Here is a 144,179-nt window from a genome sequence, read left to right as displayed (position 1 = left end):
TTGCCATGTCTACAGCTAAGTTACGCAAACCTTTTATGTAAAAAAATGCAATCGCTGTAAGTGTATGAGGAAGAAATTCCAAATAAATAACTTTGAATGTGGCAGGGTAGTTGGTGTCAGACAGGCTTAGTGTTTGTGTGTTTTCAGAAAGTGCTGATCAGCTGGTATCATCTGGGATTTTTATGGGACTTTTCATACATGCACAACAATCGTTTGCGTACAGACAAGAGAAACAGTCAACAGAAAAGACTTATGAAATGTCAGAACTCTTGCAAGATGAGTATTTGAAATAACCGTGCATTACAAAGGGTGTGGAAAACCATCTTTGAACGCACAAGTCAAACTTTGAAGGAAATGCATAACAGCAGCAGGTCTCAGTTTCACCTGCAACATTCTGGCGATTGAGGTCAAAAGAAACCATGAAAAGACAGGAAAAACATTTCGTGGATGTACAGCTGAACGTCTGCAGAAACTGTGTGATGTCACCTACTCTGTATGCAAAATATTTGGCCACAGTTTGACACCTTTCTGAATCTATGCACAAAAACAAATCAAAATAATTTTGAAAGCAAAATGATGACCAAGCTAATACTGGCACGGTGTGTCTGTTAAAGTAGCCGGAGAGTCTAAAGCAGTCATTTATCACCAGGTTGGTGGTCACTGGTCTCAAGTTTTTTTATTTTATTTTTTTTATTGTCCTTCATCTGGTTAAAGGTCTGGTATTTAACTATACCACTGCTACATCTTGATCATGTTTTTTTTGTATTGCTGCTGCTGTGCCTGGAAACATTGATCCAGCTTTTACTAACACACAGCTGCTGGGCAGATGGTTATTTAGCCTTAAACAGGGTACAAAAAGTGACTCAATATTCCCCAGGATATATCTCCAAAACAACCACAAATCATTATTCCTCTGCTATGTTGCTTGAACGTTTACACAAGATGCCTCTATGCTAAACATTTTTCTTCCTTCATCTTTGTTATTTGTTTCTGTCTGTCTTGAAGACTGTTCTATGAGTCGTGTTGTTTTATATGATGCAAAACTCGCAAGCGATCTTTAGAAAAATACTTTCCTTTGGCAACAGTTGTGTTAAAAGCCTTGTTCCTCAACCTTTATCTAATCATAGACAGATTTTTGACTGTCTTCCAGGCTGAAATGAAACAAACCCTTTGACACTTGCTCTTGCAGGTAATTATTAGCCTGTAATTAGGCTAATAGCAAAAAAAAAATATGTGACCTCTACTGGTTATGAGAGCTACTACATGTAAAATACTAAAACTGCATTGATTCATGTGCAGTGTACCTGTGATCTCATGTTTAAGATGACCTAAAATCAGCAAAGATTCAAAAACTGCAACATGCAGTTTAGAGAAAACGATAAGCAAAGGCAGACAGCAGTAAAAAAAAAACCAAACAACAACTTAGGAATGCATTTGAAAAATCACATACTTTTTAATCTGAGACCCAAATATGGATCACATTTAAAGCTTATTTTATTTAGCTGCAAGTCAAATGCAACACATAAATCCTTGAGATGCTAATCCTGAAATGAAATTCCAAAATAAAACATGAATGGAAAAATGCTCTTGATGTTGCCCCCAATTTATAAATGTACAGTTTTGAATGCTGGCCTATACCAGTCTCTGCAACAGTGGGTCCAAATCAAGCTGTCAGGGAAACGTGCCAACATGTCCAGAGGGTGTCACCACACATACTGTACCGAGCTACAAAAAGACACCACTTCATGTAGTGGGATTATGATGGGTGCCAAAGGCCAAAGAAGGGGGAAAAAAAAGAAAAGAAGTATGCGGAAAAGAAATATGGGTAGAAAGATGTAAAAGCATAGAATGGACAGGAGAGAAAAGGGGGGAAAAAAAGTGAGAATAGAGACGAGGACAACGAGAAGCAGAAAAGATGAGACGGGAGGTGGAGGATGGCAGGAGGGCGGCCTGCAGATTGCCCAGGACCTGACTGGCACATTCTTGGACGGCTAACAGACGAAGAAACTGAGAGAGTAGGGAGCGGTTGGAGAGTGCAGAAAAGTTTGGGCCCCGGGGACGTTCTGTCCCACTGCCAACCCCAGAAGTGTGGCTGGGAGATAGCAGGCCCACGTGCAGCGGTGAACTATATTCACAGACATGTACATGTGCTGACACTGAAAACTGAACGATGAAATAATTTGTGAATCAAAAGGCTTAGAAAACAAAAAACGTTATCAAAGAAAAAATTATAACATTAAAACATTTAGAAAATAAAAAAGGGAACAGGCAAGTGGTTGGACAGAGAGGAATTCTCACGGTCTTTACTTTGTATTGTAGAGCATTACCATGTTTCAGCTATGAGCAGTTTTCAGCCGTCAATGTGAGGTTTTCAATAGCCAGAGCTGCATCTTTTTACAGGAAACAACCGCATCTTCAGCTGGTTCTCCATTCTGTTTGATTTTCGACATCTGTGTCCTCCACTGTCTCACTGAGCATGTGTTGTGGAGGAGCTCAAGGCCATGTGTACAGGTTGGGGCCAATTATAGGGATTCTCATCAGAGATGAGCTCCCTTTGGCTTCAGGCAGAAGGTACATAGACCAGCTGAGGGTCCACATAGGTCAGTTCTGTTCCCCTCACATTGCTACCCAATTGTGCTTGGTAGATAAATTCACATAAAGACTTATAAAAATGGCCAAATATTTTGGCAAACAAACAAAATAATACTTCTGTAGTTTGGACTTGAACAAATCCACAATGACATAAACGCATTACAGTTCATGTGGTCATTAATCCTGAATTTGAAACTCTGCTTACATTTATTCTAAGTCATGTTTGATATACGTTTTTATAACATTTTAATAACAACTGGATTTAACATAGTTACTTGATTGTTCTATAAAATGGCACTATGTGCCTGTAAAACACAAAACGCCAGCACTTCAAATCAAACAAGTCTTCACAAAGCGAGGGGGGAGTGGCAGGCGTATAAAGAGGATTCTACTCAGAGACATTTAGTTCGGTTCAAACCAGTATGATTTATTTGACTCGATGAACAACACTGACACTGTTGACAAGCCTCGTCTGGGACATGTGGATTGTACATTCCAGACTGGGAAGAAGCTGATTAATATCATATGGGCCAATAAACATTGTGAAGAGCTTTATGAAGAAAACCTTCTGAGGTATCCGTAACGTTTGGAGCATTGTGCAGTCTATCTGTTATTTCTGCTCAACAATTAGCTGTTAAATGGCTTTTGTCTGAGTCTAGACGATGTTGGTGACTAAACAAATGATCCTGTAATTCCCGTCTCATTGCAAAGATGCAAAGTTGAGGAGACTTGATTGCAGAATGAAAGTACACAGTAGCGACTGAAGAGGGAGGATTGTGGGCAGGTGAGGACTAAAACTGGTGAGGTTGAAAGAAACTATGTAGTGTATCTGAGCTGAAAGTATTCCCCACTTACTGATTTAGTCGCTCTGTTTGACCACAGTTATGATAGAAATCAGAATTTAGGTTCACTTTGGCTTTCAACATTGAACTAAAAGCCTTCCAGCCTTGAAGGACAAATTGTGGGCCGAAAAGTAAAATACTAGCATCACTGTATTAGAAGGAACCATAAGCTAAGATGGATGCCTTCTGATTAGTCACTTCATCGGCGTGACTTCAGCTTATCATGTGTGGTATCACAGCTGAAGAAAACAACACAGCAAAAACAGCCAGATTTTATGTGCACACTTTTTTTAGTCGGATTTGCCATGTTGGAGGGAATTTTGGCTGAGAAACTGGATTACGCATGACAGAATCTTCTTAAAGGGGTAGAAAATCAAAGCCCACTGAATCTTTGCCCCATGCACATTGGCTCCAGGATGAAAGACTTGGCCAAACTTTGTGATCTGTCACCGACACTGCAAAGGTTTTTGCCTTTCTCTCTCTCTCTTTCTCTCTCTTTTTTTATGGTCAAATTATCTACTTTTATGCTTCTGAAAACGACAGAAAAAAAGAAAGAAAGAAAGAAAGAAGAAAAAACCCAGAACAGAACTAATCTTTACATTTATTAGTGAAGCTGAATCTGAACCTGGGTTCGGAACTTTATGTCTCGTAGAAAGAAACAAACTTGTGGCCTGGTTGGCACAGCTGTGGTGAGCCCTTAAAGTGGTTTGTGCTGGTGCAGAGGATTAGCAGAGAGCAGGGAAGAGTTGTGTGTGCATGAAAATGTGTGCATGTTTTTGTTGGTGCTGGAGGCGAGCATGTGGTGAGGAGGAAAGATTCGCACCTCCACGCACGCTGCCGAAAACCTGCTAACCGTTGCATTTACAACTTTCAGTATGGTGAGGTAAACACATTTTTAGTGTAAGGACCCCCAGTTTGAAAGCATGGCAAAAAAAACAACATATCCAAGACAGCAAATGTAGAAATCACCCTTATCCTACTTGCAAAATAATGAATTTTTTTTTTATTGTTCAACATAGCATATCGCTGAAGAGAGGCTGTAATTTAAGGCTACCAATTTCTCTCAAAAAGATATAAAAATGTGTCCACTGAGATTATGCTAATCCATTAAACACTAAATTTAGACCTTCTGGTTTTATTAAAGTCATATTATTAATAATCATGATCTGATAGAAGAAAAATTAATGTCAGAGCCAGATTTTTCTTTCCCATAATGCATTTGGTGTTGTTAGTTGAAAAAGAAGAAGAGGAAGAAAAAAAAAAAAACGGCACACAGAGGAAGCTTTAAATCCTTGTCAAGAAGAAACACATTAGGCTTGAGCAAGATGTTCATTTTGGAAACATGGTACAAAGGTAGGTACGGCGGTCCATTAATTACAATAATCACATCGTAGGTGTTAGAATAATTCATTAGCTCAGATTTAGTTAAGGCTTCATTTAATAAGTTCTAGCTGGTCAGGAGTCGACGAGATGGGAGGCGGGAAGATGTAGGGTGGGAGAGAGGGAAACAAAAAAAAAAAAGAAAAAGGGAAGAAAGAAACGAAGGGATAGGGGTTGGGGGTGTCAATTAAACCATAAGGCCTGGATTGTCAATTTGTGTTTGAGCGTTCCACTGGGGGAACCGTTCCATCCCTTTTTAAGAGATATATCATTTTATAAAAGACCAAAGGGAGGGAAACGGAGACAAAAAAACTGGGGGATGGAAGGATGGTTGTGAGATAGGGGAGGGATGGAAAGAGGGAGTTACAAAGGAGGGGAGGCTGGTTAGGGAATCAGTTTTGCCTACTATATTTAACTGACCCATAAATCTGTTTTTAAATTCCCCTCCATTTAAAAACACCCAGGCGAACTGGAGAGAAGAGAAGACGCAGGAAGGGAAGACGGGAGGAATTCTCTTTTTTGCAGCGGCTGTTAAGTACCACAATCCATGCATAGCCGGCGCTACATTTATCCTAACAATGTAATTGGTCCAGCTCCCTAGGCTGGTGGCTCAGTTACTGGCCCTCCCTCAGGTCCCCCAATATATGCGAGTCGGCAATGCGTGTGTGTGCGCCCGCGCACGTGCGTGCGGTCGTGCGTGCGTGTGTGCGCGTGTGTGGCCCTCCCTACAGGCCAGAAATAAAGTGAAATCAGTGATTTCTGTTGAAGAATGAGAGACGCCGAGGAGCTAACGCTGCTAATGCTGCTAACGCTGCTAACATTAACGATGCACACCTGCTGAAAACAGCACTGTGGGGCTACGGCTGTGTCTGTCTGCATATTTGTGTGCACGTGTAGGTACACAAAAGTCGATTGGGAGTTGAGTTGCAGATTGCACCATGGGCAACAGATGAAAAACAAAGCGGTTGCTCACACACTTAAACAGTCCTGCTCAAACATCAATGCACCCCCCCCCCCAGCCCTCACCCCACACCAGCCTCTCCTCCTCCTCCTGTATTGCTGTTTGACACATGAACGTACTATACAGATATCACTGCACATGCACACCCTGCAACACACACACGCACACACACACACCTATACACACATTGTGTGTTGAGCTGTGGTGCAATTACAATGAAGAGGACAAAAGCTTTACCGACCGAAGCCACGGAAAGGGTTGGCTCACTGTTTTCACCTGGAGCTAAATATCTGCAACAGAGGGGGAGTAAAAGAGAAAATGAGGGGGAGGTTTGGAAGGGAGTGAGGAAAGTGAATGGATAAGGAACGAGGGAATCACTGACTGGGGGGAGAGGGGGGGTGAAGGGGTGGCAGCATAAGAGCAAATAAAGCTATAAATCTAAAATTTGATTTTGCTTAGATTAAAAATACTTTAAGAGTTTTAAAACACAATTCGAAATTGATAGCAAATAGACTGCACGAAGAAGCAAAGATATAAGAAAAAGGGAGGGATAAAGAGAAGCAACATTAGGATGGGGCCCTGGAACACCAGAAGAATATTAAGGAATATTGATATGACAGAAAAGATGTTTTAAAGGTTGAGGGAAAAAAAAAAAATATCGGGTGAGCATGAAGAATAGGAGTCAAGGGTTGTGTAGAGACGAGAAGGCAGGAGCTGCATAATAAAATCCAAGGCTAATTTGGAGAACTCCAGCTGGCTGAAGCCAGAGGGACTGAGCTTCCAGAACATCTAAAGCACCTTAATGCTGCTCACGCTAACAGTGACACACACATCGCACATGCTCACAAAATTACACACTCATGGACATAGATGCTGCTAACAAAGATGTGCATTCAGATAAAAATATTACAGCTAGACTTACTTTGACCTAGACATGTACCTCACTGTAAGCACCTGGAATTAAAAACACCAACCATTGCATGTATGCGTTTTCTGCTCTGCATTAGTTTTCCAGAGACACCAAACAACCTGTGAAGTGCTTTCAGGAATAATGTGGTTGTTGAATGTACAATGCCAAATTTTCAATTCAAATTCTAAAACTGAATGGCGCATTGTAGGAAAAAAAAAAAAATCCATATCTTTTGTATCTGTGATTGTAACTGTGATGGCCTCGAGCTTTGGCAAAAAGATTCAACAGAACAACAGATAAGGTATTCAAATCTGATTGAAGATAGAACTAAAAACAATGGGCAAAAGAGGTAAGTGTGGTAAAGCCCAACCAAACACAGGCAAATGGTCAAAAACACATGCAAATTAGAAAAACAATGTAATCGGTAAAAGGACGTGTAAGACAAAGACTATACATTGTGGAAAAATAAAACACGCCAGTGGGAGTGACACCATAAGCAAAAGATCTAGCTGAGTTCTGATCTCTTTTAAAACCAGCATTATTTGCAAGAACCTGCAGGTTTTGACAGGATGTACCAGAAATCAAACCCACAAATTTTGATGTATTCCTTTTACAATTAATGGCATGACATCAAAGATCAAAGGAATTTTTTTTTTAAGAAGCACTGCCTAGTTGTGAAGTAGTACAAAAATTAAACAAGTGCAACACACTAGCTTTGAATGCACCTAAGTGGGAATAAATACAACTGTTGTGAAACAGACTTTGGATTTCTCTGATTAATCCACCAGTAAAAATGCAAAAAAAAAAAAAAAAAAAAAAAAAGGAACAACTGTAAGACACTGAGTCATCCTCTCTAATCAGAAAAAGCACACAATTCTGAGAAATCTGTTAAAAGTTGTTAAAGGTTGTTCTGTATGCTTCAAATGCTTGAAACTGAAGTCAAATTCCTTGTCTGTGCACACCATCTTGACCAATAAAGCTGATTTAGATTTTGTATCAGGTTCTGAAAAGACATACGACTGAGGAAATGCAACACCCCTAAAGATACAATGAAGCTACAATAAAAATAATTCTGATCAAAGTGTTTTCATTTGTTTGGGTGGCCAAAGTCTGTGACCAAGTCTGTAACAAACTGCCATTCAGTGACGCTCTCCATCTAATCCAACTGAGCTTGAGCCATTTGAGCAAAAATCTATGTTGCTAGATTTTGCACTGTCCCCAAATGCTCGCAACAGAAATTGCAGTGAAAAGTGGTTCTAAAAGGTATTGTTTGAGGAGGTCTGAATGATAAAAATGAATAAATAAGACTACATTTTTCTTCAACATCACAATTGTGCACTTCTTTATGTTGGTCTTTTGCATAAAATCTTGATAAAAATTATTAAAACTGCTCCTTTATCTCATGTGGAATCGATTCATAATATGTTCCTCCACATGACATATGTTAAAATGTTTGTTTTCTAAGTAAAAAAAAAAGAATAGTTGTGGAATTCTGTGAAAACGATGCTCTCGCTCACCTGAAGGAAACAGCTGCCACCTTTTGTCTTCAGCGAACTGTCAACCAAACATAAAGAACAAACTGAAATGTTGGAGTGAATTTTTTTTTTTCTTCTCTGAGGCCATGCAGCAAGTAATGGCTTAAAACACAGCTGGATTAGAGCCTCTCATGTTTACGACCAATAAGGTTTCCCATCTGCAAATAATGTCCAAACTATATTTTGTTGCCCTCCTTCATTTGGTTAACCTTAAGCCTTTATAGTTACGAAGGGGTGGCTTAGGGTGATGGCATTTGACTCAAGACTAGAGCCGGTGTAAAACGCTGACTAATCTGTAACATCTGGCAAGTTTTACGAGCGAGCGAAGGAGAGAAAAGAAGGATGCCAGGTTGGCAGGTGGGGAAGCGAGGAGCAGTCAACATCTCATTTATACAACCACACACATGCATGCACAAGTAATGACTAGATTTCCCATCGCCAGGGGTGTGGTGACTACTGAAGCCAAGCCACTTGTCCCAGAAAGTTACTAAACAAACATTTACGCACTTGTCTCCATGCAAGGGCAGCACAAACATGCAAGAGCTTCTGGATACAGTTTTTCTTACACAAACACCATGGTGTGAGGTGTCATGTAGTCAAAGTGTGGCACGGCCCATTTTTCAGGCACACGCAGACACACACACACACACGCACACACACACACACACACACACACACACACACACACACACACACACACACACATACACACGCATTCGCTCCCCAGGTACCGCAGCCCTCTGACCTGGGATCTGTCAGCAACTCAAATGCTCTTGTAAATAACAATGAAGTCTGAGTGTGCGTGTGTTCCTCGGTAGAAACCGGGCATAGGCATTTTTGTTGGTCAAATTCAAAAAGAATGGGTCGATAGGAAAAAACGTACCACCAAAAAACGTCCCATCGCATGTTAAGTTTTAAGCAATTAAAAAAAACTAAAAAAGAAAAAGTGAAGTGTGGTAGTTAAACAATTAACTTTGAGATGTGATACAGGAAATAGACAAATCTACATTTATAAATGTAACAACTGGACAGACAAAATACTTTCCATTCAAGACTTTGCCCATATGAAATGATACTTTGGAAAGTATTTGACTCAAAAGCAACACAATCAAATTACTCAAGGTAATTAGCAAACTGTGTCACCATTATCATTTCTTTTTCTTTTTTCTTTACTCCAGGTGCTGGGTTTCATTGCTGTTGGGTATAATTTTGGCAAGCAAACATTGGGAGAAGGATTGTGACCCAATTTTTGCAGTTGGATCAAAAACAAACAAACAAACAAACAAACAAACAAAAAACAGATAAACTTTCTTTAGAAGACCATCTTTTTGAAGTGTACAATGACCTGATCTAACTTCAATGAAGCTCATTCATGGGATGAAGTGAGTAGAGGTAAGATGGTAAACACATGCTGTTTTATTATCTCAGTCCAGGTTGAGTTAATGACCCAACAGAGCACATTATCCCTGTTTGTTCATTATCCCTGAACCTGTTGACTAGATGGCACAGGCTGGTGGCGGCGGTGACCAAACGACCGACCCACGTCAACATAAACATGCAATATTTTACACCGCTTTATGTCTCGAGCACGGAATTCGAATTATACGAATTCGACTAAATTGGTACATGTAGACGTGCACGCGCGGTAGGAAACGTGACACGAGAGCGCTGACGAATGTTAAACTTTTGTTACTGTGAGTGACGTCACTACTGCGACCTGTGTGTGGGGTTCACGTGGAGCGGTGGAAAACTTTCACCTTTCGCTGCTCTTTGTCGGTCTCCGTGTGTTGAGCACATGATTCGCTGCTGTGAACTACGTAAAAGAAAGGCTTTTAGGTCAAAACTGGTCATTTTGATTCATCTGCGTAATGTAACATTAACGTGTTTTTTCAGATTTATAAGTTAATGTGTTAACTTCGACCTAAACCTGGTATATCCATATATTGACACAAGAGTTTGTTTGCAAAGTAGCCAGTTTTTTTGTGTGTGTGTGTGTGTTTCTACCAATAATTTTTGCCATGTAGCAGTTCTCAACGGTAATATAAAGGCAACAGAAAGCAAACTATTTTACAAATGATGCTTTACGCGTCAAGACTTTGTGGTTCTTGAAAGGGAACCATCAACCTCCGCTACAAGGAATTGCTCTCATAATCACTGGAAAATGAAAACCACCACGTCACGTACAACAACAAAACAGACACATGCAACACACACGAGCGCAGCTTCCTGCATGTTCGAAGCTGCACCGTGTAGCAATCACCCATGTGATGCGCGCCAGGGTGAGAGCAACAACAATAAATTGAATTTCCCAAGGATGATGGTGTGATGAAAGATTGTGTGTTTTTCTCATCTACCGCCAGTGCTGTTAGAGCAAGGCGAGATTAAATAAAACCTTGCCCAAGTTTCAATAAATGCATTATAACAATTGCATTTCCTTGACAAAGATTTAGGGACTGGTGTGATGCGATTGGATTACTGGGGAACATTGAGCTTTTTTAATGCTGTTTTTGCCCGGCCTTAAGTTGAACGTACACCTCCACTTGAGGAAGTTTAAAGGATTTCTCTCCTCTCAACATGTGGTTAGGGACTTTGATGATGATGATGGAGGGGAGCGTCGCCGCTTTCTCTCGTTTATCAGTCTCTATGCAATGGCTGAAACAAATAACTAAGCCTTTCACGAAATTAGTTTCTCTGCCAGCAATCAAGATTGCACGGTTGTCTTAAAAATGTCGATTGTGTATTGAGGAGAGGGTGGGGGGAAAGTTGTGTTTTAAATCCGTTTTCCTATAATTACTTTGCGAATGATAGATTAAAACGTGTCTCTCTAGCATAATCTGCAGGAAAGTATTCATAAAAGTATGTGACAGTACTTAAATGTTTGCACATTGTACCGCTTTTCTCTGTTCAGTCTGACGAGATGCGGTGTGTAAAAATCTGAATTTATTGATCTAATGAATAAACTTGACCCCGAGGTTATTTTATATGCTCTTCAATCCCACTTAAACTGTTTCTAGTTGCAAACGTGATATCACAATTGACCAAAATGCACTGAAAGTATATGTGTAATAAACTAATGATAAGGAGTAGATAGTAACCTAAAATATTGTCTCGTTCACGTGAACTTGATATTGACTCTTGCCTCATCCTGTGAGCAGGTGCGTCTCCTTTCTTCCCTGCTAATAACTAAGTTGTATAGAAAAATTGGGAGAAAATATCAACAAATTAAATCAAAGATGTCATGCAATAACGATTTGTCGACTTGTTTGTCCCTCCTTTAATCAAGGTTGCATTTGTGAAACATTTATTTGGATTTGGGTCGGCTTGTGCTTTTCTTTGACTTACTTAAACCTGTCATGAGAAACAAATAAAATTCATATTTATGACTCAGGGTTTTTGATCAATGCTTCTGGCAGGTAGCAACAGGCTGGTTCAAACAGACACGCCTTTGTGGTTCTAAATCTCAAATTTCATGCCCAGCCTTGCAGTTAAAGTTTATGCACCAATAATGGCTGCATGCCGGGGTTCAACTGTTATTCAATACATGGGAATAAGTCATAATGATATGGTTAAAACGGATATTGTTCCAGTTAAAAGTTTAGACACTATCGAAGCAGTCGTGACTCATGCCGTGCCCCAAGTGTTTGGGTGATGTGACTCACCTTGAACCGAATAATTAAAATGTGAAATTACGTAAAACATATTTTTGTCTCATTACAAATGGCAAATATGCATTTTCCAATTTTGACTTCAGAAATATTGAAGTCACGGCAAGCGACGCGAATGAAAGGGAGAAGAAATGTTTGTGACAATATGCAACTGTTTTGTTTGGGGTTTTTTTGTCGTGATTATTTCACGCAAATATGTGACACTATGAAATGTCATAAAGAAAAAAAAAAGTGACATTGAGTAATGGCAAAATATGTTACAATATGGCACTGTTGCAAAAGCTGCTATGTCTAATCATTCCCATCCAAAGTGACACGCCGGTTCCTGAGTGCTAAATAAAAATAGAAAGCTGAACTGTATAGTAATGAGCAGAAATTGTTTTATTAATGTCTTCCCCTTCTTTTCCTTGTTCTCTCTCAGTTGGAGGCATTCTGCATTCCGCTCAGCACAGCTCACAGTTCCTCCCCGCTCGCAATCTCTCCTTGGAGGGAAAGTCAAAAGGTTTTCCCTTTATCTCAGACCGAAGACGAAGCACAAAACATGACTCCCCCGAGAGACCCACGAGGAAACTGCGAACACCTTGCCCCAAATATCTGATCTTGCAGGAGCAGAAAATAGCAGGCGCGCATTTGTTTGCTGGGACGAAGATTTCCCTCGTTCCCCAGACGCCGTGTTGTCATTGAACATTTTGCCGCTGTGTGTTTGGCATATAAAAATACATTTCGATTTTTATTGGGGAAAGAAAACACATCCTAAGAACAAAAGATAATTGTATTGATTTGCTGAGCATGTGGAGCAGTTCAAAAAGAGAATGTTGGTAATGTTTTGAGCTCTGAGATTTAAAGTGTGTTTTGCCTCCATGCATGTGTGCGTGTGTGTGTGTGTGTGTGCGTGTGTGTGTTTGTGTGCATCTGCTTGCTTGTGCGCATCTGGGGTGCACCGCTTGATTTATGCTGTATTGACCAGATTTGAACAATCCTAGGCTCTGTTTGTTGCAGAAGTTGAGCTTGTGAGCGTTTGAGCTAAATATTATTTTGAGAAAAATACAATAATACAACTTTTAAAGTCATGTAACAAGCTTCAAGGTGTCAAGATTTAACCAAGTCTAACTATTCTGCAGATTAATTGCTAACAAAATGAGGACAATCTTGGACATCAGAGATGCACTGCATGTTATGGCCGTGTTTAGTCTTCAAGCAGTACAAATACAATACAAATATGAACATTTATGTGTCACAGTCAATCAAGAATCAGTCTGAGTTTAAAGTAAAGGTGAGTAAAGGTGGATCTTGTGATAAATCAGACCTGGGGCTGCATTCAGGCTGCTTTGTATCTGAGAAACCTGAAATGACCATACCTCACAAGGTTCCTTTTGAATGGCTTTTGTGACCTTAGAGAGTTTCACCAGGAAAAATTCAGCTGATTCAATACTAATATTTTCCATAACTGGAAGGAATCCGGCTGTCTGATGTGACTGTAACTGAGCAGTCGCATCAGAAGCACAATGAGACTTTTAATCTTTTTTTTGCCGTTTTTCCTTTTCTCCCAGTGACTACTGCATATTAAAGTATAGTCAAAATAAGAGCACAGATGTCCTTCATATTTGGGAGTGTAGACTCTGCCAAATGACTTCTTGATTTAATTGAAGGTTTAATTGAAGTAGAGCATAAAAATGTGCCAAAGGCAATGAATGCAGTCATACTAGTACATTTAAAACATATCTCCAGCTCTTTTTTTTTTTTTTGCAGCCTAATGAAAACAACAACAATACAACATATCAATGTGAAGCTTCATTGGTAATTTAGCCATATTAAGGTGTCAGCCAACATCTAACACCTATTTTGGGCAACTTTAAGAAAGTAATTTTGGCATTATTAACTGAATTTGACTAAACTGAATGATAAGTACAATCATATTATAAAGTATACATTTGAATTGTCCAGAGGGGCAGATTGTATTAGTTAGATTTGATTATATATTTCCAGACATAAATTGGACATGCTTGTTTTGCAGAATTTAATCTAATGCAAATAACTAACAAGTGAATTTGTGCAACATTGGCCATATGTCTGTCTTATCATTCTCCTCTACCACAGCAGCATTGTGAATTTTTCTTTTGTCAAGTATTATTAGCTTTATTCCATTAATACAGTCCCAACAACTTTTTTTTTAATGTACACATTCATTAGCAGTTGCATTTTTCTTTTCACAGCATTGAGAATAATAAAAAAAAAAAGTCCCACAGCAGAAACACAAAACCCTCGTTTGATACTTTTGGGTAGGGGACTTCCAGGGAGGCCGGGCTCTGGGGGCAGACTTCCAACCTCTTCACACGGAGGGTGACCTGCAGAGGAAAAGGGGAGCAATAAGACCTTCAAAGGAAGGTTAATGGGAAGGATAGACATGACCCCCACCCAAAGCACACTAATTCCCAAGCCATGAATTCAACCCAAGTGAAAAGACATACATTTTGTACAGAGTTGAAACAAGGTAAAAAAAAAATTATATATATATATATATATATATATATATATATATATATAAGAATAAAAATAATTAAGTTCTAAAAACAAAAAATCAAAAGAAACATTACATATTTTTCCTTTCCATCCACGCAGAAAGTTTTTGTCTGGTTTTCTGCGTTGGTCTCTTGGCTACAGGGCTTGTGGGATACCCCTGCTTCTTGGCAGTCGTTTCTAACAAGCTGAAAAAACACGCTCCGAGTACGTGCGTGTGTGTGCGCATTCTTGTGCTTCTGAGTCACACTGTGTGTTTTGTTTTTACATGAGCGAGTGCGTGTTTGTCTGCAAAAACACGCACCCAGTCTTTTTTTTTTCCCCCCTCTCTTATTGTTTTGTGTGTGTATGTATGTGCATGTGGGTTAACTTGCGCTTGCCTGCATGTGCATACCATTTGCATGTGCGAGACAAAAATAGATCTGTAATTGAATGAAAAAAAAAGAGAAAGAAAGCTTAAAAAAGCGCTACTTTAGAGCATGTCAATTGATGGAAGTATAGGAAAAGAAAGATTAAAAACAGCTTGATATCCATGGTTACTCAAAAGAGAATCAACCCTCCCCTGACTTTTTATTCATGCAGCAAAAAGATTTCACAATGTCTTTTTTTTTTTGTTGCTGCTTAATCTTTAATCATAATGAAATATAAATTCTACTTTTGTATGTGAGTCTAGTGACAGAATGGGAAAATATAAATTTAAGAAGCAGTCATGTCTTTTATAGTATTTGAACTAAATCGCCTCAGGGGCAGAAAAATATGTTAACATTTTATGCCAGGTTATTCAGATGCATTCTTTAAAGTTCTGGCACGATAATTCAAATTCTTTCCTTCAATGTTAGGACTTTTTATTTTAATTATTTTAATCTAAGATAAAATATTGGGGTGTAACAGAATTTATTCCCAAACATTAAATGTGATTTAAGGAATCAGTGATATTTTTGAGCTAATGTACAGTGCTGGAAGATTTGCATCTCGCATGTTTTACGAACATATGCTCTTCTTACTGCTGCTTTTACTGCCTCCTGTCTGGGCTTTTAGGTCACCTTTAATTACCTCCATCCGTTCATCGCAGCCTCTATTTGCCCATTTAGTCATACCTCGCTGTTTCGAGACGGTACTTCATTGGCTGTCCCAAAGAAACTGTGTCTTTTATTTTGACAGCACCGATCCATTTTTTTTCCAATTTGTGTCTTTATCCAGCTGATCTACCCAATACAGCAAGTGAGAAGGCTGTTTTGAACCTTGGAATTGAAATTAAATCAAAGTTTACGTTGGCTATGCAACATTAGCAAACTGATTACGATGGTAAAAATGTATTTCTAAAGCATTCTGTTGAACTGATAATGTCCGAAGAAGGGGATTATTCAGGTGTATCTCAATAAGTAGAGTCAAATAAGAGAGTCTATCCACCCATCCATCATCTACACCCACCTACCCAGTAGACACAATGTATTCAGGGGTTTACTTTTGAAAATTTGGATCATGAGTGCTTACAGCTAAGCAGCTAAGGAAAACTGAAATTCAGTTTCTCAAAAAAAAAAACTGAGTCGGTAACGTAAGCACTGGAATATGTTTTTGTGTTGGACCAAGACCACAAACAGGTAGCAAAAATGTATGAATGTTTGAAATGCCCTCTATATAATTGCCTATTTTAATACTTAAAACACCAAATGTGCCTGAATATGCATTAATATCCAGAGTGGAAACAATCTTAGCTCGTCATCCTCACCTCTGCTCTTGGCGGTCAGCCCTAAAGGAAATTATGTACTCTTGGACTGGACTCTTATTTGTCCTCCTATCTGTATGCAGTGTTATTTATACTTAATTATGAGGTAGTTTCAAAATTGGGTTCTAAACTTCTCTATTTTATTTATTTATTAATTTTTATCTAAAGTGACATTAAAAGTGAAATACATTTAATTTAAACCCTAATATCTCACTTTGCACATTTTTTTGGTCACATTTATATGCTTGAATGCTGACTTAGAAACATTTGTGCTGCCTAAGTATGATCTCTCTCCAAGTTTCATTTAAATAAATGAAAAACAAAATCTAGGTAGCTATGTTCACCATACAGGAGGATGGTGTGACTGTGAATGGAAAGGGAAGGAAAGACTAAGGTGTTGTGGCAACCTATCTGGCAGCCAGGCAGTCAGGGAGCCAACAATGCTTAGAGGCAAATGGAAAAGATTCCTGACCTGTCTGACATTCCTACTGCCTCATAGCCGCAGCTCAGCAAGTGGATGGAAGTGCACTTACACATCCCTGTATATTTAGGTAATTGGAGGAAAAACAATCTGAAGACCAGGAATTACAAATATACGTACTTTAAAAAAAAAACAAAAAACAGTTCATCATGGTTATGACAGCTTCACCGCGTCTGGTGTATTTCTGTACTCGTTTCTTCATCTATTGTGCTGGACTAAACAGCGTTTATCATCCGTACCTTGCAATAATAAACATGTGGCCTGACGACCTGTCGGGATGCCTATTTATGTGCTCAAAAGGCATATTGAACAAATCTTTGCGTATGAATCACAAAGAGTGGACACGATATGGATTTTGAACATCATCCTAGACACCTGAGTCACTGTTACCGCTTAAACGTTGTTGTCTGTTTGCAAGGATTAAAGTAGCAATAAATGTAAAATTTATATGCAATGTTTATCCCAAAATGGAGGTAAAACATACAAGATAATTTATCTTGTAATTGATTTTACAGTTCTGAAAGTTTGCTCTGTCTAAAGGTGAATGGGACCAACGCAAATTTTCATCTAAACTACAGCGGATTGAAAGTATTAACTTTCCACAATGTTTCATGCTACAGCCACATCTTCAGTGTATGCTTGGCTTATAGGGAAACTGGTCAGAGGTGATTGGAAGATAAATTGAGCTAATTACAGGAAAATCCTAGTAGCAAACCAGAAAAGATTTTCGACTGAGATGAAAGTTTAGCTTCCAGAATGACGATAACCAGTAAACATTAAGCCAGAGCTACCACAGAATGGTTAGACCAAATCACATTCATTTGTCAGAATGGCCCAGTCAAAGTCTGGACCAATTTCCGCCCGAGGATGTTTAGGTCTTTTGTGGTAATACCTAAAAATTAATGTTTATAGATTTTCTCACACTTGCACTTATTTTCTAAATGTGAAGGGAGAAGCACACACCCACCGCACTTCACTGTAAATGCAGCAAAAAGTGGGCTCTCCACGGTTTTGGCTGTTTTGACACATTGCGCTCCTTTGGCATGTTTGCTTATAAAATATTTTTCAAAACTGCGTATCCTTTTCCTTCCAGCTCACAATGATGCGCTACACAGTTTTGGCCTGTCGCATAAAATCCCAATGAAGTTACATTGGTCGTAACGTGAATGTGAAAAAGTTCATTGGATGTGAATCCTTTTGCAGGGAACTGTCGTGTTCATTGTTCACATTCACTTTCTAAAGCATTCAAGTGCGATTTTGGGGTAAAATGTGGAATAATTATAGCAAACACTCCTCTGCTGTGCTGTCCTCCTTCCCTTTTAATAAAACAGGTTAGTCTGAAAATCTCCTTGACTCAAGTTGTTTAATGACCATAGCTAATGCCGCTGTGCTCACCCCTCTCTTTGTCTTGTCTGTGTAGCCTGCCTAATCACTGCTGACAGTCTGCTTTGCTCTTTTATTAGCTCTGCGTCGCTTGCAATCAGTGACAGTGAAGTCAGGCAGCAGGAAGGGCTTGTGTGAACTCAACACCCACTCTAGCCCAATGATCGGACTTATGAACACACACACACACACGCACGCATGCGCATGCATGTAAGGGTCTCTGTGCATGTTCACAAAACAAAACTTTTCCTAAACAACTAAACAGACCTGCAGTGTGTTTGTGTTTCAAATTTACATCCACGCACGCACAGGACAGACACACACACACATTTAATCACTTGTCTTTTCAGCTCATGGATTTATAAATGCATAGCAAATGAATCCAAATACACACAATAATGATATTGCCTTGCCTGTTCAGGCTGTGGTGTGCCTGTATGTGGGTCAGGCTCATGCAAAGCTGTATTGATTTTTTGGCAGTGTGTCTGACTGTGTGCCTCCGTGTTCAAAACACTGACTGCTAATATGAGCAGCATCTCTGGCCTTTTCTTGTCAGTGTCCCATGAATTGGCAGACAATAGACTTTGCTTGATAAGAAGGAGGGCTGACATTCGAATGGGCAATTTGTGAGCGACGGGGCGGGAGGCAGGGATGGGGGCGGAGAGGTTGGGTTAGGAATTTTGCTTCACTCCCTTTAAAGAATGTAGCATCACCCATATGTCCGTCTGCCCTGGTGCAAACTCGATGGACTGGAAGGGCAGGGATGCGAGAGTGCCTCTCTCTTTTTCTTCCTCCGTCTATTTCCAGTCTATTTTGCAGGGCTGACAAGCCTTTCTGCACACTGGGGATGCGGAGCAAATGCCTAATGCTGTTTTGTCCATTGCATTAAACCACGTAACGGCCATTTAGGCCACTATGTAGGCCAGAGCAAAGACTGAGACGGCATTAAAGCCTATAGTTGAGGTCAAAGCAGAATGAGGTGAAATATTTTTATCCTTTGAATCAATCTATTTGTGCGTTGCCTTTACTACTCTGGTTTTGTGTGTGTGTGTTTTTGAAAGATACGCTATGAATCTCTCTTATACTGCAGGCTTACACATTATATTTACCACAACTGACCTTTTGACCTTAGCCACAGGCTATCATCTATTGTTGTAAATTGGTTAATTTGTGAAATGGCAGCCTTTACGAGTGAAGACCACTTAGACCTAATGGCGGACTCATCTGCATGCTTACAGGAGGGCAAGAGCAGGGCAGCAGTGGCGCTAGTCCACGCTGAAGCATACTGTATTTGCAAAATGAAGCCGCTTCAAATAAGCCAGACATCAGTCCCTCTCGCATCAATATGAATAGATACGACTTTCTCCACTTTCATTAACCGGCCATTTGTTATCCCTGTGTGCTGTAGGCTTTTTCTCAATTATAGCCATTCATGGCTTTTGTAGTAATTACATTAAACTCGAGTTAGTTACCTGTGAGGTGTGTTCTACTGTAAATTAATTTGGAAGTTTCTGTCTCGCTTCGGTTTCATTTGAAAGTAATGGCTTCCTCTTGTTCTTGTGTGAGACAACCAGAGGGCTGAATGAATTTGGAGGCAGGAAACTGACCTCATAAGACGAGGTATAGACTTCCAGGAGTTCACAGCCGTTTCAATTAAGGCTGAGAGACGGAGCGTCATCCCGGAGAGAAATGATGTCATTCCATACAGTCGTAATATGCCAAGCAGATAGGTTTAGAAAAAAAACAAAATAAAAGCCAGACATAATTCAAATATTTATTGAGTGAATTATATAAATAATGTGTACCACAATGTGCATCTTATTAATTTTTTTTTTAATGAACAAACAAATCGTAAATGAAGTAATAACTTTAGTTACAAAATAGCTCTGACGTGACACAGGAAATCCCTGGTTTGGTTTAATAGAGTGGTGATTAAAAATAGGTTTCATCTGTGTATATATATGGGGATAACTGAGAACCTAATGTATTCTTACACTTACTTCCTTGTCTGATTTCTCCAATTTGTGCATGGAATATTTTACTATCTCAGCTACCTTCAGCATATTTAGCCAGTCCTTCATTTGCACTCGTCGTTTAGGCTAACAGCTTATTCAGCCTGTTTATGGATGGCCCCTCAGAGCTAAATTAATAGAAGAGGCTTTGGGGACCAGAGAGGAAAGTCATAAGCAAGACTGTAATGCTCATTTGCAATGTAGAAGCTAATTACCAATTTGCCACTCTCCAATCTTGTTTCATAATATGTTCACGACTCAACTTCTTTTGTGTTTTGGTGCCTGCAAGCGATATATGACTTTTATACAACAGAGAATGCTTGCTCCTGTCTTCTTCGTGGCTTCATGTGCAGGAAATATTGAGCACTTACAACGTGCCCCACGCAGACTCGCATTTACCATTTGGCCATGCGAGCGGGATGCTGGGATTTCCTTCGTCTTTAAGCGTTCTCTTCGGTCTCTTTCAGTTCATGGATAAAGATTGAGTTCAGCTGAATCTCATGTTCCAAAAAAACACCATGCACTTCTTACACCTGTCACTTCAGCCTATGCATTAGGACCGAGTGTTGGGAGTATTCCACTGGGAAGGGAGCTTCATTAAGACGTTAGAACTTCACCAGGTGTTGGCAGTTCTTTGTATGTGAAAAGGCGCAAAGCAAATTTGTCCATACATCACCGAAACCCAGCAGATGAATTTGACACACAATGCATTGTCTTTATGTTTTTCAAGGATAAACAATAACCTAATGTCAAACGTGGCACATCGGAATGTATGAAACGAGACATTCCAGTGGTCTTTGTGTGTTTGGTGATTTGAAAGTCATACACTTCTAATAGACGGATTTTTCCATTTCCTCTGCAAACACTTGTATGGCAAACACTTTTTACAGCAGCAGCACAAGTGCTTTATGGTAACTGTGCAACATATATCTTATGCGTCGTCTGTACAGCCACATGCTTATGAATTACTAACAAAATAATTCTGTCAGCATGTACAAGTTTGCCGTGTCTGTTCTTGACATTAAAGTGTGGTATCTGAAAGGTTTGAGCTAAAGTGCAAAATACCTGGCCGCCAGTCAACAGAAATAGAGCTACTCTGAGAACGTACTTCAATAGCTCCAGTATTGACTCAGGCCTTTCGTGTACTTTTCATCTTTCGTTGAGCGACATTCACAACGTGTCTCTTAATGCTGATTATCTCACTGCAAACCAAACACAAGTCTGAGGATTATCAAGCTTTGGAGTGCGCATTATTTAAAATCCCACAGTCAATGTTGCGGCTCTGGACCTTCAAATAGTGCATTACATATACAAATTATGTGTCATCACGACTGTTCAGAAATATTTACTGAGAATTACTTTGTGCTGTACTCTTTCTTTTCTTTCCTATCCAAACACAAAACACACTAAGTTTAGCAGCTTAACAAATAATCTGTAAGGAAAAAAAAAACATGGCTAGAGACTCAATTCTATATTCTCAACATTTGATTGGAAATAATATTTATGGTTTTAATTACAGAAATAGTATTACAGAAAAGAAAACCTTAAAACTAGGTAAATGATTCCCTCCTTCTGGTAAATACGTAGATAAAATTATCACGGTGAAACAAATATCGTCTTTAATTGGGGAACGCTGCGCAGCATTTTGTAAAATGCCCTAGAAAATGTGTGGAAAAAAGAGAACATGCTAAGACTGTGCTGCTGTTTTGTTTGCTATAAAGAGTCTTCACTGTTTTAAAAGTTGTTTTGCAAGAGCACCATCAAAATTAGGTAGTTTGAGGTAGAATTATGCAACTTACTTAGCTGGACATTTTAATCTGAGTGTGGTATTTTTTAAAGAAATGTATGAAATGTACAAAATTACTATTTGTCTTGTAAACTTTTGTATTTGTACTGTAAATTGTATATTGTTAATTTCTCCATGTGACACCTGAGTTTCCCCACTGTGGGAGAATAGCATAATTCTATTCCATAAAAATACTGATGTGAATGTGTATTTCAAAACACCATGAAAATTATATGGCTCTGTAAATTAAAATGTACTGCATGCACCTATTTGAAAAATGACGGGAGTACAGTTTTACCTCATTTAACTTCTAATTCCAGAAGTGTCCTTGCTTCGCTTGTGTGTTAATCAGTGCATACGCACAGTAGTAAACCGAGTGTTGAATCATTAACTGTAGGAAATAGATCATTAAAAGTTCAAACAGGATCTGGGTTAAACTCACAGAGTGAACATTATACCCTTTAAAAACTTAAAAGGTAAGAAGCAGAGGACACAAAGTCTATGAATACCCTAATGAGTTTGCTACTGCCTTAAGGGTCAGTGTTGCATGTCCGCCGAAGAAAAGTTGAATTGAGTTGGTCATTGGACATTTACATTTCAAAGATTTTCCTACATGTTTAGACAGCAATCTGGGTTAGGGACCAGCCTCTGAGAACATAGGTTCCAGCAATCAGCAGCTGTTTTCCAGGACTTCCTTTAGTGTTACCTTGGACGTTTGTATCCATTCTGAATGTATTATGCAAAGGAAAGAAAAAAAAAAGAGTTTTTAAGCTTTCTTGGGGAAAAACTTATTTCTGATGCTATAAAGGCAAACATTAATTGAGTTGTGCAGATATATAAGAAAAGAAGGTGCAGGTTTCTGATTAAATCATCCAGCCCTAGGCTGGGCTGTTGGTCTGCTCCCATACTGTGGGACCCTGTGCAGTTTGGGTACATAGGCTGGTTGCCACTCTGGGGTGTTGGTACCTGAACCTATGAGTATACTGTAGTATGTATGGGCAGTGCAAATAAGTATATGGTGTCATTTCTTGTATGTCTTCATGTTAGGTGTGTGTATTTGTGCCCATGAGTGTGGGAATGTGTGATTTTGTCTGTATCATCTCATGGCCCCCACCAAATGTGGGGCCTATTACTTCCCCCCACCACCATCACACTACCTGCTAGTGGGTGGTGCCTCCCCCTGCCGGTGAGATGGTGGTTCTCGGTGTCTGGGACTGGGTGCTCGGGTATATGCCAGCTCACTCCTGGCTCAACCCAGGTGGTCCCTGCTGTGCTCTGGGGGGCCTTTGGAGGCCTGTGGCTGTGATTTCCCCCATATCTGCCTCCAGTCCTGTGGCTGCATTGATCATGCCTATGGAAAAATCTTTTATACGAACATTCACACAGACAAACACACACCCACAGATGTCTGGGTCCAGGTAGTTACAGACACAATATATACTGGAATCCAGTGTCCACTAAATACATCTTGTATTAAATCATGCCATGTACTTTTAAGTTCTTCCTTGGTTCTCTGTTTTTTTTCTCTCTCTCTCTACAGAAACAAACTTCAATGCCTATTATTCCTATCTCCTTTTTTCCCTTTTAACAATTTGTCCCATCTCTTTCTCTTTCTTTTTTTTTTCCTCTACTTTCATTTTTTCTGCCCATTACATTTGAAATAAACCCAAAATAAAGTGTTTTTTTTTGTTTGTTTGTTTTTTACATATATCAAGATGAGAATTATGGATTTCACTATAATTGTTCACTTGTAAAAAGTAAATCCGTTGGGTGTCTCTCTGAAACCGATGTATGACATTTTTACAAATCTGAAAATCATAACTTTTTGGGAACAAGAGTTCTATTAGATATCTGACTCCATAAAAGTTTACTTGGTAAAAAGCATTTGGCCGCATTTCAGAAAGTTTGAAACCAAAAGCAAAACATGATGTAATGCTACTCTGTCTGCATTGATGTAGTGACAACACCATTTCAGACATGTTAGATTTTGGATAATGTTGCTACTATGGTGGATGACCATTACAGGAACAACAAACTTATATTGTTATTTAACCAACACTATAAGTTTTCAGCCTGCAAACTGGTAAATTGATTTGTAAACTAATTAGCTTAATAAACTTCAGTTGTAAAATCTTTTCATGCCATTGAAAAAAGGACATAAAAATATTGGTGTACCTTTTTAATAATTTGAAATTAAAGTGCAGATGTGCACCCATTACACTCAATATGTCTGAACTAAATCTACATTATATCGTGTTCATACATAACCTTTGAGCCACTGACACATTCCTGCCTCTGGTCACTTACTCTTTAAAAAAAAAAAAAAAAAAGTTAATAAGACCTTCATCGCACGATGACATCACCCCATCTCAAACTAAATGACAAACAAAATAAACGAGTTTATTGTGTAAAGTTTAATTCCAACAATTGTCTAATTTCCTCAAGCATTTTATGCCTGAACTTTCAGTCAGTGTGCTCATCAACGGAGAAGACGCTGACTTTCAAAAAGTACGTAATAAGGCTTCGTCATGAAGAGTCAGTGGCATGCAGAACAGCTCTTGTTGGTCAGGAAGATGTTTCTCAAACACTTCGCCCTTGCTCTCAATCTCTCTGAAATCATGTCCTAATGATGACCCAAGGCCCACTTTTAATCACTATTTGCATTGCCCTTTTTAACAATCATTCCACTTTGCTGCACAATTTTGACTGTGGAAGCATGAGATCCACTGATGAAGTTCTTAGTAAACACAATAATTTGGGGGTAATATTAGTTCTCCTCAGCGTATGACGAATTCTGATGAAACCGCGCAAAATTTTTACTGACCCTTCGATGACTTCCCCCTTTTCTTTTTTTTTCTTTTCTGTATCATATAAAGCAAGTTTATTTCTGCAACATCTGTTCCCAAGTATGATGAAAGGAAAGTTCAAGCATCACACAAGCCCTTTTTATTCTTAAAAAAAAAGAAAAAAAAGAAAGAAAATGCCACTCATTCCCACTGTTACGAGGCCTTACGAACTCTGTGGCCAAGGAGAAAGCAAAGCAAAAAAGAATCCAGAAACAACAATGACTGACAAGTGGATACATACACTTTTTGACAAAATTAAACTAACACTTCATCCGTCATCCAGTTTCTGTACTCATACTGGCCTGTTCAGGGTTACTAGTGAAGGCTAGAGCCTTTCCCAGCCCAGAGATATGGTACAGCCCTAGTCAAAATGCCAGTCTATCACACCACATTTCAATACGACACTAAAATATACTTTCTTAAGTGATATCGTGATTCGTAAAATTCTTTCTGAATTAAGTAGAAAGTCTGACATTGTTTATTGATAAGAGTCTTGATAAAAATAATAAGAAAAAAAAAGCAAAGAGTGCGTGATCTTTTCAGAATTTTAAAGGGGTAGTATAATGTATGTAACATCTCCCCTTTTAAAAATAAATTCTAAACTCAGCATAAACCAATCTGATGAACATTTTTATACTCAGGTTAAAAAACAAGTTTCTACTGCTGCAAAGCTTCAATGATGTTTGAATAATCTGCATGTGAATAATAAAGTAGCCTTCAAGGCTTATGTATTTTTTTCCTCTTTATGGGTCATGTTATTAATAGCCTAATCTTTCTTTCTTTTTGCTTTAAATACTGGATGAAATATTTTGACAAGTCCACAAGGGGCCCCGGCCAAGTAAACATTTATTTTAATCAATCATTTGACGGTGAACTTAGTTAGCGCCGCACATTTCTTAGTGACTCTGAGATTACTCTGAGTGTACTGCTGCTGCTGCTGCTGCTGTGAGTCCATCTGTATCTGTTTTGGATATTTATGGAGATTTTTTTTTTTTAACTATCAACAATAATTCTTGCGTTCGCCCTTGTGAGTGAACAACAAAAACTGAAGCGATCGATCGCTACCCTCTGAAGATTTTGTGTTTTTGGAACAAACAGTAGGGAAACAAATGGAAGCAAAGCCAGATGAACAGCTGTATTGAGATAAACCGTCACCCCATATGCTGAGGAAAAACAATCTCTGCGCATTATGGAGGCTGAAGATGAAAAAAAAAATGCTTAATCAACTAACATTGATATTACTTCTGGCAATTAGGAGCATGCTGGTAATGATATGAGTTTTCAGCTGTAAATAATTATGCTGCCTGCGGGCCATGCTTTAATTCTCGGCTGTATCTATAAACAATAATCAAACCAACAGCAGCAGGGCTAAAAGTTGGAGATTTGCGATTTGCTGAGCAGAGGTTGAGGGGGCAGCTTATTGGAGCCCTGTGGTGATGCCACTAGTTGGGGTCACCTTTGGGTGCTGTTTCTTCTGTACACCGGCACACTAATGTTATTGATCAACCCGGATTTGTCAAAGTAAAACGCACTGGTGCATGCACAGGTGCTCAAAAAACCCCCCCCAAAAAACATATTAAATCTTTCAAGCATGTATTGTTGTGCAAATCAAGCTTTATTTATACTCGAGGCTTAGAAAAATATAAATTTTTTAAAATAGTCTCAAATCAATAAATCGAGTCTATTTCAATCAAAAAACAAATAAAGTATTCAAAGAAATCCAGTGAAAGTCATTCCAAAACTTGTGCCTTTTGCAGCTAAAAAAGTGCAAATTACTTCTGCTAGAAAATTCTCTTGTCTCATTTTTACAAAATTGCTCCTCCATGCAATGGACTTAGCCAGTTTCAACTTTATATCTCAATGTCAGAAACGAAGTGTCAGCTTGCTGCTCTGTATAGACTTAGATGAAGTGCATAATTAAAGAAACATATGAAACCCAGCACTGGGCCTGAGATTAATTAGGTGCATGTCAATATCCTCATCAATATCCGATTAACCAATGACACATGGCCCAATGAAGGGTATTGATCTGTTCCAAGTGTGCGGTGGTAATAGGTTGAAGCCAAGAGTCAGTCACAGAGCTGATGGCAGAAAACTTTGCGGATCGTAGAAAGTCGTCTTCATAGCCAAATCGTAACGATCGTGCGGTGCAGACTCATGGGAATCCACTTATTGCTATGGCCACAACTGAACTTAGTCAGCTTTTGCTCGAATTCCCATCCTGTTACTGATAATTAAAAATGACCCCAAAGGATCGTTCTCTCCCAAAAAGACTCAATCTAGATTAATGGTGGCGAAATGGCCAACATAAGTTAGTCCCTTTATGATAATGATTATAATGATAATAATGAGTGCCTTGGATGAAGGATGAACAATCCCCTGTCCTGGAGTTGAATCCCTATACAGGTTAATTAGGTAAGATAACATCATTAGCCACTCTCATGCCTGCACTGAAAATTAATTGGATAAGATGGAGATTTAGGTCTCTGTTTAAATCACATAAACGATCAACGACAGCTTTGGCAGAAAATGGGAGGGCCAAATCAGCGAAAATCTTATTTAGATTACATTAAACCAGCTTAATGAGGGAAAAAAAAATATCCCAGTGGTTTGTTATTATAGGTGCTGCGAGGGCCCTTTAGGATGCACTGAACAGATTAAAAAGTGCATTAATGATGTATTGTTGTGTCTTGTTAAATCCTGATTGTTTTCAGCTTTGTTTGATAATCAAGAGGAGATTGTGACATGGGTCACTAATCAAAACATTAAGATAAAGCTCACTAGTCTGCTGCAGCTGGTACATCTCAAATAACAAATGAGTAATATTATTTGTCAATAGGCTACCTTGCAAAAGTATCCCTATCCAGTTAAACTATTAGAGACTATGCATGATTGTTAATAGGTATATATATATATATTTTTTAGCAAATGGAAACAGTTGCAGCCATCTGCATTTACCCACCCCCTTTACTCTGGCAACCTAAAAAATAACTACAGTCCACCTGTGTGTTATTGATCTCAGTATGAACACATTATTAGAAGACCTTGGAGGTTTGTTTGAAGACATCCTGAACACCACACAATTTGGGGATGACATAGTGAAAATATTTAAAGTAACATTAAGATATGTGACAATTTCCAAAGCTTGGAACGCACTCGCAGAGCAACTTTCAACGGTCATTCCTCAGTGTCTCTCATCTCACCATACAAACACGTACATCTTCTAAAAAATAAAAATCACTATTGGACAACTGCAAAATCCACCAAGTTATGACTGAGAAGAAGTGGGGAACGAAAAAACAATCAAGACCCTCGTAGCAACTCTGGAGGATGTGCAGAAATTCAAAGCTCAGGTGGGATATTCTTCTTAAAACTTAAATAGTAATTCTGCATTAAATATTCAGTCACAGTGAGCTGTGACTATTCCCCCACATGTTTCGCGCGTCATCCGGGTCACATGCCCGAAACCCAGCAATATGCAAAATTCAATGAGACTTTTGCTAAGTTCATTTATTTTTTTCTTGGAAGCTGAGACTTGGAGCAGAACATGGCTGAATGTAGAGAAGTTCAAGATGTGTGAATCCACGTGCGATGCTCTCATATATGAACAATCTGCTTTCCTTTTTTATAAAAGGCCACCAATGCCCTCATGACTTTGTAGTCATAAATAAGGCAGTCTGAATGTTTGTTGTAAGGGAATCGTTAGCTAGTAGCTCATGATTTTGTTCCAAGGGGGACATTAGTGTTATTAGTGCCAGGCCAATCCACTGGGCATTCTCTTACTATTCCTCACAGCAGCCCCAGAGCTTGTCGGCTGTCTTCAGCAAAGAATTATATTTGTGTGTACCTCTCCATTAATAATGCATGGTGCTACGTTTGTGTGAACTGTCATATACTACATAATAGATATTAAAAAAGGCACCGGGAACAGTTTAACGTCAGTTTGGGGAACTACATTGTAATGGAGAGTGGGAGATCACAAAGCAATCAGTTATACCTTTGGTGTCTGTGTTTCTAGTGAAACACTAAGTAAACACTTGGTCAAAGGAGCATCCTGCCACAACTCCCATTAATAATTCAGCATAGCAAAGAACACAAACATTAATATACAGTAGTATTGCCACCTGGTAGATTGAACTTGTTCTTGCCAACTTGAATGTTGATGCTAAAGTTTTTTTTTTTTACTGCCACCAATTGTTCTTTTTTAATCAAATAAGTCTAATTCCGAATATCTATCATTAAAGTTTATCCGTGCATAATTAATTCAAGACTTTCTCTTGTTCTTGTATTTCAGTCAATGAGAGTGAGGGGGAGGAAGTTATCTGACACCATGTGTGTTGTGTGCCGCTTAGAAACGCCTGCCCACTGTTAGGCCGACGACTGAAGAGAAGCTGCCCATGAAATGGCAAAAAGTCTGGCTTCATAAGGTAATATTTCGATAAATCCGAAGAGATACTACAGATGCAATAAGCAATATGATGTGTTACTTTTTTATTGTAAGATACGTGGTTCATTTAGTCTGATCAAAGTCTGAAAGAAGCTGGTTTAGAGAGGCAAAACCTGTCGAAAGATTTTACACCGCTAACAGCAAGCAAATACATTTTAAATTTATTATCTTTATACCGCATTAATCAAATGCAACACGCATTTTTAAATAGACACTTCAGTACAGTTAATTTCCATTTACTTTACTGTTGTAAATTAAAATTTATCTTTGAAAATAAAGTTTAATGCTTCGGCAGTGTGTTTTTGAGTGCATATGGATTTAAACTGCTCGGCATGGAGGCAATGCAGCTGTTTTTATACGGCTGAAATCGCTGATGTGAGGTGGATTAGGTGGTGTTGTACATTAAGAATGGACCTGTATTTGTTGCTGCACCACAGCTCGATCTTGTGACTATTTAACACAATAAGACCAGATCCTCTGATCGTGTGCAAAAAAGAAAAAAAGAATCCCAAATGAGAATTTCAGGTTGGATCACACCATAAAAAAACCCCAGTAAGTTAGAGATGGATGGAGCTAAATACAAGAAAACCTATGACAGGGTTCACCTTCCAGGATAGCAAAGAACCCCAAACATACAACCAAAATTACGATGGTATTGTTTAGTTCAAAAGTTATACATGTGTTAGAATGGTCCAGTCACAGTCCAAAAACTAAATCCAAATAACAATCTTTGGCAGGAGTTTAACATTGGTTGAGCTTGAGCGGTTTTGAAATGGAGAATGGGCAAAATGTTCAATATTTGGATGTATAAGATAATTTTCCAGAAGACTTGTAGCGGAGTACAAAGTTCTCCAAAGTATTGGCATTCTTTGTGTGAAAAAAAAAGCACTCCAGAGTTGTTATTTGTGAGCCTAAAATAAAAATCTGTTAAGATGGTTTAAAGTTAGGTTATAAGGGGGTAAAACGTGACAAAAGTGCAAGGGGTGTAGCTACATTTTGTCGACTATTATTTATAGGACTTCTGATAGTTTATGCCAGTGGTCCCCAACCCCTGGTCCGTGGACCGGTACCGGTCCGTGGACCAATTGGCACCGGGCCGCGCAAGAAATAATTAAATATTTCCGTTTTATGTATTATTTGAGTCTGGAGGATCTTTTATTTTGAAAATCCTTTAACCGGATTCTCTAGGTTACTTGCGCACCAACACTGAGCCCACAAGCAGCAAAATGAGTAAGAAACAGATCAGATGTCTTTGGAAAGTTTTTTGCAAAGGGGAAAAGGCCCAGAGAAGAGACAGGAGAATGGATTTATCTCAGACCGGTAGGTGACTCCCACATTACAAGCCTGCTCTGCGTAACATGCGGCGACCGGCTGCTAACAAGGCAATGAAGCTTCAAACTTCTTCGCCACGTAGAGACCAAGCACGCTGTGCATATAAGCAACACTTCGGATGTCATTGTCTCCCATCACTCCCAGATGGGACCGTCTCGTTGCAGAGAAACAAGCTCAGGGCTCCCGTTTGTCATTATCGTGAGTAATACATTTTCACGAAAGTAAAATGTTCATTTTTGTGGCGCGTCTGTATCTTATTTTGAAGGGATATGTAAACGTTACCATAGCGACCAGAGTCAGAGAGCGTTTGGACAGTGGTCGAGTAGAGTAGAGCTTGTGAGGCTTAAGTTTGGTTTAGACGGCAAGATTTAAGAATTGTCGGCCGATTCTCCAAACCTCTGTGACCACAGAGCTGATAAAAGTACAACAGGTTTGATCGGTTCGTGTCTCCAGCCACATGGCAGGAGCAACACACCACACGAACCGATTCCAGTCACGAACATCCCAATTCCAGAAATCCACAAAACTCCCAGCATAGCAAACGGAAATTTAGAATAACCAAACACGGATGACGATGTAGAAGCAATAGTGATAGTTTGTGGAGTCATTTTAAGAGATAAAAGACGTAACAAAAAGAAAAGGCGGTGGATAAAAGACGACGGGAGCAGCCGCTCTATTTGCTGCACTATGACTTGGAGGGGACTGTTTTTTAATAGTTAACATTTTTAACTGAATAAACATAAACATATATAATAATGACCTTTACATATAATAATAAACATTTCCACATGTCATATCCGATATCCACCGGACTCACAGTTGCGCGATATGTCAGCTGTTTGGGATTCCCCTCTGTTCTTACGTCACCACGCTTTCTGATTGGCTATCAGTCACATTCAGCAGGTTGGATTCTCGTTCCCAGTCAGAGAAAACCCCACAGGCTGCGATAAAAAGACCAAGACAAACCAGGGTTTCCCCCAGTGTATTTTAAGCCTGGCGGCCCGCCATGCTTTACTAGCCCTGCCGCCAGGCTAAGCGTTACTTATTTACGTTTCTGGGGGTCGCTTTTTTTTAAACCGGGCTGCAAAGAAGCGTCTCTGTTGCTCTTAGCATTTCACTCGCAGAGCAGATTTATTCCTAAAGGATAGGTTTATAGTTTATGCATTTAAAGCCTTAAACCCGACAGCGTGTGGACCAATTACACCCCTGGCGCCTCTGCGCTTTGCCTCGCGCGCTGCCGCTGCTTTACCTCAGCGCGGTTCGCGCGCGCCTCCTTTCACTCAAACTGGACTCAGGCTGACGTGTATGGATATTTACATCAACTTACTGTGAGGAATTATGATCCTTTGGAGAACTCTAGGTAAGAGTTTAAAACCTGCCGCGTTAGCTCTGGTTGCGCAGCTCTATGTGAACAGCACGAATAACTTAGCAAATTCAGAGGTCACGTTGTGAAGTGGTGAGAATGATTTATCTTCGTGAACGAACAATTATAGGCGGCGTTTACATCTCAACAGGCAGTGTGGCTCTGTGTCTGTCTTCCCTGTAAAGTTTATGTCTGTGGTCCCGGTTGGCCGGAGCGTTTGTAGATAACGAGCAGCGCTAACCTGATCATGCAGCTTCAGCCCGGTGAGGAGCTTTCGCGCTCTCCTCGGAGTCATGCATTACACTGATTTTATATTATTTTATTACTATTTTTAGTATTACTTTTCCGGTTACACGATGCATCAAACCGTATCAAATGTGTTGTCTACTAAGAGTTAATGTGTGCGGCCACACGTAGATCTGAGAAACTCGTGACGGTCAGGCACGGTGGAGTCCCATGAACTCGACCAACCAAAACAGTTTCTGTGATGATTAAAAACTCAACAGACACGAAATGGAACAACTACTAAAGCCAAATCTCCCGTTTGTTGCGCATCTCTGCGTAGTGCAGCAGATTACCTCATCATGCAGGGCCAGTCCAGGGCTGTATGAGGCCTTGAGCATACTTTGATTTAGGGGCCCCTTTTGTTGCTAAACTCATCGGCACCTCTAACAGCTTCTGTGTTAGATTTAGTGAAATATGTAAGAAGGGAGTAGTTTAATTGGCCAGCCTAAAAAGCAATAAGTTATAATCGCAGTTTGCTAATTTTTATTTGTAAATTCAAAGATTAAACTCACAGCATCAGATTGTTGCTATGGTAACAAAACAATCCAACTATGAATATTGTTGGATACAGCTGGAAAGTTTAAGGAACTTTCCAGCTCCTTAAAATCTTGCATTTAAAAGTTAAACAAATTAAAATCATTTATCTGTGCCTAAACAATTGAATCAAATTTAACAGCTTTGATAATCTCAATAAACAAGTGTTACATTTATGTATCTGTGGTCTGTTTTAAAATATTAGTGTTTATGGGGCCCCTGAAGCCCTTGGGGGCCTGATGGAGCTGCTGACTTAATTTGGATTAAACAGAAGTGCAAATTTGTTGTTTTTAGACAAGTTGTGGGTTTAAATAGCATTTCACTGGAAATGTTTTCTTGAAACATATAATTACAGAGCAATACTTTTACATTTCCTGTCAACTTAACATCTTTTAATACAAAAATACGGTGGACCGCCTCGACGCCCCGACCACCGGGCTTAGCGAGTTTTCTGGGGGAAACCCTGCAAACCAAATTGGGCATATTCAGGATCTAGCAGGAACACCAACATGCAGAAGCCTTATCTGATGGTTCACGCCCACCCCCGCCCGGGGCCGCAGCAAAATTTCCAAGTCTTGACCGGTCCGTGGTAATAAAAAGGTTGGGGACCACTGGTTTATGCAACTTTCTTCAACCAATTCGTCTGGTTTGCAAACAAACCGAATGCTGCGATATAAACAAAATTCTGGTAAAAGTTATGAAGAGGAATATTCGATACATTTTAGCTGCAAAATTCAACACAGCAATTAAGTGGAAAAAAAAGAGAGGCTGTGTTGTTGAACTCTGAGCAGAGCTGTTATTATTTCTTTCATATCTGAAAAATAAAACGCTATGTACAGGTCAAAAAACAAACACATTAATAGAAAACCCCTCTATGTATAATTTAGGTAGGCACACATTAAATAATTCAGCGCACCACTGAACTCATACATGTTAATATTGCTTATCTGATTCTAACTCAGTAACTCAGACGCAGCGAGCGCTCCGAATTCTCATGGACCTGAGGATTTTTTCCAGTGTAGCTGTTGTGTTCAATAACTGCGAACCTTTAGCAGAAAAGTGAATCAGTCATTTATGTGGTTCACAACAGCGTTGGCAACCTCTTTGTTTAGAGAGTCAGTGTTTGGCAGGAGGCTCGCAGCTTTAACAATTAATAGACTTCTCACAGGATCACAATTTTACAACCTGTGTAAAACATTCACACACGCAAAGGCACACACAACTCTTTAAATAACCCAGAAAAACAGTAAAGCAAACCAAAAACAGGAATGTTTTTGGCTTTTGGTGTCTAATTTAATATAATACACATGTAAAGGAAATGCTGCAAAATATCGTCTGTGTCTTGAAGTATTACCCCTCTTCTGGTGATAAGTGCCACTGGATACAAATAGAGACAGCTGAAAATATGGCTAAAGAGTTTTATTCTCCACATTTGTTTACATAATCAACTTTTTTTTTTTTTTTTTGCGGGCCATGATAAGGCTACATGAATATCCTGTGGTCTTTGCCTGGCTAATGTGAGCGGACCGCACACTGGCTCTGCTTTCTCTGAGTTATTACGTCGAGTGTAATTTGAAACAATTACAAAAACACTGGCCCACTTGTTACAACACTCATTTTCCCCTCACATATACAAACCACAGATTCAATAGCTTTACATGTTTTTCAATCACACCCAGTGGAGCAGTGTTCAGTGTGAAAAAGTGTAGCATTTCATCCCAGCTCGCATGGTATGGGATAATCTTTCACATTTTGCCTGGGGTTTGTTTTGCTATTTCAGCAGAAACTTGCACGAGCCATGTGAATTACCACAGGAAAAAAAAAATGATAAAAATACCAAATGATATTGTATCAGATGTAAATGAACAAACAAACTTGAATAATCGGGGCAAATAATTTGTTATCTCTGAAAATAAAGGCTGTTTATTATCCTTTCTTCTCAAAGATGCATCGCAGAGATAATAGTTTTAAACATACAAGCAGAAAAGAGATAGTGTGACATAGCTTGGAAGGAGCTTCTTTTTTCGTTTTTCTGCACAGTAAGCTTCTGTGATACAGAAGTGAAGCCAAGCACTGAGGACATCCTTCTTTTTTTTTCAATAGAAGGAATTGTAGTAAAGATATTGACATGAAAACTGCACCAAGTGTTGGTAATCAAAATAATCTACGCATACAAATTAATTCATAATTTATGTGTAAAAAGCGAGATTACACAGAGAGCAAGAGTTGATTAAGAGACCTGAACGTAGAGGAAAACCTTTGTTGTTGTTGTCAGCATCAAGAAGTCTCCTTTATGTTGAAGCAAGCCCCATTTATTAATGAAGAGGGATTTTCGGCCACATTCTCCAAACAAAGTTGCTTCAAATTTTGAAGATGCTGCCGGCCTCTTCTGTGTATGCAGTCTGATGTTTTGCTCTCTCTGCCGGTTTTGTATTGGATTCCGGTCAGGTAACCGACTGGGCCATTCTAGCAGCTTTATTTTCTTTCTCTGAAGCCAACCAGAGGCTGTCCTTGGCTGTGTGTTTGTTTGGGATTATTGTCTTGCCAAACAAACAGCGCTTCATATTCAGATTTTTTTTGTTTCTATATCAAAAATTCATTTATCTTTCAATTGTGTTAAGTTTACCCGTACCAGAAAATGATGTTGGCGTTTCTCGTAACACTGTTGATGTGTTGTTTATATGTAAGCGTCATTTATGACATGACATCCAAGAGTTTTGGTCTAGTCTAAACAGATTATATCCTTCTAGTCTAGTGTTATATTAGCTTGTCCAAAAGTTCAGCCAAAAGTGTGAAGCAACATTTGTACATGCTTTTTCTTCACCAGTGAAGTCTTGTGCAGCATGGATTATATAGTCCTTTATTTTAAATAGCTTTATCTACTATTTGTAACTCTTTCTAATGCTCTGCAATGAACAACTCGTCTGATTATTATTTTGTCTCCTTTGTCTGAAATCATGTGAGGAGCACCTGGGCGTGGTTGGTTTGTAATGAAAATCTGTCTCTTCCACTTCTGGAATATGACTAAACATTAGCATGTTTAGAAAATTTGAAAATAGGAAACACTTAAGAAAGCATGTCGCTTTACGCATTATACAATGCTTATTCTGTAATACCCTTGTCAAAAGAAACCTTTATATATTTCTATCTATGAGGATTAAAATAGCTGAAAAATATTCTTCAAATGTCCAAGACTTTCTTTCTGTATCATTTTATTTTCTACTTCTGAAATATCATTAAGTTTGGACTTGTTTTGATATGTGTGAATGTGTTGGTAACTTGAATCAATATCAAAATCTGTTGAAAGTTTTATGACAATATATAGAATAGAAATATGTAGTTGATAAATAAAACATGGACATATTCACTTCTTTGTAGTGGTGGTGTTTTTCTTTCTGTTTTTGCATTTTTAACTATAATAACTGCAAGTTTTAAAACAGTATCAGTCAGGCTCATGCGGCTAAGACTGATGTCTTAATTTTAGCTATTTATTTTGATGAATTTATGAGAAGTGTTCTTGTCTTTCAGTCCATGGCTTACTGTTGCAGAGAGGTCACAGCCAGCCTGTCTTGATCTTTGGCCGTTTGCGGAGATGGACGTCTTTGGCAACGTGAGTGCAGTTCCACTTCTGTTCCTCATAACAGCATAGCTGAACTCGAGAAGGCCATACCTCATACCTCGGACCCTCCCTCTCTCTAAAGGTGCTGCTGCAGCCTGACCATTGACATTTAACATTCCTCTGCACTGCCTCTGCATTCTCAATGGGGGATTGAGGAGAGCAGAGGCCAGTGCCCGGTTCTCAGGGGTAAAAACAAAAAGGCTCTTGAAAATCCCAAAGAGTTCCCATGATCCTAAGAAAGACCTTGATCCGACCTGTGTTAGATTTCCATTCCATGGATTAAGGGCACACAAAAAAGGGACATATTTGGGTGATTTAGTTTGTCCCTTGGCCCGGATTCTGATCAAGGAAGTATCAGAGTTCTTCTGGCTGGCATTAAAATATGTGGCATGGTAATTTGGCTAAAATAAGAATTCATGAAATCCTTTTTTTTTTTCTTTCTACCCACAAAGCTTTCATGGCCTTCATTGAAACAAAGTCCCTGCAAAACACTTGTAGTGACATTTAATGGTGGAAAGTTTTCAAAGTCATTTTTCAAGGTTTTTCCACTAACATACACAATCTGTTAGCATCAAAGGAGCACACATGCATAAATAATTGACTAATTCACTTAAAGGGGGCCAGCGTAGATTAATTAAGCTTGAATACTAATTATGTTTTTCTGTCTACACCAACCGACGCAGTTGTTGTTTAGAAGAAACTGTTTGGTGGGTCACAATTACCGTGCTAGTATAAGTCTGCTCTGTAAATTAAGACGCTTGCATATTTTAATGGCAGGGCCGGATTTTTCTTTGAAAGAAAATGCTAACCTTATCTTTAGTGACAACGAGGGGGCTTTGTAGAGGTTCTCATTGTTCTTATGACATTTCACATTTCATACAGCATTTTTATTTTTTTTTAACTTGTATTTAAAAAGAGACTTTGTGACATTAAAACATGACAATCGTTTAGGCCTTTATTGATTTTTCGACCTGTTTGGGTCTAATCCTTCAAAAAGTTTAAGTGCAAAGAAATAAACAACGTAGGATGATTAAAAATCTTTCATATGTCACATCATTGTAGAAAATCTAACATTACAGCAAGAGACAACATATGCACAGAAGCATTCGTGGCGGGCTTCTGAAAACTTCCATCACTTCCAGAAAATCTCACGCCCCTGACTCCTATGTGCCTGGTGTTTCGAGTGTTGGTCTGGAAATGGTAGCTCTAAAGTTGTCCTAGGGAAGACGAGCTCTCGCTGTCGACTCTCCCCTGGCAAGCAGCGTGCGCAGTGACAGAGGAAGACAGCTCAAAGCTGGGGCCTTGTTTACAGCTGTGCGGGGAAGAAAACAGGCAGACGTAAATGAGGGTTGACGGTTTCATGAAGCACAATTGGTTGACGGCAGATTCAATGTGACTGGGCTGAACTGGGCGATGATCCGTACAGTATGCAAAATTCACTTTCTAGCTGGTCTGTGCCCACCAGCCCCTAGCGGCAAGCGGTCTTCCCCAAGCCCTTCTAGCTATGCCTTTGAATGCAACGAGAACTGAACAAGGCATTGTTGTTGTGCTCTATTCATTTTGACAACAATCGCATTTAAAAGGAAAGAAAGGAAATAAGTCACGAATTTCTTTTGACACCACAAATAAACGATTTTTTTTTTTTTTTCTGAAGCTGAATGCAGAGTTCACATTTTGGATAAAAATAAGCATGGGACTAAAAAGACAAAATGACAGCAGGATATTTGTGCTGAGTGTAATTGCAATGGTACAGCAATAACTACTTTGCACTGGGGAAATGTATAATGGGACTAAGCAGTTGGGTTTTGAACCGTCATTTTACTCTCAAAACTTTTGAATTTATTTCATAAACCTCTATGACACTTTCTCCCCCTTAGGATTAAATTCTTGCTGTCATTTTGGAAGTGCAGCATGTGCATGTTACATCCACTTATGACATATCAAGCAACAGGCCTCGTATGGTCTGAGGATGTTGTCAATGTCTCCTGAAATGCCTCTCCTTCTAGCTAACGACAGAGAGGCTAACATGTAGATCCGATTTCTAATGACAGTAGCCAGGATGTGTCATGCACGGTCTTGCTTGGTTTGCAGAAGGATTTTTTTTTTGTCTTCAGAGTAAAAAATAAAAAGGGAATATCGGGTTGTTTTTAATTAGCAACATTTCTATTAACTTTTCTATAATTGTTGCTTTGAGTACTTTAATTATAATATTCTGCTCTTGCAGATGAGTTAATTGCAAACACTCATCCCCATGTATGCATTCACAAGATACTTACCTCAAATTTTAAATTTCTGAAAGGTTCTCACCATTTCCAAATCGAGCACTTTTCCATGACGGGGCTTAAAATGTTTTCTCAAAAGGATGAAACAAAATAACTTCACTGGAAAACAGTAAGCCTTCCAAATATTTGATGAACATTTTGCTCTCTTAACGCCTCACTGACGCTAAAAATCGCACACTTCTTCACTCAGTAACAGAATTCACACCAAAAAGTGTTTGGTATTCAGCATTCAGGTATCTCGCTTGTGGTGACTGGGAAAAGATTGGATTTGTTGGGATTCATCTGACGGCTCAGTTTTGGTCAAAGTGTAATTTGTCCACTTTTGGTCACCTGATGATTCATTTTAATTTGACGATTAAGGAGTGTACGGAAAATGGAAAGAAAACACAAAAATACAGGGAGACAGTCATAACCAATGACATTTTTCTCTCATCTTTGCTACGACACAGTATGTACAAATCGCAGACGATGATTGGTACCCAGTCGAAAGGAAAATGGTTTTTAAATAAGTTACAATTAGATAAGCATTAATCTCAGTGGTATAAATGAATGTCTTGCTGTAGGGCTTGTCGAATGTAAAAACAGATTTACAAAAACCCCTCTTTCCAGATTGGTCTGGAAGTCATCCTCTGCTATTTTAATTGCTCTGTCATTTAAAACTGAAAAAGCCCCCTCTGCGCCCCCCCAACAACAGTCTGCCCCTTGATTTTGCCTTTGAAATTAAATATTGTATACAAATACATGCTGTTCATGGGCATGAGCACCGTTCATCACTGGAATCTGCATAAAATAATGCTTAAAGAGCTCCATACGCTTTAAGCAACGGAGCTCTTTCATATGGTACGTTCACATGTAAACATATCAGTAACACAAAAACACAACTACTTATGTCCTTTCCCTCCTGCCTCTGCATTGTTCTCCTGCTTTGCAGAAATGAGAGAAATGTGGGAATGCGGCTTGTTTCACATGTTTATGAATTCAAAGAAAACCATACTGGCTTTTGGATGTCTTTTTTTGTTTTACGCAATTGAAGACCACCTACAGGGGTACTTTAAAGTTACCATTTCCCCACAGAAATGTATAGGTCTCGCCTGCAAACGCGGCATATTTTATTTCAGTTTTATTTGGAGGCTTTAACATAAGTCAGGAGCGATTTAGGTAGACGCACAGTGACGCAAAGAGAAGCGCAGACCATGCCTGTGCACCCTCATCCCGTTCGGTTAAGAATGCACAATTTTCCAGGAGATACTTTTGTTGCCTCGTCGTTTTAGAAGCGCGCAGGAAGTATTTTAATGTGACCTTCATTACACATTCATGTCAACTTTTCTTATCTATTTATGATTAAATTCTTTTCCACTCCTGTTGTTCAATTAGTGCTTGACCCCTTTAGCGGCGATGTAAATTAAATGACATTTCAGTGTCGTCCCATATTTAAAATACTGCGTTAGTTGCGGATCATAAATGATGATCTTCATTCTGCAGCTAATTTATTCATTTAACAATTTCCCTCCAGAAGTTACAGCAGAAGGCTCTGCAGCAACCTAAGCAGAAGAAATCCAAGTCGGCTGAATTTCTGATGGGTGAGTCCTGCTTGATGAGTTATTGCTCATAATTTGTGTAAGGATTAATTAACTAATTACAGACAAATGGCTTTGGGCTAAATTTTGCTCTTGCTTGTCAGGGCGCAATTTGTAATTATTTTAATCATTTCTTCTCCTCTTTTTTTATCCTCCTCCTGCAAGATTCTGATTTAATTTTAACCTAATTGTGTTTTAGTATCATTTGAGGAGGATGCGCTTGAACATTTAGAGGCATAGTAATCAGTATTAGAATTGTTTTAATAATAAATATGTCTAATAAAAAATAAAAATAAAAAAAAAATTGTGGTGAGTCATTCTGACCTATAGCTGTTGTTTTGGCCTGTGTGTCAATGCCTTTCAATTTATGTTGCTGCTTATTTTATCAGGGAGCGAGGAGAGAGCTGCTGTTGTGGGCATAGAAAATCCTGCGTTCAATGGAGAAGGAAGCGCCGCGCTTTCCAATTCTCCGAGTTGGCTGGGGAGAAAAATGCGAGGTGACAGGCCAGATAGCACCCTTGCAGCTCACCAAAAAAAATTGGAGCTGCAAGCCCCTGCCAGTGAAAGAGGTGAAGCTTCATTCTTCATTAGCCTCAAATCTGTTGACAGTAGATGTGTTCCTGATCTAACCTTTCTCTCGCTTCCTCCTTCTTTTCTCTCCTGCTCTCTCTCTCTCTCTCTCTCCGTTCGAGGGGCCCTTGGTCCTGGCATTCCAAAGCAAGCGTGTCCAAACAAGCACGGTGGTATAACTTCTTCCGCTGGAGATCGCTCTGCAGTAGTGGGTGTTCTATCTCTATCTAGAAGTACCCTCGACACAATCAGCCTTGACTCCCACTCTCGGCTACATGCCTTGTGGTGGGCTGGAGTCATAGGAGAGTGCATTTACATATGCTACTATGTTACCGAGCCGATCCGCTGTCTGTGTGGTGTACTCACAACACCCCCGAAACACGGCTTTAGGCCAATCAGGCATACGAATATGCCCCTTTATAATTCAGTATGTCAGGGAGAACTCTTGAGGAATGGGATGGTAAATTAGGATGCGTTCAAGGTTGCGAGCGTGCCAGTTTTTCTCAGGGATGAGTCACATTTTAGATTCTTGATTTAATGTGGCTTATTTTGCTTTGGCTGTGGATGGTTACTAATTATTTTACCCTCATTGTCATTATTAGTAATGCAATGGAAATAGAATCAGACTCACGTGGGAAGAAATGTTTATTCCTGAGTTGTTCTCCGAAAAGTGCAAATCTTTTATTTTGTCTAGTGTTCCTATAAAATGCGTCCTGGGGTAATACGAACAACACCACTGTTTTAAAATGGAAAGTGAGGCACTATTCAGTGAATATAAAAATACAGTGTAATAAACACTAAAACATCTGTCCCTTCTTGTCTGCTACTGGAAGATGTTTATTTTTGTTAAATTATGTACAGTAAATGTTTTTTTTATTGTAATAAATTTAGATTTGAATGTTGAAGGCATGGAGTAATTGTTAAAGCAATCCTTTTTCTTGTGTATTTTTATGGCCTTTCACCTACCAGCATTGTTATTAAACTGAAACAACATAAGATCAACTGCTTATAACAGGGGAAAACAACTGCAATCAAAAAAAGTAACATTTGTAACAAAGTTTAAAATCAAATTACGTAAAAAAAGTTACATAGTTAATTGTAAACGGCAACAAAACGATTACTTGCAACGGTTTAAAGAAATATAACCTGTGAAAAAGAAACTATTTGTAAAAAGTTACTGAATTATGAAGATATAAAAGGTAAGATTTATTTCACTGTTATCAAATAAACTATACGGTATAAAATATTTGTAGCATAGCTAACAATTACAAACTACTTAAAATAAATATTTACAACACTATTTTCACCATACCACATCAATAAAATGAAAAGAGTTAACAAACTACATAAAAACAGGGCTCTCATCTTAAAAATGTAAAGAAGGGAAAAGTCTATATTAGCCCAATTAAATAGACATGTGACAAAGATCTATTCTAATGCATCAATTTAAAGATGTTTTTGTGCTGATGTAACTACTCAATTCACAGGTTTGCATGTTCTGTTTTACTGTTTCTCATAGAAATGTTAGACAAGATGCAATGTTATATAGCAATGATATTTTAGCAACACATTGAGAAACAGATTTTTTTTTTTGATGCAGTCACACAATCACCACACCAGCATACTTGGATTAAATAAAAAAAAACTTGGTATCTAGCTAAAAATAACCTTAAAAAGAGGAATACAAAATATAGCAATTAGCTTGTTGAATTCTGAAAGACTTGGTAGTATTTGTGTAAAATTTGTGTGACGCTTTGACTTAAAAAAATAACTCATTATACCATTTCTGCTAACAGTGTCTCGGGCTTTCGAGAAATGTTAGTTTCAGATACTCTGTATGTAAGAAGAGATAATTGAAATTTTCATTAGAGGGATGAATTGGAGGGCAGCCAGACTATTTAGGTAAATCACAGCTATGACTCAAAAGGCGATTCACGAAGCTACTACCATTATGCAAATTTGTGTTTGAAGAAAGAGTTTCATAACCTCAGAGCTATTTGGAGAGAAATTGTTCAAACTCGTTGCTAACAGTGTAGAGGGATTTAACATGTGAATTTCACAGTCAATTTATGGCGCCATTGAAAAGATCACACTGCAGCTCCTCAGTTAATAAGTATTTCCGTCTGAGTGTTTAACTTCACAGTGCGGACAGCGTGTGCAAACCCATTGCAGAAATTTTAGATGAGCTTGAAAGGATCTCTGTGAACTCTGTCATATTTGGGTGGTGGCGCTCCAATCCAAACCCACCTATTGACAACCTTTAAGCATCCAAGCCCCAACACATTCAGATTCCTATAAAGAGAGGCCTTGTTTCAAATAAGTATCATGATTTAATGGACCATGCCCCTACAACTTGAGAAATACAAAGTACAGCAATTTTGGATAGGAGTGAAATATTCAAGACTTGTAAATGAGAATGATTTGTGGTCAAGGAAGCTGCTCGGCGGTGTGTACTCTCAATGGAACGAGCCCTGAAGTCATTTGATTCCCATAAACTGTGTGGCGCAGACTTGATACCCATAGGTCAGTGATTGCTAATAAGAAGTCAATGAGACAAGGGCTCGGGTTATTTTCCTTTGGATCGGGTCCCCCAAATTCGCCTGGTCCTTAAGGCCGCTGACCTCGGAGTATTTAGAAGGTATTGTCTTTGAAATTCCAGGTACTTTAAGGCTTGTAGACTTTCTCATTAGTTTCTTTTGAACATGGCAAACATATGGGAGTTGTATTTAAGAGATTGCCTGCCTTGACCTTTTGCGGCATGCTAATTAGGCCCCAGAGCACTGCAGGCCATAGAGAGGTGCTCTGAGAAGCCCAGCAGTCTTTTTTTTCCCCACTTCTCTCTCTGCTGCCTCGGAACTCGTCTCGTCTTGGCACTGCCTTATCTTGCTAGCCCACCGCTGCCACTGCCCTTCGACAGTGTGCGTTTCAAAATTAAAATTTTGCTTCATGTGCTTCTAATAACCACTAACCTGAACCTGTACAACTCCCTCCTTCCCTTCTCATACTCTCCCCCCCCACACACACACACCTCCCGTCTCCCTTTTCCCAACCCTTCCACTCTCCCTCCTCGCCTTCCAAAGGAAATGAACGTGTTCGAAATTACTTTGACCCGCCACCGCCAGAACAGACAGACCCAAGGCAATGCGAGATGGCTGGGGTCAGCGCCGAAGATGAGCTGGAATTAAGTATGCCATTCTCTGTCATAATGGTTCTCCTCGGTTCATTAAAGAGGGGTGAGAGAGATCACTTGTAGCAGGCTGCCATTTGTGACGGCGGGACATTTTATGTAAATACACCAAACGATGGCATCACTAGATTGGCTACCCAACTCGTTGTCATTGATGAAGGTCACGAATCATTGGTCAGTTTTCATTTCACTGTAGAGTTTCCTCTCCCCAGTCAAAAAGACACATGTAGAGCCACATCAATAGTTTGCAGCCTTCTGCTAAAATGGGCCTATTAAAAGCAAGCTCTTGGGAGCCAAGCAATATGCATGTTATAATGAAACCTGGCTATTAATGGAGAAGCCATTTCACCTGTATCTTTTGGATATCACTGCCTTGTAATATCAAAGGATTCACCAAATCAAATCTCATCACATGATGACAGGCCAGCTAACAGGCATGTTAATGCTCCTATTTCATTACCCCCATCTGCACGGACTTCATTTTCACCCTCTTCCGCTGCAGCCAATGTCTCCAGTTTGCAGGCTAAGATGTGGTTTAGATTAACTTGTCTGATAAGTTAAAAGTAATCTCGAAGCTGATAAATGTATGAGGCTTTTTTTTTTCTCACAGAAGGTGAAGTCATTTTCTGAATGTTTTGGTTTGTAGAAATACTGAAGGCAGACGAAAACAGACTGTATGAAAGAATGACGGCATTGCTGAATGAAGATGAAACCTTTATAAACATACCTGGTATGTATCCCATTAGTACTCTGATACTTTGTCTTAGTTAGCTTTAATATTCGCCACATTGTTAGATTTCATTGGTGACTTATGCTATTGATCAAAACATTGCAGTGCAGAATTTTGAAGTGCTGGAAAAAATGCTACATGTTTATTAATAATTTATAGAACTTTCAAAGGATTGGCAGTTTTCTTCAGCCTCCCTTACTCTGATGCATTTAAATAAAATCAGTTTACCCAATAGCCATATGATGTATCAAATTTGCAGAACAAAGTCGAACCGTGTGGGGGTTTGCACAATTGCTATCCCCCTAAACTGACAGGCCAAGTTAGGAGAACATTAATAAAAGAAGCAGCCAAGAGGGCCATGGTAAATCTGGAACTGATACAGATTTCCAAAGCCCTGGTGACACACTCTGCTGAAGGTTCAACTATCTGTTCTCTCCACCGACCTGCTCTTTTGCCAAGTTGAAAGAAAGCAACAAGAAGCCTCACTTGCAGTTTGGGACAAGCCATATGGAGGAGACGGCAAACTGGTCACATAGGAGCAAATTTTAAGTTGCATCCAAATCCATGGGATGATGCTTGGGACTGGATACCAATACACAACACACTTTTCAGATTTATCTCATGAAAAGTTTGCAAACTTTGGATTCTTCTCCATCTAGTTCACAATTATACACTACTGTGTAGAGGCGCATAAAGCGCCAGTAAAATATGCAGAGTTTTGTGATTGTAGCACAAATGTGAAAAAAGTTTAAAGAGTGTAAATACTTTTGCAAAGCATTGCACCCTTCCAAATTATAATAAGACTTAAATATTCAATTCTGTGAGTACAACAAGCTATACAAGGATAGGATATACATCCATAACAAGACTACAGACATATAAAGAATAAAGTCAAAAGGGACCCAACCTCGTGCTTTCCATGGATGGTAATTGTTTTATGCCAGGTGTGCCTTTCCTAATTAAGTCACTTTCATTTCATACTGTATTTATCAAGGCGACACACAGATGGTTAAAGCTTGGCATTGTTCTTCGTGAAGACTGTTACACCAGATCCCTTTGCCATGACGCACACCTACCTTGTAATTCCAGCGCACGAGCGATGGGCTTAGGCCCGCTTCAGCATGGCAGAATTTAGAAGGCTCGCATTATTCCCCATTGTTTTGGATTTAGCTGTACTACTGAGATTAGTGCCCCTATTCATTGTCTCGGGATGTTCATAAAAAATCCCACCGGAGAATGTAAAGAGGATCTCGGATTAACAGTTCCACGCAATAGGCTGAGAGACAGAGACGCAAAGAGCGACACCAAAGGAGGGGAAGAGAGCTCGTAGTCCTGTGCTGAAGTGAAACTGTGGCGGCTGCCAGTTAACACTTTGCGAAGCAACAATAGACTTCAAAACAATTACCTTATGTAGTTGTATGGTTGCCTCCCACCGGTATAGACGGTACAGTGTTCTACGTGGCAGCAGGGCAGAAGGGGAGTATGTCTTCATAGCTGATCCTGGTATTTAGCGACTGCTTCTAAAGCTTTTGTTTTTCCCTGTCTGAAGCCATGAATTTCACAAGCCAAAGAATGGATAAAGCAAAATATTAATAAAATGGACAGTGGCCAGTGCTGAGGATGTTTTTTTTTGTTTTGTTTTGTCAAACAGATCCTGCAAAAACTTCTTCCGTTTGTCTAGAAATAATCTTTTTTTAAATTTTTTTTTATCTTGATGGATTCTTTTGCTTTGGCTCAGCGAGGTACAAACACAGAACTGGCAGTCTTTTCATTCCTGTTTTCTGCGAGGCGTGAGGCATTGATGTCAACTTCTTTACAAAAAAGCATTAGACAACGACAACAGTTTTGGCTCCTACACATGTTGGACTGCACACGTTGAATACGCTCTATGCTGTAAAGGAATTGTCATGTTTTCTATCACTGAGGGAGGACAACAAAACCGCAAAGACACACGGCGAGAAGATTGTATCTCATTCTTGCAATTAGTTGTAAAGAAAGTGTGATCCTGCAGCACTAGAACTGCAACTTATGTCACCTGTATTCTACTCTTTGAAACTAAGCTTTAGTTTATTCACAACTTTATGCTGTCTATCTAAATTTCAAAAGAATAATATCTCAAAAAGTATTGTTCTGTTACTTTAGCATGAAGATTCGCAAATATATTAACATGCCGCAAATATTTAATTATGGTTTTTTGGTAACTTACTTTTTAAGTCACTTAATCATGAGGCAAAATGAAAACAACAATATTTTAACAATTTTGACAAAAGTCTACAACATAAACAAATATATTCTTCTTTAAGTAATTGGTGGTGCTGGATTATAGTTTGACAAAGTTGAGGGGCTGATTACAATTGCATGTCACACTTTTCAGGTTTTCTTTGTGAAAAATGTTGAAATATTTTTCCTTCACAGACATGCACCGCTTCCTGTTTTGTTCTATCAACAGAGGTGTTGGAAAATGTTTTGCCCTGAGAATGAAAGCTGACAAGTTGAAAGTGCTTGTGGGCCACAAACAAATAATGAATGAAAAGGTTAAAGATTATGTTTAGATTTTGATTTATATACATCTTTTTTTTTATTTATTTGTAGTTTAAAATCTCATTTTAGAAATGCTTAAAAGTCACTATCTGCATCAATAGTCCTTGTTTACAGGCCAAATTTATACCATTCTCGAATTGTGACCAATTCACATAAAATTATTTGGACACCCTTGATCTATCACACAAAGTTCCAATAAAATAGATTTAAGAGTGTAGTTAAAATGTGGGAACATATGGAAAAGTTCAAATTGTGTGTCTACTTTTGGAAGTATATGCCGAGATTGTGAAAGTGCATGTGTAGATCTGTCTTGTTTTTTTTTTTATTATTATTATTTTTTTTTTTTCATTTTTCTGCATAAGTACATGACTGTCCACCTCCACGCTTTCTGTGCAAAAGCACACACGTCAGCGTGTGTGCGTGTTTGTTTGCGTGCATGTGTGTGGAGGTGTGCGTTTCCGCTAAGTATGCTCATCCATCAGCATGCGAATGCATGTGCCGATGTTTATGAATGCCCATCCGCCTGTGCATCTGTGTGTGCCTGTTTGTATGCATGTGTCTGAGCGTACTCACCGATGCGTTATCTCTCCAGGTACGCTGCAAGCCTCGAGGGATGAGGAGGTGTTGGAGGTGAAGGCGGGTGATCTGGTGCTTCAGCGGCGACTGCTGCTCCACAGTGATGGTGGTGGTGGTGGTGATGCCTCAGGCCCCAGGCCCTCCCAGGCCCATACCATTGCCAAACCACAGGCAGAGAGTAGTGCTTGGCTGGGAGGAGAGGCTGGACTCCAAGCAGGGAGGATGGTAACAGGCAGGGAAAGTGCTGTAAAAAGTAATGCTATTCTTTTATTTGTTTCAGAGGCTGATTTGTTGTGTAGGCATACCGTTAGTATACAGAATAACACTTTTCTATGCATTTTTTTTTATGGTTTGTGCAGCTTATATGGTGGTATAGGGTTAATGTATGTTAATGTGAAAAAACAAATGTGCTCAAGATCTCTCAGAGATATTTGAAAACTCTATAGTCTGTTGATAAAATTAATTAACTGAATTCACATCGCTCCAGTGATATTCTAGACAATCTTTGGAGTTTTTTTTTTTTCTTGCAGCAAGAGCAGCGGAGGAAGTGATCCCCTGCTACGCCCAGCAGCTGAGGGAGCGTGTGCGGCCTGACATGATCACGCTTGGCAGCCTTTCACTGCAGCAGGTCAGTGCTACAAAGGAGGAATATCTGTGTCATCATCCCATATTCACCAGCACATCAGCCGTGTCCATTATGCTGTGTATCAGAGGTTTGGCTAATGGACACGGTGTTTGTGTGTGTCTTAACACGCGTTTGTCTGCTTTTGTCTCTCTGTTTGTAGAATGTATAACTTGCTTTACTGATTCTTCTCTTTCCTTTTTCACCCTGGGTTGTGTGCTCTCTTGTTCTGTAATCTTTATTTTTTTGCATTTGTTTTCACTGATTTCCTAAAATCTCAGCTGATTTTTTTTTTTTTTGTGTGTGAAACAAACACTCAAGGGTTTTTCCGAGGTTAGATTACTCATTCTTGTTTAGCCCAAAATTAGAACATGGATTTCAGCTTTATCCTTTATACCACATGCAATATTCTCACCTAATTCATTTATTCAGTTTGATTCTGTCTTTCAACTTTCATCTATGTCTATTGCTTATGCTTGCTACTTTACCCAGTCTTATGGTCTTTTCAGTAAAAAATGGAGCATGACAACATATTATTTTACAACAGGGGATTTTACAAACTAGCACTAAGATCAGACGCCTTTCTGAGAAAAAAAAAGTGCATGCTTATACTCCCCCAGTCAAAAGAGGAATGAGAGTAGACAGAAGAATGTCAGGGTTATATTGTCTTGGGAAATCCAGTTTGCAAAAGCATTGCAGACATTAATGCAGAAGTTCTATTCACTGCATTTTTAGTTCTAATCTCATTTGAAAAGACAGTGAGAATATTACATGAATAGCGAGCAAATGTAACATAGGAACAAAGGTCCAAGTGTTTTCAATGTCACTTGGAAGTCACTGCAACAGTTGACTCATCTTCGCATAAGTGGATAATCAGTGGCATCCACTCTATCAGTGCTGGGATCAGTGTTATCTTATTCTGGTAAAATATGCACGTGCTCCTTTGCTGTTTGCACACCCACCTTCCAATGAAAGAACATTATCCACCAGAGATTTCACATCTATTTAAAAATTATAGCTTTTTTTTTTTCCTCTTTCTTCGTCTGCTAGATGCTGTCACTTAGTAATGTCAATGTATCTGAATTGGGGGGTGTGTGTGAGTGAATGTGCTGACTGAATGTAAAACTGGCTGAAACACTCATCAAATGCTCCATGTCTTTAGGGTCTGGCTCAGTATTGATTGCCTGCAGATTGCATTACAGTTGCTCCTTGTGCTTAATTCTGCTATTATGGTGCACTGTACTGTTTCATAAGTCTGCATCTATAGAACGTGTGTGCGTGTGCATGCGTGTGTGTGTGTGTGTGTTTGTATTTACATGTATTTTTAGCAACCAGATCCGAAGGGAACCCAGGAACAGAGTGAGTGGGCAAAGAGAAAAAAAAGGCTAATGGCTTTCTTCACTGGCGATGTCGAGGTAAATGCCCATGCATTGTATGGAAGCTGAATCAAGTGTATCTATATTTTTAGCCTCCCGAGTTGTTTACAACCTTTACAAACCATGCTCTCCTTTTTATTTGCACTATTTATTAGCTTCAGGTTAACATTCTTTTTTGTATGTCTAAATGCAATAACAGTTTTCTTCGCTCACCTTGTGCCTTGCAAAAACATTCAAACTCCTTATCCTGTCGCACGACATCAACACAAGATGTATTTTATATCAATCTTGTTTGATTAATCAACCCAAATGAGGACAGTGGCTCACGCTGTCTATTTGTGGTTGAGTATTTACTGATTTTTCTGAGGAACGTAACTCAGTATTACTCATGGCAATTTTGCTTATTTGATGATTATTTATTTTTTATGAAATTCAGATTGCATTGAGACTACTACTTTACCTGCTACTGGCTGATGTTTGCAAAGCAGCCAATCCATGAGGGTCATTAATTTACTTTGGCATCGATTGGCTGCGGATATAAGGAAGACTGTAGCTGTTAGCTTCTGCGGTAGTGCTAACATTGTTTCAAATGTGCGCATTAATGCGTATTAAGTCATATTTAGTGTTTGTTTGATTATAATAGGTGGCTACAAGTGTTTTCAGAGGGAATTTTAAGTAGTTGCGAATTTTAACTATTCGCTAGTATATGAAACGGCACCAAACAGCGCAGAGCCGAGCCTTACTGTTCATTGGAAACAATGCAAAGAAACAGCCTAATTAAAAAGCTTCAGATTTTTTTCTCTGTTTCTAATTTTTCATTTGAAGCAGACTTCAAATGTGAAAATTTTTTTTGCTGTAGCCAGAATAGTTCAAAGTTTCTTCGGTCAACATGCAAAGTGCAAGATTTGGGGAACAGTAACAGCGGACACACCATACTCCCATCAAGCATGGTGGTGAGAGCATCATGTTGTGGGATTCTTGTCCTCAGCAGGAACAGGGACGCTGCTAAGAATTGATATCAAGATCAAATGAATGATCAAATTTAATCCTCCAGTAGGACAATGACCCTGAGCAAACAGCAAGCAGATCAAAAGTCTCATTCAGACCCCCCAAAAAAACATATTTTTGAGTTAAAATGCCCTGGTAAACATCTAGACCTAAATTCTACAGAAAAATATGTTTCAACGGTTAGAGAAATAACTCAAGGAGTGAAAATATTCTCTCAAAGGCACTGTAATTTGTAACATTACAGAATACAAACATTTTGATAAAACATTTAAATGAGAGAAATCCCTTCAATTGATGTTTTTTTTTTTTTTTGAAGGAACCCAGTTCACAGAGAGACTGTGATGAAGTATTAAGGCCCCAGCCCAGAGTGAACACATTGTTTCAGTGGTAAGTACAGCTCCTTTCACATCAACCCACCCCCCAACCCCTCATATGTAAAACTGATGTCACGTGACTGTAATCATTAATTGTGTGAGAAGCATTTGTATTACCGTTGACGCGCCAGATTCATATGTCCTCTGCAAGGCTTCTGCTGTCAGCAGGCATTGCATTGTGGGTAATATGGCTCAGGGGCACAGAAATCTGTCCATGTCATTGGGCTAGGAGGTGCATCAATTCTTGCTCCGTCCACTTTGGTCAGACTTCACATCTCGTGGCGAGAGCCCCGCGGGCAATCTAGCTTAGCATGTTTAAGTTTTCATTAATTACCGACTACCATGCTGGCTGAGATGATAAAAATCAAGAAACTAGTGTACGCGTCAGAGCCGCGGCTTGTGCTGGCCCGTGTTATGGGTGGGTGGTAAGTCGGACACCAGCCCTGTCAGATGAATGTGATTTGGAGTTTAGCGAGATGACCTCCTCCAGACAGCCTTGAACCCTGTAAATCCTTGCTGATATCAATAGTGGGTGGCTATTAGACATCGGAGACTTTCTACGCATCACCCAGGGCTACATCTGCCTGAAATGGAAAGAGAAATGATTTCACTTTTCTCTCCCTACATCTTTGAGAGAAAGAGGGAGAGAGAGAGAGAGAGAAAAAATTAGAACAGACACAGAGCTGACTTGTGTTTTTGTAACAAATGTGTAATTCATTTGTTTCCACCGTTTCTGATTTAATGGAGGTTGAGTAATTGCATTAGGAAGCACATTGTGCCATGTTGTGAACTGATGAAAGCATGTGTAATACTTTTGATAGGCAAACAGAGGGGAGGGAGAGAAGGAGAGAAAAGAAAGAAAGACCCAGCGCCCGTCTTTGATGCAGAGCGTTTATTTGCTGAATTATCCTTCCTTTAACAAGCATCTTATCCCCAGTCACAGGCAGGCCGGGGCCCCTGTGATATTGCTTTATTTTGAGGAATTAAGAGAGGTGGCGAGGAGACGAGCGAAGCAAGCGCTTATTACATTACCGCTGATAAGATTGAAAGGCAGAGAAAAGCAGGGAGAGAGAAAGAGAGCCACAGAGAAAAGAGGAAAAGCACAAAAGGAGAGAGGAATGGAGAGAGAGAGAAAGAGGGACCCAATGGAAAGTGTTTTGTTGTGCTGTTATTAGATTGAGCTGCTGTTGGCTACAGAGTGGAACAACAGAGGGCCCAAAATGCAGGTGGCTGTTAACAGGGTTAGCCCCTCGTACTGGTGTGTGTTACACACAAATGTTTGTGCACTGCAGCAAAAACCTCGACAGCCTGTCGATCAGAGCGCTCGGCGAAGGCCAAGAAGAGGCGGCGGCGGCCAAAGAGCTCCCACAATCCTCCTGTTCTGCATCACGGCCCTCGTGGCAGGTAAGGCGACGGTGGACTGAGAAACACACTTCAGTTGGACTGAAAATAAGGGTGTGAAGATGGGAAGAAACACATTTCTCAATTTTTCTCTGGGTTCAATGGTCCCATTGGTTTTCACTTATATTCTCTGTAACCTGAGATTAGAACATCTTGCATTTCAGAAGCTAAAAGTAAGTCCTAAAAGTACACTTTTTAGAAGATAAAGTACACTTTAAAATACAACTATTATTACACCTTGGTAGGTTGTCACTTAGAACAATTCCACTTTTTGTTTCACATTTACAAAACAAGTGTGTGTGTGTTTTTTTTAATAGCATATTTAGCTGATGGCTTTAATGCAGGGATGCTGAGTGAAATAGTGACATATGTGGGTGAACTTTACCCAACAAGACTATATAGTAGGGTAGCATCAAACCTGCTCTCAAGTTAAGAAGAACCAAACTGGTTCTTTTACAGAACAAAGAATTAGCAACGACAGCAGCAAAGTATTGGAGCTGCCTTCTTGGAATTGCCTTAAGAGTGTGATGTCATGGGAAATATATCGATCCTATTTACAAATTACAAGAAGAAAACAGCTTTGTTTGGTAACCCCCTAACCCTCCCCACCCCAGGAAAAATCTGCTAAATGATGTAATTATATGTAATGAGGTAGTGAACGGTACCAGTGAGAGAAAGGGGAAATTAAGTGTTTCCATATGAGCATGCCTATACAGAGACATGCAGTCTTATTCAAACAATTTGAATATTATTGAAAAGTTCATTTATTTCAGCAACTCAGTTCACTAAGTTAAACACATTATGATAATTAATTACACTCTGACTGGTGTTTTCAAGCTTTTCTTTCTGTTAATTAAGATAATTATTTTTTTGCCTACAGCTAATGAAAACATGACATTTAAGATTAGAATATTGCATCGGACCAATAAAAAAAAAAAAATGTATATATATATATATATATATATATATATATATATATATATATATATATATATATATATATATATATATATATATTTAAAGTATGTTCAATACCTGCTGAAAGGTTGTTACTTTCAAAAGGTATTCTCGTCACAAGAATAGTAATTTCCTAATTAATTGAATATAACTGTATATAGGTATTACACTGCAATGAGCCAAAAGGAATCCCCCCAGCCGAAATGCTAACCATCCAGCTACGCTTTGTGTTTCAACTTTTAAAGATTTGTTTTCTGTCGTTTTGGGAGTAGCGTCTCCCGTTTAAGGAAACGTCAGTAGGTGGAAAATGCAATCTTCGAAGATGAAACCCAAGCAGCAAAAAGGGAGAGAAGAAGTAAGGGGGGAACCAATCGAGAGGAAGCGAGAAAGGGGACTGCAGTTGTAGCGGTAGCATCACCAGCTGTGGGAGTGAGTGTGCTGTTGTGTTGCATCTGGGGATGAGCCTGCTATGCCACCGTGCTGGCTTAAAGATGTAATGAATCTTCAGTCGGGGGCTTTCCTTCCAGGGTGACAACTGGCTTTGAGGAAGGTTGTAAATGCAGGGGAGATTGTGGTATAATTCCTCAGACTGGCGTTTGTGCCCCCCAGTCACCATTCGATTATCTCCCAAATTGCTGTGTTTCACTGAGATAAAGATTTTTTATGGCTTGCTGACTTGAAACAACTAGCGCAGGCAGAATAAGGGGGCAAAGCAGAGAGAGGCAAAAAGAAAAAAAAGAGAGAGAGATAGAAAGAGAGAAGCAATGGCCAAACCTGCCACGCATAGTAATTTCTTTTGGTAAATGACAAAATCTTTGTTTATATGACATTTCTTGAAAATTACTGCAGCGAGATGAATCTGAAATATAAAATGTCACATTTGGCATGCAAAACTATGAAAATATATTTCTGTGCAAAATTCATGGAGGCATTTAATTTAGAACGTGTTTAATAACTAAGGCAGCCTGCATCAGTAATCCTGCCCGGAGGTCCCGAAAAGATTGTCATATTTATTCTCTCTTTTCTTCACCCCCCCCCCCTCTCCTTCGTTCCAAAGCCAAAATATTTTAAGGGTAAATGTTCATTGTTAATTAAGATTTACTAATTAAAATGAAAATAATTAACAAGAAAGCTTAATCTCTGAATATTAGCCTATACTTAGAAAGAAAGGAAGTTTTTGTACGTGGCATTTCCTGTCTCCATTAAGAGTGCATTTTGTGTGATCAGTCAATGTGTGGAAAGCCCTGAAAAGATCTTTGAGCAAAGGGACGGCCGCTTGCCAGCAAAACCACAGAGGATCCTTCACTGGAGCCTTTGATCTCATCTGTAGGAGTGCTGTAATGTTATGGCACTTTAGGCACAACTCAGGCTCGGGGCAAGCGAACCACCTCTGATATGGAAAATTGGCTCCCTTCACCTTTTACCTTCACCTTGCTGTCTCTGCTGTTTCCTATGATGCCTGCGCAATCGTTTGAGCCAGGCAATAACAATGCTTCTGCGACGCGCACGGAAAATTAGACGCAGGTGTGATGTTATTATTTTTTATTCCTTATTTTTCTTTTTCTGCTCTCATTCCTCGCCTCCCCCTCCCTCCTTCCTCCTCCTTTTTTCCATCTCTTCTTCTGCCTGCCCTCGTCTTCCTATGCGGGAGCTCGGAGGCCTTCGCCACCTCCTTCTAAATGTGAGACGTGTGGGCTAAACCGCTTTGCCACCAATTATACTAATTTTACTTCTGCCTGTATTGTTTTTGGTTGTTTTGGAATCCAAAGATGCTCACAGTGGGAAGATTGAGAGGATATCACCGAGGGGGTTCAGCTGCACACGCCCCTCCTTCTTGACTGACAGGCACTGTCATGGGTATTATGACCCTTTGCCAGCTGAATTTTAGTACCGTGTCCTTTCAAAATATATGTGCTTCATGACCCACAGGTAAAAAAAAAAGGTGACATTGGAAATCATAAGAAGAAAGTTCTAAAATCCATATAGGAGTGTGTGTGTGTGTATGAGAGTGAGAGAGTGTGTGTATCATTGATTGGAACAGAGGGTTTTAATTGCCAGACACTCAAAATATGCCCTCAGGTCCTGGTTAACATACTGTATACTTAAGCACATACAATAAATAGGAATAAGGAGATGTAATTTACAGTGGATGATATGAGTGTCTTGGAGAATAGGATAGGATAGGAGACAGTATAATGCAATGTGATGCTATAAATCTTGGTATATATATATATATATATATATATATATATATATATATATATATATATATATATATATATATATATATATATATATATATATATATATATATGCTGTAAGATACAATACGTCATTACACAATGGAATAGGATGGCGTTATAAAGAGAAGGTGGTGTAGGATAGGGTTGGATAGAATGCTACATTTATTTATTTTTTGTTTTTAATCCTATTCTTCAAAATAGTGCAAATCAACCACTTGGTGTGGCAATAGGATTATGTTGTAATTAAAATGATCAAGCCCCCTCAAAACACAAATAACTATATTTGGGGACTATACTAATTATCAGTATCAGCTGATAGATCTCTGAATGATCATAGTAATATATATATTTTTAAAAAAATCCCTGGAAGAAATAGTTAATGGCAAAAAGCTCCAAATTTGTTTTGGATATTGATGAATTGATTATTTAAATCCTGTTAAAGACTTTAAGATAGGAGAAACTATTTCCATTAACCGTCTTCTGTATGTCCTACTTAATAATTTTTAACTACCTACCTTACACTATAAAACAAGGCACATGCAAGCAAAAAAAAAAAAAAAAAGGAAGCATCTAGTCCTTGAAAGTTCATTTTACCACCGCAGGGCTTGCATGTTGGAAATCTTCTCCTGAATGGGCAATCTAACTTTGACAGCAGTTAATGTTGATGTGCTTTGAATGAGGTTTAAAGGCTATAACCCAAAGAAGCTCATTAAATGGAGAATATTAGCTGTAGTGGGATTTTTTTTTTTTTTTTTATCAATACACTTTTCGGCATTAGAGCGCCTTGTTACGTTTTCCACGAGTAAATTTAAGTTTTTGACTGATCAATCATTTTCTGACCGGTTCAAACTTTATAATTATAATGTCAAAGTGAAAACATATTTTTCAAAAATTAATGAAAGATCAAAATGAAGTCATTACTTTGCAGAAGCCCCTTTGGCAGCAATTACAGCTTCTTGAGTAAGTCTTTAAAAGCCTTTTACACCTGGATTTAGGCCGTTTATCCAAGTCTTCCTGGCAGATCCTCTCAAGCTTTGAAACGCTGGATGCCATTTCAGGTATCTCAACAGATGTTCCTCGGTTTTTAATACTGAGCCCTGGTTAGGCTTCCAGATGACAGGTTTTCCTAAAAGAGAGCGTTGCCCTGTTTATTTGAAAACCTCAAGATCACCGTCCTTTGTCTGGGTGAACTGTAGTGCCAGGTTTTAATAGTGTAACTTCTGGAACACATTTCTACATATTTATTTGTTCTCGAAAGAACTCCCTACATTTGGGTGGGTTGAATGGTCTCTGACTTCAACCAAACCCTCCACCATGGAGGTTAGCATCTCCACATGACTTGCTCTTGTCCAAAACAGGGAATAATGAGTCAGATTCCTTTACCTTTCTAAAACTAACAAGTTAAAAATATCTCAAATTAGGCTGAGGCCCAATACACGAGATCATCCCAAAAAGAATTTTTACTTTTTAAATGACAAAACAAATTTTTCAGTTTTCGGTGCAGTTTGCGCCAAATTATAGCTGGATAACTTGACATTTTGTAGTATAGTAGACCAATAACTGCTGTGGTTGCAGTCTGTTGATGGGATATTAATATGTTCTAATAATGCTATTAACTTTATGAGCAACTCTTATGTCTAATAAAATTTTGGGTAAAAACACAGATGATCTGTTGTCTATTAAAATGAAAAAAAAAAAGATATGCTTATAAAATATATGGAGTTGAAATGTTTGCCCATCCTTGTGTTCTACTATTTCTTCTTTATAGGGGGACCAGGGAGCCCTTCCCCAATCCATAGAGATGTGTGTGTGTTGCCTGAGAGCGGCAAGGGACAAGCTTCCCAGAGGTCTCTACTCGGTCAGAGTGGCACTTCAGAGCCCTTTAGGAGGCCCTCCTCTCCACCTGCGCAGTCCAAAAGAGCAAACCTGGTCGGCGTCTACTGAGCCAGTCGAGCACCGAGGCCGCTTCTACGACAACGACCTGCATATCAACCAGAGCCTCTTCATGGTGCCGCACACTGACTTGTTTTATAACGCTATGTAACAGTGTTATAAATAGCTAAATGGTGGGATTTGGTTGTAGATTAAAAAAATGAATAAATAGTCCTCTAAATAGCTTGTAGTCACATTTGACTTCTTAGCTGTCTTTCTTCTTTTCACTCTACTGTAAAAGCCAGATTTGAGGAGGTGCACTACTAATAGTTCTTCCAATAATGTTCCCCACATGATTTATGGATCTAAGTGGCTAGATCCATAAATCTGATGTGTTCCTTGGTCATCAAGATGCATTTTGTTCACTCAAGTTATTTTACAAACGTTTGAGGCTTTCACAGAACAGCTGGATCTGTATTTAGATAAAAGTGGATTTTACTTGCTAATTTGATAATATGTATCTTACTGCAATTGTGGGCGCTAAATATTATTTAAGGTTACGAATATAAAGATTCAAATGGGCTCTTCACTTTTTGATGGGTTTTTTTTTATTATTGTAAAATAATCAAAAACTAGTATTCCGCAATACTTTTTGTCGGTCTATTCCACAGAAAACTGTGACTGTAGCATAAAATGTGAAAAAGTTGAAGTAACTTTAAACTTTTTACATGTTTATGTTAACTCGTTGAAAACACCAATCCCTCTTTTTTCTTTTTCATAGCAGAGGAATCTGTGTTTTTCAGTGTTGGGCCTTTTGAAGTCGCGCAGCAGATTATATTAGATCAAATCTGAGCCCATTTCACAATCACTCTCTTAAACCTCTTAAAAAGAAGCCATCCTCTGTATAGGCATAAGCAGCTCTAATCTTAAAAAACCTCAAAACCTACAGACTTATTCTGGATGGTTGATATTGACCAGTGGATTAGGTTCTGTTTATTCATTGATCATATGTGTGCGGGACAAAAGATTCACATACAAACAAAACCAAAAAAAAAAAAAAAACACCCCTTAAAATAGATTCCTTTAAATTCGGTGTCCCTCCCGATCCTATATAGTCGTGTATGTATGCTCTGTTTTCTAATGGCATCTGTTGAAGGCCTATGCGGAGCATTCAGCACATGTGGACACTGTCAATGCGCTCGTGGGCGTATTCACTGAGCCCAAGCTGCCTGATAATATTGTCTCCAGCTTCCATCCGACATAAAGCATGGGGTAAAAGCTGGCATGAACTGAATGCAGACCTGGGATCTGAAAAAAGAAAAAAAAAGAACGGTTTAAGTACAGCATAGTATAAATGCCTTGTGTCACTCTTCTTCCCCTCCTCTTCTCCCTAAACTGTGAGCTGTGCTTCATAGACAAACCAGCTGTTGTTATTCACATTGACAGCGGTGGAAATGCCGATCAGATTTGTATGAGACCACTAGCTTAGATGTTTTTTTCTTCCCTTCCCTCCACTTGCCCACACTATAGCGTGCGATTTCAGAAGTACATGCAGTCCCTTCTAAGAGGAAATGAGGAATTAGTGATGGTAGAGGGAGGCCAGGAGCTTATTTTCCCCTTCCTCCCTCTCCATCTTTCTTTCTGTCTCCCCCACTTTTCTTTCATTCACCACTTGTTTTGTCTGCCTGGGCCGGATTAAGGCGGAAACAGTTGAGTGTCAAGCTTTTGCAGGTGAGTGGGAACGCCTCGGTGGAATTGACAGAGTGTCTGAATTTCATTTTACGGCAAAACGAGAATGACGTGGATGTGGTTTTAGTTTTGGAGTAAACAAGCAGAGGAAAAAAAAAGCAAATAAAAAAAAAAGGAAAGAAGATCTTGTAGAAATCCATTCATTTGGTGTTTTTTTTTCTTGTTTCCCATGCTTTTCTCCCGTGCAGGACTTGCAGGCAATTTTTTTTTAATGGTTGCCGTCGTTACTGTGTTTCTATAAGAGTGAACGAATGGCGTCACGGAGACCAAGGAACACACCAGAGCGGTCAGGGTTATAGGTGTTCAGACGTGCAAAGTAGTGTGATAACATACAACAATATCTCAAGGTTTAAACATGTCAATGGGCACTGTTTAATCAATCAGCTGAAAAATGGGTAAAAAATGATAGAATGTAGGCAAGAAGAGTATTTTGTTTTTTTTTAAATGCAAGTAAATCAGGATATTCTTCGGAAATCCACACTGGGAGTTTTTTTTTTCTTTAGAAAAAAACTACAAGACTACAAAACATGGTTGTGGCAGTATGATGCTGTGTGGAGGCTTTCCTTTGGCAAGCGCAGGGAAGCAGGTGAAATTTCATAGAAGGCTGGAAAAAGGATCATATTTCTGTAGCAGTTCATGTTTAATCTGTATTCACAGACTTGGATCCATCTGACTGAGATGGGGCTGTTTTGGAAAGAAAGCTAGCGGGAAATTGTTGCATCTAAATGGGTGAAGCTGGCACAACGAAGACTTGCAGCTGTGATTACAACAACGTCATCTTCTGAGCCAAACTATTTTCCTTTCAGTTCACAGTTATGCAGTAAATCCAGACGAATTTCTTAAAGTTTGTGATTTAAATGCTTCTGTATCCTACATGCAAATAACTATGTCTAAAAGCAAGCACACACACACACACACACACGCTGACAGAACACTTCTAGTCGAGGTCATATTTCCCACAGTAAACGAATTACATAAATATCCTCAATATTCTCAATATCTGTAATCCGTGATATTGTTCCATAAATTTATGTCTGGAGTCACGTGCCACTAACCGTCGTTTCACCGGTGTGTCCCAGATTCGGTGCGTGATACACATGATTTATGCGTTAAAACAAGTCCCCTGCATTTTCCATTACGACTAATAAAGGGATAAAATATTTCCTACTCAATGATGGATGAAGTGGGGCACACTTCACTGTCAGTTCATTTTTTAAGCAAACCCCTACCGTTCTCTGGGTAAATAAGCATGCGCGCACTTGCCGTTGACTGCCAACCACCAACACGCCTTGCTTTGTGCAAGACACCCGTAATATTATCAATTTGATTTATGGTGGCCTTACTGGATCTCTAATTCAGTAGCTGTCAGTTTATACTACAGTGGCAATCTGAAGCTCCCCTTTCCACACCGCCTGTATCCGTGAAACATGTGCTTTTTTGGCAAATCTGCAGAAATAGGAGGCCGCTAAGAAAATTCTCAATATCCGTGACTGCCGTCCTTTCAGTGAATATTTACCTCCAATACTTTGTGTAGATAGGCTATTCATTTAGCGCAATACCGTAAGCCCGTCTGTTTCTTATACAACGTTGGACCCTACTTAACAGTCAGGTGAAGGCTCTTGGTTGCACCGGCTTTTATTTCAAGGCATTTGAGAAATGGGAGGGCCGAATCCACATTTGTAGAAACTTTGACAAAACATGTTTTATTTTCACATGTGTTGAAGCTACACAGTATGTATCTTTTATTAATAAAATAAATTATTCTTTTTTTTCTTTTTGAAGCATGTGGTTGAGTGCATCTGTTGCTCATGTTTCTGCAGAGCTTACCTGCCACCTCTGAAATCAACCCCTCCATGGTTTTGCTGTTCCAACTCATCAGCCTACCTGGACACAGTAGCCATTTTAGCTCTGCACTGGCCTGGGGAGTTTTTCCTCTGTGCAGCATGAGCCTGAGTCTGGTCCAGGGCAGGTAAGTCAATAAACAGCATGAAGCTTCCACAGTAAGTACCTTTTAAGCCAGCGTCTTTAGTACGGGACCGGTTAGAATTAGAAAGAGACTGGAGAACGGATCGTCCAAACTGTTTCAAAAAGAACAACAACAAAAAAAAACCATATGCAGCTTTATTTATTTAATGCTTCAATCTAGTTGAACCATCAACGTTTTTGGTTGCCAATAATGATGTGCTATCGTCTTAGATTCAAAACTCCACTGATCAGGGGGGAGCCCAGCCCACAGCTGGACCAGTTTAAAAAAATCGAGGCTATCATCTCCTCTGATCTAGACCACTGGCTGTGCAACCTGTATTTTCAGGTGAGTGCTCTTTTCCCCTGGTTTGGTTCTGTAAAAGACCTACAGTTTGCTCATTTATTTATTTATTTATTTCATTATTCCATTGCACGTTAAACATTTAGGGCTGGTAGAATGCATGTGCATGAGGTTTAAAACTACAATCCCCCGTTTCATTACGTAGGTTGTTATGGAAAGTCCAGCGGGCGTTGGACGGTTAGATGTTTCCTATGAGAAAAAAAGCACTTGCAGAGAAATTGGAAATTGTCCCCAGACAGAAAACAAAATCCACATCTTTACCCAATAATTCTGGATGCATCTAAGCTGATGCATTGATTAGATTAGTAAACACTGTAATCAAATTAAAAAACCAGAACAATGCTCTCCCTCTTCTGTGTTTGCATCTTTATCCCTTTGACTTCGACATGCTGTTTGTATTACTCTATCATTACTGTGGTCTACTGTTGCTTTGACTCCTGCGGGATATGTTTGCTTGTCTTCGCTAATGCAGGATACAGAAAACAAGAAGTATGCTTACAGACTTAACTTAGTAGTTATATGGCCCAATGTCAAAAACATTAGCAAATATCACATAAATTGATTGATTATAAGGGACAAAAAAAATGTGGAGCAATGACATGTTTACTCAATTTATACTTAGAGATCAGACAGTCTGATTGTTCTGTGATCATTATTATTATTATTATTATTATTATTATTATTATTATTGTTGTTGTTGTTGTGTTTTTTTGTGCGTTTTAGGTAAAGAAAATTCCACTCGGAACATCCGGAGGGACTGAGCTCTTTGTCGCACCGTCGACATCCCTCTCCAACCCTAAAATCTTATCCAAACCCGAGGATCACCATGACCTGACCCTTACCCAGCGGCCCACGTCCCAGTCTCAGATCTGCCCGCATCCCCTTCTTCTCCAGTCCCAGCAGCACCTGTACGTCGGCCCCGGCTGCAGAGCGGGAGACTCCGCAGTCGTGCTCTCTCAACACGGTTCACCTCTCCACCTGTCGGCTGATTCCGCTGGCTCTTCTTCATCTCTGCCAGGTAGGAGTCCAAAGCTAAACCTCGCGCCCCCCGCCACCAAACTATGCCACAGTGGGGGAGAAAATGTAACTCAAATGTCTTGAGCTGGGGGAAAAGAAGAATGGCAGTTCTCACATGCATGGACTCTCTGCTGGGGTGAATGTGCTTTGGGGTAAAGTTAAATAAAGAAAGGGAGCGGAGTTTGCATAAGCAAATGAATGTTTTCTTTGCATGTTTATGTGACAATACCCAACAGATACAATGCACACTTCTTTTAGGCAAATATTTAGGCTGGACACTCAATACTGATTGTTAGTGATAGCATTCCAGTGAATACCATTGCGAATTTCACCTGTGAACAAACCCTTAACGCACCGACATAGAAGGCCCTGGACACGAAGTCCAATTACTGGCTGCTGGAAACTTACACTAAATAACTAATTAGTCCAGCAGTGAGGCCAAGAGATTTATCCCTAAACACGACAACACAGAAAAGCAAACAAATAGATTCATTTCTGTTTATCACGGATAGAAGACACTCAGAATTTAACCAAGAAACATTTTATTTGGTCAGACCTTAGTTAATATGTTTGAGTATAACAAATGTAACTTTGAGACTTAAAACAACAAATAGATTAGTGTCCATTCTAATACATTTTGAATTACTATGGTCCTCTCATGTAAGAAAAAGAGACAGCATGCATTGTACATGTATTTTCAAAAGCTTTTCTCTGTATAGCACAACTAAGATGTGCTGTACATTGTCAAAGACTGCTGCAGGGTTAAGAAGCCCGGCTTGCATCAAATTTGACTTTAGCATTGTTGACAGACTGGTTAAATCTGGAGACAACCTTCTTAGATCTACTCTAAGGAAGTGGCATCCTAACAGCCACAGATCATGTTGATCACTGGGATTGTCTGCCTCTGAGTTAGGAAGCTTATGTTGAATGCAAGTTTTAACTTTGTAACTAAACTATTTAAAGCTGAATACAAACTTTGTCACAGCAAATGACTTTCTCTACCACATAGCTTAGACAAGTTCTCAACTTTTATTATGTTCAGCAGCTAAAAAAACAAATGAAACAAAAAAAAAAACACAGATACAAGTTAGTTTAAATTCTAAAATTTTTTTAACATCACTTTACTGTCATGATCCAAACTACCATATTAAAAAGGAACAAAATAACTGGGATTTAATTCAGACAATAATAATAATAATAATAATAATAATAATAATAATAATAATAATAATAATAATAATAATAAAGAAATGTGTAAATCTATTCTAACGAAGTGATTTGTAAAACATTTCCCTAATAACCACAGCTGAGATGTGCTGTTCATTAGCAGCGACTCCCTCAGGCATAACAAGTCCAGCTTGCTGGAGCAAGTCAGACTTTAGCTTTAGCACTGTTGCTAAATTATTTACTTGAGGATTGAAACTTAAATTGTTGCTCCAACAACAAGAAAAACCTTTGCAACCGAAAACAATACAAAAGTTCCCGACTTACCTGTAGATGATTCTTGAATCCATAACAAAACAAAGACATGGTAGACGCATCCGAATAATTGTGAGAATAACATTTTACTGAGAGAACATCTGATTTCAAATGTTTAAGTAAATTTGATCATGTAAACAATGCTAATATCTAATGGTAATATTTAATACCCTCACAGTTTATCAAATTCTTTGTTGAGCAGGTCCTTGGAGGCATCGTGTTTTTCTCTTTTTCTCTCCGTCTTTTTCTTCTCCTTTCTTTCTTTCTTTCTTTCTTTCTCTCTCCTTCTTTCTTTCTTTCTTTCTTTCTTTCTTTCTTTCTTTCTTTCTTTCTTTCTTTCTTTCTTTCTTTCTTTCTTTCTTTGTGCATGTACAGCTCATCTTTATTTAACAGTTCTCAAAAGTTTCTGGGGTGCTCTGCTTTAAACATCACACAGGCTTTTTAATTACAAATGAGTTGTGACAGGTCTGCTGGGTAGCACCCTGGCCCATTTTAAACGTGATGCCGGCTGACAGCTTGGCAGTGTTCTCCCAGCACTGAAACATGTGGAAGAAATTGGTCTTTTACATTTCACAGCTTGTCGCTTCCTCCGCTAGCTGACCTGTGACCCCCCACAGAGATCCTAACACCCACAAGGGAAGTGTCCCCAACGAACCGACTGCATTTCCAAAGAGGGAGAGAAGGAGAGCGAGAGACGCTCTTACTATGCAGGGATTTATGTTCAGCCACATAAAGCAAAATTCGGCGGATCTGCTCGCCGAGGAGAAGAGTGCATGCTCCCCCTCGTGCACGGGCACGCATGGAAACACACGCACGCACACCGCATACACACCTCCTCGCAGTCAGGTGAAGAGGTTGCCGGAGAAGTGAACCCGATCCGGCGAGTGAAATAATGGATCAAAAGGTGTCCCGCACAACACCTCATCTGCGCCGCTCCCTAAGCCAATCTGACGTTTGGGCCTCATTTGCATACAGATCAGTTCAGGTTGCATTACCTCTGGAGTGAATTATGGCGTTCAGATGGGGCGATATGTCAAGGCTGAGCAGGGCGATTGGATGGACAACTTTAACCTAGCCAAAAATGGAAATCCAATTCAGTCAGGGAAAAGAAAAACGAATTATCCCCACCTTCTCCAGTTCTCAGTCAAGTCAGGGAGGTGGGGAGGGGGGGTTCAGACGTTTCCTTTCTATTTCATGCTTCCCCGTTTCTGACGCTGATGTGTGCTGTGGTGGGATCACTTTCTCGGTGCATGTAATGCCCGGATTTTCCTTAATACCCATTTGTCTCAGAGTCGGGACAAGTACATAGAGACCTCTTGTCATTTATAACGTCATAACGCACAAGGCTCGACAGTGAGACATTAAGTTTGCGATCCTGAGGCTTTAAGTTAATTAATCTTTTCATTAAAAAACAGAAAAGAAAAGAGAATCACGACACTTGTCATGTATCAACAGAACCAAACCTGACATCCCAATCTAGAATAATACCGCTGACAAGTTGTGATCAGAGAGTCGGAGCGTTACCGCGGACGTTGTTGTATGTGAACTCATCATTTCGTGTTGCAGGAGAACTTGTAATTCCATGATCATAATCTGATTTACCTCAGATGACTTGCCAGAGCATAATGAAGTGTATTTAGTATTTTGCTGATGCGCTAGAGGCACACTGGGTTAAGTGACCTTTCACATTAACAGAATGATCCAGTTACACTAGGTTTGTTTGAGCCCAAGTGACAAATTAGATCAGTGTCTCATTTCACGACGTCTGTAGTGGATCATTATGAGGACGCCGATGACGCTTTGTTGCTTTTTCAATGAATTTATCTTAACATCAAGCCCCTCATCACTCAAGATGATATCAGGGTCTCCCTTCATCTACAGTCTTGTTTGGAGCATTCTCATTTCAGGGTTCTCTCCCCTTTACTCCCAGTTATCAGACTTTCAGATCATCATATTGTCGTGTCGATCCGTTATTCTGAATGTGCCCTCGGCAAGTTTAGTTTTTAAAAAGAAGAAGAAGAGGGAAATAAAAGATTGTAAGGCTATTCTTGGAATCCCTTAATAAGATTATCACATTTCAAAACCTTTTGTGATGTATGCAAAGAAAGCTGGAAAACCTTTCATGGAAAATAAGATAAATGCTACCCCTAAAACTTTTTTTCTCATTGCAGCCACACCCTCAACTGTTTTTATTCAATAATAAATTGAACAATTGTGAATTTAAAGTTGTTAATTTAGCTGTTTTTAAATATACCAACATCTGCAGATTGTGGCGTGGATTTAATTTCAAGCCCCCGTTTGCTCTGATACAACTAATAAAGTTCAGTCCATACTGACTGATGCCACCAAATTAACTTTCAATTAAATTGTTCATTGTACTTCCAGCTGGTTCTTCCCCTGTATGGAGTGTAACTACAGCTGTTCTGTGGGGGTTTATTAGGCGCTGTTGTTGAACAATGAACTTCTTGAAAATCCACGGACACACCAGACAGGTCAAGAATAAAGTTCTGGAGACATTTAAAGTGGGTTTAGGTTATAAAACAACAGGAAAGTGGTGGAATGATAGCTGCCAGAGAAAATAATCCCTAATAAATGCAGTTCAAAGTTTGCCAAAAGCCCTCTAGGAACCTGGCAAACATGTGGAAAAAGTTCCCTGATCGGATGAGTAAAGTGTTTATTTTTTTCCATCATATCACATCACCACAAGCCCCTCATCACAGAGATACAACATGGTAAGAGTGCTGCTTTTCTTCCGCAGTCACTCTCAATCCACTCTGACTGTAGCTGAGATACTTTGCAAGGAGATATGGACAAAAAGTCTTTTGATTTGCAAAGCTGATTTTACTATATATATATATATATATATATATATATATATATATATATATATATATATATATATATATATATATATATATATATATATATAAATTAAATTGCAGAAAAATGGCTTCAAGATATTGACTTGGAGGGGCTAAGTATAAATGCACAGAGCTATTTGTGGATATATATTTGCAAAAACATTGTTGGAAACCATGTATCATTACCCTTCTGATTCACAAACATAACCTAAAAGAATATACTTCTGCAAAAACATTGAACAAGAGAGCTTGAACACAAATGCACACCACACTTTTCAGATCATATTTGTGTAAAGTTTCCACCAGTGATAAATCATATTTTACGATGCCTTTGCTTTGTGAGCGTCCTCTTAAGTTTTTTGTTGTTGTTGTTGTTGTGATGTGGCAACATTATGAAAACGTTGAAGGGCGTAAATACCAACTCAAGTGTTCAGTTAGTGTCTGCCACTGTAATTAAATTCCAGTAGATTAAAAGTAAACGCGTTCTTGCTTAAAGCAACACCCGCCCTTGCAGCTCTATACGGAAAACTTTAGCACGAGATACTGCCGGGGACTCCGGGGTAATCTGCCAGTTGATAACCTTTGTTTCTCCAGCAAATCTTGGCCAGTCATCATATAAAATTATGGACCTAGGTGAGCAAACGGCTGGTATCTGACTCCGGTTCCGTCTCACCGTAAACACAGTAAAGGGGCCTCCACAGTGGTGCAGCCTTCAGGGCTTTTCCTTCCCTTAACCTGACTTTGTTTGTAAGCTGTGCACTCGTATATTTCTACCCTCGAAAATGCTTGTGCATATATGCAAGTGTCTACATTGATGTCTTTGCCTTTTTGGTGTGTGGGTGCATCGACGCAATGTGTGCGTGTGTGTGTGCGTGTAATGGACGAGCATGGTGTGTACCAGCCTTAACATAGCTCAGAGCACTGGGGGAAGAACAAGGAGTTTGTTGTTGGCCTTGGGTGCCCAGAGAGGCTGGAGTTGTGGCAGCTCCGGTGCTCCGAGTTCACGGACGTAGCCCTTAGCTGTCAAGGCAGTCGATGCTGCCTCCGCACTGGTTTCGGTTCCACAGCATCTGACCATTAGCAAGCGGGGCCACGGTGTAATGAGCGTGCGCGTTCGGCTGCATGGCTTTAGACGCCGTTCGAATCCTTGGGGTGAGGGGGGTCTGAGTCTACGGAGTACGCGCATGGTTGTTGATGCTGCTAATGGCGGCTGTGATTCCTGTGTGTGTGTGCGTGTGTGTGTGTGTGTGTGCGCTCATGCAAATGAAAGGTGGCGACGGGTTGCATCACTCTTTCTCAGGTTGTCTGCACACGCACGGAGACTTTGCTGACTGTGACGAAGTATAAATTAACCCAACAGAGCTCGCCGAGCATTATGAAACACATCATCACGTTTTGCACGTTGCATGTTAAGGATTAATGACACCGTGTGTCTAATTCGATTCCATTATTTTCTCAATGTGTTGTCCTTTTTTAGTTTCTTTAACCTGTTTTATGGCTCTTTAAAATGTTTCAAAGTTCCTTGACAACATTAAGGTACGTTTATGCCATCTACTACAGGAGATGTTAAAATAGAGTATTGTAATATAAGCAAAGCATAAAAACGTAACACTAAAAATAAAAACAATAAAAAATAAAAAAAAAAAAAAAATATATATATATATATATATATATATATATATATATATATATATATATATATATATATACTTCTGTAATATGTGACTTTACAGTGCCTTCAAACTAAAAAAAAAAAAAAAAAACACCTCTTTTTACCATTCACATGTACTACATTTTAGCTGTCAGAAAGATATTTTATGTTTAAGTCATTATTACTGATATATTTAATCCTGTGGCAAGAGAAGAAATGATATCTTCCCCGAGTTTTCCATATGTATTATATAGATGTGATTGGTTTCATGAGGGGGGCAAAAGTTTCACAGAGTGAGATTTTTACACGTATCAAGCTAAGGTTTACTTAATTACAACCTCCAGGCAAAGCAGGAACCCCTTTTTGAAATTCTGTGAATGTTAATATGCTAAATAATGCAGATCCTCGACTCTTCAAGCATGAGACACACATCTGGTGGCTCACCGTTTAAATTACAGCGAGAAAAAGTGAGACAGAAATAGAAAGGGGAAAAGATGGGGGGAAAGAATTAAAGAATGAAAAACACTGCAAATGTGATTTTGCCGAGAAAATGATAAAGGATATAGGTTCAGAAACATTGTTAATTTCTTTTTTTTGGGGGGGGGATGCGGGGGGAATTTTTCATAATTTCTAATTGCATATTTGAAGCATTAAATTACTTGAAGAGTTAGTCTACGCATTATTAAATTATGATAAAATTTAATAGAAATAATAAGTTGTTTGTTATTTTAAGACCTCAAAACTTTTTTTTCTGATTTTATTTCCTTTATTTCTTTCCACTTGATAGAACATCAAAAACAACAATGCAAAGTTTGGACAGTCAAAGATGATTTAAACAAAAATATCTTTAAGGTATGGGTTTTTATGATAGGTAATCTACAGATTTTGCAGTATAGATTTAACAGATTTTTAACAAAGTTTTTCATCGTAGCGTCTACTTAGCAGATTTAGTATACATTCCTTTCCGTTTTGGGATGCAGGGAAGAACGACTCCCCAGAAGTCTTTTCGGGAAGCGCGGTAGAGAAGACCGATCCGTGCCGGGAGAAAGCAGAAGTTGGCTTCCAGTACAAGGTACAGCTGTGATTTAAGGAGATGTGTTTGACCCTTTAAAAATGAAATGCTTCTCCCCTTTTTCCTTCCTCTACCACTTTCCTCCCACTCCTTGCCCCCTCTCTCCACCCTTACTTGCACCTCCCCGGCTTATTATCTGAGATTTGTCAAAATACATTTCACACTAACAGGTATTTTTCAGCCTTCAAAGCCAGTTTTGATCTGCTTGACAAGCCAGAGCAGCTCAAATTCTGTGAAATCAGCAATGCCAGCCAGGCCTCCTTCCTTCCTTCCTTTTTTTTTTCTTCTTCTTCTTCTACTCCCAACCCTTTCTTAACCTGCCTCTTCCTGTTCAACAGAAGACTTAAGCTAAATGAATCAAAGCCTGCATGTTACCTGCTAAAACTTTGAAGTGGTAATTGCAAAATTACCGCTTGTGCTGATCCGGCGTCGCAGGCTCTCGGTCCGCCCCTGCCATTGTGCCTCTTGCAGCGGCCTTTTGTTTGTTGCCATGTTATTGTTGGGGCAGTTTGAAAGTCTGTGAACGACATCAAGCTCGTCTTTCTCTCTCTCTCTCTTTCTCTCTTTCTCTCTTTTGCATTCACATATTTACCTCTCCCGGCTCCCTCCTCCATGCCTTACAAGTCTTTATTGTTTCTAACCTCTTTTAACCGATCTACCAGAGGCTCCTCAGAAGACCATTAATCAGCAATGTCCCGATAAATAAACGAGTTTGTTTATATGAGGTTTTTATTTCTCCGCGACCATTTTTTTTTTCCTCTTCTCTCCCTCTTCCCCACCACTCTGCTCCCCATCTTTAAAAGACCTGGCTAACTCTGTCAAACGTCGCGGTGTGGAACCCAGTTGTCTAATGATTAAGTGAAATGATCTCCAACCTGCCCCAGCCTGGGAGCGCTAGGGATCAGATTTCAGCCCTTCAACCTGCAGTGCAGGCCTAATTAAAATGAATTTTCTCCAGGCAACCCCTTTGCCCACGGGGCAGGAATCCAACTATACGCTGAATCCACTCTTAAGGTATTGCATTAAATTTATTGTGGGAAGACACTGGAGAACATTGTAGTTTATATATCTCCTGCATTTTTCTTTTCTTCTCGTCTCGCTCCTTTCTACCTTTTTATTGTGATCATCACTCTGGAATCCAAGCTTGCTTTGGCAAAGATTGCCCTATGAAAGCGAATGGAGCTTTTATGGGACTCTGCCCATTTACTACTTCCTGGGCCTAGTATACAGCACGAGGGGAGAGACAGAGGGCAGAAAAAAAAATTAAAAAAAGATGAAATAGGGAAAGGTAGAATGAGGGAGGGGTGTTGGAGGAAGAGAGAGAGGCTTCTTATTCCAACTGTGGATCTCATTAACATACATCAGTGTGTATGTCACAACTTCAAGCAGAAAGGCACTAAGCCCACCCAAGGGCAACACAGACAGGCTTGACAGGGCCAGGGAAAGCAAGCCGTTAACATGTTGGCGGCTTAAAAAAAAAGTATCTGCTCCCAAGTACCTTGGTGAAAAATTTTAAATCCCACTTCCTGACTGTGTTTATGATGATGACAGTAAACGGCTTGTGTGCAGGGTAGAAAACAAAACAAAACTGTGCCAGCTGCTCTAACATCACGTATTTAACGCCGGCGTCACTGTGCGCACACTTCCCGAACGAACCCGACTTGAAGGATGGCATGCCGTATGCGATTTCGCCGTCACTCTTGTCTCGCGTCAGTAGAGGCGCGGGTTGAGATATAGGAGAAGCCCCCCAAAATGCCACACACACACACGCACACACACACATTGTCACAGTCACCGTGTGCATCCTCCAAGATAAATTCAAAGGCCTGTTTCCTGCTTTGATTACAAATGACATCCGTATGTGTTCTCCCCGATTCCTGCTCCTCACAGAAGAAGCCAATCAAGAAGACAAATAGCTGCGGCCCCAGCATGAGCGGCAGAAGCGCGCCGCCTCTCCAGGCAGACAAACACAAGATGCAACCAACAGTGGAGAACCTCTCCATGGAGGAGATGGAAGGATATACTTTCTTTCTACAGTAAGTCTCAATAGGTATCCATTCTCATGCTTGGAAAATCAAGATCACATCAACCAAACAAGATGATGATGAGAAAATTCATCATCCACTGTGACTGGGAGAGAGAGAGAGAGAGAGAGAGAGAGAGAGAGAGACTACAACTATTTCCACTGATGATAAAAAAAATGGTTGAAACGTCTTAAAATTAAAAACTTAGGAAACTCTTATCACTGATTAAAGTACATTTACTCCAATAAATGTCTGCTAAGAACGCTGCAAAAACACAAAATCTTACCAAGATATTTTAGTCGAGTTTCTAGTGACAATTTCTTATAACTTTTCAGCAAGCTAAAAGAGCTTGATTTAAGTCAACAATTCCTTAGTATTGATGCAAAAGTGATAGCTACATGTGAAATAATCTGACAAAGGAACAAGACATTTTTTCCCCATGTTATGTGTAAATGTCTTGTAGATTATTTAATTGTTTTTGTTGTATTTCAAGTGTTGTAAGATGTTTGCACTAGAAACTAGAAGAATAATACATGGTTAGTTTTTACAGTAAAATACTTTTTTTGTTAATCACCAGTGAAGGAATCATTTTAAACCCGACTATAAGTTATTCAAGACTAAAGTAATTAAGACACCAGGGTGTAGAGAAACTTCCAGATACATTAAACTAACTAGTAATTTCCTGTCTGTGGCGCGTGACCATGAGAGGGCAGAAAGACCTATTTACCTTAGCAACGCTTCATAATAGGAAAAACAAGAGAACATAAAATGTCAGTAAAACAGAGAGTTGTTATAAGTCAGAAAATGACTCAAAAAATGGTACCTGTGAATATCTACAGTCAGAGAAAAACCTACAAACAAGACGAGGCCTCAAGTTTACCTTGATATCAAGAACAGTGAGCAGGATGACAAAGGAGTTAAAAATGATCTCCTGAGCTCACCATTCGGGATCTGCTGAAAAGAGTGTCATCTTGAGTGTTTCAGATCTCCAGGAGACGATAATAATATTCCAACAGGTAGTTTGGAAGTGATACCAGAGGAAAATCTTTTATTGCCAGTCAGAGATGTTACAGGTTCTTGGTCACATTGCCATTTCGTTCTCTTGTGTTTTATCCTTCTGTGTCGTCTGCGGTCTCGGAAATTCTTCTTTGTCCCAGAAAAACGCTATCAGAAGAACAGCAAGTAAATAATTGTATGTATTTATTTTGTTCATGAAGGTCTCTCTTCTGTCTTCGCATGTATACTACTTCCTTGCTCCCAAAGTACGGCAAAGTAGTTTTGAAACTTCAAAGTTTTTAGGTTTTTTTTGTCCTCAGTGTGGCTTTGAGCATTTCATTTTAATTTAAAAAATGAAAAACAAATAGACCAGAGAATTTCAAACAACTTTGGTCATGTTCATCTGAAGCACCAAGGCAAGGGGCATCAAAACAGCCCAAAAGTGAAATAGTCTATTTCAACTCCAAAGTCACAGGTATTTGTTTTTCATTTGAACTCCCAACTAAATTAAGGGGAGGAGAGGGAGACTCTGTATGTGCAAGAGGAACGTAAAGCAAATTCTCCCGGGAGATTTCAGAGTACCCCTGTTTCTGCATTTCTGGGAGTTTGTAATTTATAGCTGCTGGTCACATATTAAACAAGATCAGAGACTACTCCCTGACATCTTCTGAACATACTCGGGGAATTCGAATGATTACCAGCGTATCCTGCCAACAAATGACGACACAGGGACTGTCTTGGGGGCGTGGGGGTAGAAGCGAATACAAAACGAGCACAGAAGCCGAGCAGACTGCACACAAAGGGACACAATTAAATGGTTTTCACGATTATTCATAGTGCTGCTTTTTTTTTTTTTTTTTTTTTACCTCTGAGCAGTCGTCGGCTGGATGAGACGAGACGCTTGCTGTCAGTTATACACACGAGCTGTATTGAGTAAGAACTTCAGCTTTTCCCTTGACACCCTGTGAAGTTGCTGCAGCTATTGATTTCATCTTTGCGAGCACTCACTTTACAGTAACTCTGAGCTAAAAGCTCCTCCTTGCCCTCACCTAATCAGACTATTAGAAAGGTACAGTGCAAGTGTTAAATTTTTACAACCAAGGCAGAGACACTGCAGTATGAAACTCAAACCGTCTAACCATAATTCCCCCCGTGTTGCTTGAATTGCTGTGGGCTTCTCTGCGACTGCAGGGCTCACAGATATCTGGACAAAAGATTTATTTATTTTTTTATGGATTCATTTTAGTCTTTATTTGCTGTCATTTTATCACCGTTTGTTTTGGCATTGTCTATGCTTTTTTTTTTTATCTTTGAGCGTGCACGAGAGTGTTTGCTTGTGTTTATGTGCTCTGTATATATTGTCTACACGAGTGCACAGGATGTGCACATACACGTCTGCATATTCATGTGCTTTAAGTGCAAAGCAGATTCATACAGCAGTGATTGAGGGATCTTACTGCCATCTATTGAGCCGCACGAGGCTTAGCTCATCGGGATTTTTATGGGGCGTCCTGACACAAATGTGCAAATCAGGGGCTAATGCATAATTAAGCAAACACATGGAAACACAGAGATTCGGATCAGATAGCGTGCAGATGACAGAAATGCGGTAAGATAATGCATTTCTATAAAAGTCAGAGTGGGGACTTCATTCTGCTTGTAAAATAAATGTGCAGGGATGTATTGAGCTTTAATGTGCACTGTACAACCCCATGAAATATTTATGTAAGGGAATAATTTTATTGAAACTGGCCACACAATAGTTTTGGTTTAGATAAGGAAACAAATATTTTATGTGTTCTATGAAAATAAAGACATACGACACAAGACTGATAAACGTGACTATCTCTGAGTAGTCTTTTTCCTTTTTTTTATTTTGTCATGTAAGGATCTTAAACTTCAACATATTTTATCAGAGCACCCAACATAAAGTATCATAATGTGTAATTGTGAAGAGGAAGGAAAATTATATGTGGGTTTTAAGCAGTTTTTTGCAAATAAAGATTTCAACTCCCCTTTATGATTTTTGTTTCCCCCCTAAATATTATTCTGAGAAACCAACTGCCTTATTAAAGAAACCAAATCACTACCAAGAGAGGCCCATGGTATTTCTGGAGAAGCTGCAGACAATCAGAGTTTAGGTGGGAGGAATTGTTGCTCTACGCAAATTTGGTATCGAGAAAAGCCGCAAGAGAACAAAACAAATACATGAAAGAAGGTGTTCAATTCAAGTCGATTTGAATTCAGGTTATGTTTGTACTTCAGATTGCTCTGGTCAAATGAGACTAATGTTTAACTTCTTGGCCTACATGCAAACTACTGTGTGTGGTCAAAACTAATACCCTAAACCCATCATGGCCAAAGTGAAAAATAACGATCTTAGCATCATGATGCGGGGATGCTGTTACTTAGCAGAATCAAGAAAGTTGGTCAAAGTTGCTGTGGAGATGGATGGAGCTTAATGCAAGCAGGATGGCGTCGAGGCAAACCGACATCATGTTTTGGAAAGTCCTAGATCTAAATCTAATGGAAATTTTGTGGCAAGATTTGGAAGCTCAAATTGACGCCGAAGTTCCTAGATCCAAACCCCAAAATGATCAGAGCTAGCTGCAGCAGAAAACGGTTCTACAAAATAGAACAAATGGGCCCGAATGCAAACACAAGCCACACTTTTAAGATTTTTATTCCTAAAAGAACAACAAAAAAAAGTGAAAACCTTCTATCGTTTTTTTCCCCACACATTTTACAATGATGCACTTCTTTGTGATGGTCGGACATATAAGATCCCAAGTTCAATTTACTGAATATTTCAGTTGGTCTGTGACGATATACAAAAAATGATTAAGGGGTCTATTTGTGTCACTAAACAATGTTGTTCAAGATCAGCTTATGTCAACTTTTGAATACTTTTCATATTTCAAGGTCCAAGTTTCTTATCCTGAGGCACAACAATTAGCCTAAAAAAAAAAGAAAATAGACTTGTGTTGAAAGCCTAGATAACACGTCTAATCCATTAAGTCCAACTTCAAAGAAAAACATACAGCACCTTTTACTGCAAGTATTGACACACACAAAGTCAATTCTGGTCAGATGAAAAAGGGGAAAAATATAAAAAGATCCTTTCTTTTTGGTTAAAAATACCATGCCACTGTTAAACAATTGAACATGCATGAGAGATTTCTGCAGACCTTCCAGCCTATTTGATGTTAGCATGTGTAACTTAACTGGCTTTTTTTTTTCCTCTCCTGAATGTTGCCCAGAATAATCAAAGCACTTAGCTCAATACAGTTGCTGTTATTGATTTCAGTGTTTTGGTACTTTTGTAAGAATCTAAACATACTCAGACTCAGATAGTTTGCCAGCATATCGGGATTTTTTTGGCATTCTGAGTTTGACTAAAATCTTTTAAAAAGTAATTACCTGAAGAAATTCTCACATCTTTCCTTTTTTTTCTTCCTTTTGGTCCACTGTACATCACTGTACCTAATCTTCATCCATCAGAGCTTTACAGTCGATTAGCTTTGTATTGTATCCCACCAATGTCACCCAACTATTTTTTTCCTCCTCTGGTTTGAGGAGAGAAAACCTGTTTTAATCAAAGTCATTCTCACATAGCAATTAGATCTAATTAGTCCAATTACCAAGATTCTAATTACATTAAAATATACCCCCTAAATCTCATATCAATTATAGTATGTGTGACGTGTCCTGGTCTGGAGACAGGAAAAGACAATGAGTAGAGACAAGAGCTTGGCGGAAGCTACAGAAAGAGGAGCGTCCTCGTCCTCCAGAGGACACACAGCAGCAGGCTCCATTAATCCCAAAAGCGTGAATTAGAAGACAACGTGGCCAAATGGGGATAAAAGTCACGTAACCTTTATTCAACTCTTGCCTATTCTGAACAATTTCGTCACAGACTGTGATGCTATGATTAGTTACATCCTTGTTTTTCCCGTCTCTGTTGGATTGGTTGTGAATCGCTAGGAAAAGTCTTGGAATTTACTCTGCAGAAGTTCAGTGGCATCAGAGTACCTTGCAGCATGCACTGGTACACGCACACAAAGTCCGACAGATCGACGCAGCGCGCGTCTGTTCTGGTGCGGTGTGACTCTTTAGGTGTACCAGCGAGAACACACACGTTATACACACGCGTGTTCTTGCTGTGGAGTCACAAGGAACACACTGACCTAATTTCCCCCCACTTAGCTCGCCTCGTTGGGGACCAGCGTTCCTCTCCACCCGTTTCCCCCGACTGAGCCTATCAGAGCTCTCCTCTCAGTCTGCGTCTCTGGCTCTCTGTCACTCTGTGCCCTCCATCTGTTTTAGTCTGTATCCATCCATACATACAAGATAAGAAACAAAGTGAGCAGTCACTATGCTCGGAGGTGCTTGCATTGTACTTTTAGTGGATCGGCATCGTGTGCCTTGTATTGAATCTGCATTTTTTTTTTTTTCTGAAGAAAAATCCAAAATACTTGGAGAGAAAGTGAGGAAGGAATCACCAAATCCATGCTGTCAATCTGCTCTGGTTCACAGCTCAGAGGCAAGGGTCAAGTATTTCCACTGCAACGCTGGTAGGAGAGGTGGATAGAGACAATATAAAGACAATCTTGGTCACCTCTAAGGCTCCACTGCTTCCCAGTGCTCTTTCCTTTGCTGAGGGGGCAGGAACTCGTGCGCTTGTCTGCGCGTCCAGCTACGTGTACATATGTGGGAAACCGAGGCCCCTGGCTACCTTGGCCTGGGTGCACATGTCAGGGTTTTTTTTTTGTTTAGTTTTTTTCGTGGCCAGACTTGCCCTGGGTCAACTCAGGCCTCTCAGACATACACACACATACAAAGTCAACATGCTGTTTCCTTTATGGAAAGTAGGACTGTCAGCTCCCTGACAAGCCAACGCCAAATGATTGGTTAATCTGCTGCGAGGTGGGTGTCGGCTGAGAACTGGCTCCGGTCCCATTGGTGGTCTGGGTCAAGTAAGTCTGTTTCCCACTGACAAGTAAGAATGAGTGAAAGACATCGGATGGAGAAAGATGACAGAAACTATTTGTACGGGGTGCGTGATAAATAATAAATCACTTCCGAAGAATCAAAAAAATAGACACAAACACATTCTGTCTTCTGCATAAAAGTGAACCGTTTGGAAAATGTGGTGGCTTTCATGACAGGTGGCTTTCATGACATAACTAACAAATTATAGAATCATGTGTAATCAAGATGTGACATCAGCTTCAGCTTGTAGATTCAAAACAGAAATATGGTTGAGTGTAACTTACTCCAACAGTAATGAATGAAAAATTAACTCAAAAAATGGAAGAGCATGTTGAAGTGTTGAAAGAAAAATCTTAAAACTGTGGCTTACATATGATTTTAGCTCTCCATATGCTGACGAAACAACAATGAAAGATGAAGCTGTGGAGAGGCAGGGTTATGTTATGTTATGGTCTAACCTACAAATTGGACGAGCCCCCACTTTGTTAAGGTTTGAGTTCTTACAAGGCATTTCTTATGGGAGGACAAGCCTCTTTAGTGGGGACTGACATCAAGGTGTTCAAAGCATATGAAGCTTTGAACATTTCTTAGAGAGCAGTTCATCATCTAACTAAGGACAGAGATTAACACAGCTGCAAATATACCAAAAACAAAATGATTGCCACATAAACTGAGTGCCAGGGAATGACAGTATTGATCCCAGACGCAAACACCATTCCCTACAAAACCTACAGATAATAGCATGATGTTGTGGGGATGCTTACCGTAAGCAGACGCCTCACAGTAAGAAGGTTCTGGTTTCTTCAGGTATTTTGACTTTCTTAGACATCCCAACTAAATGCATGATAGCTTTACTAGTCTTTCTGAAGGAATTTAAAGTGTGTTTGTATTACTTGTCCTGTGTGTCTCCTGCGACGGACTAATGATCTGTCCTGTCTCGCAAGTTTAAGCTGGATGCTCTTACGTGGCAAAAATCCTCACACATCAACCCCCCAACCATTCAGCTGTTTCCACACAATCTTAAAAATATATTTTTAAAAATGACTGAACATCTTAGCTAAATGGTTCCTAATTATTTTTCTTTTCCCATCTCAGCGCCCCCTGCTAATCCCAACTTTATCTCGCTGTCTCTGCCTCTAATTTTCTCAAATTTTCTCTCTCCGTCGTTCCTCTATTTCTCTGGTGACGAAGTCCTGCAGTTATGAGGCAAGGTCAGAGGAGTGAAATCCATTTAAATACTGATGCAACTCTCAGGTGGCCAATACTCAGCCTCTGCAGCATCCCTCCCTGAGCACCTCACCCAATTCAATAAATGAATAGATTTCTGTAAAAAATTATATATATTTGTTTTTTTTTTCTTTGCCATTTACAAATCATTTAACATTATACCCATCGACTGACATCATTATTTGCGCATTTTCTTTAAAAGGTTTATGTAGAGGATTTTACTGTAGTAGTACTGCAGTGCTTCGGATGTTCCAGCGTGTTTGTTGATCCCAGGTGCATCTGCTCCAGAAATGTTTCCTCCCTCATTTATAGCACACTAAGGGACCTGGCATTTCCACGGTTTAATTCCCTCTCATGCTAGGTCGGGGGCTCAATAAAAACACCACATGTTGCTCGGCAATGAAACAGCTACTTCATGAGCGGTTCCAAGGTGTCTGAGGAGGGCCAAAAACATGTTTTCAAGGAAATTTATTACAAAACAGTCACAACTTTTAAACATTTAATCATGACGAAGACTATTTTATGTGAAGCTATATCAGAGGACCGACGTCGGACTGAGCCGAGGCTGAACTCGTGGCTCGACTCGACTTCCCCCTTACGAGCTTGTCTGGATATGAAATCAACTTTTTCACTGCCAGTGTTGTAGAAAAACAAAACTGTGGAAACATGATTGTAAAAATGACAGCCTCATTATTAAGTAGGTTAACAGTTAAGTGCATATTGCCAGCAAAGAAGTTTGGAAAGTAGAAAAAAAAAAAAAACTAATTTAGTTTCATTGTTATGTTTCTTAGGATTAGTTCAGCTCTTTTTCTTCATTTTATTGCTTTCTGCATTATATTGCTCCACTGTGACTATGCAATTTATCATGTATGTATAGAGTAAATACAAGCTCTATGTGTCACTGGTTATTTGTGTCAATTCACTAGTTGCTTTCTGACCTGGGTGCTAAAAAGGTTACTTAAAAAATACTAAACAGTCCAACACCAGAGTTGAATAATACCTTTGCAACCATATATGTTAAAATGGCTTCTTCTCAAATTTTTTCTCTTAAAATGTACCTGTAGCTTTACAATCAGTGTGAAACCGTGAAATAGAACATTTTTGAGCTTTATAACATGTTAAAATGCTTTTCCCTCATAATAAGCATACTATGATTGCATAAATGGATGCTTCAGGAATCTTTGAATCTCCCATTTCAGCCATTCTCACAACGTGCCGCCTATTTCCAGAAACTCAGCCAAAACTACAGTCTCCAAATCTTAAAGCAAAATAAAAGCTGAGATTTGTTTTGTTTTTTTTAAGTGACTCTGGCTGAACCAACCCAATGCATCAATGTTACTTCCAGTCAGTTGAACCATGTAAGTAAAATTAAAATTTTCCTATGCCTAAATAAAAAAAAAAAAGAAAAATAGTTTTATCTCCACTGAAATCCACAAAAAAACCTGTATTGTTCCTCGTGGAAAGCAGAGACTCACTGTGAATGTTCACGCATAATTCAGAAAGAACCAGATTGTGCAACCACCAGAGGACAGATTAAATAAACACTTTATCAGTATTTTTGTTAAATGAAATAAAAAAAAAAAAAGCATCTTCAGTCCTATCTACTGACGTCTAAGATAATCGCACTTGTATTAATCACCACAACGTTTATGCATCTGGGCTACTTTGAAAACAATTCAGTTATCTATTAATCTTTTAAGTCTTTTTAATCACTTTAGATTTTTATTATTATTATTATATTTCTCAGTTTCTCCAACAGAAAGACATTATTCAGTTGTGTGCGAAAGGTCGGATCGCTTTTGGGGCATTTATTACAGTCACCGGCTAAAGCGGGAAAGTGCCAGAACAATCCCAGGCCTCAAAATAAAGGGATGAGTTTAATACTTTAAGTGGTCCTTCACTGAAAGGTTTAGTTCAGAAGAGATCTGCAGGTTACCTTCACTTACCCTCAGGCTTAACTGTGCAATTTAAAAAAGTAACTCTACTGTATTCTTCCAGTTCTCCGCCCTTCCTTCTATTATTACCCATGCCATTTAAGACTTGTCCATACTTGCAATTCACTTAGTGCTATTTTTAAAGGTGGTGCTCCAGTTTGTTGTCTTGCCATTCAACCATTAGGGGCGGGAACCTGAGAGAACCAGTTCAAGGGACGCTCTCCTTCTTCCAGATTCACAAAAAAAATAAATCTGATTTACATGCCTTGACACATTCAGGAGAGAATGACTCCTTTTTGAAATGACATGGGAAGAAGCAACATTGATAAGAGAATAAGGAAACAGCTTTTAGCCTCAATTTAACAGAAGCACCTACACTAAAAAAAAAAAAAACGAAAAGAAAAGAAAAAAAAAACTGCATTGTACACCAGTCAATGCCAATTTATGCGTTTTGTTTCATCAGTGGGTCTGTATGTCATGTCTGTTATGTTTCAGTGAAACGTCCTTTATTCCCGCAAGATGAAATTCCTACACATCCGCCATCCATTCCTGTTTCTTTTCCTGCGTAGTGTTTTCTAACTGAAGCCGCAATTGTGAACAAAATTTAGAGGAGAACACAGATTTCCATCATCCCACCAGCTTCCTTCAGAGGATGCCACAACACAAACGCGTCTAAAAATATTCCCCTTTCACGCACCACCAATGTCTTCATTATGTGAACGACGGACGTCAGGTTGTGTTTGGTGTCTGTATTTAATGACAGTTGACAGGGTAGCATCTTGCCTGTGTCTGAGGCAAACACTGCTTGTTTTTTTATTTTTTTGCCAACATTGTAATTCCGCTTTTACCGACGTTGAGAAAGTAGTTGTAAGCCATGCTTGTGGTGCACTGTCGAAACCATTACAGAGCAGCAGGGGCCACACATTTAAACTGCCTGCGTCCTCTTTTCCGGTGGGATTATTTATTGCTAACTTGTATGAAAAGACACTTAACTTTAGGTTTGTGTAGAAAAAAGTTTTCTGCAATACTCATTTCTGTTTTTTTATTATTATTATTTTATTCTGGGAGTATAAAATATAGTGGTAGTGATGTTTGTTTCTTCTGAAAGTAGAGGAATTTCAAAGCATATATCTGGGTCCTTCATCTAATTCTTTATTAATGACAAAAAAATTAATATATAAAATGAATAACCAAATAAGTTCAGGCTGTTGTGTGATCCAAGTTAGACTAAGTTTACATTTAATGCATGTTTTAGTATGTAAATCAGATGCAGTCGAGGGGAACACTGGCACATTTTGATCTCTTTAGGATTGATTGGTGCATCTGTTGTTAGCAAAGAATTGCCTTCTTTAGAAAATAACTAATATCTTTTATACAATGTTTGATTCTGTAAAGAAAGGCTCAGTTTTAGGTGAGCCAATTAAAATCTCGACAGGTCTGTGCTGTTGTGAAACGTCTGCATCATCTCCATGCGAGTTTGTTTCGGCCAACCTGTGAATATTTATTAGCCCAAAACCGTTGACGAAGCGTTTTGTGAATAAACCTCCACTTCTCCCACATGGACTGCATGTTATGCCGCTGCTGTTGTAAGCATGCTTGAAGGAACTTCAACTCCAAGTAATTTAACACTTCAGAAAGTGTGCACATCTCACAGAAGAGAATATTTAAAAAAAAAAAAACAAAATGAAGAAAAAGTTGGCATTTTTGCACCGATTCGAGCAGGAAATAAAATGCAGTGCCTCATTTTGATGTAAGCCTAGCCTAATTATTTGGTAAAGGGGGGTGTGGGAGCAACACAATTGATTCTGTTTTTCGTCTTAAGGCGGTGTGTGATTTTCCCAAGATGAACACTACAAAGTGAATTCCAACTGTGCTCTGGGAGACAGTAGTGAGACACAGGGATGTCCACAGGCGCAGGCCCGCAGCCACGTTCTGCAGTGCTAACCATGGCTGCACTGTAAACAAGCATTTTCTTGCAGTATTATAACCATCGTTAGTCAGATGATAGAGGTCCTCAAACGTCCTCTTGTATTGGACGTGGTCAAGATTTACAGTAATTTGGTTTTTATATTTAAACTAACAGTAAAAACTCAAGGTTTCTGAATTAAGAGCAAAGCTGCCCCTTTCAGCTTTTGGTGATTTTTTTCTCCTTTTTTATATCCTTTTATATAATTGCTGTTTAAAGTTTCCTTTCCTTGTCTTCTATGTCCTTTCCTTATCTCCTGTCTCCGTTTCTCTCCTCCTCTTGCTTCACAGTGCTCCATCTGTGCCCTCTGTATGAAAGGGAATAGTTGAGCAGGCCTGACAAAGGGCGGCACAGAGGTGCTGAGGAAAGCTGAACATCGCTGGAAGGGATTCCTATCTGTTTGTGTGTGTGTGTGTGTGGGTGTGTGTGCGTGTGCGTGTGTGTGCGCGTGCCTGCGTGTGTGTGCGTGTGTGTGTGTGTGTGTGTGTGTCTGTGTGTGTTGTACGTGAGAGAGAGAGAGAGAGATAGAGAGACTGCACCATTGTATACATGCTTGAATGTGTGTCAATTTGAATACCAGACTTCCCTACCTTTAATGAAAGCTACAAAAAAAAAACGACTTTGAATATTCAATGAATGGCAAAAACAACGAAGTGTGTTATTCACAAATTCACATTAGTAGATCCAACTGATACCTCAGTGCAATGTATACGGAGAATACAGCTCGATTGTCCTTTGTTCATCTGTTGCCATCGAATGTCAACATTAGGAACATAGAAAGAAAGGGACTGTCATGCTGAAGGTGTGTTTTTCTTTCAAAGGCCTTGGGAGCCTATTTCAGAGCATCTCCAATAAAAAAGTAATGCATTTCTTCCAAAACATGTGGAAGAAATGGTTAACCCGACACAAAAATACTCAACTTCCGTGTTCTTCTTGGCCACACCGTTTTAAATCTTGTAGAAAACATTGTGGGGTGAGCTTAGAAAAAGGAGACTAAGAGTTCCCAGGAGTTTGGATGATACAGAAACACTGTGCATAGAGGATTGGTCAAAGCTCTCCTTCTGCATGCTCAGACCTTCTAACATCATCTTCGAGGAAAAGACAAAATTCTGCCTCTAATAGTAGTGGTTCAAATAATTGTGATTTTGTTAAAAATATTCATAATTACGAGATCCTCCCCCCCCCTCTCTGAATAAATGTACTTGGATTTCATATGCATATATTTCTTAAGGCCTTTTATCCACATTTAACAGGTATATAACAGTTGTAATATATGGTTAAAACAACATATTCCCACATATTAATACATTATAATTGTGTGTTTTTTTTTCTTCTTCTTCTTCTTTCTAACAGATCATCACCGACCACACCGAGCTCACGCCCCCCACGACTGTCGGATCGAGCCCGACTCGCCCTGCGCATGCTGCCGTCCGAGCTGGGCCTCCTGCCGTTGTCGTGGCAACTGCAACAACCGCGCAGACGCTGGCATGACTCCATTCGGCAGCTCGGCCTCATTATTCTGCTGCTGGCTTTGATGTGGTTTGTGAGGCTTTACCTGCATTACTGCAGCCAGTGGCTCTACCTTCAGGCCATTGCTGTTCCTGTCAACAAGTGAGTTTGCCTCCTTTGATATGATCCTGCACACACACGTTGCTCACACAGCACACACACACACACACGCAGCGGGCAGACACACAGGAAAACGCATAGCCTCACCAACACGGAGTGTGTCCCTGAAAATAAATGAGCAAAAAGGGGAAGACGATACAGGATGTACAGTAGATTACTGTAGAATACTGTAGCCTAATGGCCAATCACAAATTTGCACACCGTCACACACGCACAGCATGAAAGCTCAGGAGAAAAATAAAAGAAAAATTGTTTGCAAAAGATGGATAACAAAATGAGAAGAGACAGAAAAATGAACCATAATTGAGTCTGTGTTTGTGAGTGTACATATGTTGGCAAACCTGCACGCTGGATACACCCAAATCATCTGTTTGGAATCCCCCCTATTAACGTTTTAACAAGACTCTCTCAATATTAACATCCATTGCTGTGGGAGTTAGCTCATTGCACAGCTTCAAGTCCCAGAAGACTTTATTTAGAAGGAATTTATTGTTATTATTTGGTGTACAGCATTGATAATAAACAGCAATAAGACACCACAGAACTGTTAAATCACACTGCAACAACACATGGCCCTGATTTAGTTCATCACAATAAAAGAACGCTGCCCGCAAACAAGCATACAAGAGGGTTTTTATTGCAATAACATGTCAGGGAAGGCATCATGTGTTAAATCATGGAAACTGACTGGAGAAGCAGAGAAAGGGTAAAAAAAAAAACATGGCTGAGTGAGAAAAGAATAGACTGAGGGGGCAGATAGGAGGATTTGAAAAAAAAGAGGTGAAAACAGAGGGGGTCAACACTGGATGACAACTTCCACATGTCCAAATCAGCCACTCTACCTCCGAGCATGTTTCACTCCATGCAGTGGCCGGAGCTGGTAGTGGCCGCTGAGAGGGAGAAACACCAAGTGACAGTCGGCGTGGGCAGTGTGGTGACAGGAAACCCTCCCTTCACCGACGTGTCTCTGGTGCTGTCGGAATCTCTTTTCTGTTTTCTTTTTCTGCCGCGGTCCGCTCGTGCGAATCGGTGGGTGCGCAGCTCAGTGGCCGCGGCGTGCTGCGTTCAACCTCGTTGTTCAAAACGGAATTTTATGTGAGGGAATCAAACCTGCTTGTCCTGCTTTCCGCATCTCTGCAGGTTGACAGGAAAAACACACAACAACTTTCTCCTGCGCTGTGGTTAAGTGTATTTCATAACAGGATGTAATATTTTATGCTCTTAATAACTGCTGTTAAATCATATAACTGCGTGGTACTGACCCTTAGCTTGCCAAACTAACCAGTCACCCACACACTCACACAGGCGCTGTTGGGTAGTAATGACTGTACCTCATAATGCCAGAGTCACAGCTTCAGTGTGATAGCAGTCTGCAATGTTGCAAAATTCAAACTTTGCTCAAGGTTACTTCATTATGACAACCCCGTATTTTATTTTATTTTTTTCTAAACAGTTGGATTTTCAGAGTTTTGAGACAAAAGAGCAACAGGAATGTCCCTAAAAGTTGGAAACTGGACTCAGAATATCAGAGGTTGCCAAGCAACCCTGAATTCATTATCTAGTTTATCTGCAAGCTGCTGTCAATGACTTTTGCACTTTGGCTGTGCTCTGGCCTGTTTTGGAACTAAAGGCTTTCGTCCACTGCCACCGTAAACCTGCAAAACCACAAGAATGCATCCAAAGGCCAGGTGAAATTGGACCTTTTGGGAGCTCCAGTAATATGCTTTTTGTAGGTCAAGGACTGTAAAATATAGATTTTGTGATCAGCATAATAACTTCTAACAGACACAGTGTAAATCTTTATGATTTAGAGTTGTAAAGAGTGACGCCTACCTCTAAAACCTGACATTTCCTTGTTCTCGGTGGGCGGGGCTAACGAGATCAGAACCTGATACGTTCCAACCCTACAGGCACAGTAGGTCTTTACATCGTCTTTGTAGCCTGGGAAATGTCTTACAGCTTCTCCGTTTGCTATTTGTAATTTTCTGGGATAAATTATTCCTCGGATCTAATCTGAAACTTCCAAGGCAAATAAAACACGCCATGCAATTAAACGTTAAAGGATATAAGAAGGCCATTTAAAACTGAAGTCAACTTGTAGCACAAGCAGCGACATTTAACTTCCTATACTTTTTATTAGAAAGACAGAATCCCTTTCAGATGTCTAAAAATAAATCTAAATTTACCTTACAAAGATCAATTTAAGAAATAAGTGCAGGTGTTTTCTGAAAATGTAAACATAAGAAAAAAGAAAGATTTGAATCAGTATTTCCCCACTTCCCCCCAATTTATGAACCAAAGTTTTCAAAATGATACTTACATAAAAAAAAGAATTACACTTCATAATAGAAATACATGCATACCTGTGTAAATATAAATTAGCTAACATTTCCTACATGCATCTCTGTCCACATTACATTTGTTCAAAATAGTTGTTCAAAATGTAATTTCCTAAGATAGATATTGTCCATTTAAATAATGGCAATAGTCTCGTTCCACTTTCACAATAAGATTCAAATTCATCTCAAAATTGCATTGCTTTTTTTTTACCCCCCTGCCCCCCTCCCCTCCTCACCGCTTCCTCGTCGTCCTGTTAACTATGCATAGGCCTCCTTATTAAATTTTAAGATTTGACTCTGCATAAAGATTTGCCTGAAAAAAGAAAAAAAAAAACGCAATGGAGCTCTTCTTCAGATTAATGGACAGAATCTGAGAGATGCTTGACTCTTGAAGCAAATCGGATGGAAATTAATGAGGAAAACTGGACTTGTCCCCGGCCACCACTGCTTTACCTCCTCCTGGCTGATGGGAAGATTAAGAAGCTCATGAGGCTTGCTGTAAATGGGGAGTCCAACTTTTCAAACGGGAACTTCTTTTAAAAGCGGCATCGTTTTTTTGTCAGCAAATACATCAGGTGACTTCTTTGACATACATCTGAGCAATTTGAATATAATCTGATCGGAAGGAAATTGATTAACGTCCAAGACAATCAGTGGCCAGCGAGGCTAGCAGCTAATAATAATTATTGTCGTCAGACTAATTAAGAACGATGGAATCAACCGCAAACAATGTAACGCGGAGTGTGAGTTGCCAGAACCAGCTGGCCCTCAGCTGCAAAGCGTCACAAACACTGTCATGGTACATGCATATTGACACTTTCCTCTTCTCTTCAGATTTCACTTCCATGCACACACAGTGGATCTCGTCTACCAGAGCTCTTTGCTCCACACCCGAGAGGAGCTGGCAATGGTGGTGGTGGGTCCCCTGACCTTGAACGCTGTAACGTTCCTGCTGGTTCTGATCAGATGGGGCTGTCAGCTGATATTTGGCTCACTCCCTTCGTTCACGTCAAATTTTATCATGGCTCAGGGAGTGTGGACAGTCCTCGACCCCCTGGCAGTCTTTGCTGTGGACGCCGTCCTCGGGGTAAGTCACTTAAAAATAACTTGGACACTTGTGCACTTTAAATAGGAGTTCACTTTATCCTGGCAAAGTGACTTTAAATTATATTTTTAAAAAAAGGAGGTAGGGGAAGGAATCTGTGCAAGGTTAGATGGGTGTCTTTCTTTTTTTCTCTTTTTTTTGGAACACTTGGAAGGTTGGAATCCCTCATTTGAGATTTAACAATATGTAGTGTCTTAAATCACATCCTAAATACTGATTTGCACTGAGAAAATAAATCCAAGATGTCTGAGTTCACAGTCTGCGCCACAAATCTGTGAAACTCCATTGCATTCTGTGATCTGTAGTCTGAACAAGGGCTAATTTGTCTTGTAATTGTCTAATTGTCCAGTCTGATCGTCTGGAATCCTTGATTTAGTTTGCCGTTTTCTTCAAAATGTCGTCTCTCAAGCGTCTGGCCTACAGTCCCGACACACCAGTAGGAGATGCAGCCAAGCTTTACTGGCACTTCTTTCGAGCCGATGGGTCCGGTGCAGCGGGAGTGATCATCACTCTGTTCCTCTACGCGGTCCACTTTCTTCTCTCCATCACTATTCTCACTATTTACCTGCTCAGGTGAGACATGCTAAAAAAAAAACATTATCATTACACATCATAATGTTATCATTTGACTTTTCTTTTTTTATTTCATCTGATGGAAGAGCTTCAGTGAAATCTGACTTATGTTTCTCCTTCCAATCTGTTCTATAACCCAGGAAATGACCAAATGATGGATTAAAACTAACCAATAAAATAAATCTAACATTTCATATAAACAATCCATCCATCCATCCATTTTTTTTCACCCTTGTCCCTCAGTGGGGTCGGGAGGGTTCATATAAACAATAAACCCATAAATTTTTTCTGTGTAGATATACATTGTGTAGATTCAAACCCCAGACTTTTCTCTTAAAGTAGAATGAACATGACTAAAATCTAAAAAAAAAATAAAAAATTCCGGAAACATGTCTTGTTTCAATAAGTAGTTTTAGGTTTGCTTTGGTCTCTGATGAAATACTGAAACAGAGTTTTAAGAATCAGTTGTTATTCACTGATTACTTATTTAATGCTCCTCTCCTAAAAAAAGAAGCAATAGCCAGTTTTGCATTTAAGCTCATGAATTAAAGGCAGGTATGAAAAAAAGGCATTTCAAAACATCCCTTGGTATTCATCTGAGGACTTTTCTTCTCACTTTCCTAACACTGTTAGGAATTTCACATGAAAGGAAATCCTTTTACTTTTTCAAGTAAATCATTTGGCGATGTGTGGCTGGGGCGCCGTCTATTTTCTGCAGGCAGGAGGCTCATCAGCTAAATGGACAACATTAAAACAGCAGCAGAGAATAATGACTTCTGCCACTCAAACGGGTTTGTTTTGAATGTAGGCCACGAGGTTGAAACAAGGCTGATAATTTCATGGGATACGGTTTCGCTATTGGCTGCAATGAAGAGGCTCTGACACAGCCTTTGACCTATTTTTGAAAGAAAAAAAGAAAAAACCCTTAGGCTGTACATACTGATAGAACAGACTGTTATCCTCTGTTAATTACATTTAGGTTGTGTTTAGCCACTTTTTGATAAAAAAAAAAATATATATAAAATACATCCTTCATCTCTGTTTTCTGTGAAACTTCATGAACGCTGATGAGACAGACCAGATTTACGTGTTAATGTTTGAGGAAAAGGAAGTATCAGTCGCTAAGTCTTCAAATTCCACGTGAAGTAAGACTCAGTCTTGACTTTAAGAGTTTATTACAGTTCACTTGAACGCAATGTAGGAAGGCAGCTGCACCCAGCAGGAAAGATATTGTTATTTAGTGTTTTGGAATTTTGGAAACTTCGAAGCATCCAGAGTGGTCTCTAATGCCAGATGGTGAGAGGAAGGTGATGGCACCAGAGCAGAAACACAAGTTGGTTCTGAAAAAGAAAAAAAAAAAAAAAAAAAGTGCATCCTGCAACCTTGTACGACCTTCATGATCTGTTTGATCTCTGGCGATTCTGGTGCAGGAAACTGATGGATCAAAGGTGGCTCATTTGGAGTTCATTCCACCTGTTTTCCCTTAAGGTTAGGTCAGACATTTAGAACCACAAAATATCCACAAACTCTTGTATTTAAATGTGAAATCGTAAGGAAAACTGATAGAATGTTTGATAAACTTAGAGTGGCAACATTTTATTCGACAGGGTGTGCAGAAGACTGCCATGACACTGTCATAAACGTGTTATGAACATGAAGGAGTCTTCGAGTATGTTTATGACTGTTATCATGAAGTGTCATTTGGTAAATAATGACACTTTTAATGCAAAGTTGTACTAAAACTTCCATTAAAAGTGCATTAAAAGTGTCAATTGATCAATTGCAGATACATAAAGCAAACTGTTTTATGCTTATTCACAAATGTGATCTAAAATATATTTCGTAATATAACATGCACATGTCCTACGGTGACCTTTACACTTGAACCTTGTCACCCATGTCCGACCCGCACGTTTAAGAACACTGCAGCGAAGTTCAGGGCTCCTCCGCCGCAGCGAAATTAATCTGTTTCAAGGAGCACGGAAGAAAAGACTGTGAGTTCCTTCAAGAAAGCGACCGCATAAATGAATGAGAAGCAAAATTCAAGTGTAGGATGAAAATGATTGTATGCTATTCCTGTGTCTGAGGTCAAGCTTCTACAAACATTCCTCTCCCAAGAGCGATGGGGAATAATGCTGAGTTCAAAGCTCTGTAGCAGCTCCTTGTGTAAATCCTTGTCTCCTTGATGTTGTTTTTATTTGAGAGCTGATTACCCTTTGACAGACTAGAATCTCTGTGGAAGGGCACAAGGTCTCCCAGTTTTGATGGTCGGCCAAAGCATTTGTTTACAGACATGGTGTTTCTTTTTTAGAGGTTGGCTGCATGCAACCCATGTGTGTGTGTGTGTGTGTGTGTGTGTGTGTGTGGCGGAACAAAAATAACACTTTGGTTGTGTGCATTCATCTGGAGGTATCAATCAATATGCCTTCTGCTCTGCAGAACATTTTCTTGTGACTCAAGCCAGCCTCTCCAGACGCATGTACAATCGTTGCAACTGGGATCTTTAAAGCTCGGCATTAACACCGAAGAACATCCCAGGATCTGACTCCCACACGTTGAAAAAGATGTAAAACCACGTAGACACCCAGCCAAGCATGGACGCAGCTACAGTCAGCTTGTGTTAACAAAGCCCTTCCTACTCAGAGGCCAATTTGTTTGATTCCTTTTGCTGCTTCTCTTGATGTATTAGACTTTAAAGAGCATCACCCATATGTGCTCTGCAATCAATAAAGATTTCAAGTGTTTTTGGGTGTTTTTTGTGTTGTTTTTTTTTGTTTTTTGTTGGGGGGGTTTTTTCACTGAGAAACTCGGTCAGTCAGTCTGTTTTGGCAAAGTTGCCTTTTCTGCTTCGACTAGCATTCCAGTAGCACATGAGCTTTCGGAGGCCAAGTTTAGCAAATTGGAATGACGTTACCTCGGTTTTCACTTCTTTCTCGACACACCTTCCAGATTCCACAACGATGGTCGCATGTTGGATGTCTACCAGCGACTCACCGCCAAAGAGGGCGTGTATTTCCTGCCTGAAGACCTCGAGCTGTCAAATCAGGAACTCAGCTACATTGTCAAAAAGGCAGAGCAGTGGAGAGGCTTCAATGGAGAGAGACGGAAGGTAAACTCATCACTGAGCGGGCCTTCCGCATTTTTTCTTTTTTCAAAATAAAATCCTTGGAGACAACCTGGATAAAATACTGTTTTCTTAAAGTCAGAATGATCTGTAAGGTCATTAATACTATAGGATGATTGATTAGCTTGTGCAAAACGAGAAATCTTAAGTGCAGTAGGATAGAAAGTCTGGGATCCAAATGTCAGTCTGAAGGCAGCTTAGAGCTACTGTTACCGCAGCTGTAACCGTTACGGTAGTTCAATATTCACTAGTTACTTTATAGGAGAAATTCCACATACCAGGATGTATAGCATGGACGGATTTCATGTCATTTCTTTAGTTACATGTGAGAATGCTGAGATCCATCTCAGAGGTCTTTAGTTTCGTTCTAATTAGTACAAGATAATTACCAAAACAGAAACTCGACTAGCGCGCTGCCTGATTAGGCTATAAAAGCCCATTTTGGAAGATATTCCATTAAAGAAAGACCGCTCAATCAAAAACACAACGTGAACTCTGTGGATGCGTTACACCGGGCACGTCTTCGTGTCAGGCAGGGCAGCTTCCCAGGATGTATATTCACTTGAAATTATGGCTGTCAGATGTTTGACAGCCCGGTAAAGGTCAGCTGTAATGTCATGGGGGGGCAGTGGTGCCGAGCCTACAGATGATGTCAAATATTTGCAAGACTGAAAATGTGACTTAGAGAAATAAGGGAAATGGAATGAAGTGATCAAACTGTAGACACCTTTCAGTGTAATCTGTGGTATTTATAGAGGCTAAGGCTGAGCATGTTCATGGTATTCATGAAATTTGAATGTAACAATGCTCTTTTTGATCGAAGGAACCGGCACTCAGTCTGTTAGACATTTGATTACCTGTTAACGCAACACAAGAATAAACAGGCTAGAATCTGTGAGGCTCTTAGACAAAGCCTCAGTATTTCAAAGTGATGTTAGTAGTGCTGTTTTTGTAGTGATCACTAGTTGACAACATGCCTGTCTATGCTTTGAACTGTACTCTGAGGTGTGTTATGTGCACGCAACCCCATGCAAAGATGCTTCAGAGTCTGTCTGGATACCACAAGCAGAAGGTTTAAACAAATGTAGCATTTTATTTTTTTAATAACGTAAGATAAGATATTCTTAATTTGAACTTTAAAGTCAGGAATACGGTCTTTGTTAGGATTATTCAACTCGAGAGCTGTGAACGTGAATTTCTGTAGTTTTGAACTGAACTTTAAGCTAGTTCAGTAAAAGTCCAAAACACGCTTCAACTGTGCGGAAAAGACTGTGTGGAACAGAGATGTTTTTTGAAAGCCAACTAAACTTATGATGTGTCAGACCTGCTTGTGTGTGTGTGTGTGCGCGAGTGTACGTGTGGGGGGGTGTGTGCGTGTGTGCGTGTGTACGTGTGTGTGTGTTTTATGTTAAAGCCTCTTATTAAGCAAACATCCAAGCATCCCATTTAGCATCAGGAAAACTCTTGCTGTGGTTCACTTCCTTATTATCCTTCCATTACTGTATTCTTCCCTCCAAAGCAACAATTCCGCCATTTGTCATATTGCACCTAATTTGCTGCTATTACTCTGATAAAATGCTAACACTTTCTGTACCATGATGAAAATTTAGGTTTATTACAGCTTAACATTTTCATATTATATAACTAGACAATATTTCATCAAAATAAGATAGGCCTTGCCATTATTTTATAATTATTGTCACAATTTCTTCTGCACAAAAGGGTCACTTTCCTAACTCAGCAAAGACATATCCCTATTAAACTAATTTGCCTACATGCAAATTTCTGTCATTTTTCCCTCATTAACTATTTATCATAGACAGGGGGGGAAAAAAATATATTCATGAAGGCAAGGAAAGGAGAAGCCCGACAGAGCCGAAACTAATATTTTGCAACTCTAATGATTTTTTGCATTCTTAATTAGATAGAATAAGGTTGATATGATTAGGTCAGGATGTAGTGTTTTTCATTAAAAATACATTTCAGAAACTGTATTCCAAGTGTGCCCTTGCAATTAAATAATGAATCTGGTGCATTCCTTATTACGGACCCAATTAATATCAGAGGCAAGGGCGTAATTTTAATAACAGTGGGCTACAAGGCCTTCATTAGCTCACTGAGAGAAAGGAGGGATGAGGAGGAGGAAAACAAGGTACTCTCAGGAACAGCTGCAATTTGCAGCACTGTATTTTATTTATTTATTTTTAAAGTTATTAACAATGCATTCCCAAAAGTGTAGCATATGACATTTTTCACATCTACCATCTTAGGCAAACAAGCTCAAATATTGTCTCTGTTTTGGCTAATTTGATGACTGTTATTAACTCAGAACAACTAAAAAGATTGATTGATTTGAAATTCAAACTATTTTAAGGCTTGTCTGTTGAGCTTAAAAATGATTCCAGTTTAATGCTGGGATATCACCATTAAAAATTATATTATGACACATGAGCATAATTATTCCCAATTAACTAGTAGAGTGTAATTTAATCAATTATATTATAAATAAGTATAAAGAGCTTGCTGCAAAAATCATCCAGGGATGATGGTGGGTGCATCACTGGTTTAGAGGGCATGACTGAAAAAGGTTCTATTTCACATTAGAAAATCAACTTTGAGAAACCAAGGATTTCCAAGGTCAACCAAGTTTTTTGGCTCTGAAGTTTGATAACATTTGACCTTTAAAACTGTGACAAAAACAGAATGAAATGCAAAACGCCACAATAAAAAATCTACATCTCAGGAGAATCTTCCCCTTTTGATGCCAGACATTTTGTGACAAATTTTATGCCTTCATATAATCCAGTAAGTCAAAATAAAATGTTTTTGCAGCGTACACAGCCACATGCTGCACTAGTCTTACTTTTAACACTTCATTGCTTTTTTTTTTGCTATTGCTGGCACATAATTAAACTCTGCCAAACAACATAAGAGGCAATTAGAATCAGATAAAACCTCACTTCCTGAATGTGCTGTGTTAAAACAAAGAACTCAGCAAAATCTCAGTATTTCTGTATTTCCCTCCAGCTCTGGAAGAGTAAAAGGGGGAGGAAAAAAATGCATCCAATTACCAACCTTAAATCCTGTTATTATCAAACTTGTTATTTTCACAAAGCAACTCTGAAATTTTAATTCTTATGTACTACAAATCACCTCAATGTCATATATTTTCCCACACTTTTGGGTTGTGGGAAAAGCTTCCTTTAAATATGTACATATTTCTGACAGGTAGAAATAAAATCAAAAACTCTCATTGATGCATCAAAGTTCATAAACTAATAATTTACTTGCTTGTGAGCTTTTTCAATTGGACTTAGATTAAAAGGTCGAACCATGGATTACAGCTGAACTTGAGATTCCATCGAACTCATAACATTGCCCAACTTAAATTCTGAAGAAAATACTTTTACTTGAAATTTAATTTAAAATGCTTTCTTTATGTTGCAATAAGCAGAAATAATTAATTTTAGTGTTTATCAAGCTTTAAAACTTAAACTTTAAGACAAATAGATTTATGTGTGAAGGAAATTTGGAAAAACTGTAAAACCTATGACAATTTCTTTTTTTTTTTTTTACCCTTCTATACTTCCCTGGCTCTGTAGATGTAAGTGGCTCAGTTCAGCTTGGTAATGAGCCCCATTAATTATGTAAAGGCAGTGATGCAGATGGACCTAATTAATTGTCTCCTGTCACCCCGTTGATTACTGTACCTGCAAGGGAGGTGTTAATTTCTGTAATACTTAGGCAGGTATGCAAACTGTTTTGTTGGAGACACTGCTTTGACAATGACGGAGTGCAGCCCCATCAGCTTACCTGCTGCAAATATCTTTGTGCTATTAATTCAAAGTTTCCTTTCGGTGGTGGTGATATTTTTATAATTGAAGGAGAAAGGGAGAGAGGGCGGCTGCATGGGAGGCCCTGGAGATGTTTTCTCAACTTGATTGCATCAACATTTTGAGTGCGTTTGCGCCGTTTGTCACTCTGTGTCTGGGTAATGGGGCACCAGCGGGCAAGTTTGGGAACACCCAAGGTGCTTTTCAACTGCAGCGTGGTTGGAGGCGCGTAAACCTGTTGAGAGTCAAACAACACATGTTGGAGTAGCAGTGATGAATTTACAGCCCCCCCCCCCTACCCCCGCTGCACTTTTTGGCAGCCCTGGTAAAGATGTGCCAAAAAAGTTAAGCTAAGGTAAATACATTTTCTAATGAATAAGGATAATGTCACTCAACATCTATTAAAAAATACCCAGCGTTTAATTTGGGTACTTCCAGTTTAGTCAGGAGAAAAATTACATGTGAATATTTCTTCAAAAAGTCCAATGTTCAAGGTCCTGGGTCTTCTTTAGTTAACTTGGCTTCAAGGTTTGTTTTGTAGCCAAGGATTTTTGAAGATGCTGCCAGAATTTCACTCAAAATCTAGAGTTTTTTCATGCAGTGATCTCGAACACCGTTTCCCGGCTCTTTAGAATAAACACACCCACTACCCACTATGCTCGATATCGGACATGAGGTGCAGAGTGAAAAGCTGATTTGTAGTTTTATCTGAACAAAGCCTATGCTTTTATTCAGGTGTCCGTCTCTGTTTAGAAACCGCACTGCAATTAAATATGTTATAGTAGGACAAAAGGCTTTTTTTCTTTCTTTTTTTTTCCCTTGGGGCAGTGTGACGCAAAGATGCCACTCTCCTAGAGTGAAATTCGCAGATTTATTTTTTAATCCTCCTCTTCTTCATTGTGCATGGTGGTAAGTTAAACTGACTTCAACTACATTTATTTTATGGGAATTGTTTGGTATGTCAACTGTGGCAATGGAATTAAGGATTATATATATATCTATTTTTTTTCTGTGAGCTTAAATCTAATTTGACGTTTTTCATATGTATTTATCAGAGCTACCAGGGGAGTTGCCATTCACGAAATGGGTCATCTAGGCAGAAACTAAGCATGTAGAAGTATAAAAGAAAATTCCATTTCAATTAAGAAAATGCTGTGTTTTGACCAATTTTAGCAAAATGTCTACACAGCTACCCCTAAATTGAGATTTTCATAACAATGGCTATACTCAAATATTCGTTTATAAGTTTTTCACTGTGGATAATAGTCCTCAGCACACCTGAATACAGACCACCTGAGATGCTTAGCTGAAACTTAAGTAACGGATGAAGAAGCACTGAGGAAGAAGGCAGGCGGACAAATTAGTGGGCTGTGAAAGGATACACAGGAACCGCTGTCATGTAACAAAAGAACCCCCAGCTCCTGAGCAGGAACCCATAACAGCAACACAGGAAAACAGTCAGAGAAAGAGCCAAGTGTTTCTGTTTGCGCCGTGACGGTTTTCTAAGTCCAAAGGCGGCTAGTTTTGTGGTCAGTGTGCATGCAAGTGTGTGTCAGCAAGAGACGGTTTGTGAGTAATTATTGGGTTGAAACATTGTCTCCCCAACCCTGGTAACCCCTTCCATAGAGCAATGTGGGCAGTGTGTGGGCATTTAAATGTATGAGTGTTTTTTTTGTTGTTGTTTTTTTTTTTGCATGGTTGTGCTTGGCTGCATGCGTGTTGATGCAAACCTGCTCATGCACTCAGTTTGTGGATTCACCCAGTGCTTCTGTAGTCAAAATTCATATCCGTACGTGTGATTATCTACATGCATACCTCTCTTCTGTCCTGCATGTGAATGTCACATTTGGGTTGTGTCTTCAATTACATTACAGCGGAGATTTGTGTGCGTGTGTGTGGGTGGGTGTGTGGTGGACACTGCTGAGGGCCCAAAATGCCTGGGGGAATTGCAGGCAGGCAGCAGGCAGCGACAGGAGCGACACAGCAGCAAGCACAGCAGCCACACTCGGAGCATTAGGGAGCTCAATATGAGATATGACTGCAAAGACTACATGCCAGTGTTCCTGAAAAGGTCATAGACTTTCCTAGGCACTAATGTGTGAAAGGGGTGCACAGTGGTTTAAAAAAAAAAGAAAAGAAACGGGGAAAAAAAAAAACACAGATCAAGTTCAAATGCATTTGCCTCTGTTGAAAGTTTTTATTGATAAAAAAAAATATGTTTGTGTGAGATTTTATAGATTATGTCAGTCTGCACTGAGAGCCAAACTGACATTGCTCAAAAAAGTGGCAGAATGAAAAGAATTACAGTTAAGCCTCAAAATTATTCAGACCTCTGGTTGATTCAGATTAAAAATGTAATTATTTTCATTCAAACTTGATTTTTCTTTCTACAAGGAAATTAGGTTTTTTATAAAAAAATAAAAAAATAAAAGAACAATGTTGTACCCTTGATTCATTTATGGAGTCAATATACTGTTTATTTGTAACTTTTGTTGGGCAATGGCTTTTTGGAACAATGAGTAGAGGAACATTTCTTTGTCATCAGTGCAACATTGTGATTTTTGGTTTAAATCTTAGCCTATTTGTACTTTGTTCCCAATCTGTGGTTTAATATCCAGTAGACATAGTCCAGCCTCTCAACTCAATTTGTTCTTTGCAATTCATCTTTGATGCAGATCATTTTCTACCACTGCCTGGTGTTTCTGTGCCTTCTGTCAGAAGCAGGGGGACGAAAGATTTTAAAAAGAGTCAGTCTAAACAAGGAAATATCTTGTTTGGCAGTCCGTAATGTATTTAATCTCTGAGTCAAACAAAAGGATTCAGCATTATGTTTGACCATTTCGAGCACTTATAGATTCGTTAGTGCTGAGGAGCGTTCTCCTATAATTTCTTTATTAAAGGAAGCTTTTGCCCGTCAGCCATCAAAACGCAAGCAGCTGGTCGAGGTAAATTGACACCAGGTTTGCACCACTTTCAGGCACTTTTCCCTTTCTCACTCCTCTTCCTCTTTTTCCCAAACAATCCAAGTGCGGAAGAATTCTTACTTGTTTTCTTGCCAGCCCACAGTATGACATAATATGACACAGATGGATACAAAATGAACTGTCGAAGGGAAAAAAAAAAATGTTTTTTAGGAAAGAAACAACACAGCGAAATAAGTCAACAAACCCTGCAACACTTCCAGAGTTTTAACAGCTAAATCACCTGGGTCAGATCAGTGCAGCTCGCATGGAATGCTGTTAAGCCAAACATTTGGATGGATTATTGAGGGAAACAAGTTGATTTTATCACTTAAGAAATCTTCCAGAGGATGCAGCCCACTTGCTTAGATAAATACTTTGTGTACACACGTATGGCACACGTTCCCCAACATACAAGAAGTTGTACAAACAGCCTCTGGCTCTAAAGAGGCTTTATTTTGATTTGACAGATCTGATGCCTTGTGACTGTCTGTCGTTAGTCAGTTCTTTTCTACTCATTCCCTTCCTTTTCTTTAAAGAGCTTGACCTTGGCCGCTTCCTGTGGGCCCCGAGGGGCCGAAGAAGTCCTGGCGATCATGACAGGTGTCGTGCCTTAACAGCCCCTCGTGACGTCTCAAGGACGGGATAGATATTTGGAGATTTCTTATTTTTCTATAAGGGGTTTTTACTTAGAACCTTAAAGGGGTGGGGAATTGGCCTGGGGTGTGTGGGTATGTGTACGCCCATGCACAAGTAATGCATGAGAGAGAGAGCGAGAGAGAGAGAGAAAGCATGCGAATGAAGGCATACCCCCTGACTCCCAGCCCTCATTCAGGTTATTGGCTTGGATACTTATCACCCCAAGCCTCCGAGGCTTGATTAGGTTGAAGCTACTCCAAACTCAAATTCTGGATATCAAAGGCAACCCTCAACTTTGGCATCTGTCTGCAGCATCTTAATATGAATCCCGGCCCTTTAAAATGTGAAGAATTAAACATGGCATCCTGAGATATGTGCGCGGCGCAGTTTGAGTGAGGGGAAACATGTTTTTGCGCCACAATAGGATTACCTGAAGGAGGCATGCCACTAATGTTGAATTAGTTCAGTGGAAAGCACCGGGGATGTGATCGGCTTGGCTCTGGCAATACTAAGTATTACAACCCAAATTCAGAGTGGCTTAATGCATGAGTGCACATGCATCTTGTGAACTTGTGTGAATTTGGCTTGGGCACGCTGTGGCAGATCTGAACTTACAGATTTGCATATGGATTGCGCTCAAAATTTAAATTATCCCTTTGAATGTTTATCACTTGAAGAAACTTGACAACATAATACCTTACTGTCAGTCATTTATGATCTAAGTGAGGGCTTAGATGAGGACTTACCCTCTTGTTTCATCAAAGTTGCCAGTAAACTTCAGCATGCCCCAAAACAAACCTGGAGAAGCGATCACCTTAGGGCCTGGTGTGAGTCAGAAACGGCATGGAAGGAAAAGCTGAGCTGCTATCTGAGTTGTTTACTGTAGGTTGGGAGTTAGCTTTTTTTTCTTTTTTTTTTTGCAAAGGAGATTAGTAACAGCAATTTATGCATATCTTATTTTCTGGATTATCTTAGGCACTGGGAGATGCTATCTCAATGCATAATCTCTTTAAAGTCGTCTAAAGTCGTCTGGTCTATTCTGACTGTAAATACAGTTATTTTTTGCTTGTTTATTTTTTCTCAGAGTCCAGTTTGCTGTGTACTTCTTTTGGCTAAAGTTTTCTTGTTTTGTTTTTTTATGGCATCTTAATTGTGACTATTCAGGTCAAAACATTTGAAGAGCAACAGTCACTGCTTTGAAGGAAGAGTAACAAGTGGAGGGTGGTTGAAAAACTGAAAAACTACCGTAGCAAACAAGCTATTTGTCAATATTTGCATATGTGTGTGCATTGGACAGCCTCTATATATATATATATATATAAATATACACACACACACACGCGCATATATATATATATATATATATATATATATATATATATATATATATATATATATATATGTATGCGCGTGTGTGTGTGTGTGTGTGCCCTTCCATGCAAATGTGAATGGGTGGCCTGTCTTGTCCAATGGTGCGTTTCACCAGACACAGACCTTTGCTTCAGCCAAATCAGGCCCAACACAGACCGTGTGCATCCATGCCATTTTCAAGCTGCTCCAATTATATTTGCCGACCGGCCACATATTGGCCAATTTTACAATAATAGCGTATCTATTTCTGTTCTAATGGCTGACATTGCTTGGCCTATCCATGCATATATGTCATTGGTCCTTTATGCTTTGTGGTCTTGGCCTGTTCCCAGCCATGTGCAATGTGCTGTGGCCTGTCTTGGCTTTGCATTTGTATGTGATGCATGAACCCCATGTATAACCAAGTAAGAATGGGCAGCGGAGCTTTACTTCACCTTACACGTTTGCGTGGTTACTTCTTCCTGTAAACGGTAGCGTAATGAAACTGACAAATGCTGTTGTAGTTATTTATTTAAGTGATCCTTTCTTTTAAAGGGAGGTTTGTGCTTCTGTAATGGCAGTTCCCTTGGAGATTGTAAGTTTGGTATCTCTTCTCTTCCTGGACTGTGTCTCCAAAAGTGTTTGTTGGGAGAAAGTGCCTCTTGGGGAAAAAGGAAAAAAAAAAAAGACTGTGCCAATAAAATATCTGCCAACATCAGCATATCACCCCTACCAGCCTTAACTGTTGATAAGAAGCAGGGTGGATCTGTGTTGTATTATTGTTTATTTGTAATTGTGGTTGTGCGAGCTTAATATTGTAGCTAAAACAGCAGACTCATGGGATTAAGTAGCTTTTTTCCAGTCTGTTATTATCCTATCTCTGTTAGCCTGTGTAAATTGTAGCCTTGACTCCCTACCCTTGGCTGACTTATGTGGAGTTGGTCTTATGCTGCTGTAATTTGAACATGTAGCACATTAATAGAGATGTTATTCCACACACCTTGGCTGTAACTAGTAATGACCGTAACCAGGAACAGAAGTTCCTGACACCAACAACCATGCTATGTACGAAATCTCGTAAATTTTCTTTCCTTGTCATTCTACTTGGTTGGATGCCTAATGCTCATTTGGATGTCTAATTGCATTGTATTGTCTTATGATTGGCAAATTTGCTTTAAGGAATACAACAGGTGTTCCCTATAAGATGGCTAATGTAACTGTACTGTATTTTCTTAGGTAGATTTGAATTCAGTCCATGACTCAAAATGTTTGTGCTATCCTTGTGCTTAGTGTTTCTTCATCCATCAGACAATGCATTGTGTTTCTATGTGTGTTTCTATGTGCCACAGATGTTTCTGTGGCATCAAACCTGTGATCAGGCCTTAAACCCTGACAAGGTCTTATTGAAATGATGGTTTGGTCAGGGAGTCAGGGGATTGACCCTCTGTAGCTTTAACTGCCTCAGTGCACAGTACCTCAACCCCCTTCTGCACCCCCCCCCCCCCCCGCACCCCTCCAACACACACGCACACACCCTAACCATGCTACTTCCCCCCACTACACACACACACACACACACACACGCACGCACACACCCTTTCTATCACCCCACAGCCCTCTACACTCCCCCCTTCCCCCTCTCCCTGCTCTGCAGCTTCAAGCGCCCGCAGGCACTGGAGATGCACGCATGCGTTGGCTCACTGTGTGGGGCTTTGTCTGTTTTGTGGGATTCGATATATGTGTGTTAGCATGTGTTACTGTGCTACTTTATGTGTGCGTGCCTGTGTGTGTGTGTGTGTGCATATATCTGCGGACAAAAGAAGCAACTCAGCCTACCTCTTCACGCACTTCACAACAATCACCGATGCTCCTTTTTGAGCTTTTTCTTCTTTATGTCTGTGGAAGTGTCCCGCTGGGACACCTTTGGTTTTGTGATTTGCAGAAACATTGGCATATTATTGCACTTTATAGGCATAGTTGTAAACGTGCAAAGATAACCTTAAATGCTTTTGTAAAAGTTAGAGGATAATCGTGGAAGAAAACCTGTTAGAGGCTGTAAAAGACTTGATGCAGGAGCAGAGGTCCGTCTTTGAGCGTTAGAATAACCGTAAACACACAGCAGTGGTAATGACTATGATGGTACAGTTTATATCAAAGTGCTTTTTATGAAGTTATTCACATTCATGAAGCTCAGAAAGATACATTTTAAGCACAACCACAAGGTTTTCCTAGTTTTTGCCTCTAAAATAACTAAATTAGTAAGATCATTTCTATACATAATTTCGTAATATATATTTTGTTTCATCACAAGATGTCTCCTCATGACAGTAAATCACAGCCAAAACTTCGTTTCCAACTTCATTTCCTACCTTTTCCTTTTGCCTTCGTCTGACTGCCAAGGGGAATAGCCCTGCTGTAACCTTCCAGTTCGGAACCTCGCAGCGTTCCCTGTATTCTCCCAAATCTAAACCCACTGCACAGAGTTTCAACCCCTTCCACGGTGTCAGTCCCAACTCCAGCCGCAGCCGGGGCTTTCATGTGCGACTGACACATAAATAACCAAGTCTGTCCGCCACCCAGGCAAATTCAAATGCACCTGTCAAAGTGATGAAGCACCCGCCCGCAGGGAAGCATTGTTTACATTTTCACTCCACTCTTTGCAAAAGTGAGATTCTAATTATTTTCCCACTGTAAATTAAAGCCAAGTGGGACAGAACTACAAACCAAAAAGGATCATGTCAGTGGAGAAAACTCCTGCCTTCTCACAGCGTAAATTTGCGAGGGCTGGGAAATGGCTGGAAAAGATGCAGGTGGCAGGACCCGGGAAAGGTCAGCCACTTCGTTTTCAAGTGGTCGACGGGAAGGCAGGGAAAGTTGGGAGGCAGGAAGACATGCACAGTACGAGTCACACACACCAGACAAGCTCTGTTAGGCTAATTACCATCGAGAGCTAGATAAATAACAACATGCCGTAAAACACAGGCTGCAACTGATACACAATGCAAACTATTCCTACCAGAAAACCTGCTATTATGGTTGTTCTTATCTTACGATCCCAGATGACGGAGTGCCACCTTATTGTGCTAGGGAGTCAAAACATCTGAAACATGAGGAATATGCAAATAGTCGAAATCAAACACGGCAAGGTATATCTTGGAAAATAACATGCGTAAACTGATTATGACAGCTATCTAGTTTGGATCAATCATTAAACAATCAGAGGGGTTGACAAGCCTGTTGTTGTCCGTGCCTTAGGCTCCTGTTCTGGACAGTAGCCAGCTCGCCTGCTGGTGCAGACTCCTCCATCTCGCCTCCTTTCAGTACCAAGCAGGCAAACATAATTTACGCCGCAGACTATGTGCGCAAACATGTGTCTTAAAACATAAACACTGGCTGACGTGTGCCAAGACTTTCCTCAATAAAATGTTAATATTTAGTTCACAAAATTAACTCTACCTAGGGCTGTGTTTGTTTGTGTTTATTAATCACTGATTGGTCCATGTCAGTATTCCAAAAGGTAGATTAATAATTGCATCTCTTAACGGTGAATGTTTTTTTTCTAATTTGCCCGAAGGTCCTTTTCCCTTTTTTTTTTGACACACTGTTTTGAGCACTGAAGAATAGCGAGGCTTACAACAAGGTCCTTAGGTTGAGGTTGAACTGCTTTGGTTGTCAGCAGGGTAAGCCAGATGGATTCACTGTGGAAAAAAAAAAAAGAAAAAGAATGCTCTTCCATGAGAGTCAATAGCAGACATGCACTTAAGAACCGGCGTGACACAAAGTGTCAGACAATTTGCCTTGTAAAAGTAGCTATACTGCCCTGGATTACAACTGAAAACATTAATGTATTTTGTGCAACATAACAATGCGATACAGCACATATTTTATTTTCAAGTGGTAAGATGAGAATATGAGAAAATAGAAAAATATTTTTCACAATAAAAATCTGAAAAGTGTGGAGTGAATTAGCATTCACCACTCTTTGCCTTAGAACCCCTAAAATAATTCCCCTCATTAGTCACATAACTGAGTTCAAACATTTGCCGGGTAATGCAAGTAAAAATTTCAGCTGTTCTGTGAAAGTCTTTGGTAGACAACGTTGTTGAACTTCCAGCATCGCAAAGACCAAATAGCACACCAGACAGACCGGGGAAGGTAAAGGCCAGGTTTGGGAAAAAATAAATAAATCTAAAGCCTTTTGACACATCATAGGCACTGTTGGGACAATAGCAAACTTACAAAAACAGTCCTTCACTTAAACGGACTGTCCCAGAAATATTTGTCCACACTGAAATGATTGACAAGTCATGATCTATTGTCAAAATTGTGCTCTTTTATTCAGCCTGATTGAGTTTTTCCCCCCTCATCATTTGCACTGTGACATGGAATGGTGGGTGTGAAATTGTATCTTCCCCCAGAAAAAAACAGACTCTGTGGTGAACCATAGCAGATGCACTATCCCCACTTCCTGATCCCGTGTCTCTCCTTCTCTTCCGATGTTGATTTGTGGTAATGCCTGCAAATTTCAAAATTTATGTCCCTGCTGGAAAACATGGTTTGCCATTTATAGTCTTCCACTAAAAGAAAACAAGACCCGTCTTTCCTGATACAAGTCAAATGACTGATGTGGACTCTATCAGATTTCTAAATACAGACCTCGACAATAAATCCTGGCTTGATTGGGTTTGAATTGGGTTAACTCACTTGAATGCTATCTGCTTAACCCACAGCTGGCCTGTCTGCTCCATGCAGGCATTGAACCTAAATCAGTCACTTAGTGCTATCAAATGGAACAATGGTGGAGTGGAGAGAGCACTCAAGCTGGGGCTAGAAGCCAGACTAGCACCATAACGTAACACAACAGACCAGAACAGAGTAGTGCTGAGCAGACAGGCCTCTTCTAATGCTCTTTCCTTTTTGTGTCTCAGCGGTGATGCTTCCTGAGAGCCATGGTGCATTGCATGAAATGGCATCATCCAAACAGAACACACAAACACCTTTTCAAGCTTTTGTCTAATCTTGTCAACTTGATTTCACGTGCTAATTAGTGTAGGATGGTAGCATGGCTAACATAAAACAAACCTATTTCCATGCAAGCCAAAATACATACTCTTGCTCAATCACAACAGAGAATTTGAGCAGGTGTGTTTAACCAAAGTGACGTATAGCATAGACTCGGGATGCATAGTGTTTCTATCATCACTGTACAGCTTGGTTTTCAGAAGTCTGGTGAAGGGCCATAACTGAGTCACAACCACACATGTGACCAGTGGAGGGGAAAGATGTTTTCTTTTACAATTTGTTTAGATAATTGTCTCTTTTTTTTAATGACATCCTCAACCAGAAAACTAGTACTGTATGTATCAGACCTTTATGTTACGTAACTCTAACAATCCGTTGCACTATATAAATGCAAGGTAAGTTGTGAGAACAGACCATTTCAACTTGAAGGTTTATGTATTAGAGCATTTTTTTTCAAAGTTGGACCCCTGGACCAATAGAAAAACATTGCTGCTAAGTAGATTCTCTGCAAAGTCTCACATGATATGCACATGGCAGGGAGATGATATCACATTGTTTTTTAACTTACTTACTACCAGAACTCGCGTGACTATTTCTTGATGAATATTGCAATGATCCACATGTTACAGGACTACAAAATCTATAAGTTAGATTGCAGGTGTTAGCTGGGTTTTTAAACTGATATTAAGAAAAGCAGCTCAAACTGGATAATGGGTCCCCATTCCATCTTTGCAACCCATTTTGTGTCCTTTTGGTACCAATATTATACAAATGGAGTCTACACAAATAAGTTCTAACTCAGACGTTTTGTTGTTCGAGTTGTAATGTAACCAGATCCAAATTTCATACAGGTGTCAGGTCTTAATGAAATATTGCCAGATACCTGTGAATCTGGTATTAGGACAGTCTTTCAAATACAGTGTAGTACACGCTCCTACACAAATAAGAACATGACTGTATTGGAAGAAATCCAGCTTTCTCGCTCTCTGAGAGAGTGAGAGAGGGCGAAAAAGAAAACATCAACGTACACACGCTATCCAAACAGACTGATTACTGCCTTGCAGAGGTGCTGATTACTTAAGAAATTCAAGTAATCAGTTACCACTAGTGTGGGCTGAGGCCAAGCTTGAAGCAAAGCGCAGTTGAGGCGATTTCTCTAATGAGAGTCTAAATTGGAACGGAAGAGATGCATTCCTGTATCCCTAGACCAAACATGCTCTCTCTCTCTCCTTTTTTTCTCTCTCCCTTTCTCTCTTACATTGTATGCTTCAGTCTTTTTCTTATTTGCTTTTGTGCCTCTTTGACACTTTGACAATGAGGGCCTTTCTACTTACTGGGGTGTCTGCCTTGCTCTTTATGCTATGTCTCTAATTACAACTTTGGTAATGGCTTCCACTGTTTTCTCAGCGAAGTGCCTAGAGTTGTGTTTGCGTTTATAAGTATGAGGGTGACATTGATACGCCGCCCCTCCTTCAGTTTGACCCTGCCACTCATGGCCCGCTGAATGAGTTTACCTTTTTTTTCTTTCTCTGTATTTTTAAACGAATCATAATTACACAGCCAATTAGGGGGTCACCTTGAAGAACTTTCTTCTCTTTATGACTCTTGACTGTGTGTGTGTGCGTGTGTGTGGGTGTGCGCGCGCGTGTGCGTGGGTGTGCGTGTGTGTGTGTGTGTGTGTAGCGTTCACTACTGTGAGCCTGCTGCTTCATTGAAATTCACTTAATGGCTTTGACGGTGGATTGCAAAAGTATCCATACCTCCTGATCATTATCACGTCACAACCACAAACTTCAATGTGTTTTTTTTTGGATTGGAATTTCATGTGATGATCTTTTATCTTGTGTTTTCTCTTTGTTTTGTGTTTTTCATATTCATGTTATTCCTTAGTTATAAGATTCCTGATGGTTTTGTTTTGAAAGTTTGTTCATTTTAATCCCTCAGATGACCCTAAACATACAACCAGAGCTGCAATAGGTGGTCTTGATGGCTCATACAAAGTTCTACCAAACTCCAATTGATAACATGGTGGTCATAAAATTTTGACTACCCAGTCTCAAACTGTTTGAGCTTCTCTTGGTTTATCATATAAAGTCCTTCTAACGTTATTTAAAGGTCATAGTTGTGAGGAGGTTAAACAATTAGAGCAATGGGAATGTTTTGAAAAGGCACTGCAAGTCTTAAGATGTGAAAACGCAGAGCGCAATTACTTTCCTTTCTAGCTGGATATTGTACATTGTCTTTTGTAAACCTATATTTTTCCAATTCTTTGATTTGATGTATAAGAGATCTGATAAATCAACATTCCAGCCTTCAGCCATAAACACTTTCACAGAGGGGAATGAGCTTCCATGATCTTCACACATGGATGACTTCGAGTTACATGACCTATATAACATGTTACATGCCCCGCTGGCTCCCATGTCTCACCCTGATATGGAAGAGCAGCACATTACAGGTGTGTAAGCCCCACACACAAACACACACAGAGTGGAGTCATGAACAAAGCGGTAATCTGGATTATACCGCTCACATGATCATGAACGCAGCCTGTCCCTATACCTGCTACCCTTCAGTTCCCTTAGGACTCCCTTATTGTGTGCTTTGTTTTGGAATCATTTCATTTCTCTATTGTAATAAAAAAAAACTAAAAAAGAAACTTATCAGTATCTGACTTAAACAGTGCCATCCATATTTCTCTCATTTTGCCTGTGGTGAGCAGGTGGCGGTTTATGACTCTATCTGGACAGCAGAGGACTCTCTCTCCAGCGCCGCTGCCCCCGGTGATGAGCCTCACACTGCGGACGGTTTGCCACCAGAGAGCGAGACCAGCACTCATGTCGTAATCCAAACTCTGTACCTGAGTGGGCTAAAACAAAGATACAGACACTTCCTCCGACAACCTGATGGGGCTATCATTGAGGTGAGATTAAAGAAGAGGGTTTTTTTTTTAATTATTCTTTGGGAAACTTATCCATTTTCCAAGCAGAATTATTTGCATGTCTGGTGCTCGTTGGAAGAAAAGAAACAAAAAAGAGATGCGAACAAAAGAAAAAATATTAATAATACATGCAAATCATAAGCATCTCCACGGATCAGAAACTTCACATGAATCATTAAAAGGACAAAGTTTGTGGTAAGTTACAGTAAAAATCATGAGTTTGGGTCTTCCCATTGTAATAGATTTTTAAATTACAATGATTTAGAAAGTCTATTTCAGCAGGTGGACACTAAAAACAACATCCCTTTTTGTTTTGTGAAGCCATCATACCTTATTTGACGCGGGTTGTGGCAACAACAAAACTCTATGTACTATCTCAATACAATGGGAAGACGACTCCAAGTGAATGTTTATGCAGTGAGGAATCATTAAATTAAGGCAACGATGAGTATCAGACATCTAAACTATGCAGTACCAGAAATAGCTTAAATTTTGCAGCACGTTGTGATACAAACCAACAGTGGTTTATGCAACGCAAAATTATCAGCTCAAAGAACACCGCTTTATTTTTGTGGGGGGGTTTTCTACACGCACACACAAAAAAAAACACGAGATTTCTCATTCTGATGAGTGGGTCTCCATGATGGCACAGTTATTAGCACCGTCGCCTTGAAGCTTCCTGGATTTGAAACCTGGAATGAAATCTGTCTGCATGGACTTTGAACGTCCGCCCATGCATGTGTGTGTGTACTCTCTGGGTACTCTGGCTACCTCCCATGGTTCCAAAATGTGCAAGTAATGTTGTTTGGTCACTTGATGCCCTTGAGTCTGAGTGTATATGTCCATGTTTTTTGGTACATAGTCATGTTTTTGTCATGTGTGGCTCTGTGTTGCCCTGCGGTGGACTGGCTGTCTGTCCCTGTCTCTCTTCCAATGTCCCCACAACGTGGAGCAAGCATAGAAAATATATTGAAAGATGCTCAACTTTTTCTGATCGAATTCAACATTTAATTTCTCAAAAGGAGGATTTCTTTTTGAAGACTTTTTGGTACTGCATTCTCTTCACCCTTCCTTATTTTATTATGTTTTTTTTTAACTGTCACTGTATGTGGTGTTTTGTAATATACTGCAAAGCACTTTTTTTATATTTCTGTCTGTGAAAAGGGCTATATAAATAATAAACACAATTTACTTACATACTCGAAAGTTGCTCAAAATCTGTGGAAAGAGCTGCTGCTGAAGCAGGAATGTATTATTCAGTCCTCAATCATTCTGTCACACCCCGAGCAACCTGGATTGTCTCAACAAAATTAATATTTTAAAGTTGAAATGTCAAAGAAGTGAGGAGAGAAAATGCTTGATGTGCCAACAATTAGCTCTGAGGCTCTGTTATGTCCTAATGGTCCTCAATCATAAGCCACCAGATAAATGAGCTTATTTAACAAAACATGATGGTGGTGTATCTGTTTCTGGTGTCTCGATGCTGGCCTGTTTGTGTGTGCATAGCCTATAGACTTGTGCAAGGTAAACGACATAACAAGGAGGATTGTTCATCACTGAAAATAGACACATTGCAAAAACAAACGAAACGGCAAAAGCAATTAACTTTTTGCAAGCACACAAACAGATGTTACCACTAATTCCTAGCGATAAAAACATTGATCACAACATCTTTTCTTTGTGGAGAAAAATAAAGTTTATGACAATGGACTTCTGCATTCAAAGTCAGAATTCACAGAAGCCACACGTTGACGTCGCCGTCCGCGGAAAATTATTTCGCGCTCTTTGTGTTGCTCATCTTTCTCTCCTTCCCGGCGCACTTCACGTCGCTTTGGTCTGCGCTTTTCACCTGTTCGCAGGCGAAGGCTTCTAGGTAGCAAGCGATGCTGACGGCATCGTTTCTCACCAGCTGGTGGAGAGGAGCGATAACGCCGCCAAGCAGCACATCACGTAAAACCGATCTCTTCCGCCTGAAAGCACAGGTCCTCACTTCGCATATTCAAAAGTGATCTAGTCCTAAATATATAGACTGGGTGTATGCATGGATGCAGGAATCGCCAAAGGCAATTGTAAGAACTCTTCAGCTGATTTTATTAGCGGCCTATGTTTAATTCTGGCAGCAGCATGCGCTTCAAAGAAAAAGGTTGGTATTTATCAAGCTCACATGATAAATAAAAAAGGAGGCAGGTGAGAACAAATACCACAAGGCAGGCACATTACCAAAAAAAATTATGTTTTAAAGTTGACTCGCCAATGTCCAGAATTTCACAATATGTCTATTTTGTTCATTTAACACATCTATGTGTCTTTTGCCTTTAAAAAGTTTATATGTTCATTTTGTTTTTAAGTCTACAAACCTCAACATATTTCATAGAACATTTGTGTGATAAAGTAAAACTAAAAAAAAAAATTATATAGACATTCTAAGCTTTTTAATTGTATTCAGAGACATAACCTGAAAACCCTGCAGGTTTTAAGATATTTCTAATTTCTTGCCCTTTCTTCTTTGCAAAACAATTGAAGCTCTGTCAGAATGGATGGAAATCACTGGGCTGGTCTTCTGATTCAAACGTTTCCCAGTCAGACCTGTCAGTGTAGAGACAGAAATGTCTTTGTAGACTTGTAGTTGGGCCATATGTCTGTCTACATTATGGATCACAGTGATACAGGTGATGATTAAATATTACAATGTTCTATTATAGCCTAACCGTGATTTAAACATCTCTTTAATTTTCTGGCCATTTTGGTGTTATTTTCTCTCCATAATGATCCAAACATATTCTCAAACAGGCTTCTGAAATCTTCACAGAACAGCTGTTATTTATACCGAGAACAAATCACACACAGGGGGGGGGAGTTTGTATGAACACTTTCACAATTTTCTAATTGGACTGCGTTGATAATATGACCAATATTCTCATTTTTAGAAGTTAAATGATCATCTCGCCTTTTCAGTTACTGAGCAAGTGTTTAGAAATGACTTATTTCCTTGAAGGAGTTCTGTTTGTTTGGGCAGAGGTGCCCTGAAGAACTTGTTTCACTGAGTCTAACATGACCACAGAGTTTAAGGCCAGCAGGACTCCAAATCACACCCAGATCTGCACTTTAAGTGTACACAGTAAAAAAAAAAAAAAAAAAAGCAGGTTCTTAGTGCCTGGAGCTAGTGAAATGAAGCCAGATCAAAAACTGTTCATTTGGGAGTGAAAGACAACAAAAGTCAGAAGTCGGTAAAATAAAAATAAATAAATAAATAAATAAAAATGTGTTTATTCAGCAGTTGTGAAACATTTCATGTTGCCTGAAAGTTGTTTGTGCCGCATCCTTTGCAATTAGTTGAAATATAGTAAAGTTGCCGTTGAGAATGTTTAGTCAAAACTATAACAATAATGAACTCTTTATTGACTTGCATGTTGAATTCTGTTTTAAAAAGTTAATATTAATGATCCATCATGTGCCTTCACTGAGTCTGTAGCCAGAGGCAGGTGCGTGTGTGTGTGTGCGTGTGCGTGTGTGTGTGTGTGTTTCTGACCCTACTGAGAGAATCTTCTCGCTGAATCCCAACAAAACAAGAAGTTAAAGCTCCTTTTCCATCAGTGCGCTCCAATAAAAGCCATTAAAGGTAAAGTGAGGTGTAGCTTTCCAAATACTCATTACCTATAAACAGATGTTCCACAGCTGCCGACTCGCAAAATGTGCTGTCGACAACAACCGTTAGGGCCAAAATTATGCACGGGAAGGCATCCATATAAGCTAGGACCTTCAGAGAAGGACTCATAACCACTCTGTCTGTAGAAACAAGATGGCTGATGAAGAAATTAATGCAGGAAAGTCATTATCTTCCCTCCTAAAACCACAGTGGGTTTATGTCCCCCTGTGCCGCTTTTTCTCCGAGGCTAGCATTTAAGTGTCGGCGGACTTATAAAAAGATAGGACAAGCCAACTGTGCTCCTTTTGTCTCCTTTTCCTCCATATGGGTGACAGCAGCATATGCAAGAACTGGCTCAGCTTCTGTAAAACTTCCATTAAAGATGCACAACTAAGGCTCTGCCAGCTTGAATATTACCTCTCTCTGCAAATTATTTATGGCTCGGAAAAAGCGCTGATGATGAGCATCTCCAGCGACTTGAATAAATAAAAGAACTTTTCTCTGCAATTTTTTTTTCTGGTGCTTTTCTTTCTTTTTTTTTTCGCGTCTCCTTCTTGTGGATTCGCTCAGTCGCAGAAACAAAAGGTGTGCAGTTTATTTAAGAGTAAGATTTTATTAGCTGACATGTAATTGTCTTAGCTTCAGCAGGGGTGAAAGTGTTGTGATGCAATTAGGAGAGGTTATCGTCCATGTAGGTAGCAGATTTTTAAGACTACAAAGAAAACAGATTTGGTGAGGATCATTATGCAGTAGCAATATTTTGAAAAATATATATATATAGAAGAGTAGCTTAGATTTCATCATAATATTCCATTAAATCTGCCATTATTGTGTTTTGTTTTGCTTTGTTTCTTTTTTGAAGAAAAAACAAAATGGCATGACTCAGCCTACTGTCCGTCTTCAAATGACGACGTCTCTCCACTGGACCAATATTGACCTAATTTAGCATGCAGAGAATATGAAGAAGTTAACCTTTCACAGAAACACCTTGCAGCAACATTAATTGACAAACTGCATCAATTCTCCGTCTTCCCCCCCTCTTCTTGTAATTACTCTGCTGCATGTTTGATTGCCACTTTGGAGGCTTAGGGCCGATGCTTCATTGCCGTGAGGTCGACGGTGACCGTCAGAAATATGAATTTGATTTGCACAGGAAGTTAGTGTGCTCTGTATTGTCTCTCTCTCTCTCTCTGTGTGCGTGTGCATGCGCGCGCGCGTGTGTGTGTGTGTGTGTGCAATGAAAATACACTTGGAAAGAGATAAAGGAATGTCCTTGGCTCATCGCAGTATGTTGCATCAGGAGACTGATGCCTCCCTAGCAGCCATGTCTGTTTGACGGGAAAACTTCTGGGAAGCATACGACATGTAATTATCAGACAACTTTATACTGGTTTAACGTCGCAGAGAAATTGGTGGAACCTTTTTTTTTTTTATGTCCCTCTTTTCCTCCTATAGTTGATTGTTTATATTATATGTAGCTCAGATGGGTTACCTATGTTTTAATAAAGTTAAAATCTCAAACAAAATGCTGTAAAAATAAGTTTTTATTAGGGCTACTAGAGAGATTTCAGTGGGATTTCCTATATCTGTACCCAAGTAGATCTTGTAGTAGGTCCTGAGTAACATACGGTATATTGTCTACATTGGGTCACCCATAAAGTGTATTAAAATCAAGTGTTTTAGTCACTTCCTCTCCTTAAATCAGCAAGTGCAGCATAAAGCATCAGATGCAGTGGTCTGGGTGACGCCACCAATATATTCTCAAGCATAGTATACGAGTCCTCTGAAATAATGAGTCACTTTTGTGGTCTGGCAATCTGATAAATGAGGCGAAATTTAACATCTGCTCCCAGTAGAGTTTGGATTATAGCTCAGCTCCATTTAAATGTATTCCCAGTGCTGCAAAAAAAGACGTTTTGGAGAATTTTTTGATCAAGCCGTCTAGATGATCATAAGAAGCAATATAGCAGTGGTCCTTTTTGTTTTCTGAAGGTGACTGGTGAACTATATGGCTTGGACAATGCAACCAAGGAGGTGCCTTGTTGCCTGGATCAGAGCTCATCCTGTCAAAGAGAGGACAAGGCAAGTGCCAGCATCTCCCTCCAGCTACGGAAACGCAAAAAACTGTTTGGCCGTAAGTGTTACTTTGATACTTTTCCTGACATGTAAACTTTATTGTTAATCAGATACAACTCATTTAAGTCAAAGTCTTAGCCATATTGCTGTAAACGTTCTCTGCCCTTTAGGGTCCAACCGTGTGGAGCCGATAGCAGGAAGTGGATGTGGCTCGAGTTTTGCAAGACTGCCAGACCTCACTCAGTAGCAACGAAGACCACGTAAAGATTTGACTGTTCTGACACATTAGTCAGTGACATTTTTGACACAGCAATTTCAGTGTTTCTAGATAGCAACAGCTGTTTATTACAAAAACATTTGTATGCTAACTATAGCTAGGCTAATGTTGGCATGTTTACTCAGTTTTTTTTTAGTTTTTTTTTTTTTTACACATGACTTGGTGATTGTTTGGGTTGTAGTCGTTTGGATGCCAATCTTGTGGTAACAAGAAAAAAAATTACTCTCAACTTCATAAACGTTTTACTTTCCTTTGAACTTTGTGACATTTAATGAGAACTGTTTGATCACCGTACATGACAGCGACACAAAGGTGGTAATATGAATATTAAGGAACTCTTGAAGATTCTTAGGAAAAATCAATACTTTTTGTATCAACAAAATTTCGTTCAGTAATAATCATGAAAAACAGGCTCAGCAAATTGTGACTGTACTGCTGACGAAATTAAAACAGTCGATATGTGTAGATGCGTTCAGGCAGGGAGTCGAGTAGAGATCCTAGATCCAATTTAGGACCAAATGTAGAAATCTCCCCTGAAAAACATATGAGTAACACTTTCTTGAGCACATTTCGTGATGCTGTGGGTTGCAACGTTTTGTCTCCGAGATCCTTTGCAGACAAACACAACCGACAAGTCATCTGTGACCTAACGACGTCAATAAACACTTCAACAACTCCCTGACAATCTCAGGTTGTCAGCTATCGCACACTGCCTCGGCTGAATGAAATATGAAGATTCCTAAAGTCACTAATCAGAAGACAAGTGATAAAATATCAATTTTGGCCTCACATTAAACAGGATAATTTTCAGGCCAGCTTGATTTGTATTGAATATGTGTCTGCTGGCCGGTGCTTAGTGTAATGAACTGGCTCACAAATCAGGCTGTAATGGCCGCCTACTTACACATATTGCTTAATTAAAGGTTGTGAGCTTATTAGCATGTGTCTCTGGCGCAGGGCGCAGGATGATGGGGAGCACGACTGATGTCGTTCAGAGCTTTTTTATGGATGGCTAACCTATCACACTAAAGCCATCGCCCCTCTAAAATCTGATCTTAATAACCTGTCATTTTCATTGATGATGATTTCCCCTTTATGGCTGGCCATTATGGATCAAGTTCGGGGTCTCGCCGAATGGTCATAGCGGCCATTTGTGCTCATCATTATCAAGAATATGCCTTACTTTGGCCTTGAAGTTGCCGCTCACCTCCATGTTTAAACCATCATAGCTGTGGCCCCGGGGTGCCAGGGACAGTGCATATGGACACACACAGCACAGCACACTCGGATATATTCAATATCCATTCAGCTCCGAAAGGCAGTTGGGCCTTCACAGCCTTAAAGGAGAGGAAAAGAAACCCAAAAACAAAAAAATGTGTTAAATTGAACATCAAAAAATAGCTCTGGTTGTTATGTTTTGAGTAACTGGCCTGCTTGAAGGTGAGCCCAAGTTCCAGGATGAAGATTGTGCTTTAATTTGCATCCCAGGTTGAACAAAAGCATCCCAACATCTTAATGCCGCCAATGCCACGTGTCACCGTGGAGACGGTGGATTGAGATTGACACGGATTGTAAATTATTTTTAGCCACAGATGATCTTGTGTCCCTGTTCCATGTAAAAACAGAACAGAGTATTTGAACATTGCAACATGGAAAAATATAGAGTTCAAACTGAATGAATGCTTGCACAAGGCACGTTACAGAATAAAGGAAATGCTTTGTATTGGCTACAAAGTATTTAGAAAATCGCTATACAATTGAAATATATTATGATTGCAACTCTAAGATGTTTGTGAAATCATATATATGTATTCATCTTGCCCTCTTGTTTGTGTGACATTAGCCAGAGCCAGTTAGTCTAGTTAGGAATGACTCTATTAACAGTGACAGTGCTACACCCCCAATTCAATCAATCCTCTAATGAAGATTAAGCAGAAATCCTCCCTTTCAGAGATGACATGAAGCTTTCCCTTTCTCTAAATACTCTACCTTCGTGATTTTACCAGTTTACTCAAACTAGCGGGTTATTTTCACTTGCACTATTCTTCTATGTAAAAGGGGCAACATGATATATTTATTTTAGTTATTCAACACAACAAAAATATTTGATTGTCGTGTTCATTTCTTTCATGCAACGTCTTTGATGTTATTTCCCCTCTGCCGTCTTTCCCATTTTATATTTTGTGAGAGAATCGCCATCTTTCTTTATTCACAATCATCAAAACAATGCCCCATGCAATTTGTTCAAAACTGAGGGAAGAGCAGGGGTGGGGGGAAAGAGGGGGCCAAAGGTAATTCACAGGTTCAAATATTTGATTGTTAATGACAAACACCACTTTCGGTGCAATTTAAATTTCAAATTGATCCCTGGGAGAAATTATTTCTGAGGGAGAAAAAAACACGCCGCTAGGTCTGCGCGCCACACATTTGCTGATTTAAGTTAAAAGAAAACCTTTTTGCAGAGCTATCATATGGGAGCTGCAACTTTTTGAAGTAGGTGCCCGCATACGCTCGGAGCCAGCCCGAACCTGGGGATCTTTCTGGAGAGTGAGGAAAGAAGGGGTGGGGGGGGGTAAAATAAAACATAAAAAGGAGAAGAAGAAAAAAATAACACTTTGACTAATTCTATATTTATGTAGCCCTCAGCTCGAGGTGTTCACATAAAACAGCTTGTATTCAGAAGTGCTACGGTGATCGTTACGCTTCTCGTTGGGATCGGCGAGTCTCCGGGCAAGGTTGGCGGCTCCGGCTCAGACTGATTCAGTTGAATTAAAGTTGCCCAACTAAATAGATGGAATTTCAACTCATACTTTTCATCCTGTGTGTGTGTGTTTCTTTTTTTTATTATTATTATTATTAATTTCAAACCTTCTACGATTGTTTTAAGGGCAAACACTTCTGTTCTGTATTTCTTTTGATTGGGAACGCTGTTGCACTTTTTGCTAACATGTCAGACTTTTTTTATTTGAAGCTGAAATATAACTATGCGTTTTGGCAACTTTTTGATCAATAAAAAACCCTTAAGGAATTGGTTCATACATAAAAGAACCTTTAAAAAAAACATGGTAGCATGTAGTATATGTCAACATAAATTTTTAATATAATAAAAATATATATATATTTTTAACAGTTGCCTACTTATTGCAAGTTGGGCCAAATTAATTTACTGAAAAAGGTCAACACTCCTTTCCTTGCACCAGAATACGAGTATCATAGCGACATACCGTTCAATAAAAATCAAAGCAAATTTAAATTCTCCATCGGGTTTATTTGTCAAACCTGTATTCCTCTCCACTGACCCCGAACTGGTGCTTAAGTCGAAGAAAACAGCGCGCGGCTGCAGGGAGCGACGACGACACCGCGCTATATTTTTGTGGCATCTATATAGAGACGTTACATTTACACACATTTTTTTTTTTTTCCCTCTACCAGAGATCGGCCAGGGGAGGCAGATGTCCTGCTCACAGAAAAAAAAAAACAATAATAACAATTTGCAGTGAAAAGGGGCAATGGGGGTGAAGGGAAAAAAAATATGAATATGCAAATCTTGTCACAGTGTGGAACCTTGTAATGAGTGGGAAATGTTTTCGCCATCTTTCATTATGCAGAGGTCATTGCTTAATGCCAGGCAGCTGGGCCAAGCTTCGTCTCTCTGCGGGCCCCCCACACCCACCACCACCCACCCACCCTTACCCACAAACTCTCCCGTTGTCTTAAAAAAAATACTTGAACCAAATACTCTTAGCAACAACTCTGCATGTTGCTCTTTTTGGAAGAACAGCTCATAGTTACAGCTGATTTTTGAGAAGATTTCATGAATACAAAGTTTGCACTATTGAAATATACTTATACAGTTAAATAAAATATCTAAAAATAGGTATTTTAGTTGTATATCCACAGTGTGACTCTTCACACCGTTTACCTTTTCATAGCAGCTACTCCTTTATATGCTACACTGCACTCTAGAGTCCAGGGAACATCTGTCTCAGCAGAGATGGAGATTTTAGTGGTCAATCCAACAAATACTTGAAAATTTAATCAGCAGAATGGATGACTTAAACCTCCATTTGGTCTTTAGGGTCTCCAAAAAACGCTTTTCTGAGTAACTTTGAGATTGTCATGGGTTGCTTATTTACCAGGTATTAGTGATGTTGCTAATAGGTTCAGCTGAAACAACACAATGGTGCATGGTGGAGGCAGCATCATGCTCTGATTCTGCTCCACCATAGGCAGGGATAAAAGCAGATAATGCTGAGATTAATGTAGCTACCTGAGAAACTCGACACTAGTATCAGACAGGACATGAAATATGATGAAACCCAACTAACCTTACCGTAAAAATCCATTTATGCTACATAGACTGCAGACTATACATTAAATGGCGTAAAGTGAAAATTATTATTATTTTTTTTTTTTTATGAAGGATCTGTTTTGTAGCTTCTTTTAATATGGGTTAGTTTCTAAAATAACGTCATTCTTTTTGAACCACTTTAAGTAGACAAATGATTTTTATTAAGTTGGAAATCTGTGCACAACTCCATAAAGCGTCCAACAAAGGAGCCGTTTCTTCTCTCCACTCGTGCCGGATGCTTAATCCAAATCAGCAACGGAAAATCTGGTTCTGAGAAAATGCTAACGTTCCCATCAAATTGATCAAGTGCGAATCGCGAGTAGCTCCTCTGAGGCAGAAGTTGAAAGAGAAAACGGCTAGTTGTTGTAATTCCTTGCTTACCTTTTGATCACATTTTCTCTTGCGTGTTGCAGATTGCCAAGACAGCCCTCTGTTCTGCTGCCTCCTCTCGTAAAAAAGCGTTCCTTACATTTCTGCTGGCATCTGCCCGACTTTGAGCTATAGTTGTGATCATTAGGTAAACCCATCTTCCTCTCCTCTCATGCAGTCTTCAAATAATCCTGGGTCTGAATGCTAAAAATGTAATGAACTTCACGGTTCATTGTGTCTGACATTGCTTAATTAATGGGTGCATTTAAAGTACATAGGGCCTCTGTAATTGATTTATATGCATGATTTGCACATACAGCTGTTGTTTCCTGTAGGAGACTCATCACTCAAAACATGTTTGGGCTGATAATAGATTTCATAGGTGAGATCAAGTCGTTCTGTCAGTCCTTCCATGTAAATGTTCATTTACTGCTTTTAGATTATGAACTAATTAAGAAATCTGAATTTTGTTCAAGCAATCTGGAATGTTTGAATTATTGTTTAACCCTTGCTTCAGTGGGAAAATGTTGTCTCCTTTTTCTATTACTGGATAAATAGGATTTTCATTTCTCCTCATATAAGGGACAAAAATGGACACTAGCACAACCAATAAGTTGCCAGGGTGAAGGGTAAAGATCAGGATCTCTACCCTCTATAACTTGTGGTTTACCACCAAAAAATGTAATTGTCAAAATATTATTGGAAACATGCAAAAAGCTGGTCAGCAATTGCAATAAAAGAAGGATATTATAGCTGCCATGCCAATAAACCTAATTCTACAAATTACTAATGTGCGTATAAATACTTTCCAAATATGCAGTTGAATAGTACATGAAGAGAAATATACACATATGTTTCTTCATGTCACACACATATCAATTAGACTAAACAATAAAACGAACAGTAAACAATAAGTAAACACAGTGCAAATAGAGGAGTAACTGGTAAACTAGAGAAATTGTCTAGTAAACAAATGGACTACCTTTTCTTAAATGGACAAAGATAAAAGCTGAAACACGGTGTAAACATAATTGTTAAAAGCTTCTCTCTCTCTCTCTTTCCACTCATATCGAAACACAACCTTTGCTATGTTAGCATTTAGCCTTCATTGACTCTGGCCTTAATATGCTTAGTGTGGGCTCACACAGTGTGGTTCTAATTATTGTTTTCTGTGGAGATCTGGAGGTCGCTGGCCCTTAACCATTATTTGGTTTTGGACAAATTCTCTGTAGAGCTCAGATCAATCTCTCACCTAGAGAACATTCAAGCATATTTCTATCACCATCGTATTGATTTTTCCATGAGTGGGCCCTTGTTGTGTGTGCATGAAGTGTTTTCATGCTGGGGTTGCAGCCCGCAGCAGGCACACACACACACGCACACGCACACACTCTCTCTTGCGTGCACAGGCTGTACACTGACACAGACGCGCACGGTGTACTTGTTCTTTTATTCATTTCAGTAGACACCCCTTGGCATTTCAGTGAGTAAAATGCAGGCATTGGCATATTTAATGGCTTTAGATCTCTCACACACACGCACACGCGTGTATTCACGCACGTATACACATACAAATGCATTCCTTGTTAAAGCAGACGCCAAGAGAGCCGTGTCCTCTCAGGAGCCAGGTCTCTCGCTTTCTTTATTACGCGCGCTAATCAATACTAACTGGCCTGGCGTGTTGAGGTGTGCCATCTTTCCATCTTGCCACTGAGGCCCACCCAGCCGCCCTCACTCTGCCACCCCACCGTCCGGCCCTCCTTCTCCTCCCTTCATTTGCGTTTCCGCACCCGAATCCCATTCATCTCCCCGTGAATCTATTATTCCTTATCCCGTCGTCACATGATCCCACCATCGGTCTGTCCACACCTTTTTCATGGTCCCCATCAATCCTTAGATTCATTGTTGTAGCTACAGTGAGCAAGTGATCATGAGCTGAAGAAATGGAAGTTCAAATCTATGGTGTGTGTGCGTGTGTGTGGAACGTGGGGGGCGGGGGGTTAAACACCAAGGCAGCATTATTGTCATCTATAACATAGTTGGACAGGGCAGGGTGATTTGGATTTAAATAATGTATTAGATTTTCAAGGGAGCTATTCACAATGTCTTACAACACGGGGAAACGTTAACTCAAAGGTGGGCATGAATTGATGAAGCAAAGCGAAGAGATAACGGATTTGAAACTATGTCTTTTTAAAGGCAAACCGAGTTACGTATATAACACTTTGACGCCAGTTGATTGGATCAACTCGGATGATTTTAGATGACTAGCAAGTGAGGCGAGAGGGTGTTTTTTTTTTTTTTTTTTTTTTTTTTATTGTTCAAGTGGGTTGCGAATATATAAAGTCTGCCGGCTGTAGAGGGGAAGTGGAGCTGAGGGCTTTTTTTGCAGCAGCGCTCCGAGACAAAAGAGGCAGCTGGGCCGAGAGGGAGGGTGAAATAAAATATTGCAATGGAATTTGTCAAAAGCCAATAATCATTCTGGTGCGCGAGAGGAGTACTATATCAGAGCGCGAATCAATATCACATTACGTTGAGTATGGGAGTATATACAAGACTCATCAAATTGATTATTTTTGATGCTACAATGGCAGTTTCATTTGCTGGGGCCCTCAACAACTACTGTTCAATTACTGGGGCTAAGAGTGAATTCGGAGGAGAAGAGGGGGAAAAAAAAAAAAAAAGAAGTAGAGCAAGAAAAATGGATTTTTATTTGACTAAAATAAAGCCTCCCCTGTAATGGAAATGAGGAATAGCATGTCACAGTCAAAGCTCTGCTTAAAAGATGACTGGTTTCGTCGGACATTGAGACTTCATGAATATATTTTCCAGTGGCCTGGGAAAAAAAACAGAATTCATCATTAAGTTTATACATGGGCCGTAATGTCACAACAAAGATTAGTCAATTCTAATGTTGTTGCACGGTTAAACATATGCCTTGTCTGACGTGGTTACACAGTGTGATGCTTGAAGGCAATAAGCATGGCTTTCTGTTTTGTTTTTTCCGAAAAAGTGAACTTATATTCATTTATGTTTATATATTAGGCTACATATTTCAAAAGCAAAAAAAAAAAAAAAAAAATCAAATCAACATTAAATACTTTTTCAGTGTAATCCCAAGTCCTAACCGTTTTTACTCAGATCAAATGGCCAGAGGTGGACTTCCTTTCCAACACCTGCACAAATACAGTAGAAACACAGAACGGCATTAAATTACAATTTTCCCAAACGTATGGATTTCCAAAATAAGAAAATAAGCACAAATTGTGTTGTGACCTAGTGAAAATCCAGATCACTTGTGTCAGAGAGACTAAAACTACTGAGCGATAATAGCAGGAAGAGACAAGAAGGAAAAGGACGGAAAGTTCAAGGCTGTTTTCTGGTTTTAATGATCGCTGCTGAACAATCATCCAGCAGAGTGCAGCTGGTCTAGCTGCGTTCCCTCCATTGCAGCTGGAAAAGAGGAAATGTTCCACCTTTTATATGTCTGCGCCACAAATTGACCAACAATCCACAAAATGGATGCTGACGAGAGGTTAATGAATCTCGTCGGAACATAAACTGGTACAATGTTGTTAAAAAATCTCTTTTTTTTTCCATGCAATTGTTTCCCCAGCACCTGCCCAGAGCGCCGCCCCGCCCCTCGCTCCATGACCAAGTTCGGCAGGATGAGCGAGTGTTGAAAAAAGATGGACCGATTGATGTTTTCCACACGCTTGGCACTCCCAAATGCCTAATCCAGCTGTTGTTGCTTTACATTTAACTTATTTTCATTCAATCAAGTTTGTTACTGCTAGAGGATAAGACAAGGATCTCCCAAATTTGTCCAAAGATGAGTATTATTCTTAAAAAAATAGTAATTATCCAGGTACTCTCAAGAACAGTTCCTGACGAGATTTATGTAGGTTTCAATAAAGACATGTTTGGATGTTCTGCAGGTTTTTGAGGTTGGAAAGTGTCTTTGGTGTGGCATTTTGCTTTACGGGGGTAATCTACACATGATGAGAGAATATTAAAGCAAAGTCTGGGCAGTAAGTTTTGATTCTCACACTCTCGGCTCTCCATTAGTAAAGTCCTACTCCTGATGTCTCTAAGTCTTCAATATGGTGCCATCAGGAAAGACAAGACGCAGAGGCTCCTTGGATGATTAAAAAGTCATTTCCTTAACTGTCCTCCCAGGATTTGAGGGCTTTTTCCTTTTTTTTTTTTTTTTTTCTTTTTTTTTTTTTGGAGCGAAAACATTAAATTGCTCCAATCAAGCATAAACGTCTCCTGCTTGTGGTGTAATTTGTACTGCTGTTCGCATGGTGGGTGCTTATTTGTCATCCTTTTCCTTTGGCGCTTTTCCCAACCGTCTTGATCAACAATTAATGGTTGAAATTGCTTCCCTGTTACTTATGGCTGTGGAGACAGATGCAGTGGTGGGGACGAAGGGGGGGAGAAGAAAAGAGAGTTCAACAGAACAACAAAAATGAGATTTATTAAACTTATTGAACAAGACTTAAATCAGCCTCTCTTTTTTATTATTTTTTATGAATCCTGTAATCCTGCATTCATCTTCCTGCACTTACATGTTCCATTACTGCAGAAGTACAAAACAGGAATGGTCAACTTTCTCTTCTCTCCCCAGATATTCCCTTTCTCCTTTCGCCTCTTTGCTCTTCTGTCTCTCTCCCTCATTCTATCCTTTTACACAATGACCTTTACTGCTCTTTCCTTCATTGCAGGGACAGGCCGGGGCCTGGCATCTGATAGAATCAATATTCTATTATGATAGTGCGTGGAGCGTGTGGGGCTTTACAACTCTGCTGTAATAGTCTCTCTATTTCATCCCGTGGCAGCCATGGCCTGAGGGATCATCCAGGCTTCTCCAGGCTCTATGCTCCCAGCATAGCCCCATTTCCATTAACGTCACCGGCCCTCTGCCTGCCAGGGGACAATCTGCGTGACCGATGGATGGCGTTGAAAAAGAGTCCAGCCTGGGTGCAATGTATGTCAATAGGCTGTGTAATAGCCAAGCCTGCTGGGTGAAATGTTTGTTAAATGGCTCTCCGATTTTAAAAGAAACAAGAAGGAAATGTCTTTTCGTTCTGTTTTGTTTTGTATTTTTTTTCGACAATGTTCCTTTTTTTGTTTTTACAATTAAATAAGTCTGACAGTGGAGTAAATGTCAATTACTGGACGTGAGAACATATGTCTAATACATGGGAAGCATTTTATATCAGTGGGATTGACCAAGTAAATATACGTGTTGCTTTTTGGAGAGAAACAAAGCAGGGGTTTCAAAGAAAACGGTCCCCCATGAAGAATCTTTCTAAAACAGCTGTTAATGGGATTCCTGGGCTGCACACAATTATTAGCAGTAATAGATTTCCTAAATGCCGTTTTGCTATGAGTTTGTAAAAAAAAATTTTAAAAAAAGTTAATAAAGTCACAGAGCAGCCGAAGACTGCTTATCAGACAAGACAACCCCACATTTCATTTTGGCTTTTATTTTCAACCACCTCAAACTGAAAATGTTTACATGCAACACTACATATTACATAAATAGACATCTGCACTTTAACGTCATATTCTTAAATTTCTCACGACTTCCTTAGCCAAACAATATCAGTGTTTGTATACTGAAGTTGAGTTGGTTGATTCTGGTTGTATGAATCTGCCACGTCACCTGCGACTTCTCAGTTTGCTCAAAATTTGACTAAACTTGTAGATTCAGGTATCAGATTGTCCAGGTCTTGTAATTGTCCTAAAGCGTTCCAGTTGAACTCAATCAGGAAAACGAACTGAGTAATAGGACCAGTATCCTTGGTAAACACAGACGTCGACTAGCAGAAGTAACTTTGCCGATGGCCTCTGGAAAATGTAAAAGCCTAATATCCTCTAATATAGAGTCACATGGATTGATATAAAGATAAAGTTTTGATTTTTTTTTTATAAAATCAACTCTTAAGCTGTTAGCATACCCTGGCTCAGAGGAGTTATTCATCTTTTTTTCAAAATGTATATGTCAATTTTCAATTACAGGTGAAGCATTTATTTCTTACAATAACAATGTCATTTAAATTAAAAAAAATCTGAACTAATCCAAATGATCCATTTTAAGGGAGGCAGTACTAAAGTGAAATGGCAAGCTAATGGCACACAGCAGATCCCAGTAAAAGATTCATGCTGGACATTTCTGCCTTCTCAAATAATTAACTGAGTAATTTTCTCAGTCAAATGTGCAAACAGGTAAGAAAAACACTTGAATATAAATGAAAAGTTGAAAGGCCACATAGTGTCATTTAGCAAGAGTTTTATCAAACTTGCTTTCCAACCCATGTGGTCATAAAAACCAGAGTATATAGTAAAATAAAAGACTTTGTTTAATCCAGTGTGGCGCGCCTCTTCCAGATGTTTCACATTCCAGTGTTTGAAAGACAACATGCGAGTTTGCGTCCTTATTCCTCCTCCAGTCCCATTAACTACTGATGTATGCATCTTTTTCCCGGGATAGAGTCTTTCCTGACAGCATACGTGTTCCACATCTCTCACCCCCGCCCACCCCACGCCCAAACGCTGCCCCCCGCCTCCCAGTTTGATTGAGTTGGGTGACTAGAGGTACAAGATGAGCCCCTTCTTGTCTCATATTCATCATGATGTAACCGTGAGCAACCGGGATCTAAATTACCTTCGTCTGGCATCATTCCAGCACACGCTATAAATGAGGTAATCGTCCTTGACTATAAAATTTGCATTTTCAAGACTTAATTGCCATCATTACATTTTTTGCGTAATTCTATTAATTTAGCAGAATGGGGGATCTGAGGCTCTTTTATGGTTATAATTTGCAGTAAAACGATGCATTTTCAAAGTAGGAAAAGTCTTCAGTAGGAAAGGTTGTGTGAAGAGTCAAGGCTAGTCTGGACTCTTATGAATTAGCATTTATTCATCTGCATTTAAAAAAAAATGTAAATGAAACTAAGCAAAAACAGTTTTATGCCCTCAGACACAAGTGTGCATGTCTGTGTAGTCCAGAAAAAAAAGCTTCTTTTTTTTCCCAGGAAGAAAACAGAAAATGCATCAATTATATTCCATCATCACATTGTGTGGGCTAACTGAAGCTTGTGTCTTAATAATGTTAAGCTGAGCTCTATTTTTGCCATGCTTTTTGCAACGCTGCCCGCCTCCTTTGTGCACATATGTACACGATGTCAGCTGCACTCAGCAGCACCGTCCCCAAATACTATGGTGTGGCGCACGGCGGATGACACGGAACAACGGAGCCATCATCTCCCATTTATGCTTCCTGCAGTGACCTTGCCACAGACGTCTGCGAGGTTCAGAAGTGCGGCGAGCTAAGTGCCAGCAACATTCTGCAACCCGCTGCACTTCGTCGTACTCTGCTGACCTTAAAAGTGTGGCCTCAATTTGGGGGAAGGATAAAAACACATACAAGCATTTTGCTTCTGCTTGGCTTTTTGCACTCGCACAACGTCGTCCTACTTTCAGAGTAACTGTTTGCAAAGTGCACATCCATTATAACTAGAAAGTTTTGATACGAAACAAAAGTTTCGACTCAAGTAAAGTGAGGATATACTTCCAGACAATCAATAAATATGGACTACCTCGTTTAATATTCATGTATTCAACTTTCTTAGCTACCAGTGGAGGAAAAAAATGACAAGTCTGACAAGTATTTTTATGTGAATTAAGTTTGCAGACAATTGGAACAATTTCTGACAAAATCATGTGGTTTGAAATCTATGTGCAAATATTTATATGCATCATAAATAAACCAATTTAACAGCTTTCTTGTTTTCTTATAATTTTGACCTTGCCACAATTTTTAAATACTAATTTTCTAGTATTTTGGTCTATGTTTGTTGTGCCTGTGAGACCATCTTTCTCATACACACTTTAAATTGCGATCAGGGATTTTGTTATGGCTTCTCCAAATTATAAATTTGCACACATATATATTATATATATGTATGATGCTTGGTCATTATAACTGATCTAAAAAAGCCAAATTTGATGCTGTCAGGCATTTCTATATAGTTTATCCAAACATCTGGTTTAAGCCAAGTTCTTGTTTGCGTTTGAATCATGGCTGATTTGCAGCAGATGCAAGAATTCAATAAAAGAAACTGACTTTACAATGTGTGTAATAAGTACAAAGGTCACTGGGTTTAACAGCACGCCATGGTCGCTCACAAAAAATAAAAATAAATAAAACAAACGGTTTACCACAGTGATTCATATTTGTGAAAATCAGCATCAGTTTCCTAAAGCAATGCCGCCGGAGGATCCGATGCTGCTGAATGCTACCGAAGGTCTTCCAGTTACTTTACCTCCCCTGAAGTATTTACACTGACTCCTGCTGACACCGAGCAGGTGGCGTCGTCACTGTGGGTTTCCATGGCGCCTGCCATCAGGAAGCAGGTAAGGCCTGACACGTCGGCCTTCGTGCCCAACGTGGCGGTGAGGAAACACAGAGCTTTGTTTTGACCGTGTCAAGTGACATCAGCTCAAGCACGAGGCTGCTTTCCTGCTTTGGGTTCGAGTGTCTGGGGAGGCGAATCTAAGCAGCGTCTTCCTTGCCGACGTGGTCGGGAGAAGCTGTCAGGTGGATACGTGCTGGTGGTCCTCAAAGCGCTACTGACGTGGGTACTTAGGTCCACGTCTGTACTTGAAATTGAGAAGGGCTTACCTCTGCAGAAGAATCCGACTATGTCAGATATACAGTGGAAAAATATCTATTGCCCTTACTTTATTTATTCATTTGGGGGGTTTTTTTGTGTTTATTTTACAGCCTCAACATTGACATATTTTATTGAAATTTTATGTGCTAGATCAATATAAAGTGGAGAGAACATAAATGAAACACAAAAGAAAAGTTTAGCCTGTATTTATAGTAAGCCCTCTTTACCATCACATCCCTAAATAAAATACGGTGTAACCAACTGCCTTCAGAAGTCATCTCATCAGTAAATAGTCTTTGTCTTTGAGCTACACACCTACCTAGTGGAGACATTTGGCTTGTTAAGATAACATCAAGGAACAAAAGGCATCATAAAGGCCACAGAGCACAGCAGAAAGGTCAGGGGTAAAGTGAAAAAGTGCAAAAGCAGGGTGAGGTCATGGAACAATATTCCAAACTTTTGAACTTTAATTGAGTCAAATCACAGGTTGGGCAAGGAGAGCAACAATCAGAGAAGTAGAGCAGTCAAGAGACAAAGGAGGAGACATTGGAGGAGATGCAGACGTCAACAACTCGTATAGAAGAAAAATCTCCCGTGAAACCTATGGTTGTTTTGTTGTTGTTGAAGATGTACCTTTAAAATACTTGCAGGTGTAATTGTAGTGAAAGTGTTAACTAAGAGGGAGTGAATATTTATGCACACTTTCTGATTTTTTTTTTTTTTTCTGTGTGAAATTTTTATGAAAACTGCGTCGGTTTAATGTCTCACTAACAGTTTTAATAGAGTAGACTGAAGTTTGTGAGAAAGACCACATTGTTTTCATAGGCACTGTATTTGTTTTGCTTTCCTTTTTTTTAGTCCTTGTCTTTAGGATTTATATAATGTCAACAAAAGTCCGACGGGGAAACGTCCCTCATTTGACTTGGCAAAACCATCCCTGTGTGCGCAAACACACTTAAACCCAAAGTTACACTCTGTGCTTACTTTGTTTGAGCTTGGATTTAAACCTCTCATTGAGGTGTTGAGAGGAAGACCTCCTCGTCACCACATCATCTCCGTCCATCAACGCGCTAAGCTTGGTGTTGTAAAAGTCCTGTCTGCAGTGCTTTTCAATAAAGACTCGGCACTTTGCATCCTGTCAGGCAATTCACAGAGACTTTCCCTGATTCAACACAGGGAAATGGTTTCTTTAAAGACAGCCAAAAGACACATTCGTATAAACATTTGGGAAAAACTGATCTCTAATTTACTTTCTAGAAAAGCATGCCAGGTGTTGAAAAAAGTAAAAGCTGCGCAAACTTTGTAGAGCTTGAAACGCGGTTTTGTCGGCGCACGTTGTTCGGACTGCTAATGCCAAAACTCCAGAGCTCATTCACCTTGGTAAAAGCCCCTCTTTTGGGCGTGCTGAAACAAAGAGGCATTCCGCTGATAAAGCGCCGTACTTGACATTCATCTGTTGTGCAAATTAACGTTTAATAGCCATACACATTTGAATATGGTTTTTCTTGACACAGTGAGAAACCCACAACGACAACTACGCACACAACAGAAAGGAGGACGGGGAGATGGCCGCGAGCACTTTTGCCCACCACAAGCAACATTAATTGTTTCACGAAAGCTAACTGTGGTGCCCATTTGTCAGTGCTGTTTCTTGTTTTTGCTCCTCCTGTAAACAACTTCTGCTGCACAATTTGTTCATCATAACCCGATTCTGGATGGAAGCAAAAAAAAAAAAGATATTTTTGTTTCCTTCTTTTGTGCCCTGGAGTAAAGACCTTGGAAAAAAAAAAAAGGGCATAATAAAACGACAAGTGGGAGGATGATGAAGGCAAATGATGCTTCTGCTTCTGTCAAATTACTGAATTAAAGAGACACTTGCTGAGATATTGCTGCACAGATGACCAGCAAAGAATGCCAGTGTGTGTCTCTGTTAGACACACACACACACAAAAAAAACCTTGGAAACCATCTCCTAGAAAACTATCAGAATACTAACAGGTGCACACTGGCATGAGGTCTACTGCTCTTAAAATCAAAATACATATTCTCAAACTTCTTCAGACACCGTTGCTGCAGCGGCTGTTACACCACAACTGGCAACCCCTGTTATTTGGCAGTGCTTCCCTCGCGCTTCAGCTCAACCGTGTGACACCATCTGTCGACTGGGTGCTGTTTATTTGGTGCTGCATGACTTCAGCTTGAGAGGAATTCACTCTAGCGCTCCTCAGGTGGTATACACACTGTTCTGGAGGAGTTGTCATGAAGTGTGGCAACAAGCCAAGATAATATGACCAAGAGCAAAAAAAGAGAGGGAGAGAGAGATGCCCTGGATATTGGATCAGCATGTCCCTCCATAGTGGATAGTCTTCTTCTTCTTCTGTGACAGAGGTGACAGCGGAGTCAGGACAGTATTTAGCACCTGGAGGTCAGGTGGAGTTAGACTCAGAAAATCCTCTCTCATGGTCAGGATCAGGTGCTACCCGTGGGAATAAGTGATGTGGAAACTCTGCTTCCAGTCTTGACCTTGTATATGTGTGTGTGTGTGTGTGTGTGTGTGTGTGTGTGTGTGTGTGTGTGTGTGTGTGTTTTAGTATTTCTCACCTTGTAAGGCCAATCTTTCCAATAAATACCACATTGTGAGGACAGGTTGAAAACCGTGGACCCCATAAGAAGAAGTGCTGTTTTTGAGTTGGGGTCAGGTTTAGGACTGAGGTGTGAATTGAGTTCAGGTTACTGGTCATGGTGAGGTGTTGGGTTTTTGTTTTAACCCTTTCTTTGGCAACCTTAACTTTACACATTAGTCCCTTGAACTCATTTTTTTTGGAGGGGGGAGGGTTTGGAAACATAACCAAACACATAGCCTAATTCTGTTGTGTTAAATCAAAATTGGACTTTATCATTTGTAACACATCAGGTTTTTAGGAGGCACTAATTTGTTGGAACCAGGAAATAATTCTGGAGTTCAAGCTACATTTTGTATTCATGAACACCATTTTGAGACTTTAGGCAGGGAGAAACAACCCATGGGGTCAATGCTGGGAGCGATGCCGCTTTTAGCACACAGTTTTACAAGAGAGCCTGCTGCCTCCAGATAGACACAACACACATGCTACCTGTGAGTGGGACACCTCAGATTCGCTCTGGCAGGTGGCTGAATGAACCTTGCTTTCCTTTATCTATTCGTGCCAATCATTTTCAGCCCTGTGTTTTCTATTAACACCAGCTTGCCCTTCCTGTCATTTTTTTTTTTTTTAGTTCTTAGTTTCCAGCATAAATCCCTATTAACTCCTCCTTTTGCTTTTCACTCTCGTCTTTCTTTGAAATAATTTTGAATGACGGCAATGGAACGTGTCAAACCCGTGACGCAAAAGCAACTCTGGACAGCTGATCGGTCAAAGGCGAAGCTTTTCTGGAACGCAGAGACATTTTAAAAGAGGTAATGAAGAAAAAAAAACGTGAACTATAAGTATGTCTAAACTAGATTGGCGATTACGAGGGTGTGCACTCTTTGACTTACATTATCTTCAACTTCGACTTACTGCACATCAGTTGAATAATGTGATACAGGCTTCTATGCTAGTGTTTGAACCGAGCTCCATTTTTTTTTTAAACCCCTCTCATGAGAACTCTCCTAATCCAGTGCATCCCAGTTTAGGAGCACGTAGCCTAAACACAGAAGCTCCGCTCATTAGAGACATTAGTTACAACCAAAGGAACTCTATTTCACGCACATCTCCCCGACTGACTAAATGAAGCCTCGCAAATCCTCCACAGCTTTTAATAGCTGCCGCTAATATTACAGGTCACAAGCGATTGCACCCTCAGACACAGATTTGGCTGATCAAACACAGCCCGAGATTATCAGCGTTATTTACGCTTGTGCATCACTCTGGCATAAACACGTGTTTATGGAAATGCCTCCCTCTGTTGTAATACACTTTTTAATGATTTATGGTAGAAGGATTCAGTAAAGATGTGACAACACTAGCAGCAGCGACTCAAACCCCTTTTTTTTCCTATTCAGTTTTAAATGTTTCCAGCCATATAGATGGTGTCATAAAGGCTCAGCTGTGCGTTTTGCACACAAGGGTCTGAACCAGAGTAGCATAGTTCCACTTTAACAAATCATTTCTAACATATGGGGGTAAATAATGCAATGTGGGCCTAATTACCCAACAATCCAGAAGCTATTTTAGGCTTTGCCAAGAAAACATTTAAAGTAAAGAACCATACATACATGAATACGGACCAACACCTTGACTACACACAACTCAAAGAAAAAAAAAACAAAAAAACATCAAGTCACTCATACTCAATGTATCAACCAATTAAAATAAGGGATTATTATGTTGCTGCATGTTGGCCTCTGAGTGCAAATGTGCGCCGTGCGTGTGTGTATGTGTGTGTGGGCACTGCTGCCACGCGCGCAGGCAAGCAGGCAGGCCTCATATTGCCCACAGCTACTCGGTAAGGATTCCCGATAAGGAGAATTAGTCAAAACTTGGGAGCTGCCAGTCAGCGCCAATTAAACTTTAATCTTGGGCTGAAACAGGCACAAATAAATTAAACCCTTGTGAGCGGCAATGTGCGCTCTCCTGATAATGGGGGGGATGGGGGGGATTGAAGTCGTCTCGGAGCGAGGCTGCATGTTCCCAAGTTCAGCCATGGCAGGCGGCGCGTTGCAGAACGAGCGAACAGGGGGTAAAAGGCTGGCGACGGAGGGAACAGAGGGAAACTCGCAAAGTTTACAGAAAATGGACATGGATGCATAAAAGAAAAGTGATGATTAAAAATGTAATTGATGAAGGAAATAAAAAAAAGTTAATTGTGGCACTTAGTTTCATTTCGAGTGCGCATGTTAGAAAAACTGTTACAGGTCTTTATGTGGCTGATAAAAGAGCCACGAAACGAAACTGAGGAACTTAGTAAGGGAGGAGCCAAATAGATTTGATTAATTGGTGTCTATTCATGAACTGTAAAGGATTTTAAAATGTTTTTGGCTAAACTTTTGTTGGAGAACTTGTTCACATATTGTCAGGTTCCTTCTCCACTACTGTTTGCCTTACTTCCCTGCTGCGTTGCTTGGTCTTAGTGATGCTGTTCATTTAAATCGGTTCTGTAAAAGACACGTTTGCAGAAATGATGCATTTACACTAAAACCTCTAAAAGCAATTGATTACTCATGATTTTATTTAGAGGAATCGGGCTGAACATGGACATACCACAATTTAATTAGACTTAAATTTGTAAAAAAATTAAAAAAAATAATAATAATAATAATAATAACAGTGGAAAAGCTCAAGGGGAATACTTTTGCATGGCATTATGTGATTTATTTTTTTTACAGTCCACACATAAATGCATCATGTTATTATAAATGCCAGCCAGACATACAATTGAACTCCATAGGTCCCATATTATGCATAAAGCCTGTAACATTTTTTTTTTTTGTAAATATCTTTGGACAGACTTGGGGTGGAATCATATTGGGCATTGTAGCGTGTGACGGAATTTAATAACACCACCAAGCGTGATGCTTTCCAGTGGCAAATGGAAATAATATTTTCAATCATGCTCAGGCATGGAAAACAGGGTAAAAGTATCAACCAGTGTGATATTAATAATAAAGAAAAATCTACCCTTCATATCAGCCAGAGGAAAGGCTTTTAATGTTGCAATATTCAAAAGTATGGTTGCCTTTATGTGCACCGTGTTGAAGGGGATATTTCATTAATATTTTTAATGAATTAGTGCCCTTATCTCTACTTCCGATGCCCGACCTGTGCAGGCCTGGTGTTTAATTTCAGAGTAATTTTCTTGCTATATGAGTATGCCGTTTGTGTATTAATGTCATGGGCCTCGTCAGCCAATGCCATGATTTATTCCAGAGTAGCGGTCACATACATCCTAATATCTTCAAAATAAGCCCCAGAGAAATGCTGTAATGAGAAAACAATAACATTAACAATATTAGCAACGATAATGAAAATAATTGCCGGTGAAGCAACAATGGTGATCACACATAGAGAAATACCTTTGTATTTGACCGAATCGTACACAATTATCATGCGTGTGTATATAATATAATTAATTCTATGTCTGAGCCTCTTAGCCCGAGGCAATCAGCATAGAATCAGTTTTGTATGTATAATAGATCAGAGTGCAGTTCATGAATAAAACAAACGTGGGGACCGCGCAGCAATGACTGCGAATGTTTGTCTTTGGACAGCAGAATCAAAGTGAACATGTAATATTGTGATAATCCATACTTGATGAATTCAAGGGGCTGACTTGCCTTAGCTAAGTTCAGCTAATTTCCAGACATGGCTTGCCTCCATAATTGAGTTTCCAATAACATTATGATTATTCCAGCCCACGAGATAATTGAATTCAAGGTATTTTTTTTTATTTATTTTTTTCCCCTTAACACCGCAATATTGTAGATGTGTGATTATTATGCATTTGCATGTAGATTTTAGTGCCTTCCTGAAACTCATCACTTTTCTTCTAACTGGATTTCCCATATTGTAGCATACATTTGGCTCATAACAAATGATGGGATCCCCCCTCTCCTTATGAGCACGGAGTCAATTATTCCAAAAAGTTCATTTTTATATCAATTTTTGCCCCCCACGCCCTCATAATGATATTTCATAAAAGATTTCCCCCTAAAAAGTCAACTCAAAAAGTCTACCCTGCGCCAACCTGTTTGTCATTCTCATTATACGTGAAAAGGGGGAATATTTTTACTGTTGAACTCATCAAATTCACATCACTGCCAGCGCTGCTCCCCTGCTTCCAGTTTGATCCTACTTAAGGAATGTTACCAAACTTTGACACAGTGGCCCCAGCGCTCATCTGTTGCATAATGTAGAGACCGTATAGGCAGATAGGCGAGAACTGCGAGGGTGTGAATGTAATTTTCATTAGGCCTTCAGAACCCCCACAGCTGCAGCCTGTGCATAGAAAGGGGCACAAAGCGAAGCAGCGAGTTGGCTGGCGAACACGGGAGCGCTGCTGTGTTATTTTCACAGAGAACAGTGAGAGGCAATCTCGTCTCGCACCTCTAGGTGAACTAGTTGGGATCTTCTGTGCCCCCTGCATGAAATAAATTTTTGACAGTGAGAAGTCAAAACATTCATGCATGCATACATACGCGAGCAGCGCAAACTTAGCAGATCCTCATATAAGCCCCCGAAAAGTGGGAAATTATTTAACATATCGCCTCCGGCCGAAGTTACCCTGAAAAGCAGAGCAACTTTCTCTGTGGTGCATAGCATTATAGCGTTAGCGGCTCGGTCTGACTTGTGCTACCCTACACATGGGAGGATCGCTGGGCAACCCGGTTGACGCTTTAAGCCAATGGGCACTCATGGTGATTGTGAATGGAAGCTCTATCCATTCTCATCACTTAGAGTAGCCAAGGGCCCTGTACACTGAGGATGGCACCAGCCAAGACATTATGCCAGAGTTTAGCTGTTGTTTTGCATAAATGTTGAATCATGCCAGATTCCTTTTAGAGTGTAACAACAGTGTGCATTGATATTGATTTAATGCTCACTAATATTTAAACTGCCCTGAGGGATCAATGCTGTTGAACATGATTTAATATGGCCTACAAGTAGAGTTATAAAAAAACAGCCACAACACACAAATCGATTACTTGCGGTCTGATTTTGTTGTTTTTTTTTTTCTTTGGTTTATATATATATATATATATATATATATATATATATATATATATATATATATATATATATATATATATATATATATATATATATATATATATATACTCGCGTCAAACTTGAACACTAAATTATTCCAATAAAATAAGTACAATAAGTAATGCATTTTTTTTTAAAAAGAAGAAAAAGTAGAACAGAATATATTTAACTTTTAAATATGTGGAGTATTACTTAGTGGAAATACTTTGCTATTTGTTTTTGGTACTGGATATTTATCACTTTGGGTTGAATCTCAGCCGACGAGGAGAAATGGGCAGAGAAAAGCGAGAAATAAGGAGCAAAGAAAGGTTGCAACAACTTTTAACAAAACATGACATGCGAATGAGCACTGAGTCCTCATTTACATATGCTGACATTTTGCAGAGAATATTTCAACGTTGGGCTGAGCTGTAATGAACTCCTGCCAGGGAGCAGTCAAGGAATAATGTTTCCATAAAGGTAACCTGTCCACATCCCCTCCAAGAGAAAGATGTGGAGGAGGAAAAATAGACATTTTTTTTTTCTCCTCACTCGCTCTCTTCTTTCCATGTTGGCTGTTTGGCAACAAAGGGGGTATTTTTCTTTCACAGCGCTTCATCCATCTTGGGCCGATACTGATTTAGTGTATTTTTCCAGCCTTTTTACAGGCTAATTGCACACGGCAATGGTGAATTTGTTAGTGGTGACACCTTGCCTACCCATTGGGAATGCATCTCATTACCGGACGCAATGTCCAGGAACATCAGATATTATTAGCTGTCATTAATCTGCCATACATGGTGGAGGGGAGGAGAGGGAAGAGAAGGGCGACAAAGGACACAAAGAAAAAAAAATTATGACTGGAAAGATCTGCATGGTGAGGTCAAAGTTCAGAAAGGTTAGAAAGAATGCAGGTGGGCTTCAGGGGGTGTTGAACACAGGAAAGGTGGTGTTGGTAGCAGTCTGAAACTGTAAACTTTAGTCTAACTTTTTAGGTTTTGAAAAGGTTGAGTTCTTCATTTTAGTTTAATATTGGTTAAATCATCACTAAAACTAAGAAATAATGACAAATTATTTCACAAATCAGTAGAATTTCATCACAAGATCCTATTATTAAGTTTATCCGGACATTTTAAATTACTTTTTAGTCATCGTCTTATTATTATTAAGTAATTTTTTTAAGTGTAATTTTAGTTATAGCTTGATCATCTATACTCATCATAGTTTTAGTTTAGTTCCAGTCAACTAAATTTGATTACATTTTAGACCATCACAACAAACAGGAATAATTACTTTCCTACACCAATTAAAAGGATGTTGTGGAATTACACACAAAAAAATTTCAAAACTCAGAGAAAGGATAACATATTTGAAACTATTTTAATTTTCTTTGATTATCCAATGCAATCTAAAACAAAAAACAACAAAACATTCTAGTCTGAATGCATACTGTATACAAATAACACACACTTTGCACAAAGCACCTTTAGGTTTGTATCTTTGTAAACACCCTCCATATAAAATGTAATTTTAGCAATTTGTCTTGTATTATTTTCCGTCAAGGCCTACTTTCTTATGTCTCTTAAAGTTTGCTGTGCTTTGGCCGGTTATGTTGCACTTGCGGTACTCTGCATTATGTACATTAATTTAGCACCAGCAGCAAAACGTTTCTTACTGGTTTTGTTCCACTGCAAAACTGAGTTGTAATGCAGATTAATTACACACAGAATGATGTTTTCATCCCTTTACTTCTGTTAATTATGACATTTTACTTATATCTAAAAAAAATAAAAAATAAATTCAGGAGTATAATTATACATCAGAGCAAAGAATAAAAAAATAATAGAGATATCAGGGTTTAATGAAAAGTATGTTTAATATTCGGTTAGGATTGTGGTTTTCAGAAAACACTTCTACTCTGACAAATGACCCTCATTGGAAAACATATTTTAAAGTATTAAATAATTTATGACTATATTCAGTATTTTATGAAAATGTTTAAAAAGTTCCTTACTTACGAAAATATTTGTGGAATCTAGTACTTTGAATTTCTCTTACAAAACTACATTGATTTTTTAAAAAAATTTTGTTGTTTGTCTCATCCAGTGTGTTACATTGTATCACTGTTTCTTATATAAGCTGCGGTGGACCATGTTTCCATTAAAGCCTGCATAGTGAATGAGACTTTTTTTTTTTTTTTGTAAACAGATCAACTATTGGGTCTGTTTTTGTCGCGTTTCAAACTGTGTTTTGTTCTTAAATCCTATTTGACAGAAATGAACATGACAACCCTAAACTAGATTTTTAGTACAAATTCAGTCTCTTTTCAAAGCAGTCTGATTGTTGCCCAAAAGAGTGTTTTTTTTTGTTTTGTTTTTTTTTTTTGCTCTTTTTTTTTTTTTTCTCCACACATATGTTTGATTTGATACAGCATCTTTGGCTGTTTTTCCCCTGCACAGCCCTGCCTGAAGACTGCTACATGCATAGTAGATAGGATTACACCTTCTAAGCAGATTTTGTTGTGGAAGGGTTAACACAGATCCCCCTGCTTTGCTGAACAAACAGGACACCATCTGAAGACACAGGAACTAGCTGGGCTCTCATTAGGAGATTTTTTTTTTTCACCCCCCTTCCCCCCTCCCCTCTCCCCTCCCGTCTCTGGAGCTTTTTTTTTTTTTTTTCCTCCTCTCTTTTTTGAAGAAGAAGCACGTTGTGGCCTCCTACAGTGTTGCTGGGCTCTTTGAGTGCGATGGAGTATGTGGCCTAATGACTAAAAGTTCCTCTATAAAAAGTATACAGCACAGCTCCCTGCAAATTGAGTTTCCTCTTTGTGCCAATTGAGGGTGGTTTATGTAGGCTGCGGGGAGTTCCTTTGAACTCTCATTCCAAAAAAAAAAAAAAAAAAAACCTCCAGATTCCTTGGTCAATCCCCCCGCTCTGCTCCCACCAGTGGCTCTGATGGAGGGGAAGGTGGCTGCCGCCTCAGACGCCTAAATTCATGCCACATTGCCGAAGAAGGACTCTCCAGACAGAGATGTGTGTGAGAAAGGAAAACACATCTCAAAACAAGGTTACGGTGGCACGAAGCAGGTGTTCCTCTTCTTCTTTATTGGTAATAAGTTGGTTTGTAAATTGAACTTTATTAGATGAAGCCTTCTACCAGTGTTTACACAAGACTGAAACACCACACCGCCGTTAAACACCGTACGAGTGGCTTTATTTTAATTGCGCCATTGTAGGTCAGCCAGGACACAATAAAACTCTAATGAATAGAACAAAAAAAAAAACAATATAATACTTTCTTACCTTTAAATTTCACTCTTAATAAACTTTTCTTTTTTTTTTTTTTCCCCCACCATGGCAGCTCGTGTTTTCCAGAGGAATAAGTGTAGATTAGGAGCTCCGGCTTCCAAATACGAGTTTGCCAAGTGGTACTTGCTCTCCGTCTTTTGTCTTCAGCTATCTTTATTGCCAAAAGCGAATGTTGGCGGGATCCCATGTCGTAGCAATGGGGGCCTGGACGCGAAGGCCTCAGCCAAGTGGCAGTGATTGTTTTCCATGTCAGGGGCATGAAAGCTCTGCTCGTTCTACAATAATCAAAACCCCCCAAAAAGTCTCTGTATAAATCCCAAAACCTCTTCTTCCTCTTTTTCTTCTTCTTCTCCTTCCTCTCCTTCTTCTTCTCCCCCCACCCCGACCCCACCACCATTTTCACAATTATGCACACACATTGCCATAAATCTAATGCGCTTTCATGATCTGTGGGAGCGGAGTACATAAAGCGTGCTTGCCGGATTTGCATACAAACATACTTATTCTAAATCCCCCTCAGAAGTTGTAAATGATTGTCTTTTCCTGAAATACATCTCAGCAAATTGTATTTGGGCATGTTTATGAATCCTATTATGGCATGGGTTTTATCATATTTTGTGGACAGTGATGGCTTCTCAGCATAGCTGTTAAGAAGAGGAAGAGAGGGGCCTTGGGCAATAGACTTTGTCATTTGTTTCAGACGGGCTCTGGATTCCCCTTCATTGCTCCGTGACAGGTCCGCGGTACCAAGATGAATCTGTGCTGGCTGCTAGATGAGCGATTCAGTAACTACTGTCTACTGGGTGAATAGGACCACATTTAGCGTTCAGCTTTGCTCTTTGATGCAACACTTTTCAAGGCATTATTTGAACCTGACAGTAAAGCAGTACCAAGAAAAGATCTGCCTTTGATCGGGGCATTTTTGGATAAACTTTGGCCGTATCGGTTTGCATGAAATAGATGCAGTTACATCAAATATTGTGTTAGGTCAGCTTTTCAGGACCAGGTACATTCTACATTGAAGAAGATGAACATTTTACAAGATTTCCTTATACTTTGCCACCTTATAGCAACTGAAGTAACAGGGCGGAATACTACAAAGTTACAATCATACTGTCTTGCCATGTGCCCTTGTTTGTTGAGGGAAAAAAATTGTTATGTGGATATAAACAATCAAGAAACATAGGGAATTTTGTGGAGCATCAATTCTTATTACTTCTTTGGAGCATGACACTTTTAATGTGCTCTCACTCTGAATTGTGCAGTGTATTCTGAACTTTCAGCGTTCTGCTGTCTGCTGTGTCAGGTGTGTGTGTGTGTGTGTGTGTGTGTGTGTGTGTGTTACTTGTACTGCAATATCAAAGCATCACCTTTTGGATCTATACTGATCAACTGAGGCTTTTGGAAGGATCTGTCTGTCCATGAATTATGCCTCTTCATGGACAGATGATCATGGACAAATTCATTTGATATTAAGGCGAACTGTCAGATTTTCTTTCAGTTTCAAGCTAATTGAAACACATGATTGTTATTATGCAAGTGTCACATGGATAGTAAAGGCAATGTTGGAGTGTTTTCCTATGGTCAAGATATAAGGGCTATAATATTAGCCTTCCCTCATTATAATAAGTTGAGCTGACATCACTAGTGAGAGAGGAAAATGTTTTACCGTTTTAAATAAAAACTTCTTTGCATGCTTTATTATCAATAAACGTTTGATCATAAAGTCAGTGAAAATAAAACAAATGGAAATTTCAGTTTCATTACATTTACTTGTCAATTTTTCTTTTTTTGGTACAATTCAACAAAAAAAAAATATTTAGAATGACCTTCCAATTATTATTATTATTATTATTATTATTATTATTATTATTATTATTATTATTATTATTTTAAATCAGATAAGCACATATCACTAATGTATTAAAATATGACTAAGCATTATGTCGTTTTAACTGATGTTGCCGGGGGAAACCAGGTGGGTTCTCGTGGGCGCTTGTCAGAATCAGCCATTAATTGGTACAACAAGCTGCTGAGTGAGAAGGTCATAAACATTTCAAGAGTTATAAAACTTTCATTAAGTTCTCACGATATTGCACCAGCGAATGACCCTCTTGCTCCCTCTCTCTCCCTCTTTTTGTCTGGGCGGTGTTGAAGAGGGGAACGACTGCGAACAAGCAGCTTCTTTGTGACGGCGGGAGCCTTTTTCAAACTGTCTCGGCCTCTTGACTCGTCCTAAGCCAGAGATCAGAGCTTGGAAAGTGGCAAAACAAAGGGCCGATTTAATGAGATTGTAAAACAGGCTGAGGGGAAAAGGAAGGGAGGGTGGGCACCAAATAGCCAGACTGCTAGCTCTGGTCCATTTCAAAAGGTCTTTTCAGGATCTGCTCTAAGCCGTCTCAATATGAGAAAAAGAAGTAGGAAAAAAAAAAATAAATCAAAGGAATCCAAATGCTTTAACAGATTTTGACATGAAGAACATGTGGATATTTGTCTGCTGTTTTCCACCAAAAAGAAGAGCTGCATTCCTGACAAAAAACATAACGTGTTCCACATTTCACATGTCAGAAAAGTATTCTTACCCCTTGGGAGAAAAATTCTTTTGAGCGCAATCTTCAAATAAGAGACGTCAGTCAGCAATTTTCATTTGACAACTTCCTTGAATCGGGCTGATTGAAAATGTGTAAATCAATTCGGAGATTTTCTCGCGCTGACAATCCGTGCAGCAGCTTTAAAAACCTTTGGCTGTCGAAGGAGGAAGTTGGGAGATGAAAAAGAGGCCAGCGTGATCGAGTTTGTGATTGGCAAAAAAAAAAAAACAAAAGCTACCAATTATGACGGGGCTTCTTGCTGTTTACACACGCTATAAATAGCACTGGCAAAGATCACAAAGAAAACAACATTGCCGTTCATGTCGCTGCCTACTGACTTGCTCTTTTCTAGCAACGCCAGCGTCGTGTTTATCGCAATACATCTGTCACGTATCTTCTCTAAAAAAAAAAAAAAAAAGGGGAGAAAAAAAAGGGTTCTCTGTGGAATTAGACCATTTAACCCCTCCTCAGTTGCCATTAGAGGGGGGTGGAGAAGACGAAGGGATGGAAGGAGGGGCAGAGGAGGACAGGAATGAAAACAAGCCAGAGTTGAGGAGATAACCATCAGGGTCCTAAACCCATTATCTGGCCCCTGTCCACTGTTGAGTGTCAGGAGTCACACCCAGGCCCAAGTTAGCCTGGAGCTGTTGACCTGATGCTCTCTGCTGACATTTCCATTCAGACGAATGGCTCTTTGCTGCATGCTAGGAAGTGTCCAGTTTGACCCTCACCTGCCCCAAGATTCCCTCCCCGTCTTAACTGGGCAGAGGCCCTCTGTCTAACCTGTATACTGTTTCTTTCATTCCCCGCCCCTTCAGCACTGCTGGCTTGGCTTTCTTCAGTAATAATGGAGGACAAATGAAGCCAGGAAACCCTAATGGCAGCGGCGGCGGTGGTTTTAAATGGCGTTGGCCTTCTGCGGTTCTTTCATTTGGACAAGAAGTGAGCGATGGGAAATCGAGCTGCCACAGTGCCGCAACAGTAAAAAAAAACACACAAAAAACTCCAGTGACCGCGTTCTCTCATGTTAAGGTTATAGGATGCAGTCAAGCTCTTTCAGAGGGACAGACAGTTATAGGCTCGTCAGGGGCGCCGCATCGTACACAGCTGTTTCTTTTATGTTCTTTAATTTGCTCGGAGGCGAAAATAAAGCACGCGAATGGGGCCTTTTTAGGAGGGCCCTAGACTCGAGACACCAGATACCAAAAGGACCATCATAGGTGCACTGTAGTTAACCAATGTGATTAGCAGGAACACAAGTAATCAGTTCAGGAAAGTGTGTCATTAAGTTGCGCTCCCTCACCGCACCCCCTCCCTCGTTCTGTGATTAATTTGCCGCTCATAATGACAGAATGGCCCTTCTCCGTGTCCTTAATGACCCTGGTTAATCTTTTAAAGAAATAAGAGAGGTGAGTAGACATATAGCGCCACATAGACAGAGGGATACTGAGAGCAAAGACAGAGGGACTAGATTTTAACTGCTCCCAGCACAAGTATAGGACTTCATCCGTTGCAGAACTTGAGCCATCATGCAATGCCACTTTGAGAGGTTTAGAGAGTGGTTAAGTGGCGACAGACACTTAACAGATAATGCACACGCTGATCTGCATTGTGGGATAAATCCCCTCTTTTTAGAGAACAGAGGCAACACATGGTGCCCAGCATCTGACACTATGCTCTCTCTAAAGTGGAGGTGGCAAGGAGATTAGCGTTGGGGAAAAGATCCCCCTATTATACACCCTGTTGCATAATTAAACACACTTCCACATAATTCATTCATCAGTGGAGTACATATTTGTCTTGGTTATTTATTTATTTTTTTCGTAAGCCACGATAAGGTGGAATTACCCATTTGAATTAATCATGGGAATTAATGCTTTGATACCAGGCTGAGTCCCTTGCATCCGGCCAGCTGCACCGGCCAGAGCCTGCCTGCTTAACACCAGAATTGCCAAGCATATGCTAGCTGGAAAAGAGGAGGGCAGATAGGGAGGCCTGTGTGGGCAGGGAGGAGGTCCCTGTGGAGCCCTTCACAATGAAACACAATATCCTCCTCCTCAGACGCGTGCAATGACTTAAACACTCCATTGTATTAAATATGAATGAGGTTCCCCATTGTCCGCAAGCGGGCAAGCGGGGAGACAGTGTTGTCGATTAGCTACATGATTAAGCAGATGACACGGTAGGGGCCGCAGAGGTAAATAAAGGCCGCCTTCTGTCATTTCCTGGTCCCAAAGGGGAGGCCCCCCCCGTAAAAAAAAGCTCCTCACAAAACTTAGCACTGCCAAAGCCGATTGACGGAAAAAGTGATAATGTATGACTGTGAAAACAGCTGAGTGACGGGAGGGAGGGAGTGACAGCCAGGGGAGATTAACAGGCTTGGAAGTGAGGAGTGGATGGAGTAAGTAAAGCGCGAGGAAAGAGAAGCTAAGTGTAATATTGCAAAAAAAGAAAACAAACAAAAAAAATATGCAAGAGGAGGTAAGGAAATCTTTAAAGAGCAGAAAAGGGGGCAGGGGGGATGATATAAAGTGAAGCAACAATAGCCTAGCAGCTACAGGATGGAGTGTGTTTGATTAAACAGGCAGGGCAATTCAGTCACGCTCTATGTCAGGTGTTTATTATCACAGTGTAGCATTTGCATGTGAAAAAAAGACTCCCAACGCTTGCCTCCCTCCGCCCTTTTCCCTGCCTTCTGATTGGCTGAAGGGGCATCTGTGCCACATTGTTGCAAAGCCCTCCTGTTAGGAGTCCATGAACCCGGTCATGGATATTTGCAGTGGGTCCAATATGTCAAACGGTTATTATCGCCGCCGTTAGCCC

General features: G+C 39.6%; 1 protein-coding gene across 4 annotated transcripts; it reads left to right on the top strand.

The window, feature by feature from the left end:
* Positions 1 to 27,719: 27,719 nt before the first annotated feature.
* ofcc1 (orofacial cleft 1 candidate 1) lies at positions 27,720 to 125,608 on the top strand. 4 transcript variants are annotated; one of them, XM_081601504.1, is made up of 25 exons: positions 27,720 to 29,063; positions 36,126 to 36,207; positions 40,012 to 40,078; positions 40,465 to 40,644; positions 43,726 to 43,830; positions 44,479 to 44,562; positions 47,696 to 47,932; positions 48,210 to 48,307; positions 49,630 to 49,716; positions 51,002 to 51,072; positions 52,352 to 52,463; positions 57,429 to 57,668; positions 61,102 to 61,250; positions 61,478 to 61,592; positions 62,331 to 62,625; positions 69,596 to 69,687; positions 71,578 to 71,723; positions 84,180 to 84,437; positions 87,629 to 87,881; positions 88,309 to 88,472; positions 91,422 to 91,581; positions 108,123 to 108,323; positions 113,980 to 114,121; positions 114,234 to 114,323; positions 122,677 to 125,608. In XM_081601504.1, the coding sequence occupies exons 2-24, from the start codon at positions 36,190 to 36,192 to the stop codon at positions 114,308 to 114,310; spliced, it is 3,351 nt and encodes a 1,116-aa protein (XP_081457630.1). In that variant the 5' UTR covers positions 27,720 to 29,063; positions 36,126 to 36,189; the 3' UTR covers positions 114,311 to 114,323; positions 122,677 to 125,608. The 4 variants fall into 4 exon arrangements, with proteins under 4 accessions (XP_081457630.1, XP_008436918.2, XP_081457631.1 ...); XM_008438696.3 differs by lacking the exon at positions 122,677 to 125,608 and having other exon boundaries at positions 114,234 to 117,368; XM_081601505.1 differs by lacking the exons at positions 27,720 to 29,063; positions 36,126 to 36,207; positions 40,012 to 40,078; positions 122,677 to 125,608 and having other exon boundaries at positions 40,552 to 40,853; positions 114,234 to 117,368.
* The last annotated feature ends 18,571 nt before the right edge of the window (positions 125,609 to 144,179 follow it).

This window comes from Poecilia reticulata, chromosome 20 (genome assembly GCF_904066995.2).
Source record: "Poecilia reticulata chromosome 20, P_reticulata-male-v2, whole genome shotgun sequence".
In the NCBI taxonomy this organism is placed as follows: Eukaryota; Metazoa; Chordata; class Actinopteri; order Cyprinodontiformes; family Poeciliidae; genus Poecilia; species Poecilia reticulata.
The sequence above is the reverse complement of the archived record's forward strand: the minus strand, read 5'-3'. Positions and strand labels throughout refer to the sequence as shown.

Coding starts and splice junctions, on each gene's coding strand:
- ofcc1 (XM_081601504.1), top strand. Junction 84,438..87,628: donor ATTGCTGTTCCTGTCAACAA/GTGAGTTTGCCT, acceptor TCTTCTCTTCAG/ATTTCACTTCCATGCACACA. Junction 108,324..113,979: donor CTGATGGGGCTATCATTGAG/GTGAGATTAAAG, acceptor TGTTTTCTGAAG/GTGACTGGTGAACTATATGG.